General features: G+C 44.1%; 9 protein-coding genes across 16 annotated transcripts; 8 read left to right on the top strand and 1 right to left on the bottom strand.

The window, feature by feature from the left end:
* The first annotated feature begins 8395 nt into the window (after positions 1–8395).
* LOC108923956 (ferritin, heavy subunit) lies at positions 8396–13255 on the top strand. Its single transcript, XM_018735037.1, has 5 exons — positions 8396–8466; positions 9645–9748; positions 9958–10104; positions 10238–10363; positions 11544–13255. The coding sequence occupies exons 2-5, from the start codon at positions 9647–9649 to the stop codon at positions 11691–11693; spliced, it is 525 nt and encodes a 174-aa protein (XP_018590553.1). The 5' UTR covers positions 8396–8466; positions 9645–9646; the 3' UTR covers positions 11694–13255.
* A 3777-nt stretch (positions 13256–17032) lies between these two features.
* LOC108923957 (ferritin, middle subunit-like) lies at positions 17033–18432 on the top strand. The gene is made up of 4 exons (XM_018735038.2): positions 17033–17321; positions 17529–17675; positions 17771–17896; positions 18091–18432. Exons 1-4 carry the CDS (start codon positions 17217–17219, stop codon positions 18244–18246), a joined length of 534 nt encoding a protein of 177 aa, XP_018590554.2. The 5' UTR covers positions 17033–17216; the 3' UTR covers positions 18247–18432.
* Positions 18433–22100: 3668 nt separating this feature from the next.
* On the top strand, positions 22101–24127 carry LOC108923953 (ferritin, middle subunit). Its single transcript, XM_018735033.2, has 4 exons — positions 22101–22382; positions 23171–23317; positions 23427–23552; positions 23761–24127. Exons 1-4 carry the CDS (start codon positions 22281–22283, stop codon positions 23914–23916), a joined length of 531 nt encoding a protein of 176 aa, XP_018590549.2. The 5' UTR covers positions 22101–22280; the 3' UTR covers positions 23917–24127.
* Positions 24128–29536: 5409 nt separating this feature from the next.
* LOC114909208 (ferritin, middle subunit-like) lies at positions 29537–31662 on the top strand. Its single transcript, XM_029246913.1, has 4 exons — positions 29537–29789; positions 30761–30907; positions 31014–31139; positions 31299–31662. Exons 1-4 carry the CDS (start codon positions 29685–29687, stop codon positions 31449–31451), a joined length of 531 nt encoding a protein of 176 aa, XP_029102746.1. The 5' UTR covers positions 29537–29684; the 3' UTR covers positions 31452–31662.
* Positions 31663–35573: 3911 nt separating this feature from the next.
* On the top strand, positions 35574–37697 carry LOC114909202 (ferritin, middle subunit-like). Its single transcript, XM_029246899.1, has 4 exons — positions 35574–35825; positions 36797–36943; positions 37049–37174; positions 37334–37697. The coding sequence occupies exons 1-4, from the start codon at positions 35721–35723 to the stop codon at positions 37484–37486; spliced, it is 531 nt and encodes a 176-aa protein (XP_029102732.1). The 5' UTR covers positions 35574–35720; the 3' UTR covers positions 37487–37697.
* A 3915-nt stretch (positions 37698–41612) lies between these two features.
* LOC108925135 (ferritin, middle subunit-like) lies at positions 41613–43694 on the top strand. Its single transcript, XM_029247007.1, has 4 exons — positions 41613–41864; positions 42835–42981; positions 43087–43212; positions 43371–43694. The coding sequence occupies exons 1-4, from the start codon at positions 41760–41762 to the stop codon at positions 43521–43523; spliced, it is 531 nt and encodes a 176-aa protein (XP_029102840.1). The 5' UTR covers positions 41613–41759; the 3' UTR covers positions 43524–43694.
* Positions 43695–48418: 4724 nt separating this feature from the next.
* Positions 48419–58755, top strand: syt5b (synaptotagmin Vb). The gene is made up of 8 exons (XM_018736899.1): positions 48419–48611; positions 50137–50315; positions 50454–50552; positions 55422–55589; positions 55885–56052; positions 57122–57239; positions 58322–58455; positions 58546–58755. Exons 1-8 carry the CDS (start codon positions 48419–48421, stop codon positions 58753–58755), a joined length of 1269 nt encoding a protein of 422 aa, XP_018592415.1.
* Positions 58756–60134: 1379 nt separating this feature from the next.
* dnaaf3l (dynein axonemal assembly factor 3 like) lies at positions 60135–73129 on the top strand. Its single transcript, XM_029246957.1, has 13 exons — positions 60135–60202; positions 60557–60724; positions 61236–61342; positions 62402–62495; positions 63089–63243; positions 63451–63627; positions 65575–65697; positions 65934–66056; positions 66406–66659; positions 66781–66790; positions 66988–67199; positions 68522–68596; positions 72203–73129. Exons 2-13 carry the CDS (start codon positions 60643–60645, stop codon positions 72369–72371), a joined length of 1581 nt encoding a protein of 526 aa, XP_029102790.1. The 5' UTR covers positions 60135–60202; positions 60557–60642; the 3' UTR covers positions 72372–73129.
* Positions 73127–133797, bottom strand: LOC108925151 (troponin T, slow skeletal muscle). 8 transcript variants are annotated; one of them, XM_029246709.1, is made up of 23 exons: positions 133699–133797; positions 120475–120537; positions 115220–115285; positions 114359–114421; positions 113701–113853; positions 113373–113478; positions 112624–113196; positions 111442–111501; positions 110151–110251; positions 104771–104836; positions 97429–97458; positions 85112–85428; positions 80076–80103; positions 79973–79986; positions 78758–78779; positions 78522–78582; positions 76935–77051; positions 76157–76234; positions 75738–75851; positions 74171–74280; positions 73978–74068; positions 73772–73812; positions 73127–73461 (listed from the first exon to the last, which is right to left on the bottom strand). In XM_029246709.1, the coding sequence occupies exons 12-23, from the start codon at positions 85137–85139 to the stop codon at positions 73416–73418; spliced, it is 750 nt and encodes a 249-aa protein (XP_029102542.1). In that variant the 5' UTR covers positions 85140–85428; positions 97429–97458; positions 104771–104836; positions 110151–110251; positions 111442–111501; positions 112624–113196; positions 113373–113478; positions 113701–113853; positions 114359–114421; positions 115220–115285; positions 120475–120537; positions 133699–133797; the 3' UTR covers positions 73127–73415. The 8 variants fall into 8 exon arrangements, with proteins under 8 accessions (XP_029102542.1, XP_018592436.2, XP_018592430.2 ...); XM_018736920.2 differs by lacking the exons at positions 85112–85428; positions 97429–97458; positions 104771–104836; ... (7 more) ...; positions 120475–120537; positions 133699–133797 and adding an exon at positions 82946–83139; XM_018736914.2 differs by lacking the exons at positions 73127–73461; positions 73772–73812; positions 73978–74068; ... (7 more) ...; positions 80076–80103; positions 133699–133797 and adding an exon at positions 133508–133685 and having other exon boundaries at positions 85098–85428.
* Between the last annotated feature and the right edge of the window lie 8162 nt (positions 133798–141959).

Here is a 141959-nt window from a genome sequence, read left to right as displayed (position 1 = left end):
CTCATGTTTCTCCTCATGTGTGCACCACAGAAGAAGACCTGGTCAAACCACTTCCATTCCTTCCTCCACTTGGAAAAATCCAACCAGTTGTACTGAAAGATAAAGTGATTGAAAGAAACAAATGTCTCAGCTGTTAAAGGCCTGTTGATGTTGAAAGAATTGCTTAAATTATTAGATCTTAAGCCTCATGTTGTTGCATGAGTTGATCTACCAAAGTGCTGCCATGGGTCCCTACTTCTCATCTCTCTTCATTGGTTTCCTGTAGTTGCATGCATCTGTTTTAAGCCTGTGGTTGCGGTCTACAAAAGTGTCAACGGATATGATCCGCAACCAGGTACCTACAGCACGTGATTATTCACTACACTCGAGCCAGTCTCTCCCCCATCTCTGCCTACTTGATGGCCCACATGCAAGAGGTCCCAAATCAAAAGCCCAAAGGTTCTCAGTTCTGGCTCCAATGTGGTGGAATGACCTCCCTCTGACCCTCAGAGATGCTGAATCCCTCTCAACATTCAAGAAGAGTCTCAAAACACATCATTTTCAGATCCACTTCTTTCCTGGTCACATTTTTTGTGTTAGTTTTATTTGTTTTCTTTCACTTTTTACCTGTAAGAGTATCACTCCTCTTAGAGGTGAATGTTTGGACCTAGTGGGCTTGTGCAGAATGTTTAGTGGACTCATAATGTTTACTTGGACTCATATTTAGATACTTAGACTTATTGTTAACCTGCAGTGGTATGCTTACACTGTTAGATCTTTGAAGAGATGCCTCTATTCTTGTACTTCCTGTAAATGGGAGTCCTACCCAGGCCATAAAAGCAACCAACAAGCATCACAGACACCAATAGACTCACTACTCACACATCAGAAACAGAATAGGCACAATGTCTGCGTGGAAGCCAACTGGGATGTCAGCCAGTCTTTGCACTCTCTTACCCCATGTGATGATTTTAGTTGTGCTGCACCTCATTGAGCTAATTGGGCGATTTATGTTGTGGCAATGCTCTTGTAAAGACCGAGAACAAGAAAAAACTGTCGTTTTACTGCTTTTCTTTACTCCTGGTTTTGCCTTTCTGGCATTGGCAATAAGTCTGCAAAAACAGAACTTGTTCTTTACTGCCAGGCACACAATCAAGCGTACCTGCACAGCATCTTTCTGGAAGAGAGTCTTCATGTGCACTTACCCGACGGTTTACTGAGTGGCCATTCTCCTTGTCAACGGGACCTACTACACTTGTTTTGCCATCAGCTGCGGGGAAGAACCAGACCATCATTTTAGAGTAAGTGCACCTTACTTATAAAGACACTAATAATAAAAAATTGTTGTTTTTATTTATTTATTTAGCCATTTTTTCATTTATGTATTTATTTAAGTTTTCTTAGTCTTGGTCCTTAGTACTGATGTTGTTTGTTGGATTTCATTCAAGTGGGGAACACCAAGCTGGGAAGACCGAACCCTTCATTCTAGAGTAAGTACACCTTACTTCTAATAATACTAATAATAAAAAAAATTGTATTATTATTATTATTATTATTATTATTATTATTATTAAGTTTTCTCCATCTTGGTCCTTGGTATTGATGTGGTTTGTTGGATTTCATCCCAAGCAACTACTTAATAAATCTGAGTTGAGTGGTCTGGCTTTAGAGAGGGGTTCAAATCCAGCTTCTTGTGACTCAAGCCCTATTTATTTGCAGGGCTGCTGATAGCGTAGTTGTTACAACCACTGCCTTTCAGCCCAAAAGTTGCAGATTTGAATCCCACCTCCAGCTGCACCCTTGAGCAATGTACTTACCCTAAATTGCTCCAGTAGAATTACCTAGCAGTACAAATGGGTAAATACAACAGTGGAGGTTAACATTATAAGTCACCTTAGAGAAAAACATCAGGTAAATGTTTATTTACTGTGATTAATTTACTACGGGATAATGATTTAGTAATAACAAATAATAGCGGAATGATTTACTAAATAAACAAATCTATTTTCATGAAAAGGTGTCAGCTAAACACCACAGAGTATTCCTTGTAAGTTGTCTCAGAGGACAGCATCTGCTAAATGAATAAATGTGGATGTAGATACCAGATATAAACCTCAAAAATTTTATCAGTGACCAACAGGTGTGACTTTTCCACATGTTGAAATGTGCTGAGTGACCCTCCTCCCTTGCTCTATTGTTCAGATTGCTGGGCTCAGCCTCATCTTGGTCATGGCTCTGATGGTCCTTCTCTACCACTTGGTCGAGCGCTGCTGCGTGTCGCCGGCCTTACGGCTGGAAGAGCCGCGCGACGAGGCCCTGCAGAAGGCACAGGAGGAGAATGCCATGATGTTCATCCAGGCTAGAGCTAAAGAAAGGGTGACTCAGAATGAGGCCCATCAGTACAAAACGCTTCTCTTGGATCAGCCCCTGGATATCCAGAGTTTAGTGGCTCCCAGCGCTCCGCCCAAGAACCTGACGGCTAAAGAAACCTGTGTCACAGTTTTCCAGTAAAATCCTGGTGTGCTATATATGGTTACAGTAATGCATAAGCAAACTGCTTGATCAGCCTTTTCAAGTGTTCTTTTTAAATCGATTTATTGCTTACATTTCACCTTAGAGTTATTCACCAATGCATCCATAAGAAAAATCATATTTTCTTTAAAATCAAACCATGTGAAATCTGGAAAATGCAACACAAGATGCAGTGAAAACCTTGTCTTTATTTACTCTGTACATTTATAAAAGATTTATCCAAAAAACACTGAGATTTTTTCTTTGCAAAAGTTGCTTTTGAACATTCTTTTCTGCCGTAAGTCACATTAAAAATCAATTCATTATGAAATCTTTAAATTGAGAATTTTGTTTTGCAATAAAATTTCGTTTTAAAAGTGTACTGTTTCGTAATTTTACCATATACTGTATTCAGTTTTCACTCAACGTGAGCAGGACAAGTACTTCTACTGTGTGTGTATAGAATTTATGTCATTTTAAATTGCAGTTATCATTCAGCTTTTAATAAGCCAGTACAGTTAATAGAATAGCTTGGTAAATTATGGAGATCTTACAGTTTATATGTTTAGTTGCTAATAACTGCCTGGGTGTAAAAGATTTTATTGTTTTTCTTTTGTGGTTGTGGTTTTGTACATTTAGGAGAGAAAGTAATGCTGCACAGATATAAATATTTCCATTATTTTTATTTTTTGTCCCCCCCCCCCCCCAACACACCCACACATTTGTAGCACTATGCATGGTGCCCTGGTTACTGTGAAATATGAACAAGGCATACATGTCTTTGGGTAGGTTGTTTACACAAATTTGCCAGGTAGGTAAACCATCTGTGGATGAATTGAGTAAAAGTACTTATCTAACAGAACCTGTGAAGTGGTCTGGCAGAGCTCCTGTTCTTCTCCGCTGCCTCTCTCAACCGGTGTCCCGCAGGGCTCAGTACTGGGTCCTCTTCTCTTCTCGATCTACACTTCTTTCCTCGGCCGTGTCATTACATCCCATGGATTCAAATACCACTGCTATGCTGATGATACCCAGCTCTTCCTCTCCTTTCCACGTGGAGCGCCAGACATTTCCGCACACATCGCTGCCTGCCTGTCAGACATCTCTGCATGGATTGTCTGATCACCACCTCCAACTAAACCTCTCCAAAACAGAGATCCTACACCTCCCAGCTGGCCTCTCCTCCTGTCATGATCTATTGATCAAAGTTGAAAACTCACTCATTTCGCCTACTTCCTCGTCTGGGAGTGACGATTGACTCAAGTCTATCTTTCTCTCAGCACATCGAAGCCACAACCCGGACCTGCAGATACATCCTGCATAACATCCACAGGATCCGTCCCTACTTCACAACTGACGCTGAACAACTACTTGTCCAGGCCACAGTGACATCCTGTCTGGATACTGCAACTCTCTCCAGTGTGGCCTTCCTGTTACAGCCATCAAACCTCTGCAGCTGATACAGAACACTGCTGTACGAGTTGTGTTTGACTTGCCGAAGTGTTCGCATGTTGTCTCCTTTACTCGTTTCTCTGCACTGGCTTCCTATAGCTGCCCGGATCAAGTTTAAAACCCTGGTTATGACCTACAAATCCATCAATAAAACTGCTCCCAGCTATCTACAAGACTTGATCATTTACTACACGCCAACCACACCCTTTCGCTCTTCCACATCTGCCTGCTTGGTGGTCCCACGCACGAAAGGTAAAGCACAGAGGTTTTTGGTTCTGGCTCTGTTCTGGTGGAACAACCTCCCCCTGCCAGTGAGAACTGCTGAAACTCTGTCCACATTTAAAAAGGGTCTTGAAACTCATCTTTCCAGACTCACTTCGCCCATGAGCTCTTAAGCTCATGTAAGATATAATTGTTCATGTTCATGCTCAGATCAATCCTTTGTAGAGCCACTCCTGCAATGTAACATAAATGTTTACATGTATCTGAAAAAAAAATGTGAATAGGAATAAGAGACATTCTGGTAAAGTTTTATACATCTACCTGTGTGATGAATGTCGGTGCATATGGTGAATGAAACTAACTAACTGTACTTAAGAGTCACACATATGCAGCTATGTCTCTTTATCCTAATGTAATGCACAAATCATATTTTCTATGAGATGTAAATCGCTTTGAATAAAAGCATCTGCTAAATGAATTAATGTAAATGTAAGTACACACACATTTTCAGAACCGCTTGTCCAATACAAGGTTGCAGGAAACCGGAGCCTAACCCGGCAACTCAGGGCGTAAGGCTGGAGGGGGAGGGGACGCACCCAGGATGGGACGCCAGTCCATCACAAGGCACCCCAAGTGGGACTCGAACCCCAGACCCACCGGAGAGCAGGACCCAGTCCAACCCACTGCACCACCACGCCCCCTTAAATGTAAGTATTTTTTTGTAATTTAATTTAATCCAAGCAGTTTCTGCTTCAGTCCCTCAAGCAGTTAACCATTTTACCAATGAGTCTTTAAAAAGTGTCACGCCTTCCACCTTGGCAACGAGGAACACCTGCAGCTGATCAGGATCCAGATGCATAAAAGGACATCCCAGCGCGCAGAACATTGTGGAATCATGTTCAGCTGCAGGTGGTCATCAGTGTGCCTTATGGTGCCCTGTTCACCTTTCCTGACTTCCTTGGCCTTCTTCCTCTTGACTCTCCTCATTTCCTTTGACCCATTACCTGATCATCGACTCATGGTTTTCGACTTCTCGTAATGACATCTGCACCTTGATGACCCTTGCTAGTTTCCTGACCACAACCTTCTGATCCTCCCATCACCTTGTGTGCCTCTGTGCTGCACTTGGGTCTGATGACCCACTTTTTGGATGGAAACATGACAAAAGGCAGAATCTGACTGCAGTAAAGTCAAGGATTTAGCATCTAACACATGCCATAACACCTGCCTGATTGAGTTTTTACTGCCCTGTGAGATCCAGCTTCTTGTTTACCTCTTAATTTTATGTTCTCTGCACACCAGTTGTTCTGGGATTCTCTCTTCTCCAAAATCCCCATGTGTCCTCCTCCAAGACTTCCAGTTTCTGTATTTCTTCACATTCAAATCTTTATATCTCCATGGCACTTCACCTTTATGTACATTTGAACTTGTAAATGAACTCCACACTTGAGTTCACCTGCATCTCCAGGCTTTTATGATTTTGTTTCACATATTTTTATAGCTTAATTAGGTACGGTTACATGAGGTTTTTGTTTTCTGCATCTTGTAATGCAGTTGGACACATCATCAGTGACATTGCCTAAGGTCTTCATGTGTTTTCAACATAAAAATACCCCTTGCACAGCCAACCATGGTTCATCAGGCCTCACCCTCTGTCTTCATAGTATTACCTTGAGCTGGAAATTCAGTTCTTCTGATTCACAACCAGGACCACAGTGCTGCTCACTTGCTGTTCTACTGACTCACATACTTCCTCCTCTACCATCTTCAACATTTCCTTTCCATGGACCTTGTTATAGTGCAACAACTGAACCCTGCTCAGTCCAGCTGTTCCAGACCCAACTGCATGCTTCAGTAAAGCTGTACTAAAAACATGGCTAAGCCTGTTCCACTATATCCACTAAATAAGTTCCTACCAGTCCTCATTCAGGCCAGGAGAGGATAACTTCAGGTTGTTTTCCACACATATAAGCCAATAATGCTCAAGGAGATCATGGCCACTGATGATGTGATCCATTATATCACAAACAGCAATTTATAAGACAAAACAGTGATAGCTAAAGAGGAAGCATTCCCGTGTTATACCATGTCATATTGTACTATGTCTACGGGGCACATTATTGTCAAAAAAGCCTTAGATTTTGTCTAGTAGTAAAATTTTTCTTTTATTTGTTTTTACAAGTTGTCTGAGAAGCAAAATCCCAAAGAGGATAATGTTCCCTGTCAAAGATCAAATCATATGCTCCACAATAAATGTAAATTTTATTATTTTATTTAGTGTGAAAATGACATAAGTTATGTGCCTCAGATAAGTAAACTGAACAAAGTTACTTATCAGACACTTTTCAGCCCACACGCCATATTCACCGCAGTCATTTACACTGCTAGATACATTACTTGTCCTGGGTCACTCATCCATATATCAGTGGATCACACTCTCTCTCAGTCACACACTATGGGTGAACCTGAACAGCATGTCTTTGGACTGTGGGAGGAAACCCACGCAGACAAGGGGAGAACATGCAAACTCCACACAGACTGAGCTTGAAGGGATCGAAGCTGTGGTGTTTTACACCTAGAGCAAGTCATTGAGAGTTTTGTAAAAGAAAGGTTCCTGCCTGCCTGTAGGGTGTAAGTTGACAAAGGTTGTTAAGTGGTCATTGCTTAATTCTTAATTGAAGCGGGAATTTGTTATCGGCTGCACTGGGTCTAGCGCTGGTTTTTTGTGCGTTCAGGAGCAGAAAGGTTCCACAGAGAGATTATGACATGAGCTGCTGTTCTCAATAAACTCTTTCACTGTATTTGTGCACTCAAAGTGTTCCAGTGCTGTATTACAGTAAAATCTCCAGAGAACAGTGTACCTTCCTTTTGGACACCACAGGACCCACATCCTCTTGCACCGGCCAGGCGCTGTGAGACAGCAGCTCTATTTGCTGTGCCGCTGTGCCGCCCACTGTGCCAGTTGTTAAAATCTTGCCTAACCAGCACACACACACACACACATCTTCAAAACCACTTGTCCCATACGGGGTCACGGGGAACCGGAGCCAACCCGGTAACACAGGGCGTAAGGCCGGAGGGGGAGGGGACACACCCAGGACGGGACGCCAGTCCATCGCAAGGCACCCCAAGCAGGACTCGAACCCCAGACCCACCGGAGAGCAGGACTGTGGTCCAACCCACTGCGCTACCGCACCCCCCCTAACCAGCACATGTTTACATTTTTTCATTAAAAGAAAGTGCCTTGCAGTGGGTTGGGCCGCTGTCCTGCTCTCCGGTGGGTCTGGGGTTCGAGTCCTGCTTGGGGTGCCTTGTGGCGGTTCTGAAAATGTGTGTGTGTGTGTGTGTGTGTGAAAGTGCCTTCCGACCCTGAAACTGGTGGAAAATGCACTGAGGTAGCACCAACTTCGAACTTTCCTGTGCATTCAGATGTATCTGTGGCCCAGGAGAACATTTGTACATTATCAATGTGTATTATACCTACAATAAATATTATGGATTCTGTTGGATCACGCAACAATGTTATTATACTGAGACACACGCATTTAGTGGCATAACATTCAAGATTCAAGAGTTTATTATCATATGTACAGTAAACAGTCTGTTACACCATACAATGAAATTCTTGCTGTCATTTTGGACAAAGACGGAAATGAAATTGAATGAAATGAAGAATAAGAGTATAAAAGTATAAAATAAGTATTTGACGCAGTTCGCGGGGTTTTGTTTTAACATGAACTTTTGTGCCCTCTATTGACACAATGTTACCACTACAGGTTCGGATCCCGCCACAGACGGACAGCTAGTCTATATTTACATTAATTTATGTAGCGGAGGCGATGCACAGTAATTTGCAATTATAGGTTTTTCCTAAATCACTTTTTTAGAAGCACACACTGAAGAATATATCCGTATGTCACGAAGACCTCAGAAATTTTCAATGAATTTTTATCTCTAATTGTGACGTTTGCTTAATTTAACGTGCAGCCTTTTCTACATAGTGAAATATTAAAAGAATAGGTAAATGGTGTTATGAAAATTAGTACTTTGAAGACAGAAACTCAAATAAAGGTCTGCTTTTATACACTGGAACAAAAAAGAGAGGAAAATGCAGTGTGTTTAGCTTATTAACCTTTTATAACTCCATAAATGGTTTACTGACGTGGCCCTTGAACGGAAGTGATGTTGCCATTGGCGGCTATCAGCGGTCAATTAACTGCGTCATATCCTGGTTTTGGTTTCCGGTTTCAGGTTCCGGGATTTTCCTGATAAGTAACCAAAGAAAATCAAGCACTCTCTTTAAAGGTACGTAAAACGCATTTAAACGTATAGTTAATAGATATGTGATTTAGCTTTGTTTTATTTAATGACGTCAGTCATTTATAAGGCACAGGAAGGGGGAAAGGAGCGCTGGATTTTGCCGTGTAACGGTCGTCAGAGAGAGAGTGTCAGTCAGTGTGACTACACTTTTTTTTTACACTCTCACCTCCGAAATAGTTTTTATTTTTTTATATTTTATAAATAAAAATGTACTCATATCGAAACCTTGTCCTTCTCGCATGTTCCGCTGAAAACGCGGAAGTTCTGCTTTTGCTTTCTCCGCGTTCTTCTGCATGTTGTGTCACTCTCAAAAACAGTCAGTTCTCACCCGAAGCGATATTTATTACTTGTATTTCCTGCATCACAGTATTAACCCAGTACCCACCCAGTAACCGTCACTATATACATGTACAAGCACTTAGTCTTATGTACACACTGATGGAACAGAACACGTGATGGGTACACTTGTCTTGTGTTCATACTTCGAGAAAATTGAATTAGATTATTGGATACACTACAGACTGTGCATTGCAGATCCACCTTTGTTTCTCATGTAAATCTGGCTGCTACAAACAAACTATTACACTGCTTTTCACTTGAACAGTTGCTAAGAATGCATAATAGACAGGTATTTTGTAACTATTTTTGTAGCCAGCCATAAGCTCCAGCTTTGCAAAGCTGACTGAACAAGCAAAGTGGAACTGATGGGATAAAAAAGAAAATAAATGCATAGCTTAGTTTAGAGTGTATATTAACTAAGGAAGTGCAGGACTGTTTGCAGCAATAACTCTTAGACAAGACTACAGTTGACTAAATAGAATTATTTTGCTGAATACTATTGAGCACTTTTGGATCTGGAAGCTTTACTTGAATAGTATTTTCCATGGAATATTGTATTTTGCTGTGAGATGTACAGTATGTGGCTTTGGAGAAAAGCATCTGCTAAATGAATGAATGTAAATGTAATAGCATAAGAAAACAGCCATGGGTTTTGCTCAAGGACTATTTACCTCATGTTGTGTGTTAGTAATGATAGCAGTTTAGTCCGTATTTCCTTGAGTTAAATGTGTGCTAAATTTTTAATGTTCTGTGTAATGTTTTAAACATTATCCCACTGATTTTTTTTGTGTGTATTTAGTGAGTTTGTTTTCATTCTCTTTAAGGAATGCAGTCTGCAGTCAGACACAATCTTCACCCTGACAATGAGGCTGAGATCAACAAGCTGGTCAACATCAAACTCACTGCATCCTACACGTTCCTCTCCCTAGTAAGCCCAGTTTGTACATAGTTTTTTCCTCTGGTTTCTTTTTTTGTTTGTATGAATTTATACTCCTCTTAGTTGCTTGCATGGTATTACAGCTTACTGTCTCTGTGTTCCTTCCTAGATTGTTTCACATAATGTGTTGGCATGCATGCCCTTTAACATAATATATATACTATAGTATGTGCATATAATCCTTTTTCATATATTTTTAGGGCATGTACTTTGACAGGGATGATGTAGCCCTCCCCAGCTTCTCCCGTTTCTTCCTTGACCGCTCTATAAAGGAAAGAGAGCAAGCAGAGTATCTCTTGGGGTATCAGAACATGAGAGGAGGTCGAATTTTGCTTCAGACCATTGCAGTAAGTTTTCAGTTTTTTCCAGTTTTATAAAGCTAATTTAAATAAAGACTTGTTTTACCTGTATTTCACATTTATAGAAAGTTATGATCACCATTTTCACCTGATTTCTCAATTGATGTGTACTTTGTATTAGAAGCCCTCCAGGGACGACTGGGTAGGGGGATTGGATGCAGTCTCATTTTCTCTGCAGTATCAGAAGTCTCTCAATCAGGCCATAATGGAACTGCACTCCAGAGCAAACACTCACAATGATCCACATGTGAGTGAAAGCACATTTTCTTCGTGTAGCCCTTTTGTATCGTCTACAAGCTTGTTTTACACTTCTACCTAGTAGTTTTCTCAGGCTAAACCCCAGAGTTATTTTCGAAGATGCAATCAATTGCCAGTTAATTTATATATATATATAATATATTTAAATTGCATTTTCTTCATAGTTGTATTTTCTAAAATGTTTCTGTTGTACAGCCAAAGTGTGCTTCATTTCACTTTCCACCATTAGCTGGCAGCAAAGCATACTCAGATGGGGGGGGGGGGGGGGGGAAACAAACACTAAAAACACTCAAATGGCACTGGGGGGTGCAACATCTTGCAGCTGTGCCAGAGCAATTTTGTTTCACATGTTTTTACTAATTATACTTATATGAGAGACTTTACAGAAACCATCCCACAATTAAACATGTGTATGTGTTTATTACATTAATATTACGTATTAAATTGAAAGTGACCAAATGCTGACAAACATGTTTTTTATCAATCTGTCACTTCCGTCTGGCCATTCTTCAGTCATCTTCAATCACAAATGAAGCATGCAACACACATTTTAAGGTCAAACACTTTTTAATACATTCTCCCAAAGCTAGTCTCCATTACACCATAGCTTGTTTTCTTTTCTGTTCTGTTTCATTTTTTTTGTGCCATCTGACGTGCAGGAGAAATGGACACCGCTTACGATGTATAAACCAAAACAACTAATTGAATTTGAAGGTTGTGGACATCATATGTTTTTTATTTTCTGTTTAAAACTAGACTTATTGACTTAATTCAGTTTCATTTTAATGAAATATGATGAAGCACACTGGCATCCCATCCTGAGTTTCCTATCCCATGCCCAGTGTTTCCAGTATATAAGAACATGGAGAATATGAAACTAGAATTTCTTAAAGTACACTTTTATTTACTATAGCGTTATGTGGTGTTTTTAGCAGAACCTAACCCATGAGTAAACTGAGGGATTAAGCTTTTATTGATTGTGATGTAGTGGATGGATCTATGAACAATTTGAGTTATGAACATACTTCCCCTCCTAACTGTGTTTGTAAGTTGTGGTACAAGAGCACATAATTTTCATGCCAACTTAAGTCACATATTTCATTACTCATTCTGTCCGTATCATTACTGTAATGGGTTTTAAGACCATGCATTTATGTCTCACTTTCCAGCTGTGTGATTTTTTGGAGCAGCATTTCCTGTCAGACAGCCATGATGTCATCAAGCAGCTAGGTGATTACAAGCGAAGCCTGACATCCCTCAAGTCCAGTGAACCACATGGTGCCATGGGCGAGTACCTGTTTGACAAGCACACTCTGTGAGGATCAAGTTGTAGTTCTGTTTTTTTTTCCCAATCAAAACCAGCAGGTAGGGCAATGCTGCATAGATAGGATGAACAGAATCCAATCTTTTGTTACAATGCTTTAGAGTAGTTACCTGTGATGTAAATCACGGTACTCAGTAGGTGCTAAAAGTCATTCATATAAACATATTTTCTATTGTGTTCTCAAAATTTTTGGTTTTTTTAAAAAGGCAAATGGGTCTATAATGGGTCTATGGCTCCAGATCAGTCTATAATCTATGCATTTAATGTATGTGGTTTTTATATTATAGGGTATTATTGTAATGTTACAAAACGCTTTTGTCTACAAAGCTGATTGCCAACATTCTACAAAGGAACTGAAACTACATATAAAGAATTTCTCCTGTTATGACAGTACTTGTACAGGGCAGTTGTTCCGGAATGAAATCGTAAATGTTACAAAGTGCTAATCAAAAAGTGTAAAAAGGTTTTTACGCTGTAGCTAAAACTGAAAAGACAGTGTTCAAATGACAGTCCAAGGTGAAGTTTAACACATTCTTCTATTTATGATAATTTTTACAGTTGTTTTATCAATGCTGCACAATATGCCATGAGTTGCCAATTCCAGAACTGTTAACTAACAGTTTGTATATCTCCTACTGTCAGGTACAGGTGTGGTACACTGTGCTGTTGACACAGATCCCGTCAGTTTAATGGAAAAGGCAGTTTGGAGAAAGTCTGATATTTATTCCACATACAGTGAAAGCAATTGAGCATAAACATGTCTGATTATTCAATGTCTGTAATTAAACCACACAGTCCTTGCTTTACTAACAGTTCTAGTGTGGCATATGACATGGTACTGGAATGGGAAAACAGAACTTTTGTAAATTTAAAAAAAAAAAAAAAAAACCCTTTCAGCATTTTATATCTGTTAATTTTTAACTTCCCTTTGTTGATTTTGACCCTGTGGTTTAATTTTGGCCCAGATCACACTAAATATGTTCTTCTCAATAATGTGAAACAATCTTAAAGCCATCTGCTGCTGAAAATCATAATTGTTTGCGATAATATGGAAATGATTTCTTATGAATGCAGTTTGCAGGTGCCTGTGTAACTTGGCACTCTAAGCTTTTGGAACCTTGTGACTGTTATTTTTGGGAACTGGCCATCGAAAAAACAGGAGCACAATACATATAAATTTACAAATTGAGCTTTATGCGAACCCAGTATTCATGAACAGAAAGCTGAGTCTTTAGGTTTTACTTTGTAAGTTTGTCTTGTAGTAATACAATAGTCAAAGATGCATTTTGTTTTAGTGTTTACAGTTGTGCTGCTTGGAGTCTATTTTCTCAGCATCCTTGATTTCATCGTGTTTGGAATAATATGAGGACAGTTCCATTATACAGAAATTATGATTGAACAGTTTATAGTACAACACTGGTGTTGCTACTCTGCATTTCTTTTCATTCTTCGTATAAAAGTGACATACATAGAATTTGCGTGATGCTGTGACATGGCGCCTGGGTGGTGTGAGAGAACGTGGGTTTGTGTGGAGTTTGCATGCTCTCCCCATGTCTGTGTGGGTTTGCTTCAGGTACTCTGGTTTCCTCCCACAGTCCAAAGAAATGCAGTTCGGGTGAATTGGTGACTCTGATGTGTGAATGGGTGAGGGAGTGCGTGCGTGTGCGTGTGCGTGTGTGGGGCTATCCTTCAATGGAGTGGTGTCCAGGGTATACCTGCCTCCAGTGTTTCTGGGATAGGCTTCAGTTCACCACAGTCGTGCTCAGGACAAGCAGCAACTGAAATTGGATGGGTCAAGAGAACTTAACCAAGTAGTTGAGATGTTTACAATTACAAAACCAAATATTTTTTTTGCACAATTATCAGTTGTTAACATCAGTGCACTACACTTTGAATGGCGATCCTTTTGTAAACCAGACTAAACCGGTCATCCCTACCAATATCACATGCTCAGACTGTGTACAGTAATAACCGCTTTGCCTCACTGTCATGAAGATAAAGGAACAAACCGTGGGATGAGAATGTGCTGAGTCACAGTGAGAACGCACTCTGGAGTGTGTTATACAGACAGTCATATGATACAAGAACACATTTAAGCAATACAGAGGTACAATATTTTTGAGAAATCATCTTTAAATGTTCTCACTTTTTCTCTGCAGTGTTATAAATAAAACTCAATGTGGGGAAGAAATGTAAAACCATGTACGTAAATGTATTTTTCTGTCCTTGATGGCTTATATGTACGATTTGATCCATGTACTGAAATGTGAAATAGTTTCCTACCACTCCTTGTTAGTATATGGTGTCATGTATTTTAGTAATGTTTTTTGAATATGACTACTTGATGATTAAAAGAAATCTTGGGCAACTTATTTGTCTGAGGTGATTTTATGTGCCATTTCTCTATAAAATGGCTTTTATCTGGAAGTCTTTTTTTTTTTTCTTTTTTTTTTGTTAGTGGTGTTTCTCATGTTTTTGTGTTGCTTTAATTGTGCATAAACCTAAACATTAGTCACTTAAATGTACATGGGATACAAGAAAAATACATTTTTTAAGTTAAGTTTTTAAAAGAAGTATATGTGTGTGTGTGTATATATATATATATATATATATAGGCTTAGTACATTGCAGTACCTTTATTCATTTATTACTCTCCAAGGCAACTTAGAGATTAATTATATAGGTCACATACTTTATTATCTTTAACATTTGTTTTTGCACTTCTGTACACACAGTCGGTACTCAGTCAGGTCATTACTTCCTCAGCGTAATTTTTTTTGTAAAACCAGACTGAACCGGTTTTCTGCTGTCGGTGTCACATGCTTGAATTGTTTTGCATGTGATAATTCCTTGACATATTTCTTAGTGTCATAAAAAAACAAAAGGACACAGTCATGTATGACTCTACAACAGAAGGGATGAAGAAAGAAATTATGAGTAATTAATTTTTAAAAGCCAGGAACATTTTATGATAATGTTAGAAACTACGCACTGAGTACCACAAAATGGCTTGTTCATTGCTGAGCAGTTTGCACACCCTGGTATAAAGAACAAAAACACTATTATTTTTAAGGTAAGTATATAATTTTTGTAGCATCCACTTTATTACAGCAAATTGCAGTCATCCCTTGTATCGTCCAGGAAATCCATAAATATCCCCAAAAAACCCCAGTGGTCTCTTTCAGTATAACAGAGCTGTGTTTGATTTTAGATTTTTTTTCTTAATTCGTCTTTTAAAAAAGTATAAACATACTTTACGGGGACACAGCAAAATGTCATTAGTACTGAAACACGTGTCATCATTTCTTGAAAAGAACGCTTTTGTGTTTGGACCATTTTGGCGACAGCTTTGAATAAACGTGTCCTAAAATAACGACATAATCACACACAGGAGGGGAAAAGGCCTGTTCTCGGTGCCTATAAACTGCTGTGTTCCACTTGTTGAAGCTCAGCTCACCTGATCTCTGCATTTACAAGAAATCACTTAATCTCAGTGTCTTCATGGCCCATGATGTGCAGCTTACACAGGGCATATCTTTAAAAATTTATCAGCTAAAAACAGGTCAGGAGATCAAGGAGCTGTAGGCTTTACAACTGATATGGGTACTGGATTTTTCCAGTAGAACATTCAGCAATTTTAAGACAGTTCAAAAGCAACTGGTAAAGTTTTCACTCTGGACAAAATGCAACGGCACCAATTAATATGTTCAAATGTTCTTAAATTTATTCGGGTGTGATTCTAATACATCTGAAACTTATTAGGACTTGTGCTTCCTTTCCCTCGGTTTTATTTATTGAGCAGTAATATTTGGTTGTTGTGGTCTATGCCTGAATGTCACTTTATTGGAAAAAAAAAAAAACTGTATATGGGTTGAATTTTCCTCTCCTTGAAAATTTACCTGTTCATCTCCCTGATAATTTCACATGAATTCTGGACTCCTTCCTCTTTGTGTAGTGGACTTTGCACACAATGGTAGCGATCACATTTCCTAATATTGCGATTTTTATCTTTAAAAAAAATACAATTACACCAGAGAATGTTGGTATTGGCACTGTATGATTAAATGTACATAAAAGTATTTATGAACGCTTTTGGACGATAGTGAAATACTTTTAAACATTATGAATAAAGGATATATATTTAAATATTTATTAATATTAGTTTCATTATAATTTATATTTAAATATTATGAAGACGGGGTGCGTGGTGGCGCAGTAGCGCAGTGGGTTGGACCGGGTCCTGCTCTCCGGTGGGTTTGGGGTTCGAGTCCCGCTTGGGGTGCCTTGCGGCGGACTGGCGTCCCGTCTTGGGTGTGTCCCCTCCCCCTCTGGCCTTACGCCCTGTGTTGCCGGGTAGGCTCTGGTTCCCCGCGACCCCGAATGGGACAAGCGGTTCTGAAAATGTGTGTGTGTGTGTGTGTGTGTATTATGAAGACATGATCATCTATATATTTATATATATATACATTACTGCAGCAAGTATTTAAATTCCGACACTTTTTATAAAGCTCTCACAAGTTTCCGAACTTTCCATCAGAAGCTTTGAACATGGACTGACAGAAGGAAAGTTTGTTTTGTCTGACTCAAAGTAAAAAAAAAGTCTTTTTAATGCCCTGCTCTTGGACCAGCTGGAAGGGTAGGGGTTAGAACTGCAGCCTTTGGACCCAAGGGTCACAGATTTGAATCCCACTTCCAGGTGCAGTACCCTTGAGCGAGGTTCTTTCCCCTGAATTTCCCTCCAGTAAAAATCAGAAAGCTGTATAAATGGGTAAATAAAGATACGTAGCTCAACACTAAGTTGCTTTGGAGAAAAGCATGAGCTCCATGATGTCTTTCTTGTGTGAAATGAAAGTCTAATACTGGACTAGTCAGCACTTCTCACTCCATGTTCCCAAACACCAGCTTTTACTGTCTGGGTTATGAACTCATATGACCACCACAAAAACCCAACATTTATTTTAATATGCCAGTGTGTTTCAGGCGTGTAATGTTTAACAAATGTTAAGAGAATTATTTTTTTCAGGCGAATACACGAGCTCCATAGGAACTCAATGAGAAGTACTCCATGTCCTAGGAGAAAACTCTGAAAACGTGGTCTGGAAACAAATAATATGACGGTGTAATCATCTCGTGAAACTGCTCTTAGAAATACTCCTGTATAAGAAAAGTTTTTTTTTCTTCCGAACGCATAATATATTTAGTTTACACAACACAACAATTGCTGACCGCTTCTTTTGTGGAACGCTACCGTTTATTCCCGCCCCTTGTCATTCTCGACATGTTATTGGCTGACTACTCGCTCTCTTTCGATGACGTCAGCAATTTGGAACCCTTAAGTACCAACAAAGGGGATCCATTTCACATCGTCCGGGATTTCGAAGGGAGTTCTTGCTTCAACAGTGATTGAACGGAACTTCTTTTTTTCCGACGTTTAAACGCTTCTAGATCGCCTTTGCTTTAAACTTCTGTAACTTAAAACAGATTATATTTTCGTAAGAAAAACGAAAAAGCAGCCAAGATGTCTACTTCTCAGATCCGCCAGAACTACCACCGTGACTGCGAAGCCGCCGTCAACCGGATGGCCAACATGGAGCTGTACGCGCACTACACCTACATGTCCATGGTGAGTCCGTCTCCTTTGCCTTCGAGAAACATTATTGTTAGTAGTTGGTCACTTCCACCGTTGCAATTCCCGTGTGTGTATGTAACTGTGCTCCTATTATTCAGGAGAACTACTTCGTTTACCATGTTACGGTCCGTTACTCCCGCAGGAGTGTTACTAAACGTGTTTACTTCTGTTAACCTCTATTTCTCTATCTTTGCCCTGTAGGCTTACTATTTCGACCGGGACGATGTTGCTCTGCCCGGTTTCTCGCACTTCTTCAAGGAGTGCAGTGAGGAGGAGCACGAGCATGCGCGGAAGCTGCTCTCCTTCCAGAACAAGAGGGGTGGACGCATCTTCCTGCAGGACATCAAGGTCGGAAAGACTCAAACTCAGATTAAACCTAAATTAATCTGCTGTGACTGTTATTGTCTGAGCAATGATCTGAACTTTTGCTATCTTCTCAACAGAAGCCTGAGAGGGATGAGTGGGCCAGTGGCCTGGAGGCAATGCAGTGTGCCTTGGAGCTTGAGAAGAAAGTCAACCAGGCTCTGCTTGACCTGCATAAGCTGGCCTCTGACAACACTGACCCCCATGTGAGTGTTTCCACGTACGGTTATTGCAGTGTGTTGTCACATCAACCCATCCTTTCCCTTGTAGTTGTGGACTTCTTTTTGAGTCTGAGGGGAAGACTGAAAATGTCCAGTACTACTCATTCTTCCACTGACAATATTAAGTGGAATGTGTTGTGCATGATTAGCACTGACACTTGTCATTCTTTCCCTGATAGTTCTGTGACTTCTTGGAGACTCACTACTTGAATGAGCAAGTGGAGGCCATCAAGAAGCTTGGAGACCACATCACAAACCTGTCCAAGATGGATTCAGCCAACAACAAGATGGCTGAATACCTGTTTGACAAACATACTTTGGGGAAAAGCAGTTAAATGGAGCCATTGGCTGTCTACCTAACTGAACCCTTGTCTATATTTGTGTTATTGCCAGTGTGTTGAGAATTGTCCTTCAGTTTTGGATGACTTGTGGTGGTGACATAATACAAAATTGTCAATGGGTTCCTAACATAAAGCAAGTTGCAGCAGCTTTTGGATGGCTAATAAACATTTTGAGCTGAATGTCTACTGTGTTGTGGTTCTTTAAGTATTGAGGATGGGTAATGGCTTTTCTCCTGACTTGAGCAAAGCTGTAGGAGGCAGATTCTCAAGATTGTAGAGGTGATCTGCTGATGAAAAGAACAGCTTTATTTTCATGGAACACCAGAAGGGGAAGGTCCAAACTCCTCCACTGTCTTGTTGGCATGGAGCTGGTGCTGCTGTTGTGGTGGGGGGGGATCACCTGAATTGGCATCTTGCTATTTTAGATGCTTTTCTCTAAAGTACTGTAAATGTATAATGAATCTAAGTTAAGGATTAATCAAATTAAGCTTAATTACTGAAAGTTGATTACCTTTCAGTTACTCAACATGCAACTGGACATCTTTTAAAGAAATTAACATTCTAGGTTCTTGAGTCATTTCAATACTACCACTATTCAGTTTCAGAAAGCTTAAAAGTGCAGGTGCTGCTGTAGTGTACATTCTGTGGAAGTCTGTTATAGCTATAATGTATACTGTAAGTATCTTTACCTTCAAGCTGTGTTAATATGAAAGATGAAATTAAATTGTGAATTTTTAATGGGGAAAATGTAACAAATTTATATACTAAAATCAAAGAATCATCTGATAAGCAAAACACTTCTGAGTAAGTCTGTTACATGAAAAAGTACGTATTTTCCAGGAGTCCAATATCAGCTGTAGGCCGACTGATTTCATGAACGTGCAACATTTCTCATCTTATTGATCCATGACGTACAAGACAGCTTCTAAACACTGAAAGCAAGATGTTAAAATAGCCCCACATTTCTGTTCTCTATTGATATAAAACACAGGTTTGTTCACTCAGAAACAAATATAAATATTTTTTTTAAAAATGATGCATGAGGACACCTTTCAGAGGGTCTGGCCTCACATCCAGAGTTTACCTTGCTTTGTACCCTATAATTCTGGTTCAGGCTCTGGATCCTGCACTGGATAAGTGATTACTGATAATGGATGGATGGGCAAGTGGAAAAAAAAATGCTTTTAAAAATAAACAAATAAAAAAACTGGGAAAATATCTGTCTCTCTGAAAAATGGTTCATTTGACTTGTTGTAACGTCAAAGGAAGTCAGTGTAATGGTGGCCGACGCAAAACTATTTACCATGTAATTTAAATGGTTGCAAATTAAAACATAAATTCTCTCCAGCAATTTAAAATTCTTTCACCTTATAAACTACAGCACTAATTTCAGTCCCTATGAGTAGTACAAGTACATAAAACAAGATTTAGCCTGTAATTTTGGCTTGCATCCTGCACTGCGCTCTTAAATATATTAAGGTGTTAAATCAGTTCGGCTTTATATCTAGAGAGCAGATTTCTGTCTGCAGACTGTCAGAATGAACCTTAAATTCTTCCAGTAAAGTATTTTTGGGACAGCTGGTAAAGTAGTGGTTTGACCTACTGCCTTCAGACCCGTAAGGTCATGGGTTTGACTCCTACCTCCATCTGTAGCCCCCTTGAGCAAGGTACTTACCCTAAATTGCCCCAGTAAAATTGCCCAGCTGTATAAAGGGGGGTTGGGGGGGCACAGTAATACCGCAGGTTTGGCTGGGGCCTGCTTGCTGGTGGGTCTGGGGTTCGGGTCCTACTTGGAGTGCCCAGCAGTGGACTGGCGTCCCGTCCGGGGTGTATGTCCCCCCTCTCCGGCCTTACACCCTGTGTTGCCAGGTTAGGCTCCGGCTTGCCATGACCCTGCTCGGGATAAGTGGTTGTAGACAGTGTGTGTGTGTGTGTGTGTGTGTGTGTGTGTGTATATAAACAGTATATAAATGGGTAAAGATATGAAAGTAGTGACATTGTAAGTCACTTTGGAGAAAAGCGTCTGCTAAAGGAACAAATGTTAATGTAGGCAGCACAGTGACACAGCGCCTGGGTGGTGCGAGAGGACATGAGTTTGATTCCCTGCTCAATCTGTGTGGAGTTTGCATGTTCTCCCCATGTCTGTGTGGGTTTCCTCTGGGCGCTCTGGTTTCCTCCCACAGTCCAAAGACATACAGTTCAAGTTCACCGGTAGTGTGTGAGTGACAGAGAGAGTGTGTGGGTGTGTTCCAAAGTAGTGTATCTAGCAGTGTAAGTCACCACGATGAATAAGGTGTGTGGGCTGATAACACTACATAGAGTTCATTGGAAGTTGCTTTGGACAAAAGTGTCTGATGAATAAATAAAAGTAATTCAAGAGTTAAATGGGTTTTATGGTCCCTCAGAAGCTGTTTAGGGAAGGAGGAGCTGTTTGATAATGAAGCCTTGGTAACAATTGCTCAAACTACCTTACATGGCAACAAGTGACCTTGGCATCAGAATTTGCTGAGTCACAGTGAGAAAACAGCTTGCCATGTGCCCTGTCACAAGAAATATTGCCTTCGGTTCACCGCATAGTTTTCCTCAGTATGTTCTCTTCAACAACCTGCCACGTAGGAGTCAAGAGAAAACCCGGCACTTATGCAATGAAATATTAAAAATCATACAGCTGTACTCCAACACACACACACGCATTAAAAACGTGATCAGACAAATGTTGTTCACCCCAACCACACGATAAGAAGTCACACTGGATATGAAAATGTTTTTTAACGTGAGAAAATGTTTCATTTCCTATAACAAACAGGAACAGTTGGTAGGGTAGTGGCTACAACCACTGGCTTTGGATGCAAAGGTTGCAGGTTTGATTCCCACTGGTGGCTGTACTACCCTTCAGCAAAGTACTTATCCTAAACTGTTCCAGTGAAAATTACCCAGCTGTTTAAATGGATAAATAACTGTAACCTTAACACTGTAGTTGCTTTGGAGAAATGTGTCAGCTAATGAATAAATATAAATACATTTTTTTTCCTTTTTTTAATGAATCTCTCACTGGACATTTTCTTTTCGTGCTGCTCCAACCCTGACCTGGGGAAGGAAAACAAATTCAGAGCAGGACTGATCATGATGTATTTGTGTCGAACTTAAAATGTGTCTTTCTGACATCCGTACAAACCCTGCAGTTTAACTAAAGGTCTGTCCATTAAACACTTTACAGTCGACACTTTTCTCAGACACCACTTTTCACTGTGGCAGGACAGTAAGGAATCACAGCACTGCCATAACTACACGTTTCAAATGTTTAGCGAAGAAATTAATGTAACTTTGTTCATATTTGTATCATTGTGCACCTTTGGACACAAATGAAGGGAAAAGGGCCACATTTACATAAAACGCAAAGACACTGCTTTAAATTAGAGCACTTGAGAGACTGACTTCTATATCGTTTCAGCAGTTCTAAGTCTGGGTGGACTGTTGTTAGAAGCAATTAATTTAGGTGTTTAAACATAATTGTAAAATTTGGAGAATCATGTAGCTTCTATAAGTTTTTTTGAGAAACTGCACTCTAAAAAGAGGAAAACATGTGGCTGAAGAAATTCTTGGAGAACATAGCATAAAATTAATTTATTTAATTCTACGTTACGAACCTGCCAGGTTTACTCTGTAAATTATTTACAAATTTCAAAATAATTTTTGTTTACTCAACAAAGCAACTGCTGGGTAATCGTCTTGTTTCATTCTTAAAACTGATTGGTTGTTCTGGTTATTCATTTCCGCCCCTTTTCTCTTTTCCTTCACGTTATTGGCTGAGGAAACCGTCTCCTTGTCAATGACGTCACCAAACTGAGAGCCTTAAGGAGAGACGAAGTTGGGAAGCCATTTCAGATCGTCCGGGGTTTCGAGGGAAGTTCTTGCTTCAACAGTGTTTGAACGGAACTTCTTCTTTTAGCCGACGTTTGAAATAAAACTTCGCAGATTATATTTTTCTACGGATAATTTTCGTAATAAAAGACGAAAAAGCAGCCAAGATGTCTTCTCAGATCCGTCAGAACTACCACCAGGACTGCGAAGCTGCTATCAATCGGATGGTGAACATGGAGCTCTACGCTCACTACACCTACTTGTCCATGGTGAGGTCCTCTCTTTGGCTGCTGGTGGTGGTGATCCATTTTGATACGTGGGGCGGGGGAACACCCAGAAAATGGCTTTGCTACTGTGGTATCCACTTGACTTGTACAAAATCACTTATTAACATCGGTTTCTTATGTTGGGAGCAGAGTTGTTATCGCAATTTAATAAAAAAAAAAAAAAAAAAGTTTTAGTCACGTAACTGCCTTTGACTTGTTCGTAAACAGTCAGCATAATGACGCAGTTCCTGGTGTCTCCTGAGTGCTTTTCTGCCGTCCAGTGGCGACAAGTGGAACTGCAGGTCACTTTGCTGTGTCGGACAAGCAAATTGACTAAAAAGGCACATCAAAAACTCCTTAGTTAGGGGACAGAATCATAACTCTGATCAAGGTGCGTGTTCACTTTCACATTAAGCATTCACTGGGGCTCCCCCCCCCAAGTAGCTTAGTGTTAAGCTACCTATAGTTATTTCCCCATTTATACTATTGGATATTTTTTACTGGAGTATTCAGCATAACTTCTTTGCTCAGATGTATTACAACAAGGGAGGAGGTGTTGCCTCAGGCACTGACACTGTCAGGTTGCCTGTGTAGTAGTAGTAGGGTGAGCTAAGCCTTTACTTGCTGGTGTAGTTGCCGCCCCCCCCCCCCCCCCCCCCCCCCCCCCCCCCCCCCCCCCCCCCCTTCATAGTTATGTAAACATGGTGCCTTTTATCTCATCCAGCAGAAGCCTTACTGATAAGGATGTTTACTTTTTGTTAACCCTCCGTTTCTCTATCTTTACCCTGCAGGCTTACTATTTCGACCGGGACGATGTTGCTCTGCCCGGTTTCTCGCACTTCTTCAAGGAGTGCAGTGAGGAGGAGCACGAGCATGCGCGGAAGCTGCTCTCCTTCCAGAACAAGAGGGGTGGACGCATCTTCCTGCAGGACATCAAGGTCAGAAAGACTTCAGAAAACTAACGCCTTCAAATTAAACCAGAATTAATCTGCCTTGACTATTGCCTGTGTCAAGCGATGAACTGAATTTTTGCCATCTTCTCAACAGAAGCCTGAGAGGGATGAGTGGGGCAGTGGCCTGGAGGCAATGCAGTGTGCCTTGGCACTTGAGAAGAAGGTTAACCAGGCTCTGCTTGATCTGCACAAGGTGGCCTCAGACAAGACTGACCCCCATGTGAGTTTCTACTTAAGGTTTCTGGACACTTGTCACACTGAGGTTTTTTCCCCCTTGTAGTTCTGGACCATTAATTTGGGGTCGGTGGGGAAATATAAAAATGTTGTCATTTCCGGTACTACTCACTTTTCTCCTTTTTCAGTGTCATTACATTGAATGTATTGTGCATGATTAGCTCTGACATCTGCATCTCCCCCTCCCCCATTAGCTCTGTGACTTATTGGAAACTCACTACTTGAATGAGCAAGTGGAGGCCATCAAGAAGCTGGGAGACCACATCACCAACCTGTCCAAGATGGATTCAGCCAACAACAAGATGGCTGAATACCTGTTTGACAAACATACTTTGGGGAAAAGCAGTTAAATGGAGTCATAGGCTGTACACTTAACAAAACCCTTGTCTGTGTTTGTTATTGTCAGGGTGTTGAAGAAAATCTGTCCTTCAATCTTTCGATGACTTGTGGGTTAATCTGGTTTCACTTGAGGAGGTGGCGTTAATGCAAAATTGTCAATGGGTTCCTAATAATGCAAGCTACAGCAACATTTGGATGGCTAAATAAACATTTTGAGCTGAACATCTGCAGTATTGTTTCTTGAAGTGTAATGGATTTTTCAAGCAGTGGTTTGAGATGACAAAATTGATCATCTGTTTATACCCCCCACATCCCAATCTTGTGTGTTTCTAAAGCCTGCACTTGGTTACTATTTGTGCCTCTAGACGTTCTAAACATGACATTGTTAGATGCGTGACAGGGGCTAGGAAATACTTCCTTGTTTATTTTCATTCAAAGTACTTAAAATGGCTTTACTAGGGAATTGTGGACCCTTCACTCGAAGTAGTAAACTGAACCTAGTCATGAACAGCTGCTGATTCAGTACTATTATCCTTGAAATCTGGCAAAACCAGCACTACAGTTAGGTACTCTGTCCTTTAACACATCAGCTGCCTAAAATTTATAAATGTGGTGTCACTGACCCCAAGTTGTGGTCAAGCTTAAATTATTTTCCTGGATGGAGAAAACTAACACCCATAATTTACTTTTTTGCCTCTTGACAGTTAATGAATATGCTTCAGACTTGTGTGTCCCAGCAGTGGTTGTTTTGTGCTTTTTTTTTTTTTTTTTTTTTTTTTTTTTTTCTTGGGGCTCTGGATTGCAAGATGCTGACAAACACTTGTTTCCTCATGGCCAGTTTCATTGAAGTTCACCATGAGACATGCAGTTGGTATTTAAGGTGAAACACTTTTAATACCTTCTCCCCATACAATCTTCCATTACACTGCAACTCACTGGCTTCTCCACTTTCATTTTTCTGATGCATAAGAGAAATGGCACAATTATTTTGTTAGACTTGAACATTGTTTTGTATTCCTAAAACATAATAAACTGGTGTCCCATCCACAGCATACCAATGTTTACAGGATAGTGGAACACTGAGACCCTGCATTGTATAAGCTGCTGATGAAAACAAAAATGTTTTACAGCTAATTTTTAGTTATTGCGGTACAAGGTTAAGCCAAAACTGTCCACAATAATCCAGATCGCAAAGAACACAGAATACTGGGGATACTTTTTGATTTATCATATATAACAGAACCTATCCCATTAATAAATTGAGGAATTATGCTGTATACAATAACACACAGGGTCAGATGTTAAAAACTCTTGTGCTAAAATTTAAGATTTAATAGAACTGATCCCATTAAATTGAGGAATTATGCTATATTATTAAGATTCCATTGATTGTGACCTTGGCTGAAGTTATAAACAATCTGAGTTACATACAGAGTTCTGATCAGTTCTGTTAGTAAATAAAGGTACAAGTGAACAAACAAATAAACCTGGAAAATATTTGTACCTCTGAAATATCATAACTTGACCATTTATAACATGAGGAGTCAGTGCAACTGTGGCTATTGAAAAACTATTCATCTGTGTAATTGAAACAGGTGATTGAAAAAATAAAAATTCTCTCCAGTAATTTAAAAACCAGTTACTTTATAAACTACTCCATTAACCCTTTGAGCAGGATAAACACATGAAACAAGACTTAAGCAGGATTTTGACTTATTCAGTGGAAGCCCATTCTGCACTGGCACATTGTCCTCCGCTGTAAATGTACAAATTAGCAGTGGACAATCAGCCATCAAACATTATAAGGTATTAAAGCTTTGGTTTATTTTGCTTGAGGATACCAGACATACGGTCATGGCGACCACACAAGGGCATCAAACCCAAGTGCGTGAGCTTTCGTTTTGTGCTGGCGGTGCAGGGGCAGGCAAAGTCATGGTCCAGAACAGGCAGGGGTTGCCGAGGTACATATGCCGGTAAAGGGAAATAGCCAGTAGCCGGGGTCCGAGGGACAATGCGGACGGGCCGAAGCCAGAAGAGCACAAGGGGCGCAAGGGGGAGGCAAGGAAGCTCAAATGAGGTTCCACAAACCGGTGCGTTTAGGGCCGTCCTTGTGCAGCCCGTCCGTTGACCTGCTACAGGTGCGGTCGTCCGGCATGAATCCTGTTCTTTATTTCCAATTCGATATCATACATTCAGAAACGTCATTCTTTATGATGCTTAGAGAGGACAGCCCCTATTTCCCAGAGTGCACAAAATTAAATGCATCCTTTCTCTTACTCAGGAGAACCTGTCATGAGCAACCGGTGGTAACGGGAGGTGAAAACAATCCTTGTCCCTCCCGATCACGTGCTCAAATTGTCCCCTTTGATGAAACCTGAACTTGGCACTGGGATTTGCTGAGTCACAGGGATAAAGCAGTTGGCTGTGTGCTGCGTCACATACTGGGCATTCATTACAGGCCAGAATGCATGACAAGAAATATGAAAAAGTTCCCACTTATTATTTCGCAGCTCTGCCTTGCTGTATATGTCTCGGATTGCTAGTTAAAACACTAAGCTGTAGTAAAATTACATTTTTTGAAGACAGCATAGTGGTTAGAGCTGCTGCCTTTGGATCTATGGGTTCAGTTGGCACCTCCAGCTGTAGGACCCTTGAGCAAAGTACACACACACACACTTTCAGAACCGCTTGTCCCATACGGGGTCACGGGGAACCGGAGCCTACCCGGTAACACAGGGCGTAAGGCCAGAGGGGGAGGGGACACACCCAGGACGGGACGCCAGTCCGTCGCAAGGCACCCCAAGTGGGACTTGAACCTCAGACCCACCGGAGAGCAGGACTGTGGTTCAACCCACTGCACCACCGCACCCCCCTCTTGAGGGAAGTACTTAAAATTAAATTACCTAAATTACTCCAGTAGAAAACTTGCCCAGCTGTATGAAGGGGTAATAGTAATATCTTCCTACAGCTGAGTGCATCAAGTTCACAGCTCTGAATGTGGCCTAGAAGGTAGTGAAAGGACTGTCAGCCCCAATAGGTACAGGGCCTAATCTGTTCACACGTGGTCAACAAAAGTGAGTGAGTAAACAAAAAAGTAATAAATATAAGAAGAAAGTGAAAGAAATTTCAAGAAGAAGCACAGTGAAACCTTATGATTTCAAGTGCTGTGCTTATGTGCATGCCATGTACTGTACACCTGTCGTAAGCCGAAATGAGTTTCTGATTATGTGTTACCGTTTAAAGCAGGGTAAATAGAAAACAGAAAAATTAAAAAAGACATGGGTTCAATCCCCGCTCAGTCTGTGTGGAGTTTGCATGTTCTTCCCATGTCTGCGTGGGTTTCCTCTGGGTGCTCTGGTTTCCTCCCACACTCCAAAGACATACAGTTCAGTTTCACTCATAGCGCGTGAGTGATAGAGAGAGTGTGTGTATTCCACTGATGTATGGATGAGTGACCCATTGTAAGTAGTGCATGTAGCAGTGTAAGTCACCGCGGTGAATGGGGTGTGTGGGCTGATCACACTACATAGAGTTCATTAGAAGTCGCTTTGGAGAAAACCATCTGCTAAATAAATGTAAAATTCTTGTCATTTTAGTGATCATCCTTAATTTAATAGTCAGCTTTTTTAATTACCACAAGCCATACACACAAAAACCCAAAAAAATCCCATCGCGTCCATGAAAATGAATGCACGCGCTACACATATACAGTCAGATCAGCAGTTTTTTCAGACTCGGATGGAACTAGTCTTCAGCATGAGTGTCACAACGGAATCTGATTTCTTAGCAACAAGGTTGTTATGCCTCAGTGCCAAGGCCATGGGACAGAACGGTGTGCTGAGTCATGTTGAGGAGGCAGTTTCCAGCGCACTGCCTAGGGAGTAAGGGGTAATATATCCCTACAAGTGTAGGAACCAAGAAACAAACAGATGATGAAAAATAAATGACAAAAATTACATGTTTTATGGTGAGTGTTGCAGAAGTATTACATTTATACCAATTCTCATTTCCTGCCACACATGGTACAAAAAGAAGCTATTGTGTAAGTTAATCTCAATATACATACATACATACACACACACATTTTCTAAACCGCTTGTCCCATACGGGGTCACAGAGCCTACCCAGCAACACAGGGCATAAGGGACACACCCAGGATGGGACACCAGTCCATCACAAGGAACCCCAAGCAGGACTCGAACCCCAGACCCACTAGTAAGGAGGACCCGGTCTAACCCACCGCACCACTGCACCCCCTACTCTTAGTATGTAATCAAAGTAAAATCATTATGTTATGGGGAATGGATGCCACCATTTCTATTGCATAGTGTATGAATAAGTCCCTCTTTATTGTCAGGACAGAGCAGAATTACTAGGTATTACTAATGAAAAACCATACTCAGAAGGTGAAAATGTAAATGTACATGTAAATGAAATTTATTTAAAAATGTAATTGACATGGGGGGCGCGGTGGTGCAGTGGGTTGGACCACAGTCCTGCTCTCCGGTGGGTCTGGGGTTCGAGTCCCGCTTGGGGTGCCTTGTGGTGGACTGGCGTCCCGTCCTGGGTGTGTCCCCTCCCCCCTCCGGCCTTACGCCCTGTGTTACCGGGTAGGCTCCGGTTCCCCGTGACCCCGTATGGGACAAGCGGTTCTGAAAGTGTGTGTGTGTGTGTGTAATTGACATGAAAATGTCAATTACATGTAAATGAAAATGTGTGGAGTCGCAGTTCTGAAGAAATCTACTATGAAGCAACAACCTGCCACTTAGGAGTCAACAAGAAACCCAACACTTATGCAATGAAATATGGAAAGTAACACAACTACAGAAATAGGACTTAACGTTCAAACATTCAACATTACATTTTCATGAGATGATCCCATTGACTCCAACCAATAAATGTAAGACTTTCTTCGTATGACAGAAAAAATGCTTTGCATTATTAGAGAATATTTCACTTCCTTCTACAAAAATGCTATTATTCCTTTTTAATGACATTTCCAATGAACATGTCCTTTTCACTACAATTGTGTCTAATAAAAATATTAGTCACCATTTTTCTGAAACACCACTTTTCACTGTCAGGACAATAGATTCATGACTCTGCAGTTACTCTATAAATTATCTGCAGAGAAGTGAATGTAATTATATTTCTGTTGCTGCCTTGTATATTTCTCCGTATTTAACAATGCTTTTAAAAAGGGACTAAGGGAAAAGGTGCACATTCAGTATTTTCAGAACGACTACTTTTGATCCCTTTATTCTATAAATTATTTAATTACTATGAAAGCTTAGGTAAGACAAGAAAATCGCACCTTTATCATATTACACAACAGCACATAACCTCACAGCAAAATTGTCTTGACAGCAAAATATGGCTGTAAAATATAAAATAAAATGTCATGAATCTGCCAATTTTTCATTGGAAAGTATTTACAAATCTCAACAACTTTTTTGTTTGTTTACGCAACATAGTAATTACTTGGATAGTCGTTTTGGGTTTCCTTACAAACGATTGGTTACTCCCCTGGAAATTCACGCCCCTTTTTTCACTTTGACATCTTATTGGCTGTCATAGCTTGCTTCGCGCGGGTGACGTCACCGTAATGAACACCTTAAATAGAGATGAAGGGACCAGGTTACAGGTACTGCTTTAGGGTTTTGAGAGAAGTTCTTGCTTCAACAGTGATTGAACGGAACTTCTGCCTTTGTCCCCCATTTAAAAGCTATTTGTCCAAGTCTAGCTTAGGTAAGATTTAACTAAAACAAAAACAGCCGAAATGTCTACTTCTCAGATCCGTCAGAACTACCACCAGGATTGCGAAGCTGCCATCAACCGGATGGTGAACATGGAGCTCTACGCTCACTACACCTACTTGTCCATGGTGAGTCCCTTCTTTTTACTCGTGTCTGCACGTGCACTTTGCTTCCGAACGCATCTGGGGCTATAACTATGCAACCAACCCTGGTCGTAACTTGAATTGTTCGTAACTCCAACTACTACGTCAGAAGCGAAAGTTTAATGCAAATGTCCAAGGTTGCATTGTGTAATATCCTGGCTGTAATGAAATTAGGAAAAATTCCTGTAAGAATGACTGTTTAATTCTTACATGCTGGGGTAAGATGCAGGGAATGCTGTGAATAGGATACTAGTTCAATGTGGGCTCTTTATTGCTTAAAACAGCATTTAAATGAAATGTAAAAGACAAATGAAATGTCCAGAACCTCCTATTCAGTGTTGAGTTCAGCTTTATACATTCAAGACAGAGTAGTGTTCCTCCAGCCTGTCAGGTGCTATGGAGGGCAGTGTGGGGAGATGGCATTAATGTATGTGTGTATTTAAATTAAATACTACTTCATTTGAGGCTTAGGACATAACAAACTGTTTACTATGATGGGACCAATTCACCATGTTCAACATGTGTAATGTCCTTGTTAATCTGGTAACTGCAGAACTTGATAGATAGATGGATAGTATTTGAGTACTTGTGAAAGTCTGATGTAGCTGTAATAAATGAAGCACTAACTTCAGTTCAAGTTGAACACCAAAAGCAACAGCAGACAGGGGCTGTAAACGGTGGTAGAGGTGATTCTGCATTCATACTGGGTTTTCTGTTGTGTTTTACTGTCCTGTAATGGAGGGAAGTGGCAACACAGGTGGACTTGGAGGTTCAGAAAATGCAGTTGAAGAGATGTTTGTAACATGAGTCCTGTGTATCAGTTTGTCAAGGCAAGCTGAGGCTATAACCATTGTTTCAGGTGTTTTGTCTTTAATAGTCTTGTCTTGTCCAGTTTGTAACCATTTGTCTGGTGCAAGAAATGTTACTTGTCCATTTTCTCTATCTTTGCCCTGTAGGCTTACTATTTCGACCGGGACGATGTTGCTCTGCCCGGTTTCTCGCACTTCTTCAAGGAGTGCAGTGAGGAGGAGCACGAGCATGCGCAGAAGCTGCTCTCCTTCCAGAACAAGAGGGGTGGACACAGCTTCCTGCAGGACATCAGGGTCAGGAAGATGGATGTACTGGGGGGGGGAACAAGTCTGTGTTGATGTTAATCTGAAATGCTTACTGTCAAAGAAGCTGACTTTTTTTTAAAATCATCTTCAACAGAAGCCTGAGAGGGATGAGTGGGGCAGTGGCCTGGAGGCAATGCAGTGTGCCTTGGCACTTGAGAAGAAGGTTAACCAGGCTCTGCTTGATCTGCACAAGGTGGCTTTGGATAAGACTGACCCCCATGTGAGTTTTCACTTAGGGTTTCAGGACCAAATCCTGTCACCACATCAACCAGTCTGTTTTCCCTTATGCTAGACCACTGGTTTTAGGTCTGTGTAAAACTATTAAATTGAATGTGTTTTGCATGATTAGCACTGACATTTGTCATTCTTTCCATATTAGCTCTGTGACTTCTTGGAGACTCACTACTTGAATGAGCAAGTAGAAGCCATCAAGAAGCTTGGAGACCACATCACCAACCTGTCCAAGATGGGTGCAGACAACAAGATGGCTGAATACCTGTTTGACAAACATACTTTGGGGAAAAGCAGTTAAATGGAGTCATAGGCTGTACACTTAACAAAACCCTTGTCTGTGTTTGTTATTGTCAGTGTGTTGAAGAAAATTTGTCCTTCAATCTTTCGATGACTTGTGGGTTAATCTGGTTTCACTTGGGGAGGTGGCGTTAATGCAAAATTGTCAATGGGTTCCTAATAATGCAAGCTACAGCAACATTTGGATGGCTAAATAAACATTTTGAGCTGAACATCTGCAGTATTGTTTCTTGAAGTGTAATGGATTTTTCAAGCAGTGGTTTGAGATGACAAAATTGATCATCTGTTTATACCCCCCACATCCCAATCTTGTGTGTTTCTAAAGCCTGCACTTGGTTACTATTTGTGCCTCTAGACGTTCTAAACATGACATTGTTAGATGCGTGACCGGGGCTAGGAAATACTTCCTTGTTTATTTTCATTCAAAGTACTTAAAATGGCTTTACTAGGGAATTGTGGACCCTTCACTCGAAGTAGTAAACTGAACCTAGTCATGAGCAGCTGCTGATTCGGTACTATTAGCCTTGAAATCTGGCAAAACCAGCACTACAGTTAGGTACTCTGTCCTTTAACACATCAGCTGCCTAAAATTTATAAATGTGGTGTCACTGACCCCAAGTTGTGGTCAAGCTTAAATTATTTTCCTGGATGGAGAAAACTGTCACCTAAAATTAACACCCATAATTTACTTTCTTGCCTCTTGACAGTTAATGAATATATTTCAGACTTGTGTGTCCCAGCAGTGGTTGTTTTGTGCACTTTTTTTAGGGGGGGCTCTGGATTGCAAGATGCTGGCAAACACTTGTTTCCTCATGGCCAGTTTCATTGAAGTTCACCATGAGACATGCAGTTGGTATTTAAGGTGAAACACTTTTAATACCTTCTCCCCATACAATCTTCCATTACACTGCAACTCACTGGCTTCTCCACTTTCATTTTTCTGATGCATAAGAGAAATGGCACACAATTATTTTGTTAGACTTGAACATTGTTTTGTATTCATAAAACATAAACTGGTGTCCCATCCACAGCGTACCAATGTTTACAGGATAGTGGAACACTGAGACCCTGCATTGTATAAGCTGCTGATGAAAACAAAAATGTTTTACAGCTAATTTTTAGTTATCGCGGTACAAGGTTAAGCCAAAACTGTCCACAATAATCCAGATCGCAAAGAACACAGAATACTGGGGATACTTTTTGATTTATCATATATAACAGAACCTATCCCATTAATAAATTGAGGAATTATGCTGTATACAATAACACACAGGGTCAGATGTTAAAAACTCTTGTGCTAAAATTTAAGATTTAATAGAACTGATCCCATTAAATTGAGGAATTATGCTATATTATTAAGATTCCATTGATTGTGACCTTGGCTGAAGTTATAAACAATTTGAGTTACATACAGAGTTCTGATCAGTTCTGTTAGTAAATAAAGGTACAAGTGAACAAACAAATAAACCTGGAAAATATTTGTACCTCTGAAATATCATAACTTGACCATTTATAACATGAGGAGTCAGTGCAACTGTGGCTATTGAAAAACTATTCATCTGTGTAATTGAAACAGGTGATTGAAAAAATAAAAATTCTCTCCAGTAATTTAAAAACCAGTTACTTTATAAACTACTCCATTAACCCTTTGAGCAGGATAAACACATGAAACAAGACTTAAGCAGGATTTTGACTTATTCAGTGGAAGCCCATTCTGCACTGGCACATTGTCCTCCGCTGTAAATGTACAAATTAGCAGTGGACAATCAGCCATCAAACATTATAAGGTATTAAAGCTTTGGTTTATTTTGCTTGAGGATACCAGACATACGGTCATGGCGACCACACAAGGGCATCAAACCCAAGTGCGTGAGCTTTCGTTTTGTGCTGGCGGTGCAGGGGCAGGCAAAGTCATGGTCCAGAACAGGCAGGGGTTGCCGAGGTACATATGCCGGTAAAGGGAAATAGCCAGTAGCCGGGGTCCGAGGGACAATGCGGACGGGCCGAAGCCAGAAGAGCACAAGGGGCGCAAGGGGGAGGCAAGGAAGCTCAAATGAGGTTCCACAAACCGGTGCGTTTAGGGCCGTCCTTGTGCAGCCCGTCCATTGACCTGCTACAGGTGCGGTCGTCCGGCATGAATCCTGTTCTTTATTCCCAATTCGATATCATACATTCAGAAACGTCATTCTTTATGATGCTTAGAGAGGACAGCCCCTATTTCCCAGAGTGCACAAAATTAAATGCATCCTTTCTCTTACTCAGGAGAACCTGTCATGAGCAACCGGTGGTAACGGGAGGTGAAAACAATCCTTGTCCCTCCCGATCACGTGCTCAAATTGTCCCCTTTGATGAAACCTGAACTTGGCACTGGGATTTGCTGAGTCACAGGGATAAAGCAGTTGGCTGTGTGCTGCGTCACATACTGGGCATTCATTACAGGCCAGAATGCATGACAAGAAATATGAAAAAGTTCCCACTTATTATTTCGCAGCTCTGCCTTGCTGTATATGTCTCGGATTGCTAGTTAAAACACTAAGCTGTAGTAAAATTACATTTTTTGAAGACAGCATAGTGGTTAGAGCTGCTGCCTTTGGATCTATGGGTTCAGTTGGCACCTCCAGCTGTAGGACCCTTGAGCAAAGTACACACACACACACTTTCAGAACCGCTTGTCCCATACGGGGTCACGGGGAACCGGAGCCTACCCGGTAACACAGGGCGTAAGGCCAGAGGGGGAGGGGACACACCCAGGACGGGACGCCAATCCGTCGCAAGGCACCCCAAGTGGGACTTGAACCTCAGACCCACCGGAGAGCAGGACTGTGGTTCAACTCACTGCACCACCGCACCCCCCATGTCACACACACACACATACACACATTTTCAGAACCGCTTGTCCCATACGGGGTCGCAGGGAACCGGAGCCTACCCGGCAACACAGGGCGTAAGGCCGGAGGGGGAGGGGACACATCCAGGACGGGACGCCAATCCGTCGCAAGGCACCCCAAGCGGGACTCGAACCCCAGACCCACCGGAGAGCAGGACCGTGGTCCAACCCACTGCGCCACCGCGCCCCCCTATGTGCCCCCCCCATGTCAATTACATGTAAATGAAAATGTGTGGAGTCGCAGTTCTGAAGAAATCTACTATGAAGCAACAACCTGCCACTTAGGAGTCAACAAGAAACCCAACACTTAATGAAATATGGAAAGTAACACAACTACAGAAATAGGACTTAACGTTCAAACATTCAACATTACATTTTCATGAGATGATCCCATTGACTCCAACCAATAAATGTAAGACTTTCTTCGTATGACAGAAAAAATGCTTTGCATTATTAGAGAATATTTCACTTCCTTCTACAAAAATGCTATTATTCCTTTTTAATGACATTTCCAATGAACATGTCCTTTTCATGCAGCCACAACCCTCCCCTGGGAGGGGACTGATCATGATTTATTTGTGTTGAAGCTAAAATGTGTCTTTCTCACATCCTTGTTCAAACCCTCAAGTGTAACTACAATTGTGTCTAATAAAAATATTAGTCACCATTTTTCTGAGACACCACTTTTCACTGTCAGGACAATAGATTCATGACTCTGCAGTTACTCTATAAATTATCTGCAGAGAAGTGAATGTAATTATATTTCTGTTGCTGCCTTGTATATTTCTCCGTATTTAACAATGCTTTTAAAAAGGGGACTAAGGGAAAAGGTGCACATTCAGTATTTTCAGAACGACTACTTTTGATCCCTTTATTCTATAAATTATTTAATTACTATGAAAGCTTAGCTAAGCTAAGACAAGAAAATCGCACCTTTATCATATTACACAACAGCACATAACCTCACAGCAAAAATATGGCTGTAAAATATAAAAGAAAATGTCATGAATCTGCCAATTTTTCATTGGAAAGTATTTACAAATCTCAACAACTTTTTTGTTTGTTTACGCAACATAGTAATTACTTGGATAGTCGTTTTGGGTTTCCTTACAAACGATTGGTTACTCCCCTGGAAATTCACGCCCCTTTTTTTCACTTTGACATCTTATTGGCTGTCATAGCTTGCTTCGCGCGGGTGACGTCACCGTAATGAACACCTTAAATAGAGATGAAGGGACCAGGTTACAGGTACTGCTTTAGGGTTTTGAGAGAAGTTCTTGCTTCAACAGTGATTGAACGGAACTTCTGCCTTTGTCCCCCATTTAAAAGCTATTTGTCCAAGTCTAGCTTAGGTAAGATTTAACTAAAACAAAAACAGCCGAAATGTCTACTTCTCAGATCCGTCAGAACTACCACCAGGACTGCGAAGCTGCCATCAACCGGATGGTGAACATGGAGCTCTACGCTCACTACACCTACTTGTCCATGGTGAGTCCCTTCTTTTTACTCGTGTCTGCACGTGCTCTCTGCTTCCGAACGCATCTGGGGCTATAACTATGCAACCAACCCTGGTCGTAACTTGAATTGTTCGTAACTCCAACTACTACGTCAGAAGCGAAAGTTTAATGCAAATGTCCAAGGTTGCATTGTGTAATATCCTGGCTGTAATGAAATTAGGAAAAATTCCTGTAAGAATGACTGTTTAATTCTTACATGCTGGGGTAAGATGCAGGGAATGCTGTGAATAGGATACTAGTTCAATGTGGGCTCTTTATTGCTTAAAACAGCATTTAAATGAAATGTAAAAGACAAATGAAATGTCCAGAACCTCCTATTCAGTGTTGAGTTCAGCTTTATACATTCAAGACAGAGTAGTGTTCCTCCAGCCTGTCAGGTGCTATGGAGGGCAGTGTGGGGAGATGGCATTAATGTATGTGTGTATTTAAATTAAATACTACTTCATTTGAGGCTTAGGACATAACAAACTGTTTACTATGATGGGACCAATTCACCATGTTCAACATGTGTAATGTCCTTGTTAATCTGGTAACTGCAGAACTTGATAGATAGATGGATAGTATTTGAGTACTTGTGAAAGTCTGATGTAGCTGTAATAAATGAAGCACTAACTTCAGTTCAAGTTGAACACCAAAAGCAACAGCAGACAGGGGCTGTAAACGGTGGTAGAGGTGATTCTGCATTCATACTGGGTTTTCTGTTGTGTGTTACTGTCCTGTAATGGAGGGAAGTGGCAACACAGGTGGACTTGGAGGTTCAGAAAATGCAGTTGAAGAGATGTTTGTAACATGAGTCCTGTGTATCAGTTTGTCAAGGCAAGCTGAGGCTATAACCATTGTTTCAGGTGTTTTGTCTTTAATAGTCTTGTCTTGTCCAGTTTGTAACCATTTGTCTGGTGCAAGAAATGTTACTTGTCCATTTTCTCTATCTTTGCCCTGTAGGCTTACTATTTCGACCGGGACGATGTTGCTCTGCCCGGTTTCTCGCACTTCTTCAAGGAGTGCAGTGAGGAGGAGCACGAGCATGCGCAGAAGCTGCTCTCCTTCCAGAACAAGAGGGGTGGACACAGCTTCCTGCAGGACATCAGGGTCAGGAAGATGGATGTACTGGGGGGGGGAACAAGTCTGTGTTGATGTTAATCTGAAATGCTTACTGTCAAAGAAGCTGACTTTTTTTAAAATCATCTTCAACAGAAGCCTGAGAGGGATGAGTGGGGCAGTGGCCTGGAGGCAATGCAGTGTGCCTTGGCACTTGAGAAGAAGGTTAACCAGGCTCTGCTTGATCTGCACAAGGTGGCTTTGGATAAGACTGACCCCCATGTGAGTTTTCACTTAGGGTTTCAGGACCAAATCCTGTCACCACATCAACCAGTCTGTTTTCCCTTATGCTAGACCACTGGTTTTAGGTCTGTGTAAAACTATTAAATTGAATGTGTTTTGCATGATTAGCACTGACATTTGTCATTCTTTCCATATTAGCTCTGTGACTTCTTGGAGACTCACTACTTGAATGAGCAAGTAGAAGCCATCAAGAAGCTTGGAGACCACATCACCAACCTGTCCAAGATGGGTGCAGACAACAAGATGGCTGAATACCTGTTTGACAAACATACTTTGGGGAAAAGCAGTTAAATGGAGTCATAGGCTGTACACTTAACAAAACCCTTGTCTGTGTTTGTTATTGTCAGTGTGTTGAAGAAAATTTGTCCTTCAATCTTTCGATGACTTGTGGGTTAATCTGGTTTCACTTGGGGAGGTGGCGTTAATGCAAAATTGTCAATGGGTTCCTAATAATGCAAGCTACAGCAACATTTGGATGGCTAAATAAACATTTTGAGCTGAACATCTGCAGTATTGTTTCTTGAAGTGTAATGGATTTTTCAAGCAGTGGTTTGAGATGACAAAATTGATCATCTGTTTATACCCCCCACATCCCAATCTTGTGTGTTTCTAAAGCCTGCACTTGGTTACTATTTGTGCCTCTAGACGTTCTAAACATGACATTGTTAGATGCGTGACAGGGGCTAGGAAATACTTCCTTGTTTATTTTCATTCAAAGTACTTAAAATGGCTTTACTAGGGAATTGTGGACCCTTCACTCGAAGTAGTAAACTGAACCTAGTCATGAACAGCTGCTGATTCAGTACTATTATCCTTGAAATCTGGCAAAACCAGCACTACAGTTAGGTACTCTGTCCTTTAACACATCAGCTGCCTAAAATTTATAAATGTGGTGTCACTGACCCCAAGTTGTGGTCAAGCTTAAATTTTTTTCCTGGATGGAGAAAACTGTCACCTAAAATTAACACCCATAATTTACTTTCTTGCCTCTTGACAGTTAATGAATATATTTCAGACTTGTGTGTCCCAGCAGTGGTTGTTTTGTGCACTTTTTTTAGGGGGGGCTCTGGATTGCAAGATGCTGGCAAACACTTGTTTCCTCATGGCCAGTTTCATTGAAGTTCACCATGAGACATGCAGTTGGTATTTAAGGTGAAACACTTTTAATACCTTCTCCCCATACAATCTTCCATTACACTGCAACTCACTGGCTTCTCCACTTTCATTTTTCTGATGCATAAGAGAAATGGCACACAATTATTTTGTTAGACTTGAACATTGTTTTGTATTCCTAAAACATAATAAACTGGTGTTCCATCCACAGCATACCAATGTTTACAGGATAGTGGAACACTGAGACCCTGCATTGTATAAGCTGCTGATGAAAACAAAAATGTTTTACAGCTAATTTTTAGTTATCGCGGTACAAGGTTAAGCCAAAACTGTCCACAATAATCCAGATCGCAAAGAACACAGAATACTGGGGATACTTTTTGATTTATCATATATAACAGAACCTATCCCATTAATAAATTGAGGAATTATGCTGTATACAATAACACACAGGGTCAGATGTTAAAAACTCTTGTGCTAAAATTTAAGATTTAATAGAACTGATCCCATTAAATTGAGGAATTATGCTATATTATTAAGATTCCATTGATTGTGACCTTGGCTGAAGTTATAAACAATTTGAGTTACATACAGAGTTCTGATCAGTTCTGTTAGTAAATAAAGGTACAAGTGAACAAACAAATAAACCTGGAAAATATTTGTACCTCTGAAATATCATAACTTGACCATTTATAACATGAGGAGTCAGTGCAACTGTGGCTATTGAAAAACTATTCATCTGTGTAATTGAAACAGGTGATTGAAAAAATAAAAATTCTCTCCAGTAATTTAAAAACCAGTTACTTTATAAACTACTCCATTAACCCTTTGAGCAGGATAAACACATGAAACAAGATTTAAGCAGGATTTTGACTTATTCAGTGGAAGCCCATTCTGCACTGGCACATTGTCCTCCGCTGTAAATGTACAAATTAGCAGTGGACAATCAGCCATCAAACATTATAAGGTATTAAAGCTTTGGTTTATTTTGCTTGAGGATACCAGACATACGGTCATGGCGACCACACAAGGGCATCAAACCCAAGTGCGTGAGCTTTCGTTTTGTGCTGGCGGTGCAGGGGCAGGCAAAGTCATGGTCCAGAACAGGCAGGGGTTGCCGAGGTACATATGCCGGTAAAGGGAAATAGCCAGTAGCCGGGGTCCGAGGGACAATGCGGACGGGCCGAAGCCAGAAGAGCACAAGGGGCGCAAGGGGGAGGCAAGGAAGCTCAAATGAGGTTCCACAAACCGGTACTTTTAGGGCCGTCCTTGTGCAGCCCGTCCGTTGACCTGCTACAGGTGCGGTCGTCCGGCATGAATCCTGTTCTTTATTTCCAATTCGATATCATACATTCAGAAACGTCATTCTTTATGATGCTTAGAGAGGACAGCCCCTATTTCCCAGAGTGCACAAAATTAAATGCATCCTTTCTCTTACTCAGGAGAACCTGTCATGAGCAACCGGTGGTAACGGGAGGTGAAAACAATCCTTGTCCCTCCCGATCACGTGCTCAAATTGTCCCCTTTGATGAAACCTGAACTTGGCACTGGGATTTGCTGAGTCACAGGGATAAAGCAGTTGGCTGTGTGCTGCGTCACATACTGGGCATTCATTACAGGCCAGAATGCATGACAAGAAATATGAAAAAGTTCCCACTTATTATTTCGCAGCTCTGCCTTGCTGTATATGTCTCGGATTGCTAGTTAAAACACTAAGCTGTAGTAAAATTACATTTTTTGAAGACAGCATAGTGGTTAGAGCTGCTGCCTTTGGATCTATGGGTTCAGTTGGCACCTCCAGCTGTAGGACCCTTGAGCAAAGTACACACACACACACTTTCAGAACCGCTTGTCCCATACGGGGTCACGGGGAACCGGAGCCTACCCGGTAACACAGGGCGTAAGGCCAGAGGGGGAGGGGACACACCCAGGACGGGACGCCAGTCCGTCGCAAGGCACCCCAAGTGGGACTCGAACCCCAGACCCACCGGAGAGCAGGACTGTGGTTCAACCCACTGCACCACCGCACCCCCCATGTCACACACACACACATACACACATTTTCAGAACCGCTTGTCCCATACGGGGTCGCGGGGAACCGGAGCCTACCCGGCAACACAGGGCGTAAGGCCGGAGGGGGAGGGGACACATCCAGGACGGGACGCCAATCCGTCGCAAGGCACCCCAAGCGGGACTCGAACCCCAGACCCACCGGAGAGCAGGACCGTGGTCCAACCCACTGCGCCACCGCGCCCCCCCATGTGCCCCCCCCCATGTCAATTACATGTAAATGAAAATGTGTGGAGTCGCAGTTCTGAAGAAATCTACTATGAAGCAACAACCTGCCACTTAGGAGTCAACAAGAAACCCAACACTTAATGAAATATGGAAAGTAACACAACTACAGAAATAGGACTTAACGTTCAAACATTCAACATTACATTTTCATGAGATGATCCCATTGACTCCAACCAATAAATGTAAGACTTTCTTCGTATGACAGAAAAAATGCTTTGCATTATTAGAGAATATTTCACTTCCTTCTACAAAAATGCTATTATTCCTTTTTAATGACATTTCCAATGAACATGTCCTTTTCATGCAGCCACAACCCTCCCCTGGGAGGGGACTGATCATGATTTATTTGTGTTGAAGCTAAAATGTGTCTTTCTCACATCCTTGTTCAAACCCTCAAGTGTAACTACAATTGTGTCTAATAAAAATATTAGTCACCATTTTTCTGAGACACCACTTTTCACTGTCAGGACAATAGATTCATGACTCTGCAGTTACTCTATAAATTATCTGCAGAGAAGTGAATGTAATTATATTTCTGTTGCTGCCTTGTATATTTCTCCGTATTTAACAATGCTTTTAAAAAGGGGACTAAGGGAAAAGGTGCACATTCAGTATTTTCAGAACGACTACTTTTGATCCCTTTATTCTATAAATTATTTAATTACTATGAAAGCTTAGCTAAGCTAAGACAAGAAAATCGCACCTTTATCATATTACACAACAGCACATAACCTCACAGCAAAAATATGGCTGTAAAATATAAAAGAAAATGTCATGAATCTGCCAATTTTTCATTGGAAAGTATTTACAAATCTCAACAACTTTTTTGTTTGTTTACGCAACATAGTAATTACTTGGATAGTCGTTTTGGGTTTCCTTACAAACGATTGGTTACTCCCCTGGAAATTCACGCCCCTTTTTTTCACTTTGACATCTTATTGGCTGTCATAGCTTGCTTCGCGCGGGTGACGTCACCGTAATGAACACCTTAAATAGAGATGAAGGGACCAGGTTACAGGTACTGCTTTAGGGTTTTGAGAGAAGTTCTTGCTTCAACAGTGATTGAACGGAACTTCTGCCTTTGTCCCCCATTTAAAAGCTATTTGTCCAAGTCTAGCTTAGGTAAGATTTAACTAAAACAAAAACAGCCGAAATGTCTACTTCTCAGATCCGTCAGAACTACCACCAGGACTGCGAAGCTGCCATCAACCGGATGGTGAACATGGAGCTCTACGCTCACTACACCTACTTGTCCATGGTGAGTCCCTTCTTTTTACTCGTGTCTGCACGTGCTCTCTGCTTCCGAACGCATCTGGGGCTATAACTATGCAACCAACCCTGGTCGTAACTTGAATTGTTCGTAACTCCAACTACTACGTCAGAAGCGAAAGTTTAATGCAAATGTCCAAGGTTGCATTGTGTAATATCCTGGCTGTAATGAAATTAGGAAAAATTCCTGTAAGAATGACTGTTTAATTCTTACATGCTGGGGTAAGATGCAGGGAATGCTGTTAATAGGATACTAGTTGTTCAATGTGGGCTCTTTATTGCTTAAAACAGCATTTAAATGAAATGTAAAAGACAAATGAAATGTCCAGAACCTCCTATTCAGTGTTGAGTTCAGCTTTATACATTCAAGACAGAGTAGTGTTCCTCCAGCCTGTCAGGTGCTATGGAGGGCAGTGTGGGGAGATGGTATTAATATATGTGTGTATTTAAATACTACTTCATTTGAGGCTTAGGACATAACAAACTGTTTACTATGATGGGACCAATTCACCATGTTCAACATGTGTAATGTCCTTGTTAATCTGGTAACTGCAGAACTTGATAGATAGATGGATAGTATTTGAGTACTTGTGAAAGTCTGATGTAGCTGTAATAAATGAAGCACTAACTTCAGTTCAAGTTGAACACCAAAAGCAACAGCAGACAGGGGCTGTAAACGGTGGTAGAGGTGATTCTGCATTCATACTGGGTTTTCTGTTGTGTTTTACTGTCCTGTAATGGAGGGAAGTGGCAACACAGGTGGACTTGGAGGTTCAGAAAATGCAGTTGAAGAGATGTTTGTAACATGAGTCCTGTGTATCAGTTTGTCAAGGCAAGCTGAGGCTATAACCATTGTTTCAGGTGTTTTGTCTTTAATAGTCTTGTCTTGTCCAGTTTGTAACCATTTGTCTGGTGCAAGAAATGTTACTTGTCCATTTTTCTCTATCTTTGCCCTGTAGGCTTACTATTTCGACCGGGACGATGTTGCTCTGCCCGGTTTCTCGCACTTCTTCAAGGAGTGCAGTGAGGAGGAGCACGAGCATGCGCAGAAGCTGCTCTCCTTCCAGAACAAGAGGGGTGGACACAGCTTCCTGCAGGACATCAGGGTCAGGAAGATGGATGTACTGGGGGGGGGAACAAGTCTGTGTTGATGTTAATCTGAAATGCTTACTGTCAAAGAAGCTGACTTTTTTTAAAATCATCTTCAACAGAAGCCTGAGAGGGATGAGTGGGGCAGTGGCCTGGAGGCAATGCAGTGTGCCTTGGCACTTGAGAAGAAGGTTAACCAGGCTCTGCTTGATCTGCACAAGGTGGCTTTGGATAAGACTGACCCCCATGTGAGTTTTCACTTAGGGTTTCAGGACCAAATCCTGTCACCACATCAACCAGTCTGTTTTCCCTTATGCTAGACCACTGGTTTTAGGTCTGTGTAAAACTATTAAAATTGAATGTTTTGCATGATTAGCACTGACATTTGTCATTCTTTCCATATTAGCTCTGTGACTTCTTGGAGACTCACTACTTGAATGAGCAAGTAGAAGCCATCAAGAAGCTTGGAGACCACATCACCAACCTGTCCAAGATGGGTGCAGACAACAAGATGGCTGAATACCTGTTTGATAAACATACTTTGGGAAAAAGCAGTTAAATGAAGTTGTAGGCTGCACACCCAACTGAACCCTTGTCTTTCTGTATTTTTGTCAGTGTGGTTGGTTAACTGGGTGTATTATGTTTTGATGTCACTTCTGACAATCATAAGTCTGTCAATGGGTTCTCTAAGTTGTAGCACCTTGAATGCATAATAAACCTTTTGCTGAACTACTGTAGTTTGTGCTCTCTGCTTTATTGCTTTAACCTGGTACTGGAGCCTATGGGGAACTTCCCCTCAAATGAGTTTACTTTTGAAGGGATTTACAATGGCAACACTTCTTCCAGGGTTTTATATTTTTAGTTCTGGCTTTTTAACCATTTCATGAGGATGGATTAGTCAAAGGTTTAAAGTAAACATTTAATCCTTACTGTTTCTGCATCTTTACCATCCTTCAATTGACAAGTGAATGTTGGCTGTACCTCCCAGAGGTTCTCAAGGTGCTGTACCACATCGAAATCTTTTAGGTGCCCAGTGTACTTGATACAAACACTACATATTGACTGCTGAACATCTTTTGGAGTTTGATATTCAATCTCTTGCACAAATCCACTTTCAACCAAATGCAAGGTCATCTATTTGGATCATAGACTCTTTAGTCAGTTCCAAACATCCATTATTTTCAATTTCATTTGCACACAAACTTACAATGTACTTGTATCTTTATCCTTATCAACATTACATAATGTCACTTGCAGCCACAATGTATTGTTACTGCTACAGATGTTAAAAGGGAATGTTGGGATTGAGTTGCATATAAATTTCTGGTGCATAGGCTGTTCTTTGAGGGATGATCATACACAGAGCAGGCTGTTAAAGGGGGAATGACAGCACATGTGGGAGATCAATCGGGGAGAGATATCAGCAGATGAGCTGTGGAGAGCGAAGGGAAGGAGATTAAGTGGCGCAAGCGCTTAGAGACGGGGGGGCAGTCTGCTCACCACACACAAATTCCAGAAACACACATGCTGGAATACCGAAAGAAAGAATACAGCAGGTCGGCGCATAGGACACGTCCGAGTAACGGTGTACAAATCAAGGGTAAAGAGCGTGAGACACAGTAAAACTGGCCTGCTCTGACAGGTAAGTTGTGTGTGGTGCTATTGAATTTATATGTAAGTGCTTTACTTGGTTGGGAATGGTAATGTGAGTGTCAAGGGGGAAAAAATAAATGCTGGACCAAATTAACAGTTATATTGGAATATTTTTCTCATTGGTTCAAAAGTGGTGGAGAGTCATATGGAATGCAACGCGTTGTTCGACTCTCAAATTATGTAACGTACCGTAGTTGTGTTAAAATCGGCGTGCAGAAATTCAAAGTGTTTTTGTCACCAGAAATATTATTCATATTATTGCCACTCTCACCTGCAGCCGTTGCAACAGAGTACACGGCAACAGATGTGTTTTCTTTCTAACATTAATTCCTGCTGGTAAAGTATAAAAATGATACACATCATTGCACACAGACCCTTTATTTACACCGTAATCATCAAGTGATCCGTTATTCGCCACTTTGTGAGAACCTACAATGCTGAATCTTTTAATACCGAGCGATATTTTAAAATATGCATAAATAGGAAGATAATAGGGGTAGCTGGTAGTGTAGGGGTTAGAGCTGCTGCCTTTGGACCTGAAGGTTACAGGTTCAAGCCCTCCTTTTGGTTATAGTACCCTTGAGCAAGGTACTTACCCTAAAATTGCTCCAGTAATAGTACCCAGTTGCATAAATGGGTAAATAATTATAGGTAGACCAACAATGTAAGTTGTTTTGGAGGAAAGTATCAGCCAAGTGAATGAATGTAAATATGCTAAAAAAATGTTCCTATATTAGAAATGGTCAGAAGAGGTGGTGTTAGGCCTTAGAAACATCAGTCTGTACCCTCAGGGGTAAAAGTCTAGTAAATAAGGTGGCTTTGTTGTAATGGTGTGTTGATCTCTGTGTACCACATGTACAAATTTGCCTGCATTACTAGTCAAAATAAAATAAGTTTTTTGTAACATTTTTATAACTACTATGATATCTTGCGAAAAGTTGAGGGAAGAGGCAAGTTAAAATTTGCATTGGGGTGTTTTTCATACTTATTCATTTAGCTGGCCCCCAACAAACTGTACTTATTCACTCATTTATGCAGGTAGGTAATTTCTGCTGGAGTAATTCAGGGTAAGTACATGGATCAAGGTGCTACAGCAGGAGGTGGGATTTGAACCTCTGACCTCCAAGCCCACAAGCAGCAGTATTAACCACTACACTACTTACTGTTCAGCCTGCTTGTGCTACAGTAATGAAATCCTGGAATGACGATTTTTATCTGACACCAGTGACTGAGTAAATGTATGATTTTAGAGATCACATATGCTCAAATCATGGAAACACAAAACAGTGTTTTTGTACAGTTTTTATAGTGTCGAGTGTGTCCCGCTGCAGGTAATCTCACAACATCTGTAGCACCAAGGCCATATAGCACAAATAATATCCAATGTGATGTTCTTTAGGGGTAGGGATTGGGGGCAGGGAGATGGGCTTGCACGGGATTGGAGGCTTTGGAGGCAAACTGTCCCTTATTTACTTAAGCTTTGGGATTTTTGGATTAATTTTTGCAGCTGATCTTGTTACGTGTTGGTAGAGAGAGGGAAAGATAATGTCCGCTATGGAGGAAACGGAGAGTTGCGGACTGTCGGGGGGATTAGGGTCAGTTGTGTTGTACAGCTGGCTCGGAGTCTCAGTTTTCCACACCCTAAATGTGCAGAAAACGGTGGAAAATGACTGAACAAATAATAGCCCCATTTGTTTTTAACTGAATTCACTTGTTTAATGAACAAAGGGACCCCAACACAAACTGGCACTGTGTGAAAAAGTAATGGATTCCTTACACTTAAGGACTGGTTGCACCACCTTTAGCTGCAATGACTGCAGCTGAACACTTCTTATATTTCTATATCAGTCCTTTCTTGTGACTGTGGACAATTTACTTTGATTGTGGCATAAAATGCTTGTTGAATATCTGTGTTAAGTAAAATGACTGTAATTGGGATTATTTAGCTAGGGGCTGTAACTTTTGGGTTGGATGTTGGATCACAAACACACACACACACACACACACACACACACACACACACACACACACACACACACACACCCACCCCATCTGAAACCGCTTGTCCCATACAGGGTCGTGGGGAACCAGAGCCTAACCCAGTAACACAGGGCTTAAGGGGGGAGGGGATATACCCAGGACAGGACACCAGTCCATTGCAAGGCACCCCAAGCAGGATTCAAACCCCAGATCCACTGGAGAGCAGGACCAAGTCCAACCTGGTCCAACCCACTGCACCACTGCACCCCCGCACCCTTGTGGCCCCATGCCCCCACCCCCCGGATAATTTTGTTTCTTAAATACATGAAATAAGTAAAAACAGAAGTTATTTGTTGACTTCCGCCTACATTATTTAATGTTGGATTTTTGCTGAAGACTTCAAAACGTTCAGTGTCACAGATTTTCAATAATGAAGAAAACCAGGAGGGGGGGGGGGGTACTTTTTCATGGCACTGTAATTGAGATCAAGATCTGGTTCATTACTCAAAATGTTTGTGGACTGAATGTGGCACAGAACAGGCCACGGACTCGCCATCATTTCTATGCACATGTGTAAAAATGGTGAAATGAAACTACTTAAGTATTTAGAGAACTGCGGGTATCCAGTGGTATATCTCCTTCTGCCTGTGAAACTCCCTTTTGTTTTCAGTACAGTTAGTCTGTTTCCTTCACCATTTGCACCGACGTTCATCACACAAGAAGCTGTATAAACGTTTACCTGAATAGCAACAATCCCGTAATCACCTTCCTGGTAGTTTTTTTTTTTTTGAGATACGTATAAACAGTTACGTTACATTGCAGGAGCAGGTGTGTAAAGGATTGATCCCAGCATGATACGAACATTTATACCTCACGTGAACTTAAGAGGTCATGGGCGAGTCTGGAAGAGATGAGTTTTCAGGCCCTTCTTAAATGTGGACAGAGAATCAGCAGTTCTGAGTGGGAGGGGGATGTCGTTCCACCATAACGGAGCCAGAACCGAGAACCTCAATGCTTTACTTTTCGTGTGCGGGACCACTAAGTGAGCAGAAGCAGAAGAGCAAAGTTGTCTAGTTGGGGTGCAGAGATTGATCAAGTCCTGTAGGTGTCTGGGAGCAGTTCTATTGATGCATTTGTAGGCCATTACCAGGGTCTTAAATTTGATCTGGGCAGCTGTAGGAAGTGCAGAGAAATCAGAGCAGCACCACAGACTCTTGCTCTCCCATTAAGCAGACTCTGGATGACTCCCCTCGGACCCCTTGGTGTTGCTTCTTTTACACCTTCTTCACTTCTTTGAAAAACCTAAGGTAGTACTTGCTATTCACGATCACCACCGCTTGGCAGATCGGGGGGGGGCACGTGGCACAATTTGGACTGATGTACCTGGTGGATGAGCGAAAAGATTGCTACTGGAAAGTTCAAAAGTCAGGTACCAACTCTAGTGCAGCAGTTTGAATCACTGTCTTTGGACCCAGGTTTCATTCCCTCCTCCAGTAGCACTGAGCAAGATACTTGCTCTGTGTTGCTCTAGTAAAAATGACCCAGTTGTATGAATGGGTGAATAACTGTCAGTAAGTTAATGCTGAAGGCCATAAAAAGTTGACACCACGTGTTAAGAGAAGGCCTGAGGACACGATGTGTGTACACAAGACCTTGCACCATACACGGCATTGTACAGTAATGTATCCCACGCAGATCATGTGCGGCAATGTTCAGTGTATTTCTTCTTTCACGGTTAATGACTTTCTGGTGTCACTCAAGCCCAAGAATGAGAGAACTTGTGGTTGACCGAGTGCTTGGTCATCCTTCAGCTGACCTGCAATGCAGTGGGCCAGTTTAGCCATGCGGGCCAGACGGGCGGCCGAGCCGGCGGAGGCGGAGGTGGAGGCGGAACCAACGCGGGAGCAAGAGGCTGCAGCAGTGACTCCTGCTCCCCCCGTCCACCACCACCACCATCACCATGAATTTAGTGAGATGAAGACCAAGTTCATGAATGAACTGGAGAGGCTGCCAAGTGAGCACTGGACCTCACCGTGGTGTGACAGCTGATGTTATTGTACAGTAGATGGAGCAATCACACACACACACACACATCTTCAGAGCCGCTTGTCCCATATGGGGTCACGGGGAACCGGAGCCTACCTGGCAACACAGGGCGTAAGGCCGGAGGGGGAGGGGACACACCCAGGACGGGACGCCAGTCCGTCGCAAGGTACCCCAAGCGGGACTCGAACCCCAGACCCACCGGACAGCAGGACTGTGGTCCAACCCACTGCGCCACCGCACCCCCTGGAGCAATCACATAATAATAATAATAATAATAATAATAATAATAATAATAATAATAATAATAATAATAATAATAATAATAATAATAAAGGTGGCACAGCAAGTAGCACTGCTGTCCTACAGTGCCTGGGTGGTGCGAGAGGACATGGCTTCAATCCCCACTCAGTCTGTATGGAATTTGCATGTTCTCCCAGTATCTGTGTGGGTTTCCTCTGGGTGCTCTGGTTTCCTCCCACATTCCAAAGACATGCTGTTCAGGTTCCCCCATAGTGTGTGAGTGACAGAGAGAGAGAGTGCGTGCCTGTGTTCCACTGATGTATGGATGAGTTACCCAGTGTAAGTAGTGTATCTAGCAGTTTAAGTCACCATGGTGAATAAGGTGTGTGGGCTGATAACACTTTGGACAAAAGTGTCTGCTGAATAAATAAATGTAAACGTAATAACAATAATGCACTATTCTCTTTTAAGCAGCCTGAGGCAACATATTGTAAAAGCAAAATAAATCATATAAAACTGGACGAATACACAGTGTCTGAACCGCTTGTCCCATACGGGGTTGCAGAGAGCCAGAGCCTAACCCGGCAACACAGGGCATAAGGCTGGAGAGGGAGGGGACAGACCCAGAACAGGACACCACTCTGTCGCAAGGCACCCCCAAGCAGGACTTGAACCCCAGACCTACCAGAGAGCAGGACCCGGTCCAACCCAATGCACCACTGTGCCACCACATCCCCTATTAATACTGAATAATGTACAGAAATAAAGCCAAAACACAGACAAGGCCCCTTCTGAGTTTCCCTGAGGAACATCATCATTATTATTATTATTATTATTGTTATTATTATTATTATTGTTGTTCTTGTTGTTGTTCTTGTTGTTTCTTGCGGAAACCTTTCTGCAACACATATGACTTACTGTATGCTATATTCAAACATTGTTCACCTCCATAAGAATCTAGACTTGAAATACACATTTAATCTTAATTTCTTATTAAGAAAAAATTAACTATTAATTTATAATTATTAACTAGTTACAGAGATAAATTCCACATTTAACTGAGACTGTTCATTTTTCATGTCAGTCTTTCCTTCCACTCATTCAGATCACATGTACTTTATGATTTATTTTCAGTTCTCTATGACCCGTGTCAGTATGAGAGATGCTCGACTGCTGTACCGCAGTCTTTTACGCAGTTTACTGTATGTATTGGTCACTTTTGCGTGTCTTGATGGAAAATCTGTCTTTTCCAGTCCCTCTGTGGGCAGTAGGAGCTATTATAGTGGTAGTGCTGGCCTTGGTGGCGTGCTTCATCTTCTGCATCTTCAAGAAGTGCTTTGGCAAAAAGAAGAAGGCGAAGAAAGTGCGAGAGAGGAAAACCGGCCGCAGGAGGAAGCACGACGGAGAAGGCGAAGGCGAAAGCGCAGAAAAGGTGAGCGAGACGTCAGCGAACGGGGAAACATCCCTGGACGCGTTACCCTCGGTGCCGTGAACGGCTGAACTCGGGACACGTGTGTAATGTGTGTCTGCAGCAGCAACGGTTCTGCGACATTTCTGTCCTCTACTGCAGGAAGGAGAGGAAAAAAAAGAGGGCGAAGGTGAGGAGAAGGAGCAAGAGAAACTGGGGAAGCTGGAGTTCTCTCTTGACTACAATTTTACCGAAGCCCAGGTATACTCTTACCTTGTTTCTGCTCGGGCCTTGTTATTAGGGTGGACAAGTGGACCTTTTATCACACCAAACAAAACCGAACTAAAGTTTCAATTGTAATAACACAAGAAGTCTTCAGCTTACGACAGGCTTCTGTTCAGTCTCCGTCAGAAATTGCAAATCCTCCTGTAGTGTATTAATTATAAATTAATATATAAATTAAAATATATATAAAATTAACATGCATGAATGCTACATTGTATAATAGGGCCTTGTTACATTTTTTCACTAATGTCACATTAATCACACACTAATTTTGCACATTACTGTTATAATAATACTAATGTAGAGTAATAACATGAAAACAGTACAGTATTATACTTTCACGCTGCCCTACTGTCTTCACTTTCATTTTGAAATCAGTTTTCTTTTGCTGATTCTTTTCTGCACCACCGGAATACTCACTTTTTTTGCTTGCTACCAATTTTAAATAATGAGTAACTTGAATCCTGAAAAAAGTTCTCTAAATAAGTCATGTTTGTAAGCAGAACTCATCGCTGTTTTGACAAATACTGACTGAGAGCCAAACAATAACCGATAAGGGTTCCTCAGTGCAACACAGCCAGCTGATGTTATTATACAGTAGATGGAGTGATTATTATTATTATTATTATTATTATTATTATTATTATTATTATTATAGACATTAATAATACTACTAATAATAATAATAGTAATACCAACCAACATCAACAAGTGCTTGTCCTGAGCCGGAGCCTAATCCAGCAACACAGGGCGCAAGGCTAAAGGAGGATGGGATGCCAGTCTGCCGCAAGGCACCTCAAGCAGGGCTCGAACCCCAGACCCTCCACACAGCGGGCACCGGCCAAACTCGCCACACCATCCATAATAATAATAGTAACTATCCATCCATCCATCCATCTTCCTCCGCTTTTATCCGGGGCCGGGTCGCGGGGGCAGCAGTCCGAGCAGAGTACTCCAGACCTCCCTCTCCCCGCACACCTCCTCCAGTTCCTCTGGGGGAACCCCAAGGCGTTCCCAGGCCAGCCGGGAGACATAGTCTCTCCAACGTGTCCTGGGTCTGCCCCGAGGCCTCCTCCCAGTGGGGCAAGCCCGGAGCACCTCCCCAGGGAGGCGTCCAGGAGGCATCCGGAACAGATGCCCGAGCCACCTCAACTGGCTCCTCTCGATGCGGAGGAGCAGCGGCTCTACTCCGAGCTCCTCCCGGGTGACTGAGCTCCTCACCCTATCCCTAAGGGTGCGCCCAGCCACTCTGCGGAGGAAACTCATTTCTGCCGCTTGTATCCGCGATCTCATTCTTTCGGTCATGATCCAGAGTTCATGACCATAGGTGAGGGTAGGAACGTAGATCGACCGGTAAATTGAGAGCTTCGCCTTACGACTCAGCTCCCTCTTCACCACAACAGACCGGTACAATGACCGCATTACTGCAGACGCCGCACCGATCCGTCTGTCGACCTGCCGCTCCATTTTTTCCCTCACTCGTGAACAAGACCCCAAGATACTTAAACTCCTCCACTTGAGGGAGCAACTCCCCCCTAACCCGGAGGGAGCAATCCACCTTTTTCCGACTGAGAACCATGGCCTCGGATTTGGAGGTGCTGATTCTCATCCCCGCCGCTTCGCACTCGGCTGCAAACCCCCCCAGTGCACGCTGCAAGTCTTGACTTGATGAAGCCAACAGGACCACATCGTCCGCAAAAAGCAGAGACGAGATCTCGCGGCCACCAAAACAGACACCCTCCGTTCCCTGACTGCGCCTAGAAATTCTGTCCATAAAAATAATGAACAGAATCGGTGACAAAGGGCAGCCCTGGCGGAGTCCAACATGCACCGGGAACAGGTCTGACTTACTGCCGGCAATGCGAACCAAGCTCCTGCTCCGGTCATACAGGGAACGAACAGCCCGTAGCAACGAGCCCCGAACCCCATAATCCCGAAGCACCCCCCACAGGATGCCACGAGGGACACGGTCGAATGCCTTCTCCAGGTCCACAAAACACATATGGACTGGTTGGGCAAACTCCCACGAACCCTCCAACACCCTAGTGAGGGTATAGAGCTGGTCCAGTGTTCCACGGCCAGGGCGAAAACCGCATTGCTCCTCCTGAATCCGAGGTTCGACTATCGGTCGGATTCTCCTTTCCAGTACCCTGGCATAGACTTTCCCAGGGAGGCTAAGGAGTGTGATCCCCCTGTAGTTGGAACACAATCTCCGGTCCCCCTTCTTAAAAAGAGGGACCACCACCCCGGTCTGCCAGTCCAGAGGCACCGTTCCCGAACTCCACGCGATGCTGCAGAGGCGTGTCAGCCAAGACAGCCCCACAACATCCAGAGACTTGAGAAACTCGGGGCGGATCTCATCCACCCCCGGAGCCTTGCCACCGAGGAGTTTTTTGACTACCTCAGCAACTTCAGCCAGGGTAATGGACGAGTCCCCCTCCGAGTCCCCAGCCTCAGCTTCCTCTACGGAAGGCGTGTCGGAGGGATTGAGGAGATCCTCAAAGTACTCCTTCCACCGCCCGAGAACATCCTCAGCTGAGGTCAGCAGCGCACCACTTCCACTGTAAACAGTGTTCGTGGAACACCGCTTCCCCCCTCTGAGTCGCCGGACGGTTTGCCAGAATCTCTTTGAGGCCGACCGAAAGTCTTCCTCCATGGCCTCACCGAACTCCTCCCAAGCCCGAGTTTTTGCCGCGGCGACTGCCAGAGCCGCGCTCCGTTTGGCCCGTCGGTACCCGTCAGCTGCTTCAGGAGTCCCATGAGCCAGCCAGGCCCGATAGAACTCCTTCTTCAGCTTGACGGCATCCCTTACTTCCGGTGTCCACCACCGTGTTCGGGGATTGCCGCCGCGACAGGCACCGGAGACCTTATGGCCGCAGCTCCGAACAGCCGCACCGACAATGGAGGAGCGGAACATAGTCCATTCAGACTCAATGTCCCCCACCTCCCTCGGGACCTGGTTGAAGCTCTGTCGGAGGTGGGAGTTGAAGACCTCTCTGACAGGGGCCTCCGCCAAACGTTCCCAACAAACCCTCACTATGCGTTTGGGCCTGCCAGGTCTGTCCAGCTTTTTCCCCCGCCATCGAATCCAACTCACCACCAGGTGGTGATCAGTTGACAGCTCAGCCCCTCTCTTCACCCGAGTGTCCAAGACATATGGCCGAAGGTCAGAAGAAACGACTACAAAGTCGATCATCGACCTCCGACCTAGGGTGTCCTGGTGCCAAGTGCACTGGTGGACACCCTTATGCATGAACATGGTGTTCGTTATGGATAAACCGCGACTAGCACAGAAATCCAATAACAACTCACCGCTCGGGTTCAGATCAGGGAGGCCGTTCCTCCCAATCACGCCCCTCCAGGTATCACTGTCGCTGCCCACGTGGGCGTTAAAGTCCCCCAGTAGAACGACAGAGTCCCCAGTGGGAGCGCTTTCCAGCACGCCCCCCAGGGACTCTAAAAAGGCCGGGTACTCTACACTGCCGCTAGGCGCATAAGCACAAACGACAGTGAGAGACCGTTCCCTGACCCGAAGGCGTAGGGAGATGACCCTCTCATTCACCGGGGTAGACTCCAACACATGGCGGCTGAACTGGGGGGCTATTAATAAGCCCACACCAGCCCGCCGCCTCTCACCTTGGGCAACGCCAGAATAGTGGAGAGTCCACCCCCGATCGAGTAGAGTGGTTCCAGAACCCAAGCTGTGAGTGGAAGTGAGCCCGACTATATCTAGACGGTATCTCTCAACTTCCCGCACCAGCTCAGGCTCCTTCCCCGCCAGTGAGGTGACATTCCAAGTCCCAAAAACCAGAGTTGGCGCCCGAGGTTCGGGTCGGCCGGGCACTCGGCCCCGACCACCGCCCAAATCACAACGCACCGGCCCCTTATGGTTTCTCCGGCAGGTGGTGAGCCCACCGAAGAGCGGCTCCACGTTGTGGCTTCGGGCTGAGCCCGGCCAGGCCCCGTGGGCATAGACCTGGCCACCAGGCGCTCGCATGCGAGCCCCCCCCCCAGGCCTGGCTCCAGGGTGGGGCCCCGGTGACCCCATACCGGGCGGGGTAAACGGACGCCTTGATTTTTTTGTCATAAGGGGTTTTTGAACCGCGCTTTGTCTCGTCTGTCATCTACTGTCATAATAGTAACTATACTATCATAATAATAACAACAATAATATTTTTCTAGTGCCAGCAAAATTAAGTTCCTCGGAGAGAATTGTTGTCTTTCAGCATCGCATGTGATAAATTGGATCAGCTGAGTATTACATGGGCCACTTATATATTAAGAAGCTGGACAATGTGACAGTTTTGCTTTTACATGGTACAACTTGGCTGAAATTGTGTGTGTGTATTTGTCAACTGTTGGCTGTGCCAATACGTGTCATGTCCACGCCCACAACACAAGCAACAACACCTGACTCTGCACTAGCTCCTGAGTAATCGCTCACCCTATAAAGACCCTCTTCAGCTCCCGTACCGTTGCGGAATCTCGTTTGGGACAACTGCCCTTCCTCGCGTTACTTCGCACACACACTTACTCTATTCTCTGTTCACAATCTCTAGTTTTTTGACTCCTTGCTTCGTTTTCCGACCACGTCCATGGATCCTCGTTCCTGTCCTGTTCGCCGATCGACCGATCCTTCGCCTGTCCCTGGTTTTGAGAACTTGCCTCTTCCCTCAACTTCAGATGAATAACGCTGCACTTGTGTTCAGCTGTCCTGGCTCCCTGTGTTCCGCGTGATAATATGCAGCTTTCTGCAGTTTCAGTCCATCTCAGTGTGGCCATGTCTCTCCACATTTGTTGCCCTCCTAGCATTCAGTATTGATAACCTTTCCTTCTTTCCACCAGCTGATAGTAGGGATCCTCCAGGCCCAGGATCTTGCTGCCATGGACATGGGGGGAACTTCAGACCCCTACGTTAAAGTTTACCTGCTGCCCGACAAGAAGAAAAAATTTGAGACCAAGGTCCAGCGTAAAAATCTGTGTCCTGTCTTCAATGAGACGTTCATCTTCAAGGTCTGTAGCACGCTTGTATTCCTGCCCATCTCCGTGGCTCTCGTGTTCCCCGTATCACACCCCTCTTGCTGACTTGCCATTCGTTGTTGTCACTTCATGTGTCATTTGAGGCTCCTGATCATGTGCAGGGTAAGTCAACGTGAGTAATGCTTATTTCTCAACATCTTGGCAAAGTTTTCCACTTCTGTGCCTCCATTTTTTGCCCATCACTGTGCCTTTATTGCTACATTTAATAGTTGCCCCAGTCTGAGTTCTATGACTTGCAGTTTCATGTGTGTGTCCTTCTCATCCATAGATTCCTTATGCAGAACTCGGCGGGAAGATTCTGGTGATGCAGGTCTTTGACTTTGACCGCTTCTCAAAGCACGACATTATTGGAGAAATAAAGATCCCTATGAACAGTGTGGATCTCGGGCAGCCCATTCAGGAATGGAGAGACCTGGAGAGTGGTGAAAAAGAGGAGGTACACTGCAGTATACACTAGATGGAAAACAACAGGCTGTTTATGTCCTTTATCCTGCCTACAAATTATCCCTGTTGAAAAGGTTTCTCCACAACAGGTCCCATTAACCCAGTTAACGTAAATATGCAGAGTGCCGAAAACCCCTGTGTTTATTTATTGGTTTCAAAAAAGTAAACGCAAGAGAACCAAAGGGATAAGACGAGCTCCGAAAGACCATGGAGTAGATAAAGTGTACATTAATAGCATAAAAATATTCATAGAGGAAGGAAAACCCAAGTGAAGTTTTTCTCCCAGCCCTTAAATGTTAGTTTAAATAGGGTAGTATGACAAGGAGAAGTGATCTTGACAAATTTATTTACACTTGTTATGAAAAATATCCTGAGCCAACTTGATCTAGAGGGTGACGTCAAAATGTATGGTGAAACCATAAACATGTTGCCTGTTGCTGCCAATCTAATAATGATTTTTTCGAACCCATCAGCCTTTGCCTTCAATTTAAAAGAATTAGAAAACAAAATAAATACATTTTTTTAAAATAGCCCACAACTTGGAAAAGATTGGAATGAAAATATACCCTGTGTAATGAGAAATGTAAAGACTAGTCATAACTAAAGCAACTGGTAGAAAAAAAGAGCCACTTGGAAGGACTGCATTAAACGCACAGTAACAAACCAGAAACTAGACATTAAAACAAGACCCCAACATCCTGCCTATCCAAAGCTATGGTTGCAAAACTTTGAATACTATCATATGAACTATAATAAAGAAAAGGCTGTCGTAGTGAGTAGCACTGCTGTCTCACAGTGCCTGTGAGAGGACATGGGTTCGATTCCCACTCAGTCTGTGTGGAGTTTGCATGTTCTCCCCATGTCTGTGTGGGTTTCCTCCCACAGTCCAAAGACATGTTGTTCAGGTTCACCCATAGTGTGTGAGTGACAGAGAGAGTGTGTGTGTTCCACTGATGTATGGATGAGTGACCCAGTATAAGTAGTATATCTAGCAGTGTAAGTCACCATGGTGAATAAGGTTTGTGAGCTGATAACACTACATAGAGTTTTGTCTGTTTCAGCAAGAGAAGTTGGGAGACATCTGCATCTCCTTGCGCTATGTCCCCACGGCTGGGAAGCTCACTGTCAACATTATGGAGGCTAAAAATCTCAAGAAGATGGACGTTGGCGGGCTGTCAGGTACTTGTCCTCATTTCTGTTGTTCTATCAGTTTAAACTGGCATTCAGTCTAACTGTATTTTTGCATGTCCAGAAAAAGAGACCCCTGTGAACCCTTCAGTGTACATTCTCAATATACACACCTTACACAACAGGCATACCACAAAGTCAGGTACCGTCTCTGGAGTTGAGCATTACTGGCTTGAGGATGAGGATGACTCAACTTCTTGGAACTTCCTAAAATGTTCGATTTCCAATTTAACAACAATAAATAGAGTTAGAACACATGCTTTTTATTAAAATGATGAAAACCCAGTATTTTGGTGTAAATCATATTCTTCTGTGTACACATGGATACCTAGAGCTGAGGATCTCGACCTTGTTTGTAACACACCCCTGTGTATGGTGGCTTTTCACTGTAGCAGAGTTCTCTATAGAGCCTTTGATAGAACAAAATGGAAACATTATTTTAAACTGCACCAGAAATTTGAGTGCAGGAATGCTTAATTTTTCATTCGATTAATGTTTCTTGAAATGTATGGAAAACTGGATACATTAATATTTAATCTCATTAATTAATTAGTTGCCATTACCTGGTTCTTATGTATCCAAAGAAGATGTATCCTTGCATTTGGGCCATCCACGAATTATTAAAGGGCTAAGTGTATGGGGGAAAAAAGAGCAATTTACCATCTCAGATAGCCATGATAATGTAACATTCATTTACCGTTACGGTTTTAGTGCAGTAAAACTGGAAAGAGGAGTGGTGCTCATTTTCTCTGGCTTTTTCAGCATCTCAGCAGCACACACACATTTTCAGAACCGCTTATCCCATACGGGGTCACGGGGAACCGGAGCCTACCTGGTAACACAGGGCGTAAGGCCGGAGGGGGAGGGGGACATACCCAGGACGGGACGCCAGTCCGTCACAAGGCACCCCAAGCGGGACTTGAACCCCAGACCCACTGGAAAGCAGGACCGCGGTCCAACCCACTGCACCACCACAGTCCCCTATCTCAGCAGCAATAATACAGATTTCCATCCCTCGCCGTCTGTGTTCTTCCCCTCCTGTGACTCACCGTCATTTTGCTTCTTCCCTGCAGACCCCTACGTGAAAATTGTGTTGCAGCACAATGGGAAGCGACTGAAGAAGAAGAAGACAACAGTGAAGAAGAACACACTCAATCCGTACTTCAACGAAAGCTTCAGCTTCGACGTTCCTTTTGAGCAGATACAGGTGCTGTGTTCACCACTCTTACTCTGAGCTCTTTGACGTAGCGTAGGAGACAATGGGGCGTTTTCACCATTTCCTTTATTTTCCGTGCAGAAAGTGCAGATTGTCATAACGGTGTTTGACTACGACAAACTGGGGAGCAACGATCCCATTGGCAAGACCTTCATCGGCTACGGTGCCACAGGCGTGGGCCTCCGCCACTGGTCAGACATGCTGGCCAACCCAAGACGCCCCGTGGCTCAGTGGCACACCCTGCAGACCGAGGAGGAGGTGGACGCTGCCCTCAAAGGACCCCATCGCTAACGTCGGTCACGGACACCTTGTAGTCTCTTCATTTGTGCTCATCACCATTAAGAAGCTCAATTTTTCTTCTTTTTCCTTCTTTCCTTCTTCTTCCTAACCCTTTTATTTATTTCTGTCATTCTCTCCTCTAATTTTTTCAGTTTATGTTCTTCTTCTTCTGTTTTTCATGTCACTGTGTGTCCATCACATTTGTTTTATATGTCGGTCCGTATTTCAGGGTCAAGCCCGGAAACAACTGATCTGATTTGTTAAATATTCCTTTGTCACATTAACTATGTAAATTTCTGATGTTTTCGTGCAGATGATACGTTTGATTTGTTATATATATTGTATACGTGTGTTTGAGTTAATAATATTAAAATCACAAAAACCAAGGTTGTAGTGAGTGAATTTTGGTTCTTATTCTGTTTGTGAAAGTCACTTTAGATGGTGTTATAAAGATATAGACAGGTGACTGAAATGTGAGCGCTCTGGCTTCCGTCAGAGGTTTGGTTACCTTCTTCCCGACACCGTTAGGTATTTACACAGTTTTTCTTGTTTTTTTAAAGACATTTATTTCATAGACTTCATCCACGTGACTTCAGCTTTGTATTAAACTAGTCATGCTAGTTACTCGCAAACTATTTCGCTGCATTAATCATTTCCAGAAACTGCACAGGGTCGTAGTGGTGCGGAGCCCATCCTGGGAACTACAGGGTACAAAGCAGAGTACATCCTGGGTGGAATAGCTGCAGGTATTGGCAAGGCAATAATGTAGACATTAAGGACCATTTAGAGGCTCCAGTCCAGCTGAAACACACGTGTCTGGACTGTGGGAAGAAACAGGGGCAGATCACGCAAACTCCACACTGAATGAGCAGGATTTGAACACACGGTCCAAGAAGAAAGGTGAGGAATGAGAGCAGCACAATACGTTGCTGTGCCAAACAAAAAGCATAATATTATTCGCAATTTAACTTTTCATAAGGCAGCTGGTGGCGCAGTGGTAAGGGCTGAATCCAGGTGCCGGTTCAAATCTCACATCTGACTGTAACACCCTTGAGCAAAGTACTGAACCCTAAAAACTGCTCCAGTAAAGTTACCCAGGTGTATAAATGGGTACATTTTTGTAGGTAGCTTAACACTGTGACTGTCTGTGAGTGTAACGTTTCGTAAGTCGCTTTAACATCAGCTAAATGAGTAAATGTAATATTTTATTACTTTTTTAATTTATTCGTAACAGTAATGTTCTTTAAACTGTTTTTGCGGACGTAGTTATGACATATCCTTAAAAGAATTCAGACTCATACATATATAATAACAGGATTTTTAGAAGTGTCCTCAAAGAACACCAGCGGAAGTCTCCAGAACGTCAACCGCAGCGCTTACGTCACGCGTCGCTCTGGCTGACAACTTCCGGTCACTTGTTGCTTGGCAACGCACAACAAAACGTTCGGATCCTCGAAAGGTGAGCCGGTTTTCGCGCGGTAATAACTGCAATTATAAAAAAATGTGAATTTAGTAGTTTCTCTTATAATGTGTTACTTATAGTGTAAAAACGACAATGCTGTAAAAATATGTGAATCCAGAAGTTTCTCTTATGTAAAACGATTGTAAAATGTAAATGACAATATATATATGTATCGTTTAACCCGAACTCGGATGTCTTTTCCTCTGTCCAGTATTTGATCCAGTACCTGTTGTTCAAACATGCCGCCACTTTTATATAGATGTTAAGAAACAGCAGTGATAAATGTTGTGTTCCAGTGTCGTGCACTCTACTTGGTAACTGTACCTTTGAATGATTTCACTACATTTACAGGAGTGCATAAGAAGTGTGTGTCCCTCTCACCCCTTGTGTGGATATTTCCCACCTGTGCGCTGAGGGTTGCTTTGGCCGGGTTCGGAATGTGCGCCGGCAGGACGATGGAGGGTGCTGGCTGTGTGACCTGGTGGGGCTTCAGCCCAGCCTTGGACCTCCTCAGCTCAGGTGGGTCGCCCACCTCTCAGCCTGTCCGGGTGACTGTCCCGTCGCAGGTGTCACTTGTCACCCTCAGCGCTGCTCCCTTTGGGCTTGTGTCACCATCACGTGGTTTTCCTCATATTTTGTGTCACTGCATTTTGCTCAAAGTTCCCACAAACATGACTTTCAGTGTTAGACTTACAGCGATTTCTCCGTTTATATTGTTGGGTCATTTTTGCTGGAGCAATTCGGTGCCGGTACCTGCATCAAGGGTGTTCAGATTGCTACCCGTGGACCCGTTCAGGTCATGACAGGTGCCACCATCTGCTCCAAGGACCCAAGTTTAATCCCTTGAACCTCTTTGAACAAGGCACTTACCCTAAACTGGTGTAGTAAAAATTACCCTGCTGAATAAATGGGTATACAGTATACTGCAGTAGTAGGTTGGTTCAGAGAAGAGAACCAGCTAAATGGGGAGTGATTAGAATTTGGATTAATTTGAAAACTTGAATGGACAATGTTCTGCGCTCTCTCTTAGGTCCGGCGAGGCAGGAGGGGGACGTGAACGTACTGCTGATTGGCAGCGGAGACCCAAGACACATCCTGAAAACGGTCGCTCATCTAGGGGACACCGATACCCTACATGTGAGTGCAAGTCTTGCAGAGACTCGTGACTGACAACCCCAATCCCCCACCCCAACATGATGCAAAACACACTTCTCATGAATGTTAACAGGGGTGACATTAATAAACTTCAAATAAATTCATACATTTCTGGTTACTAATGTAGATAAAATGGTTATACACTAACATGCACAACATTTTTCATATACTACTGTAAACACGGGTATAGCGGGGAGTGTCTTCCCTCAAACTACAGTCAAACTATCCTAGCATGACCCCCCCATATGTACTCACATTTTCTTGATGCTAATCAGAGGATCATTCATGCTCATGTCTCAGCTGTAACAGTTACTATGATTATTGTCATTTGTTATGATGATTTTAAAATGATTTTATTGATTATATCATTTATGTTTGGGTTATACAATAAACCCTCATTTACATTTAGTGTTACTATCCATACATTCATTTGTCCTGGTGAGGGTTGTGTTTTTTAGGACAGTTTTACTGAGTTTTGGGTTTGGGGGAAACATATAAATGACTTTTCTTGTTCAAAATAATGCCTTCTTCGTTTAATAGAAAGCTGAGTGAAAGATATTTTCAGGACTGAACTATGCTAAGTTGGAGAAGAAGAGTACTTACTTAGTGTCGAGTACCCATTCATATAGTACCTGTACCTGTTTGTACAGCGTTGTGTACATTCTCCATTTCTATGAAATCTCAAAAAAAACATATTTCCTCAATTAACTGGAAATGTATAAGTGTCCTTGGAAAGTTCAGGGGTTTATAATGGTGGCATTGAACTGTATATTGTTATACTTGACTGCATTTCATAGGAGTGGAACTCAACCGAAAAAGAATGAGTTAAAACACAACAATGATGTTACTGGCATGAATTGAAAATACAGAATTTTCTCCTGGGGATCTATCTATCTATCTATCTATCTATCTATCTATCTATCTATCTATCTATCTATCTATCCAAAAATTATGTGATTGGGAAACCGAACAGTTCACAAGTTGTGGTGAGTAGGTCACAGTTTACTTTGTTTTAATCTCTTCTCTTTTACCTCCACAAAGATTTGGGTGATAGAAAACAGTTTGGAGGTGGTCGCACGCCAGCTGTTGCTCCTCTACTTGACTCTCGTGCCTCAGGAGAGCATGGGGCCACAAGGTGGGTTTCCAGTGGGACGGTGGTGTACAAAGTATTAAGACAAGTCATTTACATGTACGTGTATTCATTTAGCAGGCGCTTTTCTCCAAAGCGATGTACATCTCAGCAAAAATACAATGTGTTCATTACATTAAGAGAAAGAGACACATAGATGCAGACGTGTGATTCTTTAATACAGTTGGTTTGTTTCTTTCCACCATATGAACCAATGTTCATCACACAAGTAGCTGTGTAAAACTTTATCCGAATATCTGTGATTCCTCCCTAGTACGTTCCTTGTAATTTTTTTTGGGAGATACATATAAATATTTACATTACATTACAGGAGTAGCTGTGTAAAGGTTTATCTGTCATGATCTTAAAGTTATGGTGCATGAGCATTTACATCTTACATGAACTTAAGAGATGATGGGCAAAGTGAGTCTGGAAGAGGTGAGTTTTCAGACCCTTTTTAAAAGTGGACAGAGATTCAGCAGTTCTGAGTGAGAGGGGGAGGTCGTTCCACCACAACGGAGCCAGAACCGAGAAGTCATAGCTTACATATGATGTCTAATTTCCACCCTTGAACAGCAGTTTTTTTTTTTCCCTGTCAGAGAAGACAGAGACGTTTCTGGAACTGTTTGGAAACAGCAAGATCCGTAGCCAGACTGAGCAGACACTGAGATGTGTGGCTTCACAGCTTTCGCTCTCGGTCACAGATACCCTCACTGGTCCCACCAACCCCTGTCTGGACACCACGCACCTCAGGGTGGGTCAACGTCTTTCTGTGGGCCGCCACCTCTCGCCAAGCCCCTTCTTAACCCGTTAAAGAAACGAATGACAAATGCAACCTTCCACACAACACAGGGACACAGTAATTTATCTTTTGAAGATGTAATTTATACATTAATATATTTATTATGTTGGGGTTTTACCATAAATAGGAGTCTGGGTCAGCGCTCCTGTTTTCTTTCAGTTTAAGGACCGCGATGAGCTGGACAGGATTTTCAAGCAGTGGGTGCATCCACCTCCCCCACCCCTGTCCATGTCAAAGGTGTGGGACAATCGAGTCAGACAGCACCTGGGCACAAGGTACGACTCCAGGCTGGGCTGCTTTGACTGGGATCTCAACATGCAGCTGCATCAGAAGGGAGTAAGTGTCCGAACGCTGCAGTCAGGCAGGATCGAACCGCGTCGGATGAGTATGTACAGACATATTAACAAGAAAATTAAAATTATAATGTCCTGGTGGAACTTCCAGATCGTTTCTGATAAGCCCTCCTGTTATGCCAGCAAGTTGTCTTCAGTTTTAGCCAAAGAGTGTCAAAAATATATCCATATATTGTAAATCACAAATTGAGAGTTTACAAGAGTAAAATTAGTTACATTTGTTAGACACGTTTCTCCAAAGCAACTTCCAATGAACTCTATGTAGTGTTATGAGCCCATACCCCTTATTCACCGTGGTGACTTACACTGCTAGATACACTACTTACACTGGCTCACTCACCTATACATCAGTGGAACACACACTCTCTGTCACTCATACACACTATGGGTGAACCTGAACAGCATGTCTTTGGACTGTGGGAGGAAACCAGAGCACCTAGAGGAAACCTATGCAGACATGGGGAGAACATGCAAACTCCACACAGAGTGAGCAGGAATCGAACCCATGTCCTCTCGCACCACCCAGGTGCTGTGAGACAGCAGTGCTACTCACTGTGCCACCCTAGTGCCCGATTAATTATTAACTAATTAAATGAAATAAAAAAAGAATGTAGTAATTTAAATTATGTTTGTATGGCAGTTGATTCTGAACTTGGAAATCTGAGTACTGCAGTCGAAATATTTTATCTGCAGATCAATTGAAGACCTGCCCTTGTTTCTTGGAGATTATTAACATCTTAACAACTGATACGTTGGCGACTGGTAATCAGATCGAAGATCTAAGCCAAAGTCACACGACTAACTGGCTGTTGGTTGCATGTTCACTCATCAGGGAATATGAAGAAGTTACTGCCAGTATTAGAAGCGGTTCGATGTTTTTGTGCCAAATCATGATAAAAGTACAGGTCAGTTTGGAAAGCACTACTGTGCTACATTTTTTTATGAACCGCTTGTCCTATTCGTGGTTGCGGGGATCCAGAGCCTAACCTGGCACCACAGGGTGTAAGGCTGGAGGGGGACACACCCAGGACAGGATGCCAGTCTGTCACAAGGCACCCCTAGCAGGACTCGAACCCCAGACCCACCGGGGAGCAGGTCCCACGCCACCGCGCCCCCCCCCCACTGTGCTATTATTGTGGTAATAATCATCATGCCTGGTTACAACATAATTGTGTCATAAACTGCCTGTGCTACTGCATGGTATTTTCTGTAACCTGCACATGTGCACTGTGCATTTAATTAACTCAGCATCGCTCTGTTTATCAGTCCTGAGACTTGGCAGCATGTTTTATTGTTATTTTTAAAATTTCATTTTTAATTTTGAGATTTGCACATGAAACATTGTCCCAACACTATATAAATAAGGATCAATAGTGCGCTCACAGAAATGAGTCAAAAATTCTGATATCAATATATCGCAATAGGAATATATAATATAAATACGAAACAACAAAAAAAATGGTTTTTAAGAGGAAAACGAATTTACGCAAATAAATTTGTGTTTTGTACGGCTGCGAGGCGGCGCTGCAAGTGACACGCCAAAGAAAATATAAAAGCATTGAAATTTAAATAAAATAAGACAATAATTGGGAATGAGCAATGCAAAAGATTAATCATTAAAATGTGTTGGCATTTGTGTGATTTATGAAATGAATTAAAAAATTTATTTCATTAATCATACAAATTCATAAAAATTAATGAATTTTTAATGAGATCTGCCCTCAAGGGCCTTTTTATACTCTGTGGGTTGAGCACCTACATCCATCGTTCTCCTAATATTGAATAACAGCTACACAAGTGTGTTGTTCATCTTTTTGCCCTTATCGGTATGGTACTGAACCTTAATTGTGCTGCACAAAATTGTTTTTCATTTCTTCGGATGTGTCGGTTCAGCTGGAGGCCACACTGACTCCATTGGTCTCTTTCTCAGTGCGGGGTCATCGCCAAGCATCAGTACGTCGCGTGGCGGGAGCGAGGTGTGGCTTTCGAGATGCGGGAGGCTCTTTACGAAGCCACCAATCACAGCCTGCTGTCCCTACGTGTTTTTAATCACGTGAGTATTAAATAATAAGTCAAATAAGTTAACAGCCCTACAAATACAGTCCTGCAAATGGTCTAGGCCTTTATAAATATCGCATGAAAAGTATTTATCACATCGAGCAATTTAGTGACTTTGTAATATTACTGATCATATTTTGCCCGTTAATTTTTGTTACTTTAAAGGAGGACATTATTGAAGTGTAGTGATGTTACACTGTATGCTTGTGTATATGCTTCTCTTTGCACCAGAGGGGAGGCAGAGTAGTGGTTCAAGGATACTGGGGAGACATTGTGTCCAGCCCTTATTTGGCTTTCGGCATTGAAACAGAGAATGAGGCTCTGCTCAAGACACAGAATGGGCAGCACATGAAGGTGATTTATTGTCTGTTTGCATAATGGAAAACTGGGAGGTTCTGTGATGTGCGTCACTGTGAAATCCCTAACACTGTATAGTGTACAAGGTGGCACGGTGGCAGACTGAGCAGAGATCGAACCCACATCCTCTCACACCTCGCTGCGTTGACATCCCCTATAAATATTCCCTGTCCACATTAGTTTGAAAACACAGAGCATTTGTTGTGGTTGGAAGTCTAGGGATGTTCAATGCTGTGACTGAAATACCAAGACAGAAAAGCATTCGTACCCACAGAAACCACAAGTACTGCGTAGGGCCAAACAGAAACGTGCTTTTCTTTGTGCTTCATTACCTCGTCTCTCCCAGACAGCCCAGGATATCTCGTACCACAATGTCCAGGAGCTACTCAAGGCTGTATCCAGCAGGGGGTGTGTTCCAGCATGTGCTCAGCAGGGTGGCACAGCGGAGGACGTCCCACCGGATGGAGGAGGAGTGGAGCGCACAGGCAGTCCGACAGTCCGGCCACGACCGTCCAGGGAGAATCGAGAAGTGCCTAACAGTGCGGGAGCTCACAGTACTGAAACTGGGGGTTTGCTCTACATTCCTCCAATATCCTTCTAGCAAAAACAAAAATAAATAAACAAAAGTTGAAAGAACACAATAGAAACGTACAAAAACGCTTTTGTTGCTGTTACTACGGAAACAATTTGTACTGATCGTTTAATTTGGTTATTTGAACAGCAGGTGGTCTGTAAAGGGGGTCTAGAGGCTACAGAAACACCTTATGGACCGATAGGTTTTACATTTTATTAAAAATCTTATGAAACATTATTGTACAGTTTTGTTAAACATTTATTTATTCCATGTAAATTTATATTTTCAATTTAAAAAATCTGCCCCTGTTGTTTCCGTCCTAAAGAAAGTCCAGCTTTGCCACAGATTTGGTAGATTCGTGGTGCCCAAGCATTTGAACATGGAAAGAACAGTACCAGTTTATTTACCATTACCGCACTGTGCATTGTTTTTATACTCTGCTGTTTTGTAGCGCTTCTGTCACTGAATGGAGTAAGTGTGACTTTCCTACCTGTGGAATCACTGTCCAGGCTTCCAGAAAAACCAAAGTATTCCTATCTATTTAACACCATATACTGCTCAGCCAGGTACCTGGTATTTATTTATTTATTTATTTAACATTAATTGAGCCTTTATCTGTTCATCAGAACTGGTGAGTGGGGCAGTAGGTGGCGTAGTTGTTACAGCCTCCAGCTTTGTACAGACGGTCACTGACATAAGATGAGGTAACATTCCAATAAACCCATCGTAAGCCAAAAATGCATTTAATACACCTACTGACCTCCCGAACATAATCGCTTCTTATCCTTTAAGATGGTCGAGATCGTCGATTGCGAAAGTCCAAGTTTACGTGCGATGGTCATTACGGGCTTGTCGCCTTCATCAATTATCATTTCAACCAGTATACAGTGAAATGAAACAACGTTCCTCCAGGGCCATGGTGCTACATAAAACAACACAAAGCTACGTACCCAGGACTACATCAAGTGCTTGTGTGCAAGACGTGTGCAAAACAACACAAGCTAGCACAGTAATTACTAAACAAGAAACAGAAAACACAGTAAAATAACAGAAAAGGTTATAATATAATAATAAATACTATTAGATATAAACATACTAGTTAGAGTTTCTCCTGAGGAGTAATTGCCTTCCTCTTCTTCTTCTCACCAGTAGCAGGAGACACAGATGGGCGTTTCGTAGATATGATAGATGCACAAAACACAATGTAGATACGGGGGGGTCTAAAAAAATGCTGGAAACACAGAACACTGTAGAGTATCGGTTGTATACACTAGCGACCGAGTGGCAGACTAGGGGATGCGGATCACTGCCGCTGCCCAGCATCACGAGAGAGTATTGTACCGCATATTGCTTGCCTGGGAAAAAAATCTAAATTCGGAATTCAAAGTACAGTTTCTGCTGAATGCGTATTGCTATTGTACCATCTTAAAGTCAAAAAATCGTAAGTCGGACCGTCGTATCTCGGGGGCCGTCTGTACCTGAATGATCCATGTCTGAATCCCACCTCCTGCTGTAGTATGCTTGAGCAAAATACTTACCCTGAATTACTGCAGTGCTCAACTTTATTAATGGGTGAATCACTGTAAGCTGCTTTGGAGGAAAGTGAAGCGTCAGCTAAGTGAATAAATGCAAAAAAGTCTGAAGACTTGCTGTTCAAGTTCACCCATAGTGTGACTGACTGTGTTCCACCGATGTATGGATGAGTGAGCCAGTGTAAATAGTGTATCTAGCAGTCTAAGTCACCATGGTGAATAATGTGTGTGGGCTGATAGCACTACATAGAGTTTGTTGGAAGTCGCTTTGGAGAAAAGTGTCTGATAAATAAATAAATGTAAATGTAAAGTACAGTAATCAGTCTAATAATCGGTGTATATTTTTCCTCTCCTAGCATGGTGCACCAGTTGGGCCCGTCGCTGAAACAAATTGCTGCACCTAATGCCGTTCTTGTTGTGGAACTGGCTGAGTGAGTATTTCTCGACATGTACAAGCCCGTGGAACCGCTCATACGGTGGCAGCACTTTAGTTTAGTTCAGGCAGTGTGTGCGAGAAGTGAAGGTACCTACGCTTTCTCAGAACACGAAAAGGTTGGAAAAAATGCCCAAGTCATACCCAACTGTTGAATATCATGCATTTAAGGGAAGGATAGCTCAACAGATAAAAGAATGTTAATTATAATATTTGTGGTGGACTGGGGTCCCATCCAAGGTGTACCTTGTGCTTCTGGGGTACACTCTGGACCACCGTGACCTTGAGTTGGACAAGCCTTTACCAGTACTTAGTTAGTCAGTCAGTTAGTGGATGAGTGAGTGAGAGAGCGAGTATAATATTTAAGTGTAACATTGCCAGCAATCATTGCCTCGGGAAGGTGGGAGGGCAGAGATGAGTTGTTTTATTAGTTTATTTAGCTCTATTACACACAGTCTAAGTGTGTAAGACGAAAACAGTTGGGCCTTGTGTTTGGGGAATTAAAATGCATGACACCTTCATCAGTACACAAGTGATGCGGTCAGTTCCATCCAGCGATCCCCTGTCAGGCGCTGAATGTGAAAAGCAAAGACCAAGGAGGATTTATTGCGGGGAAGTTAAAGATAAAATTGTGCAAGTGCACAGTAAAGCGAAAGAGTAGAATAAAATCAGTATCTTAAGCGTGATAGTATTCCAGAGGGCACTAGTGGCATGTTCTTTAAAAAAAAAAAAAAAAACAGTACAATGTGCATCAAATCAACCAAAAACAGCTTTGAAAAGGCTGTTCTTATATCCATTCGAACAAGAGCACTTTGAGTGAAAGTGGTGTTCCTAGGAGATCAAGTAAAGGCATAAATAGTTGGCAGGAAAGAAGCTTCCACTCCAGGAGATTCACATAAAAGCCCATTGAATGTTTGCTCAGCAGTTCCAAAGTGATCCCCTAAGATGTGACTAATGGTTCAACGCTCCACATTATACCTGTGTGAAAACAGAAGGCAGCACAAACAGTCTGCGTAGAGTCTTGAGTTTGTCGAGGCGGCTGTGCAGTTAGAGGAACACCCCGGCACCGTCTGTCCTCGCTGATCCCATCTGTCCTCGTTAATCCCATCTATCCTGGTTGTTCGAAGATCCGTTATGCCGGAATATTTGCACCGATTCATTCTAAGCGACCTCTGCGCTTGGATTCATCCACCATCCACACGACTCTGTTTTTATAGGCCATTATGTTGTAGCGGTTGAAGCTACTTGGGGAATATGCTGAGCGTTTTCAAATGTCATTGAAAAAACTGAAAGACTCCGAGGAAGAGATAAATGTAGAGAAGGCATGGAGCAACCTCCTTTCTTTAAAGAAAAAAAAAACACTTGTGCACAGCCAGTCAGACATGAGTCATGGTTATTTCAGACAGACTGGACAGTGTGATTTGTGCCTAATGGAATAGGAATAGAAAGAGTTAAGGGGGTTTGGGAAAGTGTAAAGTTACTTAAGGAATATGCTGAGCGTTAGCCATGGAATCCTTTTTAGTTAATATAGTCAATGACCATGAAAGGAAAGCATTAGACTGAAAGATGAAGTCACATAATCACGTTCTAATAACATTCACACAATAAATTATCAATTCATGTGCTGCTGTAGGATCACTTAGGAAAAAAGTGTCTGCTAAATGAATAAATTTAAGTGTGAGTACAGGGAAATACACTGCCTGGCCAAAAAAAAGGTCACACTAACATTTTGTTGGACTGTCTTTTGCTTTGATTACGGCACGCATTCACTGTGGCATCGTTTCAATAAGCTTATGCAATGTCACAACATTTATTTCCATCCAGAGTTGCATTAATTTCTCGCCAAGATCTTGTATTGATGATGGAAGAATCGGGACCGCTGCGTAAAGTCTTCTCCAGCACATCCCAAAGATTCTCAATGGGGTTAAGGTCTGGACTCTGTGGTGGCCAACCCATGTGTGAAAATGATGTCTTGTGCTCCCTGAATCACTCTTTCACAATTTTAGCCCGATGAATCTTGGCATTGTCATCTTGGAATATGCCCATGCCATCAGAGAAGAAAAAAATCCATTGATGGAAAAACCTGGTCATTCAGTATATTCAGGTAGTCAGCTGACCTCATTTTTTGGGCACATAACATTGCTGAACCTAGACCTGACCAACTGAAGCAACCCCAGATTATAACACTGCCCCCACAGGCTTGTACGGTAGGCACTAGGCATGATGGGTTCATCTGCCTCTCTTCTTACCCTGATGCATCCATCACTCTGGAACAGGGTAAATCTGGACTCATAAGACCACATGACCTTTTTCCATTTCTCCAGAGTCCAATCTTTATGCTCCCTAGCAAACTGAAGCCTTTTTTTCTGATTAGCCTCACTGATAAGTGGTTTTCTTAATGCTACACAGCTGTTTAGTCCAAATCCCTTGAGTTCTCTTCGCTTTGTGCGTGTGGAAATGCTCTTACTTTCACTATTAAACATAGCGGTGAGTTCTGCAGTTTTTTTACGATTTGATTTCACCAAACGTTTAAGTGATCTCCAATCACGATCAAGATTTTTTCCAATCATATTTCTTCCTCAAAGATGATGGTTCACCACTATCCTTCCAGGTTTTAATAATGCGTTGGACAGTTCTTAACCTAATTTTAGTAGTTTCAGCAATCTCCTTAGTTCTTTTCTTTGCTCGATGCAGGCCAATAATTTGACCCTTCTGAAACAGAGTAACATCTTCCACGACCACAGGATATGTCTTCCGACATGGTTGTTTAAGAAGTGAGAAGCTACTCACTGCATCACTTACGGTTAAATAACTTGTTGCCAGTTGAAACATTTACATTACATTTACATTTATTCATTTAGCAGAGGCTTTTGTCCAAAGCAACATACATCTTAGCAAAAGTACAATTTATGCATTATGTTAAGAGAAGGAGACATAGCTCCAAAAAGTCTCAAGCAAACCTCTGCAGTAATTGTCCAATGGAAGGCTCTTACCTATTTGTTTAGTTAAATCTAGGTGGTGACCTTTTTTTTGGCCAGGCAGTGTATTAACTCCTCACTATGCACTCATGTGCACCACTTCCCCTTGCACTTGACACACTTTTTCTTTTATCTGGAGCCAGTTGCAATAACTGCCATCGGCATCCTCAGAACTTTCAGAACCTCAGTTGCGGTCGAGTCTTTCTTGGAGAGCTGCCACATTTGGAGCCGCCACAACTTCCCATGCAAAGTGAATACAGTTCATATGATATCATCAGTCCCAAGTATTTCCTTCTTTTGTGTTTGGCTATTTTTGAGAAGGTGTTTAATTCCAAGCACATGAAGCATGATCCAAAGACAAGGGTACTTGTGCACATTATTGCTGAGCATAATCTTTCAACTGCGGCAGCCCTTTAGGTCTTGCTGTTTCTTTAGCTGCTTCAGTAGTCATGGTACACAAACGATTATCATTCCCATACCGTAGTTAATCTTTCACTGTCTGGCTGGGTAGCAGTCACTTTGTTCAGGGCCATCGGTTCTGGTGCGATGATTAAACAACATTTACTGTTCCCTGTTGTGCCTCGAGAAACATGAACTTTTGATACTTCATGTTCCAATGTTTTCAGGTACCTGTTGGATCTATCTAAAGAACAAGTGATGGGTTTCTCCAAGAAAGTGGATGACATTGCTCAAGAGGCAGGATTCACGCCTTATGAGGGGAAGAAGAGGAATGCCTTCTCCACATTTATGCTGCAAGAGAAAGAGGAGAATTGTAGTTCTACGCTATTCTCATAGCGCTGCATCACATGCTCAGCACTGAAACACCAGTATCCACCATATGAATGTAGTACTACTTCAAATATTTGTAGTGTTTTTCTATAAATGTTATGAATTACATGTCATAGTGTAAACAAAATGAAGAACATTCTTTAGTCCAGGGCAGTGGCTGGGTGGAGGGAATTTGCAGATGAAGGGACAGCAGGACTGACCTTGGCATTAAGGCAGTCAGGAGTGATTGGAAGAACAGCCGGGGCACCGGGGACAGGGTTCCAGGAAGTAGGGTCATCGGGGCACTCAAGGGCACCCTGATGAGCAAGGTTGGGACTTTGAGGGACCAGGTCTCAGATACCAGTGAGGTCAAGCAGAACAAGGTAGTTTTTGCTGAAGGAACAGCAGAGTGAAGGAACACAAGGAGTGACTTAAAAACTGCCAAGAAAGAGCCACCTTGATTCTGCCACTGCCATTTAGCAGAATAGAGTTTGGCAGATCTGCTTTTTTGTGCTACTTCCACCGGGTTCTTTGTGTGTTGAACTTGGTTACAAGTGGTTTCAGAATGGCAGCCCTGCCATTAACTTTCAGCTTTGTACACCTCACAGTCAGAGTTTTTATTGAGCCTGTGTCGCAGAGGGGCTAATTCTGCGGTAATTTTTGAGGCTGTATTTTTGGGGCTTTTGGCAACTATTCTGCAACGTATTCCTCTATCCCTGTCTGAGAACTTCAACTTTACCAGTGCAGTTTGTCTATGTTTGCCATATGCTGCTGCTATTTTTGGAAACTGCTCTCTTTGATATATTTCTTGTTTTGTCCAATTTAATTGATTGATTGATTGATTGATTTTAGAAAACTCTTGAAAAAATTGTGTTGGTAATAAATTCAAGAGACACATTTATTGAAATACATCATTCCACAGAACTGCAGTTTAATTTTTTCATATTGACTCTTTCAAATCAAATACAAAACAGGCATATACAGGGAGAACAATGTGTGAACAGATGACTTTTATTTATTTTTAATCATTTACTATACTCTTTCTTCCTTTAAATTTCCTCTTCATGGGATTTACTTCCATCTGCCTCCAACCTTCCCTTTGCCGTGACCCTTTTTACTGCAAAAAAAAACATGAAAAGCTTGAAGAAATAAGAACAGGAAAGGATCTTCTGTTTTACAAATTAGGTCAGTGTGAAGGGCATTACCTGTATAGGAACAAATTAGGTCAGCGTGAAGGGCATTATCTGTATATTATCACAATTCAATGTACGGACGATATCTTAGAAGCATAGTAACAAAATGAATATTGAAAACACTAAGATTAACATTGACATGCATGTTCGAAATGTACCAGATATTAATTAAAAAGACATTATGCAGAAAATTTGTGACGTGCGTTGTGCATGCACAAACAAACGTTTTCTTACAATTTCTGGGCGTGACAAATTCGATTCAAGAGCACATTGATCTGAAAAAGTGCACAAAAAATGTTACTTAAAATAACAGGTTTTTCACTTCTCAACCCGAAATGTGTTAGCTTGTAGATTTGTAACACTTATTTCTTATTGCTGTATTTGTATTTTACATAATACACTATATCTTTATATACTATTATACATTTTCCCATGCACACCTCATATTTCTGTCTCTTCATCTTCTCCATTAGGTCAAATTTTTCAGACTCCAACTGATACATCCTTTCCCACATCTCCTTGGCTCGCTCCCTGTTAAAGAAAAGGAGCACTGCTTGATTCTTCCCAACTGATTAAAGCACTACAGGTCAGAAAACTCGAGGAGACTGGTGGAAGCACAAAGGATGTAAAGACCTGAGTCCATCTTCTCTCAGATGTTCGATGGTCAGAGGCTTGCGTCGTTCGGCCAGAGTCTTCTTCTTGACCTCCCTCGCCGTTTGGCGCTTCCCTCGCTTCTGCTCTGCCTGATGAATTATAGCTTTCGGTAAACATCAGGAAAAGCTTTAGGCGAGCAACTACGTTTGCATTTATATTTACATTTACATGTATTCATTTAGCAGACGTTTTTCTCCAAAACGACCTACTATATAGTATATATATGTATATACAGTGCCCTCCACTAATATTGGCACCCTTGGTAAATATGAGCAAAGGAGGCTGTGAAAAATTGTCTTTATTGTTTAATGTTGTGATCTTTTGTTCAAAAAATTCACAAAAATAATCTGCTCATGGATATCAAATAATTGCAAACACAACACAGGTTTATCCAACAAAAAAGTATTTGTTAAATATATGTATGGCACAATTATTGGCACCCCTATGAATTCATATAAGAAAAATATATTTGAAGTATTATTCCCATTGATATTTTACATTTTTTAGTACACCTAGGTGACTAGGAACAGGAAATTGTTCAACCCTGACTTCCTGTTTCACAGGGGTATAAATATGAGGTAACATAAGCCAAATTCCCTTAGTCATTCATCACAAGGAATATAGCTGTGATGTGCGGCAAAAGGTTGTTGAGCTTCAGAAAATGGGAAGGCGTGGCTGTAAGAAAATAGCAAAAGCATTGACAATGCCCATTTCCACCATCAGGGCAATAATTAAGAAGTTCCAGTCAACTGGAAATGTTATGAATCAACTTGGAAGAGGACGTGTGTCTATATCGTCTCAACGCACTGTGAGGAGGATGGTTCGAGTGGCCAAAAAAATCTCCAAGAATCACAGTATACAGTATATTACTAGGAAGGTGATCAGGAATCGTGGATACTTGGATAAAGTTTTATGCAGCTACTCATGTGATGAATATTAGTTCATATGGTGGAAAGAAACAAACTAACTGCACTTAAGAATCACACATCTCAAGTCTTTTTCTGCTAATGTAATGAACACAGTGTATTTTCTATGAGATGTACGTCGCTTTCGAGAAAAGTGTCTGCTAAAAGAATACATATACATGTAAATATAGAATCAGTGTTTCTCATAATAGGTGTGTAATGACCAATTCCATATGCTGTTTAGAAGAAATCATGTGTAGTAGAAACACAAGAAGCGCAGGTATAAAAATAAGTAAACCCCAAGTTACACTGGTTAAACCAAGTAGGTAAGTAGAACCAGGTGTTTGAATCATACTCATTAATTTTATATGTTTACTTTAAGATTTAAGATTTAGATTTTAAAAGTTTATTTTAATATTTCATAAAAGAGAATGACCATCTCTCATGCTCACACACCGTCACGCAGCACTCTGTGTGCCAATGTGACTCAGGTGCACTGTTTCACTGTGTTTCACAGGACGGAAGACCCACGCTGATATTCGAAGATCTTAACACATACAGGTTTACGTTTAGTCTAGAAGGTGGTACACACCAAACTACCTCAGCACACCTGTTAAATCGAATTATTGAAATTGACAAACCTTGGCGAGGAACCCTCCAAAGTGAGCCCCCATGTTCGAGAGCACTTTCTTCTTCTTGGCCTCATCATCAGCTCTCTTTTTTGCCTCCTCGTCTTCTTTCCTTTGACGCTCCTCCTGGAGGATGTAATTTAAACATCGTTGCACTTTTATTTGTTCGCTTAAGTAGGACTGAAAGCGAAACTGAAACTACTTCCTGCTTACAATACAATGGAAATTTATCTACAGGCCATATTAGTAATATTAAGAAAATCAGTGTATGCATATATAAAGCAATGTTTGAATTTAATTAATACAATTTTTATAAAGATGAAAACCAAGCACAAAAAATGATTTACACAAAAGTGACAGATTTAATGAGCTTCCTTCCTTTGTTGTTCCACCGTTTCATTTAAAGCACAAAAAAGTGCACTTCCTCTTACGGCTATTCTTGTCTGTCGGTCTCTTTCTTTTTCAGCTCGAACGCGTTGTTGCTCGGCTCTCTCTGCTCTGCGATTTTCCTATATATTTCAGAAAACATCCGAGACACAGAGTGTTGCTCAGTTGCTTGCAATAACACATTGTTGCTGCTTCACATGGGGCTGCTTGACAGTCTCCTTTTTCCAGAAATAACACTGGAAATTCGCTGTAAATAAATGACAAAATGAAGTTCAACAGCAAAATTATAGAAAGCATTGATTTGAATGCAGTGCTAATACCGCAGCCTGTGCTGCTGAAAATCATTAGATTGTTATAAAGATGGATAATTATAATGGTGGGGATAGTGCATCATTCATGTGAAATTTTAAAATGAACTGTAATCACACTGAACTGGCAGTTTTTTTTATAATGTTTTCACAGAAGGGGGCTGCGTTGGCGGGGTGCGGCGGGTTTGGCTGGTCCCCGCTGTGTAATGGGTCTGAGGTTTGAGTCCTGCGTGGGGTGCCTTGCGATGGACTGGCATCCCATCCTGGGTGTGTCCCCTCCCCCCTCCAGCCTTGTGACCTGTGTTGCTGAGTTCACCTCCCGTCCACCTTGGGACAAGCGGTTGTAAACGTGTGTGTTTTTCACAGAAGATGAATCCACTACATTATGTTTGTATTGGTCTGCTGTAAGTAGTTAGGGTTTTTTTCTTTTTTTTTTAACTGACGTGACTGATCTTTTGTTCATCTAAAGACCAGATGGAAAGGTAAGTGGTTCCAGACAACTGCTGTGGCTCACAATTCTTTCCTTCAGTCCAATAAGCTCCTCTTCATCTTTTTTTCGCTGCTCAAAGTGAACATCAATTAGAGTCTGCAGCTCCACAAGGTCCTTCTCCATTCTCTTTCTATGGATGTCCTGTAGAGAGGTAGAGCCATAGTAAGAAATTGCTGCTCTTGGACAATACAGCCTCCTCTTTTCTTGCATACGGCAGCAAACTCAGCTCTGTATTACCATACATTGGTTTACATCTACATTTATTAATTTAGCAGACACTTTTCTCCAAAGTGACTTCCAATGAACACTATGTAGTGTTACCAGCCCACATACCTTATTTCCAGCGGTGACTTACACTGCTAGATACACTACTTACACTGGGTCACTCATCCGTGTCTGCGTGGGTTTCCTCCGGGTACTCTCTCTGTCTTTGGAGTGTGGGCGGAAACCAGAGCACCCGGAGGAAACCCACGCAGACAAGGGGAGAACATGCAAACTCCACACAGACTGAGCAGGGATCGAACCCATGGTTCCTCGTATTACTAACTTTTGAGAAACGAATCTTCAAAGATACGATTTCCAGTTTTCATTTCTAGTTTATTCATTTATCCCACATTATTTTTATTTAATTATGATTACATTATTGCTTTCTTGACCATTCTCTTTGCAATAATTTATTTAATTTGCAGAACAAAACTGCATGCAGCAAAGTGCAATCGGAGAGCGGCGGCACAGAACCGCGCTTCATTCAACTCGCCTTCATTCAAGATGCTCGAGGAGTGAACTAACTGAGTTAATTACAGAGTTGCACTCCCAGTTGTGTTTGAATGTTGAGGGCTCAGTGTGCTACACCGTAGCATTGCTCAAAGAAACTAATTTTTTTACAGTTTAATTTATATATATATAAAATATATATATATATATATATATATATATATATATATATATATGCGCACAAGGAAGGAGGGTGCGGTGGTGCAGTGGGTTGGACCGGGTCCTGCTCTCCAGTGGGTCTAGGGTTTGAGTCATGCTTGGGGTGCCTTGCGGTGGACTGGCATCCTGTCCTGGGTGTGTCCCCTCCCCCTCCAGCCTTATGCCCTGTGTTGCCGGGTAGGCTCCGGTTCCCCGTGACCCCGTATGGGACAAGCAGTTCATAAAGTGTGTGTGTGTGTGTATATGCACAGGATCTTTACTGGAACAATTAAAGTTAAAAATCTGGGGTGCAAGTTTTTTTTTTATTTAAATTGCACCAAAGCAGTTTTGTTCTTTGTATATTTTCAGTGTATATTTTCTACAATATTAATTACTAATTTGCTGACACCTCCCTCCGATGCATCAGGCACATACACCACTCCAAGCTACTTGGATGGGCTCATTCTCACCACACAGCATGAAAAGTGTAAAGTGTTCCCTACATTTTCCGTTTTCCATAATATGCCAACTATTCATTGTGAAAGTTATTTTAAGATATGCTATCAACATCTTTTATAAATAAAACAAGGTACAGTTGCACACATGGTGGAAATCAGTATGGTACATTACATCTTCATGTTCACATTCCTGATCACTTTAACTCAATGAGAAAATATGAAAATTCCAGTACACACTCACATCAAAATCCACCTTCTCCCCTTCAGGGATTTTGGGTGCACCAAGCTGAGAAACCATTGGCCTACAAAAAAAAAAGATTGAATTCACCTTTCATAATGGGGATAATAGATTAAAGAGTACTGTATCAAAATTTAATTTGACTCAATAAATATGCATTACTTTACTATTGTGCGGTATGTAAACGGAAACTGTATTTGAACTGAACAATGGATATGAAAAGGCTCAATTCCACATACTTGTATCGTGGGCGCTCCTCTTCTGGGAAATAGGAAGCACAAAAGAAAACATTGCAGCAACAGATTCTTAAACACTTGCCACCAATGTGATAATTATTAATAATGCGCACCGCTTCAATCATTCACAAAAGAAACACGTTATGTCTTTGGATAAATGTGTATTTTATCATTTCCAAGGTTCTGTGTTCCATGCATGCAACTTCAACTAAACTTAAAATCAGTACAAGAATCTCATAATGTATCCGGGAGAAGAACATCACCCAGTTTCACTGATTTTTCGGTTTTTACAAAAACAGCTGTGGGGGTGCGGTGGTGTAGGGGGTTTGGCTGGGCCCCCCTCGGTAGTGGGCCTGGGGTTCAAGCCCTGGCTGGGGCACCTTATGACAGGTTGGTGTCCCATCCTGGGTGTGTCCCCTCCCATCCTGGGTGTGTCCCCTCCAGCTTTGCATACTGGATTGCCAGGTTAGACTCTGGTTTGCCGCAACCCCGCTTGGGACAAGCACTTTCAGACTGTTTTTGTATCAACTGTGGTCATTCTTCATTCAAACTCTGTCGCACCAACATCCCTATAGACCCAAACACCTGATTCCCATCTGTCAGTCTATTTTTTCTCTCAGTGACCTCACTGTTGCCCCATCTCACTCTCCCTTCCCATTTGTAGCCATATACCGTATGATCAGATTTCATACCTACAAGCTAGACTATCATCTTAGGAGAATTCCTGAGAGTTACAGCAAATTTCTGTAACGTGCTCATCAGGTAAAACTTGAAGTTTGGCAAACTGGTGAACCTCTTATTTGTCATGCAAACTCTTGCTTTCAGGGTAAGGATTAAACTTAGTTCTACATTGAAGGTTAACTAAACAGGCTGGGGGGGTGACACAGTGGCGCAGCTGGTTTGATCGGGTCCTGCTTCCTAGTGGGTCTGGGGTTTGAGTCCCGCTTGGAGTGCCCTGTGACAGACTGATGTCCCCTCCCCTTCCAGCCCCACACCCTGCACCGCTGAGCTAGGCTCTGGCTCACCACAACCCAGCTTGGGAGCAGTGGCCTAAGCCACTGTGTGTGTGTATGTGTGTGTATGTGTGTGTATATAAGAATAGGCTGATTACAAATGATATATCACAGAGATATTACACTGGAACAGCAAAACATGGCTCAAGATGTGCCTAATCTTAGATGTAAAAATAGGAGCAAAATGTGCAAAATCATAACTCACCTTCTGGTTTCTCCCTGGAACAAATTGAGATAAATAGGTTGAAGCAGCAAATAAGACATGATCCTGAAAATAACGTAAGTGTAGCAAAAAAATGGTAACTCACTCATATTCCTCTTCTGCGTCAGACATGACTGCAATGCAAAAATAATATCACGGGTTGTGACAATTATATGACATCTAATGTGTTAATGAAATTCAGCCTTGCTGAATACATTTAAGAGAATTTGCTGCATTAAAACGAACACTAGTAAAGGTCTGGTTCCACACTTTTCAGTTCAGCATTACATTTAGCTGATGCTTTTCTCCAAAGCAACTTACAATGTTAAGGTCACAATTATTTACCCATTTAGACAGCTGGGTAATTTTACTAGAGCAACTCAGGGGAAGTACATTGCTCAAGGGTATAACAGCCAGAGGCGGGGACTGAACCAAGCAACCTTTGGGGCCAAAAGCAGCAGCCCTAACCACTACACTACCATCTATTCACTAGCAAAGGCCCACAGTTCAACCAGATATTTGGCAAAATTAAGTGCTGGAAAAATTTACTTAGGAAAGAGGGGGCGTGAACGGGCATACGATATTCTACCTGTTATTTTTCAAGACAATCACAAGCTGTCACTGTGTTATCTATTTTGTTATACCATCCTTTCCATCCCAACCAGTTTGCAATGCTCTTCCACATCTACCCGCTCCGCGGTCCCATGCACAAAAGGCTTTGTTGTGGTGGAACGACCTCCCCCCTCACTCAGAACTGTCGAATCTCTGTCCACATTTAGAAAGTGTCTTAAAACTCACCTTTTCCACACTCACTTCACCCATCATCTCTGAAGTTCATGTAAGGTGTAAATGTTCGTGCACCATAACTTTAAGATCATGTCCCGATAAACCTTTACACAGCTACTCCTGTACTGTAAAGTAAATGTTTATATGTATGTCTAAAAAAAATAACTAGTAAGACGACTTGGAATGCAGCTACTCGTGTGATGAACGTTGGTTCATATGGTGGAAAGAAACAAACTAACTGCGCTTTAGAATCACGTGTCTATATCTAAGTGTCTCTTCCTGCTAATGTAATGAACACATTGTATTTTCTATGAGATGTACGTCCCTTTGGAGAAAAGTGTCTGACAAATGAATAAAGGTAAATGCAAATACAAATGTCATTGAAAAAACTGAAAGACTCCGAGGAAGAGATAAATGTAGAGAAGGCATGGAGTAACCTCCTTTCTTTAAAGAAAAAAAAACACTTGTGCACAGCCAGTCAGACATGAGTCATGGTTATTTCAGACAGACTGAACAGTGTGATTTGTGCCTAATGGAATAGGAATAGAAAGAGAGTTAAGGGGATTTAGAAAAGTGTAAAGTTACTTAGGGAATATGCTGAGCGTTAGCCATGGAATCCTTTTTAGTTAATATTAGTCAATGACCATGAAGGGAAAACATTAGACTGAAAGATTGTCACATGATCACGTTCTAATAACATTTACGCAATAAATTATCAATTCATGTGCTACCGTAGGATCAACTGAGTTCCAAACTACCGAATGCTTAAACACAGCATTAAAATAAAAATACTTATTTTATGGGCTTCCTAAACATTATTTCATGCCATTTCCATAAATGGGTGATGATCCCCGGTGTTATTTACTCAACTGTCTTTTTTTGTTTATACAATAAGTAAATGTATATTTGTCGCTGGCCTTTTCCCTGCCTTCAGGCCACGGACATTCATTAAAGTTGAAATCTATCTATATTTATTACCATATGTATGATGATGTAATACCGTACATCAGCAGTCAAACTTGGATAAACACCACTAAAATCAAGAAGGAAGGCAGAGCGGTTGGACACTTAGTATAGCAAGGCATTCAAAAAAAGATGGTAATATTTGCAAGGAAGACAGCATGACCTTTTCATTACTAGAAATGAGAAATATAAGTAGATAGGTATGAATTAAAAGAACAAAGGATGCTAGATAGGGCTCCCAGGAAGCAGGAGCACACATATAACAAAGAGTAAGAGGCATGTTTAAATGAAGATGGATAGCCTGTGCAAGCTGAGTCGAGGTCTCAATTGTCACGCAAAACTTTACGAGAAATGAAAACTTACCTGGAAAGAGTTGGACAGTTTCTGCTCAGACAGCAGAAAACACAAGAAGGACAAGACAATGAATATTACCGTGTCGACAATGGGGGGCTTTTATAGGACAATGTCAGAGGGGGCTTGACAAGCCAGAGGGTTAACAAAAGATGAAAACTGAGATGGCCATGGATGGATTAGGAAAGAACTTTGTGAGAAGAATAACATAGCTTGGCAACCCTTGAAGTAAGATTACCGTATTAAAGAAGGGAGCAATTTTGTCATCAGCACTGAAATAAAACTGACGGCACCAGGTGGTGAGGATATCAAGTGAGGGAAATCCCTTGTTTTCATATATGTCTAGTTTAACTTACATTATCGTTTCTTATAGACCTTTAAAAAAGGTCTGCCTGAACCTGTCTGTTGCTGCCTTATTTTAAGTTGACGAGTTTCTTGTTTGCGATGTACAGAAAATTCATTTTTAATGAACTCTGTCCTTTTTCGACAGTGTACAACAGAGATGTCACTAGAACTTCATGGATTTGTGGAGGGGAAAAACTTGTGAAGAGTGGGAACACTGTCACTACATAAAACTTCTTAGTGGTCCTGGGAAGAGCTGTACTTAAGGCTTCAGACAAAGGACAGAGAACTCTTGTGTATCCTAAAAAGGGTTACATGACTTATCCAGTTTAGGCACGACAAGTATGAAGACTGATATGGTGCCACTGCCCACAGTAACAAAACACCCAATCACTGTCCAAAGGGCCTCCTCTTATCATCCTTTCCATTATTGTTTAGTTCAGTTCAGTTATTAACTTCTTAACTTATTAATTCAAGTTCAGGGTCACAGAGGTCCACACTCTAAAGAAAATCACATAGTGTGACTCAACTCACACCCTGGATGGAACACCATCCCATCGTACAGTAGCCTCGCACATCGTGTTCTGCTCATTCAGGCACAGAATGAGCTGTTGATGTTCTCCATCACACTGGTGAAAACTGCCTGCAAAATGAATAAATATGAATGTAAAATGTAAAACAAATTACAGATGACTAATAAATACTCATAACGACTGACATTTATTTATTTCACTGACACTTTTTCCCAAAGTGATTTACAATGTTAATCTACCCATGTATACGGCTGGGTAATTTTACTGGAGGCATTTAGGGTAAGTACCTTGTTCAATGGTACTACAGCTGGAGGCGGGATTCAGACCTGTGACCTGGCAGCAACTCTAACTACTACACTACCAGCTGATTTCTTTGAATGAGCACAGAAGGGGCTTGAAGTGCTCATTAAGTGTTGGACCAATGGCTAAAATTCCTGCCGGTCTATGGAAAAGACTGACAGAAATCCCAAAAAAATGCCCAAATGTTGCTATTTCTGCCAACAAAAGACTGTCATCGCTCTCCATTATGGACTCTAGAGGAAGAAAGAGAGCCTTTAAGCGATGAATGTGATTGACCTTGCAGTGAGTGCCATTTGTACACATCAGCAGAACACTGCCAGAAGTGACCATGCAGAGAGTGTTCAGAATTTATGGCCATGTGGGGGAAGGAGGAGAGCAACACAAATTGTTATATAAAAATTTCATTTACTCAATAGATGTTGGGGTCGTAGGGTCATCCTTATCCTCTCATTTACCTAACAGATGTTGGGCTTAATAGGGTCGTCCTTAAAGAGTGGTATTAGAGGCAGTAACAAGAGTCCTAAATCGAACGTAAGCATTGAAAACAACAAATAAAAGATTTGTTCTTTCATGCTCAAAGGCTATTTCCATGAGGAAGACACCCTACCCTGTACCAAAGACACTAATAAAGAGCACACAAGACATAATCAGCTCAAAGATGTATTTCTAGAGGCATTCTGATAAATGTTGCTTCTTTTCCCAAAGGGAAAAACTCAGGAACATCATGACAAGAATTTGATTAGCAAGGACTTTCACAGGTCAGCCAACCCAGGACTTTGTAGTGACGATGGGGCTTTTCAGTAATGATGAAGTTCCAGATGAAACCCTATTTACATGTACCTTCCATTAAGTATGTGCAAGAAAACGATTCATTTTCTGAACTTCAAGCTTTCATGGAACCAGGATTTTCAATGGAAGGAGCTCTTCACCAGCTACACAACCCGAGTCATCTTGCTGGCATCGGCAAGAGACTCATCTCACAGATGACACTTTGACCTAGTGGTGTGGAATAAATTCATCATTTCACAACTACATGAATTTTGAAGATTATCTATCTATGTACCTCAAGAAGGTGAACTCTGAGTAGGGGAAGAATAGAGGGCAAAGGTACATGGGATTGTTGGCTCATTTAGCTTTACGGCCTGATATGAAAAACATGTCTCTGCAGACCTGCTATCAAAATGTCTTTGGATGCAAAAGGCTTTATGTTCAAAGTAGTAAGTGTTGAGGTGATGAGCATAACCCAGCAGCTAGTGAAATTTACCGGAGATGTCATGGCTCACAGTAATACTGACTTGATTCATTTTAAGGAGAGTGAAGTTATAACAGCAAAATGTGAAAAAATGAACAGTGCCCAAAGAGGATGACAGAAACGTAATGGAATAAAAGGACTTTACTGTTACAGTCTGTAAATCACAAATGTACTTGAGTAAAAAGGATCCATTTCAAAATTCCCTCCAAAAATTTACTAAAGCAGAAGTAATGGAGTAAATGCATCCCATTGTTAGCAACCCCTGACCAAACCGTGGTATTTTAGGACAGAGAATAATAAGATGTGTGTCAGTTGGGGGGTATCAAAAGCAAAGAGCTATTATACCGAAATTTCTGAGAAAGAGAGCTTGTAAAAGAGTTTGTTTGCTTGAGACTTTCATGTCTACTGCTATGTCTCCTTCTCTTGATGTAATGCATAAATTGTACTTTTGCTGAGATATATGTTGCTTTGGACAAAAGCATCTGCTAAATGAATAAATGTAAATTAAATCTTCGAGATTTACAATAATTTCTAAGAGATGCACATTGCTTTTGAAAAAAGCGTCTGAATAAACGTAAATGTAATGCCTGTATTGCGTGCGGCTAGTTTACTGACCTGTGGTTGCAGATGGATGTGGTGGCATGGCGGCACACCAGGAATTTGTTCTTCCACATTGTTCTTGCAAGCAATTGTTCTGCCTTTAGTCACACAAACCCCATGTTTGTGTGTGTTTCCTCCGGTTAGTCTGGTGTCCTCAGCCAGTCCAAAGATATGTGTTTGAGGTGAACTGGTGACTCTAAATTGCCTTCAGTGCATGTAAATGTGAAAAAATCTGTGTCTTTAATTATCCTGGACTGTCATCCTATTTAGGTTGTGATCTTTTACTCACTCAGGGGGAGCACTTAGCCTTTGACGATCTCTTCGTGTGGCCGCTGCAAAAACAAAGAATCACAGCGGAGCGAGATAGTGACACTCGGCCAGCTTTATTTCACACCGCCGGGGGACTCTGTCCACACACTTACAGGAACCACAGAGAGATCCAACTTACAGCAGTTTCCCTCATACTTATATACTTTGCAAGTCATGTCCACACTTGATTAAAAATATCAGTAGTTGCATTATGACATTTGTTTGCCAGACCGTCTGACCGACAGCACTCAAACATTGTGTCCATGAGAAGGGAAAAACTGATTTTTTCTCACTCGCATATGACTCAGTGTCCAACCCTGTTACCTTATCTCTTATACCGCTTATCCTAAAGCAGTCCTTCAAACAAGAAGAGGATATCAGCACTCTTGAGTTTTCCCTCACACTCATCATGGAGACTATATCTCAGTACCAAGCAACACAGCAGTGTTTAAGCATAAAACAACGCAACTTACCATCGTTCAACACTTAGAAGCCAATACATACAAAGGGATGAACATCAAGAGATGTAGACTGACACTCAAAGCAAATGAAAACACCAGAAACAACGCAAGGATCCCTTGTTATCCTGAGACCTTTACAAATTCTTTTATCTTGATATACGAAATTTCCAGTCAAACCTAAACTGTGGCCGCTGGGCTTTCCAGCAACACACCAAGTCTGTCCAATCAGACTGAAACCCATGGCAACGCCGAAACTTAGTGTCAAAATGTGTGTGTGGATAGAGGGGTGTGTATGATGAGTGTATGTGCCTCAGCCATAGGTTCAAGAAAAATAAAGTGTGGTTTGAAAATATGCAAAGCCCTTGTGTCCTGTATTTTACCAGAAAACGGTTTTTCGGTGAGAAGCAGTGTTTCTCGTGTATAAGAGGTGTGTAAAGATCAATCCCGCAAAAAAAAAATATGTTGTTAAGAGGAAATAATGTACGTAGCAAATATGCAGAAGTAGAGTAGGAGCAAAAATAAGTGAATCCCAAGTTATATTCATTCAACAAGTACGCAAATAGAACAGGGTGTGTAATTCGGAATTATTTACTCATTTCATAAGTTGTAGCCCACCCACTCAATTCTGATGTTTTTTTAACATTACTAGCATGGGAGGTGAATCGGTGGTGTCTACAACAACCAACTTTGAGGATGTGTCTACTATTGCTTCCCCAACTGCGGTGTATGACTCTCGCTAGGGTGAGGAGAGGCCCAGTTAGCGTCATGCAGCTATACTGTTAATGAGAGTGTAAACCTCCCATGCATCAGACTTAGCAGACTCAGCCCTTTTCCTTTCCCTTACAAAAACCCATTTACACACACACAGAATGTCACAACACTCAGGTAAATATAAACCCAAAGAACATTTATATAAAACTAACTAATCCACACTTATACACAGTAGTCTCAACGATAGAAAACAAACACTTGAACCCGGGGCTTTTTTTTTATGTCTTTTTTTTTAATGGCTTTTTTTATTTTTAGTCTCTGGTACCGTCTCATGGGCGCGCTTGCTGGAGCTCCTCGTCCACCACCGACGCGACAGCAACCTGTCCTCACATCCTTTCTCTCTCCGGCAAGGGTGGAGCGATGATGGCGAGTCTGGGCGACTCTCTCCGCGGTCCGGTCGCGCTTCCCTCCGCACACCAGCTAGCTGTTCGGCTCGTGTAGCTTCTCAGAACAGCGGAGTGAAAACGAACCCAAACCGGCTTGTTCTCCTCGTCCGGTCTCCTCAGAAAAAAACTCCCTTTTTTCCCCTTCATTCCCTTCAACCTATCCACTTGTACAAAGTACTGGTGTATCTCTGGATAGGAGGAGAAGAAGAACTACTAAGATCTTCACCAACCTTAACTAAAATAGCTCTATGTGTGCTAATGGCTACTGTAGTGGGGCTCCCCAACTTATCATAGGTGAGTCGGGTCAGGGCCCTTCTCAGTCGCTGAGGCCGCATAGACTCCACCAAGCTCTCTGGGACATCATCCTGTCTCTCACTCTCTTCTCCTGCTGTCTGTACCGCACTCGACTTTACCCGCCTGGACACCCATCCTACAAGTTGCTGTGGGTCCATCCACGTCCATCCCTATCGGATCCTCAACTGCAGTCGTTTCCAAATGCCACATCTACTGGCAACCTGGCTTCTCGACCAAACATTAGGAAATACAGCAAATAACCGGTTGACTCATTCAACGTGCAGTTGTACGCATGTACGAGATAGCTGATGTGTTTATCCCATTTCCTTTTGTCTGGCGCATCAAGGGTCCCGAGCATATCAAGCAGAGTTCAGTTAAACAGCTCCAGCTGGGGATCGCCCTGAGGATGGTAAGGTGTAGTTCTCGATCTCTTTATGCCGAGCATGCTCAACAACTCATGGAAGAGTCGACTCTCGAAATCCCTGCCTTGATCGGAGTGCACCCTCTTGGGTAGCCCATAGTTGACAAAGTATTTCTCCCACAGGACCTTAGCGACCGTTTCCGCCTTCTGATCCCTGGTTGCAAAAGCTTGAGCATAAAGGGTGTAGTGATCTGTAACCACAAGCACATTGCAGAGGTTGCTGGAATCAGGCTCAATCGTCAGGAAATCCATGCAGACGAGATCCATTGGTCCATCACTATGAAGATGCGACAACTCAGCAGCTCTCTTGGGCAGGGTCTTCCTCTGAATACACCGGAGACAGCTTTTACACTACCTTTCAACTTGTGTCTTCATGCGAGGCCAATAAAACCTCTCTCGTAGCAGCCCATAGGTCTTTTCGAACCCAAGATGACCCGACTGGTCATGTAAAGAATGGAGCACTGTCTCTCTGAACTCTTGGGGAAGCAACAGTTGCTTCACACACTTCGCCAATGCAAGGGTCTTTTTGCTGTGAATATGATAGGTCTGTCAAAGTCAGTTGGGGCAGCTGCTGAATATTCAGAAAAGACAAGTTGCAATAGGCTTTGGGTACCGCCCCTTTCGATGGGCCCATGAGGTCAACAGCTCTGCAGTGACGATAGTGATGAGGTGGTCTGACTGAAGACATCTGGCAGACAGCTTTGACTGAGTCAGCTAGCATGGCCCCCTTCCCCTGAGATGCCTCATGATGGACATGTGAGCTCTATGACAAGACGTCTCCCTCAACATTCTGCTTCCCAGGGCGGTACTTCAGACTGAAATCATATGTGGCCAGTTCCGCCAGCCATCGATGCCCTGCTGCGTCCAACTTGGTTATGGTCAGGACATAAGTCATGGGTTATTGTCCATGTGCACCTCAAACTTGGCTCCGTAGAGGTAATCATGCAGCTTGTCTGTAACCGCCCACTTCAGTGCCAAAAACTCCAGTTTATGGGTGGGGTAATTTTTCGCTGCTGGGAAGAGGCTTCTACTGATAAAAGCCACAGGGCGCAGGCCCTCTCCCTGATCCTGATAGAGGACACCCCCCGAAACCTTCTCTACTAGCATCAACACGCAGCACATAAGGCAGTCCTGGATTGGCGATGGCTAGAACCGGAGCCTCTGTGAAACTCCGTTTTAGCATTTCAAAAGCTTTTTCACTGTCCTCATCCCTCCTAGGACACAACGGCTCTGAAGGGTGGTGTCACTTCTTAGTACCCAGACCTGGTGTTGGTTTCCTTCCATCTTGGGAAGCAGTCTTAGCCCTTGCCCCTCTTCCTGGCCCTCTAGCTATGATGCAGCCCTGCAGCAGCTGATTTAGGAGATAACAGACCTTGGAGAAATCTTTCACAAACTGTCTGTAGTACCCACAAAACCCGAGGAAAGAGTGAAGAGCAGTGATGCTCTCTGGGCATGGCCACGACTTCACTGCTTCAACCTTCGAGGGATCTCTAGCGATGCCATCTCTAGACACAACGTGCCCAAGGTAAGTCACCGAGGGGCAGCAGAATTGGCACTTGTCTAAAGACAATTTCAGTCCCTCCTCCTTTAATCTATCCAGCACCTTTAGAAGGCGCTGCTCATGCTCCTCCAATGTTTGCCCAAATACAACGATGTCATCAAGATACACTAGGCATTCCAGAAGATTCATATCTCCTACAGTCCGCTCCATGACCCATTGGAAAGTTGCTGGGGACCCACATATCCCTTGTGGCATCTGCTCAAACTGGTAAAATCCCGCAGGGCAGATGAATGCAGTTTTTTCCTTGTCTGCTGCGCTCAGGGGGATCTGATAATAACCACTTCCGAGGTCCAGTACACTGAACCACTGGCTACCACTCAGGCAGGCCAAAGCATCCTCCACCCGAGGAATTGTGTACTGATCAGGAACCGTTCTCCTGTTCAGGGTTCTGTAGTCCACACACATACGTACGGTTCCGTTTTTCTTCCGAACCACCACTATCGGAGAAGCGTAAGGGCTCCGAGATTCTGAGATGATTCCAGCCTCCTTCAGATCATGGAGATGTTTCCTCACATCCCCTAGATCCCCTGGTGGTAAACGTCTGGAACGTTCCCTGAAAGGTGTTTCATCTGTCACTCGAATGTGGTGCTGCATACTCTTAGCACACACTACATCAAACTCGCTACAAGAAAAGACCTCCTTCCTCCCCATCATTTTCTGACACAGTCTATCCTTCCACTCAACAGGCAGAGGAGAGTCCCCAAAGTTGAAGGAGGAGGGGGATAGTTGAGACGTATGTGGCATCGTCTTCTCCCTTCCCAGCCTCTTATTCATCACATCCACTGGGAATAGGTGCACAATAGGCATTCCGCATTTTAATGTCATCGGCTGATGAGACACATTCCTCAAACTGACTGTGAGGTGACAGCACCGGACAGTTGCCAGCTTCTCTACAACAGGCATTACCAGCAGCCCTTCCAGGAAAGGGCTCTCCTCTGGGTGATCTATAACCACAGCCTGACTATTCAGGTGCCCAGGAAACTTTGAAGTGCCAACCACTGTAGCAACACCCCCTGGGGCCAGAGTGAAAGGTTCGCCTCTCGTGAACCAGACGGTCCCTCGCCTTTCCTCAGCCAGGCCATCAGAAGCTTCCTGGAACTTCTCATATGCTTCTTTTATTACTGGATGGACAGTAAGGGTAGCTAAGAAATTTCCCCCCTTTTGATTTATGCAAGACTGAAAAAGCCTCCTAACTATGGAGGTGTTTGTACCAACCACTACAGAAACCTCCCCTTTTACAGCCGGGTCTGGACACACAAGCACAAGCGTTTCTATGGTCTCCACTACTCCAACTACGTCTCCAGTGAACTCCAGTTTCACGCACAGATAGCCATCATATGGATATTGCTCCACACTAAGGCCCCAAATCTCTAGGCACTCGATAGGGGCCAAAGGCAAGTGCTTCAAATACTGGTCATAAAAGGAGCGATACAGTAGAGTAACCTGGGACCCGCTATCGAGCAAAGCTTTAGCGTAAATGCCCTCAATTTGTACGGAGACAATAGCACTGGGTCCAACTAAACCCTCTGGCAATATAGCCCTCCCTTTGCCGTAGCGTATCACACCTGGTGGAACGTGTCTTCTCCAGGGCGGCAGGCCGTTCCTTCACTGGGCCCCTGGGAAGTTTCCCATCGGCTGCCTTAGTTTCGGTAGAATGTTCGTCACCTTTCGGAGGTTCTCTGGATTAGGACACTCTCGTTGGAAATGCCCATCTTCAGCACATCGATAGCAAAAGACACCAGCACAATACTGGGGTTTGGGAGCACCCTCCCTTCCACAGGCATACAAGTTCCCAGTACTCTTCAGATTGAGATTCTGTGTCGTTTGTTGTGGTACGCCATCAGAGGCAGCTACAGAGGCAGAAAACAGCCGGGCAACCTCCATCTTTAGCCCTCTGAACTCTTCCCTGAGCCGTTCTATCTCCTGACCATTCCCCACCATCACAGGTACCGCAACATTTTCAGGCTGCACTAGTATGGGGAAGGGTGTAGAGCGCACCCCACACACCTAACCATTGCTGGAAGAGCAGCGTTCTCCACACTTTGCCTTGCCAGGATCATCTCCTCTTCTTCTCGAACATCACAGAGCAACTCTGTGAAACTTGGAGGAGGTTTAAGCTTATACGTCGTTCTGATGTGAATGGCAACGAGGTCATGGGACAGATCTCATCGTGCAACCTGCTCGATGCGAATTCGGTCCATGTCAGCCACCTCAACTCCACCTTTATGATGAACTGCATGCAACAGTTTGTCTAGAAGGAACAAGTATGCTGATAGTTTCTCACCTTCCTGCTGGAATGTACCACAGAACCTTACCATGAGATCAGCCACACTGTCTGTGGTTCCCAAAGCTGCTTCCAGGGCTTTGAGGTAATCATCAGCAGTGACAGAGGGGTTACTAACTCTCAAGCACCAGAAAATGTCTGCTGCTGCTGCGTAGGGGCTACAGTTTATTTTAAGATTTTGATTTTATAAGTTGATTTTAATATTTTATACGAGAATAATAACCATACCTACAGGGTTTTTGCAGCACTGTATAAAATGGACATGATTAAGGCATGAGCCACCTCATCAGTATTGGCCTGAAATTCAAATGAAGAAATTATCAGTTAGTTAGTATTTGTAAGAAAATCCCCTTGTCTATTCCCCTGATCCATTAATGTGAAAGCAGATATGGATCCAAATGTTGGGAATACCGCTTGTGTTTGTTTTGTCGCAGAAAAATCAAGAGAAGATTCAATTCTCTCCAACAGACTGTAATGCTTGAGAAAGGTGAATGAAGAAGAAGAAGAGGGGGACCAGCAGTCAGGTGGGTGGTCTCAATCACAGTGACAATGGAAGCATCACACATTCTGCAAAGAAATGCATGTATATGCCAAGACTATTGCTTTTTCCAATGAGAAATGATGTATTTCAGAAAATATTAAAAAGGTTTTATAAAAAAAAACATTTATTAGAACACAGTTGCCACGGTCAAATGAAATAGCTTTCACATCTAATATTCAAATAAAAATGGAACTTTTTATATTATTAAGTGTTAACAGCTTTATACAGTAAAAATGCAAATAAAAGACAGTAAAAGACACTGAAATTACCATGAATAATGAATATTACCACTGGAATAGAGGAATACAGTACTGTACTGCAGTAAGTGTACAAAGGTTGTCACTCAAACAGTTTAAATGAGAAGTTCCCAACCCTGGACCTTGTGGAACCCTAAGTGCTTATGGCTTTTTTATATATATAAGCTGAGCATTTATTTATGCATTACAGTGTTATAATACTAGTAAACAAGTATAAGATGAAGATTCACTCATGTCTTATTGATCCATTTTCTTACCAAAACGTGGCTCAGTGAGTCCGATACGATTCCACTAGAAGCCGCTCGGGACGGATATGATTATTTCCATAAATCTCGTTCGGTACATCGTGGAGATGGAGTCGGCATTCTATTCAATAATCGATTACAAATAAATAACACAGAGAAATCGTGATAATATCACCTCGTTTGAAGCTCTACAATTAGATTTCAACTCAAACCCCAATATAATAATATTCCTTATCTACCGTCCACGTGGACCATACTCCTCTTTTCTCGAGGAATTTAGCAACTTCATAACCGATTTAGTCATTAATCGTGACAAAATTATCCTGCTGGGTGATTTCAATATTCATGTAGACGTGTCGTCGGATACTCTCGCCAATAGTTTTCTGTCTCTCTTAAACTCCGTCGGTTTTACCTAAGTTGTTACCGGTCCTACTAATTCCCGTAACCATATGCTCAATCTCGTCATAACCTACGACGTAGATGTTCATCATGTTGATATTATTCCTTTAGACGAGGCTATTTCTGATCATCATCTATTAACCTTTGATCTATACCTACCTGTGCTGTCGGACAATAGTAAGACCAAAATCGTGCAGCATATTGATGACACTACTACTGCTAAAATTATTAATCATATTAGAAGCTCGGATTTTGGAACGAGTGTAGATATTGATCAGATGGCTCTGGATTATAATTCGGTGGTAAAATTCGCCTTAGACTCTGCGGCTCCACCAAAAACTAAACTTATTCGAACTGTAAGAAACTCGCCTGGTTCAACGAATCAACTCGTGCAATAAAGTTAGAATGTCATAAATTAGAGCGTAAATGGCGTTCAACTAAACTAAACGTTTATTATGCAGCCTGGTCCAATTAAAAAAAATTTAAAAAAGCACTTTTTCATGTCAGATGATCCGAATACTATGCAAAGTTAACTGATGAAAATCACAAGAACCCTCACTTCCTGTTTAATACTGTAACGACCCGCGTTACTGGTTTTGTGTAAATAGTTGCATTATGGGAAAATTGTAAATAACGTGTGTAACCACTGGGGACACTTAGGGGGAAAATGATGGGGTGACTGTTTCCCAGGGTGTTGGGAAATGAGCAGGCAGTAAGCGCAAGATCTAGAGGAAACAGCTTTTCGGGACTAGAGCATTACTTCCCTGGCGCTGTTGTTCTAATAAATCGGTTGTCATAAACACTGCCTCTGCATTCTTCCTTGCACTATCTGAACCCATAGCGCTGCGCGCTCCAATACCCTCACTTACTTAACTGGTAAGCATTAAGATAAACAATGTATTTCTGCTACCATTACTAATGATAAATTTGTCGTTTTTCAATAATAAATTAGAGAATACCCACAAATCCATACTGCCCTCTAGTTCGGTTTTAGCAAACATAAGCGCTTCTGACGATGATAATTTTAGTTGTCCGCACCATCTCAGTAACTTCGACGTAAAAACTTTAGAGGAAAATCCCCAAATTGTAAAATATCTTAATAATCATAATATAGTTGAAAAATTTCAGTCTGGTTTCCACACTGGTCACAGCACTGAAACGGCACTTACACGTGTTGTTAATGATATTCTCATTTCTTCTGATGCTGGTCAGATCTCTGTTCTTATGTTACTAGACTTGAGTGCTACGTTTGAAACTGTAGACCATAGTATCCTGAGTAGACTTGGAAACCTTGTTGGACTAAGAGGTACTGTTCTGAAGTGGTTTGAATCGTATTTAGCTAACCGTGAACAATTTGTATTGAAATCTGACGACTGCGCCCCCTCCACCTCTACTACGGTTCAGTATGGTGTGCCACAGGGCTCTGTGTTGGGTCCATTACTGTTCTCACTTTATATGTTGCCATTGGGTGACATTATTCGCAAACACAATGTGAATTTCCATTCGTATGCCGATGACACAGCTTTATGTATCGTTTAAGCCTCATGATCCATCACATGTGGTGTCATTAGCTAATTGTTTTACCAGTATAAAATTATGGATGAGCAATAATTTTTTATCTCTAAATGCCAGTAAAACAGAGGTACTTGTGGTGGGTGGTGATGCTAAAACTCTCGACATAATCACACCGATCTTTACAACGAATGGTATTGCCTTCAAGCATACGGACTGTGTCAAGGATTTGGGTGTCCTGCTGGATGGAAAGCTGTTATTTGTATCGCATGTAAATGCTTTGACTAAGTCGCACTTCCTTCAGTTAAGAACCATAGCTAAAATGCAGCAATTCCTTTGTAGACGGGATTCTGAGAAACTGGTTCATGCTTTTGTTTCCAGCAGGCTGGATTACTGTAATGCTTTATTGTTGGGTTGTCCATACCAGACTGTATCCATGCTACAGTTGGTACAAAATGCTGCTGCGAGAATTGTCACTAGAACTAGGAAGTTTGACCATATAATACCGGTATTTAAATTGTTGCATTGGTTCCCGGTCGCTTATTGAGTTAATTATAAAATCCTACTTTTGACCTATAAGGCAGCACATGGCATTGCTCTGGCTTAGCTTTGTGAGATCATTAATTTTTATATCCCAGGATGATATCTCTGTTCATTAGATGCAGATTACCTTAAAGTACCTGTGATCAATAAGACCTCAGCAGGAGGTCGCACCTTTAGTTATAGAGCACCTAAACTGTGGAATACTCTACCAGTTACTGTCAGAAATGCCCCGTCTGTTTCTGTTTTCAAATCCCGACTAAAGACTTACATGTTCACTCAGGCATTCCACCTCGTAATGTAATTCCACCTGCCTATGTTGTTTTTTTATCACCTTTATAAAAATGCTTAAGTAACTTAATACTTAAATAACAAATTACAAACTCTGTTCTATCTTCTCGTTGAGCACTACCTCGCTACATAAGAGGAATCCCGTGCTGACAGAGGATGATGCCTATCTGCCATGATGATCGAGATGTTCCATGCCAAGCTGGGGATCCAAGATGCCATTTACCAACATTATCATTATTACTTGTTACACACTGGCTTACAAATTGTTACTTTCTAGAATGCCCAGGAGGGGTGGGCAACCACTGGCCCATGGACCCCCAGAGGTTTTTTTTCTCCCTCAACCTTCAGTTGGGAGTTTTTGTTCCTTTCCCCAGTGGCCAGTAGGTATACTTATAGCTCTATAATAACTTTTTCACTATGGTAGCCATTAGCTGACTGTCTTCTTTGTATCTGTTTTTCTTGCTTTATGCCTGTGTTAAAGCGCTCTGTGTCACTGCGTGAGAAGAACGCTCTATAAAAATAAAAATAAATAAATAAAAATAAATCCTATCAAGCTGAATTCCTTTTATTCAAAGAATACTGGATAGTAGTAATAAGATCAATAGAGACATTTCTTGTTTAAACTAAAATTTAGTTTCACGAAACAGAACAAGTAGTGAGTCCATTTCCTGACAAATTAAGAGCTCAGCTCGCACCAAAGCTTGTATACACAGGGATTCACTTTGGCCAGGGTTGAAATCTTGTTGCTTAACAGTTCAGTGTCTCCACATGCAATAAATTTAGACTTCCGATTTATGACTTTTATTATTATTAACCACTGCTGCATTGTAAGTAACCTTGGGCAGAGGGTATAACTGATGCATTTGCCAAGGCTATTTACAATGTTATGTTTTGCACAACAAGTTACAGATATATACCCAAGCATACAGCAGGGTATTTTAACTGGAACAATTCATGGTAAGTAGAGTGCCACAGCAGGATAGAAATATTAACTGGGAAACTTGGGCTTGCAAGTCTACCATTTTTGCCGTTACACTACCTGCTACTCCCATGTTACTTCAAAACAGATAACAATGACAACTTGTAACAATATTAGCAATTTCAGCAGCATTTATTAAACATGCAGGAATACATGGTTCTTTTCCCCACTACTGTACATATCACAGCATCAGCTTCATCAGTGTTTCCAGAGGCTTGTTTCAGTCAGTCTTCCCTTTACTTTCACTATCAGCTTCTACAAACACAGGGAAAGGTAGTATATCATAAATATAATTTTCCAAATACTGCATATATAACCAAAATAAGCCTTTGGTAACACTTGGCATTTGAGTGTCAAGTGGGTTTTTGTTGTCATTGCTCTATACAGCTCGTATACAGTGGAACGAAGTGGCATTTCTGCGGGACCCTGGTGCAACACAGAACAGTACGCAAGACTACATGAAGTGCAAATACACAACAGTGCGAGACGAGTGCAACACGATAAATGTACAGAACAGGACAGTAAAATACACAGGACAAGAAATTCACAGGACATGGAGTGTAAACGGTAAACCGTTCTGTAGCAATAAGTAGCAGCAAAAACGAATGAAAAATAAGTATTAAATAGCAGCAAAAACAAATAAGAAGTGTCTGATGCAGCATTCAGCATTCTAGATTTTTAAACTGTCCCAAGAAAAATAAACCTTTCTTTCCCTCCGCATACTATGAGGTACTAAAGACAAACATGGGCAAAATCACTATGTTTCACGATGTAGTCGAAGAAAACATTGGAGGGGTGTTCACACCACACTCTTCCTTAAGGTCATAATTCATTTAACAGGTCACTTACACACACACACAGTTCAGTGTCACTAATAACACTTTAACCTGCTTCCACAGCGGTTACACAAAGATACCGCGGTAACTCCCCAGCTAAAGCTCCTCCGATCCTGCGCCGTGTCGCACGTCAATTCAAATGCAACGCATTATGATAACAGCTACAGCAGTAATACAAGCTGCAGGAGTGCAGTAAAAATGGTTGCAAAGTTATCACCCTAAGGGCAAAAATAAAGGTTACTTACATTTGTTCACTCCTCAGTCTCTGGAGAATTCTGAAAAAGGGAGATATTATGTCTATGTCATGTATTTATGTATCATATAATAGGTAGAATCTTTCTGAACAAGTTTACAAACTATATCGGTGTAGGATGATTTATTAGACACAGTCGTCTTGACAATCTTCCTTCAGACTGTAATTTAGTCTAGAAGTTCAAAAGCTTCCATAGATGGAAGAGATGGTCAAAACACTTGTGCTGACTTTTTGTCTGGCTTTGTCCATGTGTTACACTTACTTTTAAATTTAGTCATATAACAGATGCTTCTCGTCACATCAGTACAAAACTCCTAGTAAACAAGATTACCGAAAGTGTCCATTTTTACTCAAGGCTTTGGACACAAACGTCCCTTTAGTATTTTCCTGTATTTTGTTGTCCATGTACAAGGTGTGATCAAAAAGCTCTGTTTAGGAAACATCTCTTTGGCAGGAAACCAGAACAACCAGAGGAAACATTCAGGCACAGGGCGAACATGCAAACTCCACACAGACTGAACTGGATTTGAACCTACACCCGAACAGCCCAGACAGTATAAGGCAGCAGCAGCACCTGCCAACACAGCTCACCTCTTCTATACCGTATAGGTATATAAGTATACAGTATATATACATAAAGACAGAAACTGTGCCCTGGAATTAATTTCATAGTGGTTTCCCCTTACATAAATGCTTCACTTTCTATTGGTGTATTAGTAATTAATATAATTACTATATTAAACGATATAAAACACAATATCAGTCGGTATACATTACTGAAGGGGAAGTACAAACCCCATTTCCGGAGAAGTTGGGATATTTTCTAAAATGCAATAAAAACAAAAATCTGCAGTTTGTAAATTCCCTTAAACCTTTAACTGACAAAAGTACAAAGAAATGACCTAATGTTTTGGTTGACTAACTTGATTGTATTTCATAAATAACCAAATTTAGAATCTGATGGCTGCAACACACTCAAAAGTTGGGACAGAGGCAAAATCCATCCATCCATCCATCTTCCTCCGCTTTATCCGGGGCCGGGTCGCGGGGGCAGCAGTCCGAGCAGAGTACTCCAGACTTCCCTCTCCCCGCACACCTCCTCCAGTTCCTCTGGGGGAACCCCAAGGCGTTCCCAGGCCAGCCGGGAGACATAGTCTCTCCAACGTGTCCTGGGTCTGCCCCGAGGTCTCCTCCCAGTGGGACAAGCCCAGAACACCTCCCCAGGGAGGCGTCCAGGAGGCATCCGGAACAGATGCCCGAGCCACCTCAACTGGCTCCTCTCGATGCGGAGGAGCAGCGGCTCTACTCCGAGCTCCTCCCGGGTGACTGAGCTCCTCACCCTATCCCTAAGGGTGCGCCCAGCCACTCTGCGGAGGAAACTCATTTCTGCCGCTTGTATCCGCGATCTCATTCTTTCGGTCATGATCCAGAGTTCATGACCATAGGTGAGGGTAGGAACGTAGATCGACCGGTAAATTGAGAGCTTCGCCTTACGACTCAGCTCCCTCTTCACCACAACAGACCGGTACAATGACCGCATTACTGCGGACGCCGCACCGATCCGCCTGTCAACCTGCCGCTCCATTTTTCCCTCACTCGTGAACAAGACCCCGAGATACTTAAACTCCTCCACTTGAGGGAGCAACTCCCCCCTAACCCGGAGGGAGCAATCCACCTTTTTCCGACTGAGAACCATGGCCTCGGATTTGGAGGTGCTGATTCTCATCCCCGCCGCTTCGCACTCGGCTGCAAACCTCCCCAGTGCACGCTGCAAGTCTTGACTTGATGAAGCCAACAGGACCACATCGTCCGCAAAAAGCAGAGACGAGATCTCGCGGCCACCAAAGCAGACACCCTCCGTTCCCTGACTGCGCCTAGAAATTCTGTCCATAAAGATAATGAACAGAATCGGTGACAAAGGGCAGCCCTGGCGGAGTCCAACATGCACCGGGAAAAGGTCTGACTTACTGCCGGCAATGCGAACCAAGCTCCTGCTCCGGTCATACAGGGAACGAACAGCCCGTAGCAACGAGCCCCGAACCCCATAATCCCGAAGTACCCCCCACAGGATGCCACGAGGGACACGGTCGAATGCCTTCTCCAGGTCCACAAAACACATATGGACTGGTTGGGCAAACTCCCACGAACCCTCCAGCACCCTAGTGAGGGTATAGAGCTGGTCCAGTGTTCCACGGCCAGGGCGAAAACCGCATTGCTCCTCCTGGATCCGAGGTTCGACTATCGGTCGGATTCTCCTTTCCAGTACCCTGGCATAGACTTTCCCAGGGAGGCTAAGGAGTGTGATCCCCCTGTAGTTGGAACACAATCTCCGGTCCCCCTTCTTAAAAAGAGGGACCACCACCCCGGTCTGCCAGTCCAGAGGCACCGTTCCCGAACTCCACGCGATGCTGCAGAGGCGTGTCAGCCAAGACAGCCCCACAACATCCAGAGACTTGAGAAACTCTGGGCGGATCTCATCCACCCCCGGAGCCTTGCCACCGAGGAGTTTTTTGACTACCTCAGCAACTTCAGCCAGGGTAATGCACGAGTCCCCCCCCGAGTCCCCAGCCTCAGCTTCCTCTACGGAAGGCGTGTCGGAGGGATTGAGGAGATCCTCAAAGTACTCCTTCCACCGCCCGAGAACATCCTCAGCTGAGGTCAGCAGCGCACCACTTCCACTGTAAACAGTGTTCGTGGAACACCGCTTCCCCCCTCTGAGTCGCCGGACGGTTTGCCAGAATCTCTTTGAGGCCGACCGAAAGTCTTCCTCCATGGCCTCACCGAACTCCTCCCAAGCCCGAGTTTTTGCCGCGGCGACTGCCAGAGCCGCGCTCCGTTTGGCCCGTCGGTACCTGTCAGCTGCTTCAGGAGTCCCATGAGCCAACCAGGCCCGATAGAACTCCTTCTTCAGCTTGACGGCATCCCTTACTTCCGGTGTCCACCACCGTGTTCGGGGATTGCCGCCGCGACAGGCGCCGGAGACCTTATGGCCGCAGCTCCGAACCGCCGCACCGACAATGGAGGAGCGGAACATAGTCCATTCGGACTCAATGTCCCCCACCTCCCTCGGGACCTGGTTGAAGCTCTGTCGGAGGTGGGAGTTGAAGACCTCTCTGACAGGGGCCTCCGCCAAACGTTCCCAACAGACCCTCACTATGCGTTTGGGCCTGCCAGGTCTATCCAGCTTTTTCCCCCGCCATCGAATCCAACTCACCACCAGGTGGTGATCAGTTGACAGCTCAGCCCCTCTCTTCACCCGAGTGTCCAAGACATATGGCCGAAGGTCAGAAGAAACGACTACAAAGTCGATCATCGACCTCCGACCTAGGGTGTCCTGGTGCCAAGTGCACTGGTGGACACCCTTATGCATGAACATGGTGTTCGTTATGGATAAACCGCGACTAGCACAGAAATCCAATAACAACTCACCACTCGGGTTCAGATCAGGGAGGCCGTTCCTCCCAATCACGCCCCTCCAGGTATCACTGTCGCTGCCCACGTGGGCGTTAAAGTCCCCCAGTAGAACGACAGAGTCCCCAGTGGGAGCGCTTTCCAGCACGCCCCCCAAGGACTCTAAAAAGGCCGGGTACTCTACACTGCCGCTAGGCGCATAAGCACAAACGACAGTGAGAGACCGTTCCCTGACCCGAAGGCGTAGGGAGATGACCCTCTCATTCACCGGGGTAGACTCCAACACATGGCGGCTGAACTGGGGGGCTATTAATAAGCCCACACCAGCCCGCCGCCTCTCACCTTGGGCAACGCCAGAATAGTGGAGAGTCCACCCCCGATCGAGTAGAGTGGTTCCAGAGCCCAAGCTGTGAGTGGAAGTGAGCCCGACTATATCTAGACGGTATCTCTCAACTTCCCGCACCAGCTCAGGCTCCTTCCCCGCCAGTGAGGTGACATTCCAAGTCCCAAAAACCAGAGTTGGCGCCCGAGGTTTGGGTCGGCCGGGCACTCGGCCCCGACCACCGCCCAACTCACAATGCACCGGCCCCTTACGGTTTCTCCGGCAGGTGGTGAGCCCACCGAAGAGCGGCTCCACGTTATGGCTTCGGGCTGAGCCCGGCCAGGCCCCGTGGGCATAGACCTGGCCACCAGGCGCTCGCATGCGAGCCCCCCCCCCAGGCCTGGCTCCAGGGTGGGGCCCCGGTGACCCCATACCGGGCGGGGTAAACGGACGCCTTGCTTTTTCCTTCATAAGGGGTTTTTGAACCGCGCTTTGTCTCGTCTGTCATCCAGGACCTGTCTGCCATGGGAGACCCTACCAGGGGCATGTAGCCCCAGACAACATAGCTCCTGGACTCATTCAGGCACTCAAACCCCTCCACCACGATAAGGTGGCGGTTCATGGAGGAGCAGAGGCAAAATAAGAGTGAAAAGTTTATAGAACATTCAAGTAACACCGTTTTGGAAGATTCCACAATAAGCAAGTTAACTGGTAAAAGGTGAGGGTACCATGAATGGGTATAAAAGGAACGCCCAACAAAGGCACAGTCTTTGCATGCAAGGATACAACCCATCCTCGTGGCTCACCACCACTTTGTGCCAAATTTTGTGAGAGAATTACTCACAGCCAAAAGAATATTTCTCAACATAAGATTGCAAAGAATTTAGGTCTTTCACCATCTACAATACATAGTATTGTGAAAAGATTCGGGGAATTCTGAGAAATCTCAGTGCGTAAATAGCAAGGCCGGAAACCCGTAGAGAATGTGCGTGACCTTCGAGTCCTCAGCTGACACTGCATGAGATATTGCGCAGCATGGTGGCACAGTGAGGAGCACTGCTGTCTCACAGTGCCTGGGTGGTGCAAGAGGACGTGGTTTCGATCCCTGTGCAGTCTTTGTGAAGTTTGCATGTTCTCCCCGTGTCTGTGTGGGTTTCCTCTGGGTGCTCTGGTTTCCTCTCACAGTCCAAAGACATGCTGTTCAGGTTCACCCCACAGTGTGTGAGTGACAGAGAGAGAGTGTGTATATTCCACTGATGTATGGATGAGTGATCCAGTGTAAGTAGTGTATCTAGCAATGTAAGTCACCTTGATGAATAAGGTGTTTGGGCTGGTAACACTAAATAGTATCCATTGTAAGTTGCTTCGGAGAAAAATGTCTGCTAAATGAATAAATGTAACTGTGATAACTATAGCTCATATAAGTGTGTTGCAGGCATCATGTTCTGAATTTGTTAATATTTACAAAATACAGTCAAGTTGGTCAGCCAAAGCATGAAGTTTCTAAAATATCCCATCTTTTCCCGAAATGGGGTTTGTAAAAAAATCCAAACAATGTAAAGATAACGCTGCCGCTGCTGTACATGAGCAAAGAGCTGGTGGTACAACAGCAAAACTGTGTAAAATACTATTACCTGTAAGGGCACCTGTGCACTTTCTAGGTACATTTCAGCTTCTCTGTGCTGCTGATAGACAAAGGAATATATTAATATTCAAATCTAAGTACATCCATATACTGTATCAATAGTTCATTTACTTGAATGAAGATTTATGTACAAAAGTTTTTTTATTCCCCAATACGAGCTGCTTTTGCCTATAACAAATGTAAACCTAAAGCATCCTTATTGCTGTCATGAATATATTTTGACTGAGATGACTTTGCAAATATTTAGAACCGCGCTGCTTAGTATTCATCTGACGAATCTCCGCTCCCTACCCAACAAAATGGACGAACTTCTTCTCCTGTCCCCAAAAAATAAGGTCTTCTTAAACTCTGCTGCTCTGTGTTTCACGGAAACCTGGCTGAATGAAGCCATTTCGGACAGCGCGCTACATCTGCCGGGCCTCCAGCTGTTCGGAGCGGATCGCGACGCGGAATCAGCGGGGAAATCGAGTGGCGGTGGGACATGCCTCTACATCAACAAAAGGTGGTGTACAGATGTAATAGCGTTGAAGAAGATGTGCTGTCCCGATCTAGAAGCGCTCTTCATCAACTGTAAGCCTTTCTACTCGCCGCGGGAGTTTTCCTCGTTCATCCTCGTAAGTGTTTACATTCCACCGCAAGCGTGCGTGAACGCAGCGCTGCAACAGTTGGACGACCAGATCACAGACACAGAGCGACAACACCCGGATTCTGCTATAATCATTCTCGGGGACTTTAATAAGGCAAATCTCTCCCGTGAACTGCCAAAATACAGTCAGCACGTTACATGTCCCACCAGAGACAGTAATATACTGGACCACTGCTACACCACAATAAAGGATGCATATCACTCTGTCCCACGGGCAGCTCTGGGGCTCTCTGATCACTGTCTGGTTCATCTTACCGACCTACAGGCAGAAATTGAAATCAGCTAAACCTGTAACCCCACTCTTCCTCCCTCCTACACTTTTTGGTCTGTGAAGAGGAGGTGCGTCGGGTCTTCCGCAAACAGAAGACAAGGAAAGCACCAGGCCCAGACGGCGTCTCACCGGCCTGCCTAAAAACCTGTGCTGACCAGCTGGCCCCTATCTTCACAAAGATCTTCAACAGATCACTGGAGCGGTGCGAAGTTCCTTCCTGCTTCAAACGCTCCACCATCATGCCCATTCTGAAGAAACCCAAAATCACAGGACTTATTGACTACAGACCTGTCGCCTGGACGAAGCTGCTGACAGTCTAACTGCACAGATTTCCAAGAGAGAAGCGGCAGCTAGGGGACAAAGTGGTGCAGTGGGGTGGACCTGGTCTTGCTCTCTGGTCGGTCTGGGGTTCGAGTCCCGCTTGGGGTGCCTTGTGACGGACTGGCGTCCCGTCCTGGGTGTGTCCCCCCCCCCCCCTCCAGCCTTGCGCCCTGTGTTGCCGGGTTAGGCTCTGGCTTCCTGCGACCCCATATAGGACAAGTGGTTCAGACAGTGTGCGTGCGTGCGTGCGTGTGTGTGTGTGTGAATTGGCAGCTACACACAGCATTGCACTCATAAAAGATCTCTCTTCCACCCAAGCTTTAAAAACATATTTGTTCACTGGGGGACATGGTAGGACAGTGGGTTTGGCTGGGTTCTGCTCTCTGGCAGGTGTGGGATTCTAGTCCTGCTTGGGGTGGCTTGCAATGGACTGGTGTCCTGTCCTGGTTGTGTCCCCATCTGGCTCACCGCGACCCCACCTGGGACAAGCGGCTTCAGCCTGTCTGTGTGTATTTTGTCACTGTAGTTTGCATAAAAAATATACCAGTAAAAGCATCAGCACAAGGAGAGGCACCTCCAACTGTCTTTGTCTACATTTATTATCTATATTACTGCAGGGAAACTGGGTTTATAACAATATGTGGTCAGCAGGATGACACGTCAAAACCCTTCCTCAGTCTGCTGAACCACCTAATTTTCCCCGTATGTCCCAGCTTACCTGGATATTACGGTCACCTTCTCGTAGAACTGAAATACACACGACTTCACTGCCAGCAGCGGAGTCCTAAACCCAAAGAGGAATGTATTAAAGCGTGCTGAGATCACTCAAAAAACAAAAACAGACATCCAACACCAACAGTGTGAGGAACAGCTGCTTTCCCGGAACTGCGGCCTCCATCACACCCTCCCTGGGTGCTAAGGACTGAGGACTTCAAAGTTTTAATCAAATTCTTATCCATCCATCTACCCATCCATCCATTCATTCATATTAAGTGCTCTTTCCGTTGTTGTTGTTCTGAAGGCTGCCACACAAAATTTTACAGTATTGTTTATACTTACGGGGGGGTGCAGTGGCGCAGTGGGTTGGACCACAGTCCTGCTCTCCGGTGGGTCTGGGGTTCGAGTCCCGCTTGGGGTGCCTTGCGACGGACTGGCGTCCCATCCTGGGTTTGTCCCCTCCCCCTCCGGCCTTACGCCCTGTGTCACCGGGTAGGCTCCGGTTCCCCGCGACCCCGTATAGGACAAGCGGTTCTGAAAATGTGTGTGTGTGTGTGTGTGTTTATACTTACGATAAAGTATCTTATCTTATACAGACACAGAGCAAAAACAGACACACCCAGTACGCAGGACACAAATAGGATGTAGGGTCCACAGAGAACACAGCATAGCATGCGCAGGACACACATTTCACAGAAAGTGCATGTACAGTGCTATTTGAAAGTGTGTGCATCCCCGTGTCCCTTAGTTTTACCACAAAATGGCTATTTAATGAGAATCAGTGTTTCTCATGTGATATAGTCAGTGTGTAATGACTGATTCAATATGTTGTTTAGAAGAAACCATGTGTGTAGTAGAAACACGCAAGTAGTGTAAAGGTGTAAAAATAAGTGAAGCACAAGTTGTATCGGTTACACCGAGCAGGTAAGTAGAGTCAGGTGTGTAAATCGTTTTTTCCTTTTATAACTTTAAGATTTAACATTTAAGTTTGCTAAGTTCTCCTCCGTGAACCGCCACCTTATCGTGGTGGAGGGGTTTGAGTGCCTGAATGAGTCCAGGAGCTATGTTGTCTGGGGCTACATGCCCCTGGTAGGGTCTCCCATGGCAGACAGGTCCTGGATGACAGACGAGACAAAGCGCGGTTCAAAAACCCCTTATGAAGGAAAAAGCAAGGCGTCCGTTTACCCCGCCCGGTATGGGGTCACCGGGGCCCCACCCTGGAGCCAGGCCTGGGGGGGGGGCTCGCATGCGAGCGCCTGGTGGCCAGGTCTATGCCCACGGGGCCTGGCCGGGCTCAGCCCGAAGCCATAACGTGGAGCCGCTCTTCGGTGGGCTCACCACCTGCCGGAGAAACCGTAAGGGGCCGGTGCATTGTGAGTTGGGCGGTGGTCGGGGCCGAGTGCCCGGCCGACCCAAACCTCGGGCGCCAACTCTGGTTTTTGGGACTTGGAATGTCACCTCACTGGCGGGGAAGGAGCCTGAGCTGGTGCGGGAAGTTGAGAGATACCGTCTAGATATAGTCGGGCTCACTTCCACTCACAGCTTGGGCTCTGGAACCACTCTACTCGATCGAGGGTGGACTCTCCACTATTCTGGCGTTGCCCAAGGTGAGAGGCGGCGGGCTGGTGTGGGCTTATTAATAGCCCCCCAGTTCAGCCGCCATGTGTTGGAGTCTACCCCGGTGAATGAGAGGGTCATCTCCCTACGCCTTCGGGTCAGGGAACGGTCTCTCACTGTCGTTTGTGCTTATGCGCCTAGCGGCAGTGTAGAGTACCCGGCCTTTTTAGAGTCCTTGGGGGGCGTGCTGGAAAGCGCTCCCACTGGGGACTCTGTCGTTCTACTGGGGGACTTTAACGCCCACGTGGGCAGCGACAGTGATACCTGGAGGGGCGTGATTGGGAGGAACGGCCTCCCTGATCTGAACCCGAGTGGTGAGTTGTTATTGGATTTCTGTGCTAGTCGCGGTTTATCCATAACGAACACCATGTTCATGCATAAGGGTGTCCACCAGTGCACTTGGCACCAGGACACCCTAGGTTGGAGGTCGATGATCGACTTTGTAGTCGTTTCTTCTGACCTTCGGCCATATGTCTTGGACACTCGGGTGAAGAGAGGGGCTGAGCTGTCAACTGATCACCACCTGGTGGTGAGTTGGATTCGATGGCGGGGGAAAAAGCTGGATAGACCTGGCAGGCCCAAACGCATAGTGAGGGTCTGTTGGGAACGTTTGGCGGAGGCCCCTGTCAGAGAGGTCTTCAACTCCCACCTCCGACAGAGCTTCAACCAGGTCCCGAGGGAGGTGGGGGACATTGAGTCCGAATGGACTATGTTCCGCTCCTCCATTGTCGGTGCGGCGGTTCGGAGCTGCGGCCATAAGGTCTCCGGCGCCTGTCGCGGCGGCAATCCCCGAACACGGTGGTGGACACCGGAAGTAAGGGATGCCGTCAAGCTGAAGAAGGAGTTCTATCGGGCCTGGTTGGCTCATGGGACTCCTGAAGCAGCTGACAGGTACCGACGGGCCAAATGGAGCGCGGCTCTGGCAGTCGCCGCGGCAAAAACTCGGGCTTGGGAGGAGTTCGGTGAGGCCATGGAGGAAGACTTTCGGTCGGCCTCAAAGAGATTCTGGCAAACCGTCCGGCGACTCAGAGGGGGGAAGCGGTGTTCCACGAACACTGTTTACAGTGGAAGTGGTGCGCTGCTGACCTCAGCTGAGGATGTTCTCGGGCGGTGGAAGGAGTACTTTGAGGATCTCCTCAATCCCTCCGACACGCCTTCCGTAGAGGAAGCTGAGGCTGGGGACTCGGGGGGGGGCTCGTGCATTACCCTGGCTGAAGTTGCTGAGGTAGTCAAAAAACTCCTCGGTGGCAAGGCTCCGGGGGTGGATGAGATCCGCCCAGAGTTTCTCAAGTCTCTGGATGTTGTGGGGCTGTCTTGGCTGACACGCCTCTGCAGCATCGCGTGGAGTTCGGGAACGGTGCCTCTGGACTGGCAGACCGGGGTGGTGGTCCCTCTTTTTAAGAAGGGGGACCGGAGATTGTGTTCCAACTACAGGGGGATCACACTCCTTAGCCTCCCTGGGAAAGTCTATGCCAGGGTACTGGAAAGGAGAATCCGACCGATAGTCGAACCTCGGATCCAGGAGGAGCAATGCGGTTTTCGCCCTGGCCGTGGAACACTGGACCAGCTCTATACCCTCACTAGGGTGCTGGAGGGTTCGTGGGAGTTTGCCCAACCAGTCCATATGTGTTTTGTGGACCTGGAGAAGGCATTCGACCGTGTCCCTCGTGGCATCCTGTGGGGGGTACTTCGGGATTATGGGGTTCGGGGCTCGTTGCTACGGGCTGTTCGTTCCCTGTATGACCGGAGCAGGAGCTTGGTTCGCATTGCCGGCAGTAAGTCAGACCTTTTCCCGGTGCATGTTGGACTCCGCCAGGGCTGCCCTTTGTCACCGATTCTGTTCATTATCTTTATGGACAGAATTTCTAGGCGCAGTCAGGGAACGGAGGGTGTCTGCTTTGGTGGCCGCGAGATCTCGTCTCTGCTTTTTGCGGACGATGTGGTCCTGTTGGCTTCATCAAGTCAAGACTTGCAGCGTGCACTGGGGAGGTTTGCAGCCGAGTGCGAAGCGGCGGGGATGAGAATCAGCACCTCCAAATCCGAGGCCATGGTTCTCAGTCGGAAAAAGGTGGATTGCTCCCTCCGGGTTAGGGGGGAGTTGCTCCCTCAAGTGGAGGAGTTTAAGTATCTCGGGGTCTTGTTCACGAGTGAGGGAAAAATGGAGCGGCAGGTTGACAGGCGGATCGGTGCGGCGTCCGCAGTAATGCGGTCATTGTACCGGTCTGTTGTGGTGAAGAGGGAGCTGAGTCGTAAGGCGAAGCTCTCAATTTACCGGTCGATCTACGTTCCTACCCTCACCTATGGTCATGAACTCTGGATCATGACCGAAAGAATGAGATCGCGGATACAAGCGGCAGAAATGAGTTTCCTCCGCAGAGTGGCTGGGCGCACCCTTAGGGATAGGGTGAGGAGCTCAGTCACCCGGGAGGAGCTCGGAGTAGAGCCGCTGCTCCTCCGCATCGAGAGGAGCCAGTTGAGGTGGCTCGGGCATCTGTTCCGGATGCCTCCTGGACGCCTCCCTGGGGAGGTGTTCTGGGCTTGTCCCACTGGGAGGAGACCTCGGGGCAGACCCAGGACACGTTGGAGAGACTATGTCTCCCGGCTGGCCTGGGAACGCCTTGCGGTTCCCCTAGAGGAGCTGGAGGAGGTGTGCGGGGAGAGGGAAGTCTGGAGTACTCTGCTCGGACTGCTGCCCCCGCGACCCGGCCCCGGATAAAGCGGAGGAAGATGGATGGATGGATGGATGGATGGGTTTGCTAAGTTTATTTTAACATTTTATACAAGAATGTCAGCAAAATAAAAAGATCTAGTTTCGCAGTCCCCATATTTTAGCCCTTAGAGATAAGATAAGATGTTAAGCAACAAAAGTTCCTTTGTGTTGGGCAATGCGCTCTAGTAGCCACACTACATGTCTGATCAAGACAGCTCAAGGCAGCTTGTGGGTACATGTCAGACGACCCACTCATAGTGTATTCACATGTTTTCGGTTTCTCTGGCAAAAACAAAGACAGAATTTAATGGTTTTTCCATGATGTGAAAATGCCATGCTGGTTAAAAAATAGTAAAAAAAAATAAACAAATGAACAAAAATATTTCTGCACTAGGGGGGTGTGGGGTCGCAGCAGGTTTGGCTGGGTCCTGCTCTCCGGTGGGTCTGGGGTTCGATTCCTGCTTGGGGTGGCTTGTGACGGACTGGCGTCCCGCCCTGGGTGTCTCCCCTCCCCATCCAGCCTTTCGCCCTGCGTTGCTGGGTTAGGCTCCGGCTCCCCGCAACCCCACTCAGAACAAGTGGCTTCAGCCAGTGTGTGTGTTTCCACATGTCTGGCCAAGATTCAATGTCAGCCATATAATTCAGTCCCACTTGCAGAAATCAGACACGCCAATGGACCCAATGTACATCACACATTCAGGATCTTTTCCCAGTCTCTCAAAGTGTTTTGACAGGCACTCCACGGTTATATCACTGACAAACACAGGCAACCTGATATCCTGTAACACACACACACATTTTCAGAACCGCCTGTCCCATACAGGGTCGCGGGGAACCGGAGCCTACCCGGCAACACAGGGCGTAAGCCCGGAGGGGGAGGGGACACACCCAGGACGGGATGCCAGTCCGTCGCAAGGCACCCCAAGCGGGACTTGAACCCCAGACCCACCGGAGAGCAGGACTGCGGTCCAACCCACTGCGCCACAGCACCCCCTATCCTGTAACAGTGACATACATTTCATACTTATTCCATATGAGCGAGTGGGGCTCTTACCATCAGTCTTTTCAGTCGTCTGTTTTCAAGGTAGAGGTAGCATACAAGCAGTACGAGGATTATGAATGCAGTCAGTGATGAAATCACACCTGCTTGTGAAGCTGTGGGGAACCAAAAACACTGCCAGTCAGTGTCACACAATAAACTGACAACGAAAAAGTTCAGATGAAGAACAATAAATCAGAGCTGTGCATTAGAGTAGTTTACATGTTGAATTATTTCATACATATTGTGGAGTTTTCTGTTTTTACATCCCCAGTACCAAATATTTCTTTAATATAATATTTACATTTATCTGACGCTTTTCTCCAAAGCGACTTAGGATGTTAAGGGACTTACAACTACTTACCCATTTATACAGCTGGGTAATTTTACTGGAGCAATTTAGGGTAAATACCTTGCTCAAGGGTACTACGGCTGGAGGTGAGGCTGGAACGTGCAACCTTTGGGTCCGAGGGCAGCAGCTCAAACCACTACACTACTAAGTGTCCATAATATGGAATATAATTTCAGGATTTGAAAGTATAGGTGTGTCCCGACTTACGATGGGGTTACGTTCTGCAAAACCTATCTCTCACACACAAACACACACACACACACACACACACAAACACACTGCCCAAAACCGCTTGTTCCGAGCGGGGTCACGGCAAACTGAGCCTAACCCGGCAACACAGGGCGCAAGGTTGGAGAGGGAGGGGACACATCCAGGATGGGATGCCAGTCCATTGCAAGGCACCCCAAGCAGGATTCGAACCCCAGACCCAGCCAAGTGCACTGTGCCACTGCACCCCGCGAAACCTATCGTAAGTCGAAAATATCGTAAGTTGAAAATGCATTTAATACACCTAACCTACCAAACACCATAGCCTAGCATATACTGTATGCGATGGCCATTACGGGTTTGCTGCCTTCATGCTGGGAAATTATTCTGAGTTTCTCCTCAAGAGTAATTTCCCTCCTCTTCTTCTTTCCAACCAGTAGCAGGAGACACAGATGGGTGTTTCTGTGACATTATGGATACACAAAACATTTCACAGAGACAGGGGGGTCTCTATAGTGACAACGTGACAGACTGGGAGATGTGGATCGCTGCCGCTGCCCAGCATCACAAGAGAGTATTGTTCCGTATATCACTTGCCTGGAAAAAAATCTAAATTCAAAGTACAGTTTCTACTGAGTGTCTATCGCCAGCCCATCGTAAAGTCAAAAAAATCGTACGTCACACCATCGTAAGTCGAGGAGCATCTGTATTGGACTGATTGTGAATTTGAGCAAATGCTAAGTGTACCTTTCAAAATGTTAGACATTTCAGTTCCTGGGAGCTGCGGACTGCACAGGGTTCCGTTACCTTCAGACAAAAGAGGGAAAAAACACACACAGAAGAGCGGATCTTAGTGGATCTTACCGGATTTTAAAGCATCGTGTACACTGTGACTGGCAGCTGAGTACCATTTGTACCATTTTTAAGTCAAACTGCACATAAAGTTGCAGGATTACATGGGAAAAGTGTGGAAGCATGCAGTACGTTGTGCCATTAGAACGACAACCAGGGCCAAGAACAAGGAATCGGACAGATCACACCTGTATAAAGGCCTGGATCACCTGCATTCGGTCTCACAGTTGTGTCCCCAAATCTTTCTTTATTCTCTCTCCTCTCAACACTTAATTTATGCAAAAAACAAGGTACCAAATATTCCCTTATTAACACTCCCCCCGGCTATTTTTGGGGGGGAAAAAAAAAATCACTCACCTGTTATGACTAAGTCCTCACTGTTTTATTGTATCCATATCCGTATAAGGGAAGGCAAATATGAACTTTAAAACTTTTTAAAAGTCTGTCAAACTTTTAAACACCATTCTTCAAAACTAACTGAATACGCATACATGAATATACAGTTCAATGTCCGGGGCTGTAGTAACATAATCGGAACACATGTCCTCGGAACCACTGTCAATATTGCTGTGTTCGGACAAAACGACCTCGTTAGCTGCCACCGCGTTTTCTAACACCTGTTGCCACACGTCAGCATCATCCTGAGAAAACCCTTCAAACTCAGAATCCTCCTGTTCTTCACCCGACTGCAGGAATAAATGGTCTTCAGAGCCATCGAGCGCCAACGGAATACCGCACTTCTTAAAACAAGCCCAGGATTCCTTTATCCATTATAGTACTTGCGATTTTGCAGGCACCTTGCGGTTACCCTTGGCCGTGTCAACCTTGCCGAAAATTCTAGCAAGCACATGCAAGTTTCGACAACTTGCGGCTTAGATGAAAGGTTTCAGGCGTCACAGGAATGAAAAGACTTTTACCATATGCTCTAATAAAGTGATTTGGGAATATATACTAGCATACAGACCCAAAACTGAAGACTGATTTTTACCGATTTTGACCTGTATTTAATGCCTCCCCTTCTAAAACTGTAATGCCCCCGGGGCGTTAATTAGGGAATATTCAATATAAGGCAATTACCTGACTGTGATTTGGATGTCGTTGGGGATTTTGTCGTTGTTACTGTTGAATCTGTTGTTTGCAATTCTGTTGTAAGACTTGTGGAGGAAGGTTCTGGTTTGCTGGAGGCTGGACTGCTTGGATACAATATCGTGCTCACTCGCGGCATATTGCTTGTAGTGCTCGTAGTCCCCGTAGCGCTCGTAGTCTTCGTAGTCCCCGTAGCGTTCGCAGTCCGCGTAGTGCTCGTAGTGTTCGTAGGGCTCGTAGTGTTCGTAGGGCTCGTAGTGTTCGTAGGGCTCGTAGTGTTCGTAGGGCTCGTAGTGTTCGTAGGGCTCGTAGTGTTCGTAGTGTTCATACTCCTCGTAGTGCTCGTAGGGCTCGTAGTGTTTGTAATCCCCGTAGTGTTCGTAGTCCGCGTAGTGCTTCTAGTGCTCATAGTGCTCGTAGTCCCCATAGTGTTCGTATTCCCCGTAGCGCTCGTAGTGCTCATAATGTTCGTACTGCTCGTAGTGTTTGTAGTGCCCATAGTGCCCGTGGAGAATTCCAGAGCTTTCCTTGGTGTGGGTGTAACTGTACAGTTTTGCCGCTCGTCTGATAAACAAACAATAAACATATATTGATGTTACAAATAGTACGATGCCAGTCACAGGCCACGCGCAAGTGCTTCGACTGTTGTGACAGTTACATATAGACTGTGCTAAAAGCTGCTCACATCGGTTCAGTACAATAGTTCCCACACAAGTACTTGTATTTTAGGAACCCTGTACCTTGGCATTCTTTATATTTCCTTCTGAATTCTGTGAAATTGACCATCTGTGTTTCTTTAAGGAGAGTACAATTGAGCTCTTTGCATTCATGACAGGAAATCATCCCCTAAAAAGACAGAATGAAAAAGGTTTATTATCAAGTCCTCCATAAATAACCATTATAATTCAGGATTACTTACTCCCCCCCCCCAATTTATTCATATTTGCAGTTCTTGATTTCTTCAGTGCTAATTTGTGATCTCGCACAAAGTCTCATAATTGAGCATATTTGACATTCGGCACAAATAGGGAGGAAACTGACAGTTAACGGATCTGCACGTATACCCACATTAAGCAGTCCCTTTATGTTTTCCTGGAGATTATGAGTGTAGTTACAACATGTCGCACAATTAGGGAGCATGCAATTTTTTTTGCATGTTCTAGTTTGCTCCCTCTGGAGGAAACAGCAAAGTATTTCAGTCACTTCAGAACAGTTGCATTTCTGTTAAAAAAAAAAAAAAAACTGTCATTAGGGCCGTATGTTTATCAGGGCATGGTTACCATGTTATTATTACATTATTCAGCCAAGAATTGTATCAGAAGCAAATTACAATGTTACAGTAACAAAATCAAGTGCATTTCTCAAGCTTACTAAGTCTGGGATGCTCGTCTGTGATTTCCCTGATACTGAATGTGAATGTTCTGGGATTTAACATTTTCGCCAAGTGCTCGTCTTCAGATTATTGCATCATACACACATTATGGGCAATTCAGAATCATCAATTCATCTGAAGTACATCTCTGGATTGTGGGAGGACAGCAGTGCCAAGTCATGCGAACAGAAGGAAACATGCAGACCCCACATGGACTCAGGCATTGCGAGGTACCAGTGCCACTGTGCTGCTCTTCACACACAATATGCTACAAAATTTCTTAGCATATTATATTTATTTATTTATTCTAATACACTTGTATTTTTGATTCCATAAGTGTGATAAACATCTCACCTTGTCAACACAGTTTCTGCTTTCTGGCTTCTTAAACATATAATCTGCTGGCAATAAATCCTCCTGAGGAGACAGTACAGTTACTGTAAACACTCTGCAATGTTGGAAGATAAACAACAGGAACTGCAGAATCACTCTCTCCTTGGTGTTACACAGACATCTTACAGCATCTAAAAGAGCTCTAGGGACCAAGTTAAGGAATTAAAGGCTGGCGAGACGCAATGGGGGTTTGAGCCAATTGCTTCAATAAAACTAACTGACTGGCATCATCTTGAGAAACCGATGCCAAGAGGAACAATATCGAGCTGGATAACGATAAATCAGTCTTTCCATCGTTGTCAGAGGCCGTGATCAACCCTTTTTTTAAAACATATTCGTAACCCTAACCCTAACTCATAGAAGGTCCCAACATAAATATGACGAAAATACAGTAAACACACACATATAAAAAAATACCCCTTTTTCTTGTTATGTTCTAAGTTTAAACACAATGTGACAAATGTAAAAGTAATTGAATTTAATTACATTTATAACAGCATTACATACTGTTATAAATGCAATTAAATGCTAATAGATTTGTAAAATTTTGTTAATTACATTTATAATAGGCCAAATAATAGTCGATATGAGGAAGTGGAGAATGGGGAGGTAAACTTGTCCACTTTAGTTTAGAATTTTAGCTTGTCTGCATAATAATTTAAGTTGGTTTTAACTTATAAACATCTGAAAACTTGAATGATGTTTCTTTGACAAAGTGCTTCTATGATAAATCATCATTTAGCTATCGTGAAAGTGAATGATCAACAGGTTCGAAACTAACGTGATATCACTGAAGAACAAGAAGCGGGAGATTAAAATTACCAGTATTTCAAAATAGTGTTCATAATTTCCTTGTGCTGAATAACAAAGGACCATCCCTATGCACACCTGAAAGAAAGAGAGAGACAGAGGTTGTAAGTGAAAAGAAGACGTAATGACAATAAAGCACAAATTAAACGTGGAAAGTGAAAACAAGAAGGAAGAGAGCCATCGAGATGAGCTCAGCATTGTGAAATCCCCCCCAATTACTGTGTTTGCTGCTACTGTTGCATCACCTTCGATTGTGAAATCGCTGACTTCGAAGCATTCAGTCAATAAAAAATTCCACTTTTTTTCTTTTCCCCAGAGATGCCAACTTTTATTTTTTTCTTGTTTTAGGTAGGGATTTCGGAAAATAATGTCTAATGTATCTTTGTGATGAAAATGTGCTTAAAACAACAACAGTAAACCTGCCGGTTCATGCAGGGCCCACTTCTTGCTTAATTTGTTACATAAAGCTCACAGTACCAGAACCATTTTAAAACCTAAACACATGGTGAGGTTTACAATAAAATCATGCAAAACACTGAGAAAAATGTTGAGCAACATCACATACAAAAGAGCTCTTCCAGACTTCTTAAAGAGAAAAGGACAGTGAGAAATTACATGGAACTGAGCTGTTGATGAAAGAAACTGCTACAAATTATAATTTATCACGCTTATAGTTGATCTTATCTAAGAAAAATAATATAACGACAATAATAACAATATCCGTCACCACCATCAAAACATTTCTGGTCTTCTGTAGGCCTTCCCTGTGTGCAGATCAGGCCTGTAAGAACTCTCTTGCATGATGGAAAAATTTAAAATTCAGATACTACAAAACGTATCCAAGCCATCCTCATGGGTCCTTTATCTTAAAGTTTAAAAATATCTCTGACAAGCTGCTTTGAAATCTGCTATGTCAAGTTTATCACAAAAAGCAGAGAAAAACACATGTACAGGTGGTCCCCGATTTACAATGGGGTTACGCTTCCCGAAACCTATCGGAAGTCGAAAATATCGTAAGTCGAAAATGCATTTAATACAACTAAAACACACCTCTGCATGACAGACCGGGAGATGCAAATCGCTGCACCTGCCCAGCATCGCGAGAGTATCGCTTGCCCGGGAAAAAAAACAATTAAAAAAATCTAAATTAAAAATTCAAAATAGGGTTTCTACTGAATGTCTATTTCCAGCTCACCGTCGTAAAGTCAAAAAAATCGTAAGTCGAATCATTGTAAATCGGGGATCCCCTGTAGGGCCAACAATCAAAGTAGCATGCACTCCGAATAGCTATAGCAGATTTAGAAACTATAAAGAGGACACTTACTATGAGATGTAAGAGTCCCATCGTTCATTGAACACGTGCTTCCTTTGCTGGGAAGATGCATTGTAAGGTTTCCGATGTTGGAATGTCTTTATAATAATGGGCAGGAAGTGTGAGTGTGGGAGGAGTTTGTTTCATATTAACAAGAATTCCCCTGCACTGTATGCTGTCATCGGATGGCAGAACAATGATTTGTGAAATGACTTTTATTTCTATCTTTTCTTCCATTGCATCATAATCCAGTCTACCAATCAGATTTATTCTTTTCCTTTTGGAATTTTTCTTTGCCTGTTTATTCCTACTTTTGCTCCCAGGCCAGGATAAGGAAGTTCGAATCCATTATAGACAATTATAACATTTATTCATTTAGCTGATGCTTTTCTCAAAAGCAACTTACAATGTTACGGTACTTATAATTACACAGTTGGGTAATTTTTGATGGAGTAATATAGGGGAAGTACCTTACTCAGGGGTACTACAGCTGGAGGTAGGAACCAGACCTGTCAGTCCAAATGCAGCAGTTCTAACCACTACACTACCAGCTGACCTCCTTTGGCCCCCAAATCATTCTACTCCTATACACCAAGAGGAGCTTCAGGGAGTCCTTATCAGCAGCCATCACCCATACAACACAAGTCAATGGTCTGTTAACTCCTCAACATGGTGAAGCAGGGAGGCACCAAGCCATTAATCTAGCTCAACTGTTCCATTATGTAGTAAAACTACTGTGCAAATATCTATTTTTCTTATTTTATCTGCAGGGAAACACACACACACACACACACACAGTCTGAAACTGCTTGTCCCATTCAGGGTCACAGTCAGCCAGAGCCTAACCCAGCAACACAAGGCAGAATGATGGACAGGGAGGGGACACACCCAGGATGGGATGACAGTCTATCACAAGGCACCCCAAGCAGGACTTGAACCCCAGACCCCAGAGCAGGACCCTGTCAAACCCACCGTGCCACCACGGCACCACCCCATGAACACAGTACCTCTCCAATCCTACCCCACATTACTCGGTGATGTTTCAAAAAACGCCATTCTTGATTCAATGATCACTACCAGCATAGTATGTTATGCCTGCTGGTACTGTGAAAAATGGGTACATCAGACAGGTTTTTCATAAGCATTTCAGATCATTCATCCCAGTTTTCTAGGAAGTCAGACGAACTATTTCCAGATAGCAAACTTTGATATGTTTAGATTCTGCTAAAAATAAACTCTGCCTACTTTGTGAAAATACAACTGAATACATAACACTGAAACAAAGAATTCGCAGAATCTCAGGACTCAGGGTATGAGGTTAGATGGCCCACCAAATGAGACACACACTGAGACAGAGAGCGGGATTATCACTGTGCTTCCTACTATCTGGTTTTATACTAACCTTTTTAAAAGCTTATCTTGACTTGAATCACCCTGTATGAGATCGATCTATTCTTTGCGGATTTTTGAGCGACTAGGGGATATTACCAGAACCTGTCCCAGTGCAGGTCCTGGTAATATTCCCCCCCTGATTTTTTTTTTTTTTTTTTTTTACAATATCAGCTAAGGTGTCTAAGAGAAACAACCACCAAATGTTCATGTCATCATCACAGTAACAAGTCTGTCATTGCGAAACAAACTCGGCAACATCCGCTTATATTTCCCACAAGTTTGCACTGCAGTCCATCAGAGATGTTTAAATTCATGCATATAGTTGAAACTTTTCTCCAGAGCAGATTACAACATTAAGATACAACTACTGACCTATTTTTAGAGCTGAGTCGTCTTTACTGGAGCAATTGAGAGTAAGTATCTTGTTCCCAGTATGGTACCAGCTGCCCATTTCTGGGTTGATTTCATCACCATCGACCCAGAAATTGGCAACCCATCACCATGCTTTTCTCCAAAGCAATTTATAGTGTTACAGTTATTTATGCATTTTTAAAGGTGGGTAATTTAAGTGGAGCAATTCAGACTAACTGCTCCCTTGCTCAAGGGCACTACAGCTGGAGATAGGATTCAAACATGCAACTTTTGAGGCAAAACATAGCAGTTCTAACCACTTTACTACCAGCTGTCCGAAACACTTACCCTGTTCAACCACTTTCTATGGTTTACTCCTTTACACCACAGTGTAACATTAATAGAGCAATTGATCAAGGGTACTACAGGAGTAGGGGGGATTCAAACCTGTGACCTTCATATCAAAAGGTTGGAGCTCTAGCCACTGTGTTACCAATGTATGCACTAACGTATGCACAGCTCTTGTTTTAATATTTACATGTTTATTAACAAAATACATATTTATCAGTTCAGTTTCTATGGGAGAGGGGTGCGGGGGCAAGGTGGTGCAGTGGGTTTGACTGGATCCTGCTTTCTGGTGGGTCTGGGGTTCGAGTGCTGCTTGGAGTGCCTTGTGACAGAGTGGTGTCCTGTCCTGGGTGAATCCCCTCCTCCTCCAGCCCTATGTCCTGTGTTGCCAGGTTGTGCTCTGGCTCCCCATGACCCCTTGGGACAAGCAGTTTCAGACAGTGTGTGTGTTTCTGTCTGCTTGACCTTGAAAACAAGACTGAGAATAAAATATGTGAATGTGGAATATCTCCTCTCCAGTACAACTGGACTTGTATGAGTTTCCTTGAAGATGTTTCACCACTCATTCAAGTGGCTTCTTCAGTTCTAAATGACTGGTGGGGAGTTCAGGTTTCTAACTTAGAACATCTGTGGGTGGAGCCCACTTAAGACTCACATGACTGGGGTCTGTTAACAAATAAAAGAGGACGGCAGAGACCGTTCGGGGAGACAGTGTAACACTATTTGAGTGTACATTGTTCCTCCCACAATCACCGGTAAGAAATAAAGCTTTGCTCTGCATTGCAAGAGGTCTTCTCCTATCTTGAAATCTGTAGCACAAAGGAGCCAGAGTTGATGAGGGCGATGGGAAAGTTGATTGTCATAGGTACAAATACCGTGTACAAGTATCATGAAATTCTTCTTGAATGCTTCTCCACAGACTATGGATAAGACTGAGACAATACAATACTGCACAAAACGATGGCAGTGAGCGATGCAATAGCAATAATGAGAAATAACGGTAACAGTAATAACAATAATGCCAACAGACAGCCAGAAAACTCAGAACATGAGAATGAGAATGTGAATGCTTAAAGTGATAGTTTAATTTACCAATGTTCTTAGAAGGAACAGTTCCAACTCTATTTACTAAAGGTGGCACATTGGTGAGTGTTGTATACTCTTACAACACTGGGGTAAAAACTGTTCCTGTACCTAGCAGTGCGGGTTCGAATAGACCTGAGCCGCTTTGCAGATGGCAGAGAAGAGAAAAGTGCCCGTGCGGGGTGACTACAATTTTTCATTATGCGCATCGTCTTTCTGAGGCAGCGGGCCAACAACCCTAAGTGAGGACCAACTAGATGGTTGTTCTCACTTATATCCATTGAGTAAACTTTGGAACCAACTTCAGAGATGGTCCTCAGAGACCAGAGTCCTACTCTGAACTTCCCCGTGGTGAGAGGCCTCAGTCAGTTAAGGGAACACCCAGTGGACAAGACGGGTGTGTGAATGCAGTTGCAATTGACAGAAGGGAAATCCCTGACTGCTGCTTCCACATATGCATCAAGCAGCTGCTCTGAGTATTCATCCTTCTTGGAGACAATTGGCAGTGAGGTGGTTCCTCATACTGACGCATGTGAACCCAAGTCATGAATTGTTACCAGTGCCCTGTGCCAGCTATGTGCTGTTCATACGTAACACAATATTCACACAAATGTTTGACTTAAACATTAATTATTGCAATGTGTTTCCTCCTTGAGCCATTTCTGTAAAATTGTTCTTGTTTTCTCCTTAAAACTGAATGGAAAAGTGAGTTTGAAACAATTGCATCAGTACAGACGAAGAAGAAAAGAAAGAGAGAAATTAGAGAGGAATAAAAATTTACCATGAACCACATCCAGCAGTGTCTGTCCATCCAAAGCCTCATCTCAACATGGCAGTCTGAAAACTGGCAGTGCAGGAGAGAGGGGTGGTTAAAGCTTGAACAACAGAAGTCTTAAACCTCATCTTAAAAAAAAATAAATAAAATTATTCACCACACAAAAACAGGTGTTGGGATCCAGACCCCAGTTCAAATGTGGCAATATATAGTATAGGACAGTTTTATTTTACTTGTGAATAGAAAATGAATGCATTCAACTGTTCTCCAGAGCAACATAAAATGTTAAGTGACTTTTCCCAATTATCTACCCATTTAATCAGCTGGGCAATTTCACTGGAGTAATTTAGGGTAAGTACCTTGCTCAAAGGTACTACAGCTAAAGGTGAGAGTTGAACCTGGACCCTCAGGAGTGAAAGACAGCAGCTCTAACCACTACTATACCAGCTGTCCTTTAGTAACTATATGATCTTGAACGAGGGGGGCGCAGTGGCACAGTGGGTTGGACCGGGTCCTGCTCTTCAGTAGGTCTGCGGTTCGAGTCCCGCTTGGGGTGCCTTGTGACGGACTGGCGTCCTGTCCTGGGTGTGTCCCCTCCGGCCTTACGCCCTGTGTTACCGGGTAGGCTCCGGTTCCCCGTGACCCTGTATGGGACAAGCGGTTCTGAAAATGTGTGTGTGTGTGATCTTGAACAAAGCATTTCCATTAGTCCTTAAGAAGTACAATCCAAATTCAAGATGATGAAAAAGTGCTAAATAAATCTGAAAGTAATTCAACAGAAATGTTATACACCATGTCCTCAACTTACGAACACGAGTGAGACTGGAAGTATCTTTGTAATCTGTTTTGTTTGCAGATCCAACCAGTATGTCACAATCAACAACAACTTAAAACCTTGATTTACTCACAAGTTATGTTCCTTTTAAAAAAAGAAAAACCTTAGATAAAGAAATAATGCCTTTCAAAAATGTTGTAAGATTTTATTCATTTTCATATTATTTTAATAATAAAGGTAACTACAGTATTTATAACAGAGAGCGATAAAAAGAGATAATAATAAATGTTATTGCTGTCATGATTGAGTAAGGGGGTGGTTTGTAAGTACGGGTTGTACGTAAATTGAACGTTCATAACTCGGGCACTGCCTGAACAAAGAGTTGGGGCATAGAAACGATTGCTGTAAACAAATGCAACACAGACAACAATCAGAAACAGAAATGAACTCCCAAGTTTGGGATTCCCCTCCCTGGGTACTGTGAGTGCCAACTTTTTTGAGATTCCTCAGATTACTCCCTTTACCTTGTCCCTGATGGTGGCAATGAGATCTGAAATAGTTGGCTGTCTTGTTGTACATGCCCTCCGGAGAACACGATGCTAACATTTTTTTTTTTTATTTGTTTTATGAACAGCCCTAGTGCCACACCCATGCCATCACCATAATCAGATACACCCGGACCTGGCAAGATATAAGGCAAAAACAAACAGAGAAGGACGCGGAACCTTGTTCGCCGACCCAGCCCGCGCACTTGCTTGAGTCAGCCTGCTTCTCGCTTTCATCCTTGTCCCCAGTCCACCCGCCCGACTCCTTCTCCCGTGACCCCTACCTTCCTGTGTTTTGATCCGTGTTTTCGTGTTTGACCTATCGCCTGTGTTCACCGACAACGATTCTGGATTTCCCAATAAACGACATTTGCACTACGAAGACCCACGCCTGTCCCCGACCACGGTTCCTGTCCTATCCCTCAAACTCCTGTGTGCTCCGCAATTGAGTCCACCTTCTACTTCCGGACGAAAACATGGCACCTAGGTCAACAGAACATAGAGGCAGAACAATACAAAAAGAAATTGAAAATGTATCCAGGAAAATAATGTCATGACCCACAAACCATTCCCCCAGTGACTATAGGAGGAGCCACTCGGCTCAAACAACCCAAACCCACACGTGTTCATAACAAGACAATCAATAATGAAGTATTAAAGGAGCAACAGAGACCAGACTGCAGATTCTTGTCTTGATCAGGTCTCTGTTGCCTTGCTTGCGATATTGTATAAATCATGCTTACTCACCAGTTTCTCAAGTCCCATTCCTTGAGAATTTCTGTTCCTGTTGCAAGTTCCCATTCTGTCTGCATCAATCTACCGCACTCCTGTCTAGATCCCATGTTCCAGTCCTGTTTTCCTTCATGTCTCTGTGTTCTAGTTCAAGTCACATACTCATGTCCCATTTACAGTCTTTCTTTGAATACCCTGTGCATCTGTTTGTTGCGTGTTCATCCTGTCACCCTGCACTCCCCTTCATAATTTACACTCTGCACTTGAGATCACCTTACTTACATTCATGTCATGTCTGGGCATTACAGTGGAATCTGCCTTCTAAAGTCACCTCACCAGAGTTACAATAACTCAAAGAGATGGTTATAGGAAACAGAGAATACCTCAGGGCATACCAAAACAAGCTCGTCCAACTGACCGACTAATCGACACAACTCTTCCAAATATTCAAAGTCATCATCCTGCTGTCACGCCCACAACACAACCGACAGCACTCGATGATGCTCCTGCACCTGATTGATCACTCACCCTTTAAAAGACCCTCCTCAGTTTCCATACCTTTGCGGAATCTCGTCAGAGACAACGCCCTTCTTCGTAACGCTTCGCTAGCACTCGGTTCTCCGGTTTTCGACTCCTCGCTTCGTTTCCCGACCATGACCATTTGGATTGGCAAATGCGCCCTCTGTATTCCAAACTTTTGCGCATGAAGTACTTGGAGAGATGATACATGGGTTTGTATAGGTTAGAGAGCACCACACACACATTTTCAGAACTGCTTGTCCCATACGGGGTCACGGGGAACTGGAGCCTAACCCGGTAACACAGGGCGTAAGGCCGGAGGGGGAGGGGACACACCCAGGATGGGACGCCAGTCCGCCACAAGGCACCCCAAGCGGGACTCGAACCCCAGACCCACCGGAGAGCAGGACTGTGGTCCAACCCACTGCGCCACCGCGCCCCTAGAGAGCACCACTCACCCATTTTTTAGTGTTGGCAGATCATTGAAATCTGGAGTAGCTAAAAAAGGCAAAGAGGCTCAAGTCCAGACAGACACAATGGGCTATGTTCTTCAACAGGTTTAATTTTACTGAGACTTATCACTAAGGGTCAAAAAATAGCAAACCTGATGCCCTCTATAGGTTATTTGAGGTTTCACCCAGACACTATCCTACCATCAACCCAATTCATAGATCCAGTTCGTTGGGCACTGTTGAACAACATTACAGTAGCCCAAGTCCAGGAACCCAGATCCATCGTATGGTCCAAGCTACTACACTGGGCCAATGATTTCCCCAGCACAGGGCACCCAGGATTAAGTATACTTACATTTCTTCATTTAACTGACACTCTTCTCCAAAGCAACTTTATATATAGAGTTAACTAAATAATTGTAAATATGATTTCCTCCTAAACCCACCTCTCAGAACCCACCTCTTTGTGATCCATTTCTCTCCTTGTCCCCTTTCCTCTGTCAGGAGACAATGAGAGAAATGGGTCACAAAGGGGTGGGTCCTGAGACTTCTTGAATCGTGGAAAGTAATGTTGAGAGACACTAAGCTGAGAACCGAATCTGAAAAAACAACAAGGTTCCAAATTTAGACTGGCAGAAATTTACAATCGATGGAATCGGGAGGAAACTGTAGGACCCAGAGAAAACACACTGCGTCATTTTTCTGCCAAAATACGTATACACACACACACAAACACATACACAGAATCTGAAACTGCTTGTCCTGAGCAGGGTCGCAGCGAGCCGGAGCCTAACCCGGCAACATAGAGCGCAAGGCTAGAGGGGGAGGGGACGCACCCAGGACGGGACACCAATTCGTTACAAGGCACCCCAAGCGGGACCCGGCCAAACCCGCTGCACCACCGCACCCCCCTCTGCCAAAATAGATTTTATATATTTTGAGCATTTATGAACATTGGTAATGTCACATAGATTGGCAAACTGTATTTCTTTATACTAGCATTCATCTGGGCCAACATCATTTCTGTATGCGTTAACTGAAACAGGGGGTGTGGTGGTGCAATGGGTTGGACCGGGTCCTGCTCTCCAGTAGGTCCGGGGTTCGAGTCCCGCTTGGAGTGCCTTGCGATGGGTTGGTGTCCTGTCCTGGGTGTGTCCCCTCCCCCCTCCAGCCTTTCGCTCTGTGGTGCTGGGTTAGGCTCTGGCTCCCTGCGACCCTGTATGGGACAAGCGGTTCAGACTGTGTGTGTGGGAGTAACTAAAACAATAGAACCTTTGAAAACTTCCCTTTGCTTAAAAACATCCCATCGTTTTATTACATAACTGACATATCATCCATTAAATCTTGGTTCATAAAGTAGTTTCACTCATTTATCTATAAAAAGTCCATATAACTGATGACTTTGCACTCCTAACAATGTTAGCTATGAATTATGTAAGAATACGTGCAGCAGAAACAGGAGTAAAACCTAGTCTGTTCGAATAATTTATGGTCCATTAAATATTAGGTTCTGAAAATGTGTGTGTGTGTGTGTGTAATGTTATATGTTTAGGTCACTTCTTTTAATAGACACTTTTCTCCAAAGTGACTTCCAATGAACTCTATGTAGTGTTATCAGCCCACACATCTTATTCACCAAGGTGACTTATACTGCTAGATACACTACTTACACTGGGTCACTCATCCATACAGCAGTGCAACACACACACTCTCTCTGTCACTCACACACTATGGGTAAACCTGAACAGCATGTCTTTGGAGTGTGGGAGGAAGCCAGAACGCCGGGAGGAAACATGCAAACTCCAGACAGACTGAGCGGGGATCAAACTCACATCCTCTTGCACTACCCAGGTGCTGTGAGACAGCAGTGCGACTCACTGTCACAGAAAGCCCATGTGTGTCTCCTGCTACTCATGGGTAGAAGAAGAGGAGGGAAATTACTCTTGAGGAGAAACTCAGAATAATTGCCCAGGATGAAGACGGCAAGCCAGTAATGGCCATCACACATATGTTTGGCTATCATGTTCGGTAGGTTAGGTTTATTAAATGTATTTTCGATTTACAATGGGTTTCACGGAACATAACCCCATCGTAAATTGGGGGCCACTTGTATACATATATATATATATATAATATATATATATATATTAACCCTCCGTGAACCGCCACCTTACTGTGGTGGAGGGGTTTGAGTGCCTGAATGACTCCAGGAGCTATGTTGCCTGGGGCTATATGCCCCTGGTAGGGTCTCCCATGGCAAACAGGTCCTGGATGACAGACGAGACAATGCGGTTCAAAAACCCCTTATGAAGAAAATAAAAGCAAGGCTTCCGTTTACTCCGCCCGGTATGGGGTCACCGGGGCCCCACCCTGGAGCCACGCCTGGGGGGGGGGGGCTCGCATGCGAGCGCCTGGTGGCCAGGTCTATGCCCACGGGGCCTGGCCGGGCTCAGCCCGAAGCCATGACGTGGAGCCGCTCTTCGGTGGGCTCACCACCTGCCGGAGAGACCGTAAGGGGCTGGTGCATTGTGATTTGGGTGGTGGTCGGGGCCGAGTGCCCGGCCGACCCAAACCTCGGGCGCCAACTCTGGTTTTTGGGACTTGGAATGTCACCTCACTGGCGGGGAAGGAGCCTGAGCTAGTGCAGGAGGTTGAGAGATACCGTCTAGATATAGTCGGGCTCACTTCCACTCACAGCTTGGGTTCGGGAACCACTCTTCTCGACCAAGGGTGGACTCTCCACTATTCTGGCGTTGTCCAGGGTGAGAGGCGGCGGGCGGGTGTGGGCTTATTAATAGCCCCCCAGTTTAGCCGCCATGTGTTGGAGTCTACCCCGGTGAATGAGAGGGTCGTCCCCCTGCGCCTTCGGGTCAGGGAACGGTCTCTCACTGTCGTTTGTGCTTATGCGCCTAGCGGCAGTGTAGAGTACCCGGCCTTCTTGGAGTCCCTGGAGGGCGTGCTGGAAAGCGCTCCCACTGGGGACTCTGTCATTCTACTGGGGGACTTTAACGCCCACGTGGGCAGTGACAGTGACACCTGGAGGGGCGTGATTGGGAGGAACGGCCTCCCTGATCTGAACCCGAGCGGTGAGTTGTTATTGGATTTCTGTGCTAGTCATGGTTTATCCATAACAAACACCATGTTCATGCATAAGGGTGTCCATCAGTGCATTTGGCACTAGGACACCCTAGGTCGGAGGTCGATGATCGACTTTGTAGTCGTTTCTTCTGACCTTCGGCCATATGTCTTGGACACTTGGTGGTGAGTTGGATTCGATGGCGGGGGAAAAAGCTGGACAGACTTGGCAGGCAAAAACGCATAGTGAGGGTCTGTTGGGAACGTGTGGAGGAGGCCCCTGTCAGAGACGTCTTCAACTCACACCTCTGACAGAGCTTCAACCAGGTCCCGAGGGAGGTGGGGGACATTGAGTCTGAATGGACTATGTTCCACGCCTCCATTGTCGGGGCGGCGGTTCGGAGCTGCGGCCGTAAGGTCTCCGGCGCCTGTCGCGGCGGCAATCCCCGAACACGGTGGTGGACACCGGAAGTAAGGGATGCCGTCAAGCTGAAGAAGGAGTTCTATTGGGCCTGGCTGGCTCATGGGACTCCTGAAGCAGCTGAGAGGTACCGACAGGCCAAACGGAGCGCGGCTCTGGCAGTCGTCATGGCAAAAACTCGGGCTTGGGAGGAGTTCGGTGAGGCCATGGAGGAAGACTTTCGGTCGGCCTCAAAGAGACTCTGGCAAACCGTCCGGCGACTCAGAGGGGGGACGCAGTGTTCCACAAACACTGTTTACAGTGGAAGTGGTGCGCTGCTGACCTCAACTGAGGATGTCCTCGGGCGGTGGAAGGAGTACTTTGAGGATCTCCTCAATCCCTCCGACATGCCTTCCGTAGAGGAAGCTGAGGCTGGGGACTCGGAGGGGGACTCGTCCATAAACCTGGCTGAAGTTGCTGAAGTAGTCAAAAAACTCCTCGGTGGCAAGGCTCCGGGGGTGGATGAGATCCGCCCCGAGTTTCTCAAGTCTCTGGATGTTGTGGGGCTGTCTTGGCTGACACGCCTCTGCAGCATTGCGTGGAGCTCGGGAACGGTGCCTCTGGACTGGCAGACCGGGGTGGTGGTCCCTCTTTTTAAGAAGGGGGACCGGAGATTGTGTTCCAACTACAGGGGGATCACACTCCTTAGCCTCCCTGGGAAAGTCTATGCCAGGGTACTGGAAAGGAGAATCCGACCGATAGTCGAACCTCGGATTCAGGAGGAGCAGTGCGGTTTTCGCCCTGGCCGTGGAACACTGGACCAGCTCTATACCCTCACCAGGGTGTTGGAGGGTTCGTGGGAGTTTGCCCAACAGTCCATATGTGTTTTGTGGACCTGGAGAAGGCATTCGACCGTTTCCCTCGTGGCATCCTGTGGGAGGTACTTCGGGATTATGGGGTTCGGGGCTCGCTGCTATGAGCTGTTCGTTCCCTGTATGACCGGAGCAGGAGCTTGGTTCGCATTGCCGGCAGTAAGTCAGACCTGTTCCCGGTGCATGTTGGACTCCGCCAGGGCTGCCCTTTGTCACCGATTCTGTTCATTATCTTCATGGACAGAATTTCTAGGCGCAGCCAGGAAACGGAGGGTGTCTGTTTTGGTGGCCGCAGGACCTCGTCTCTGCTTTCTGCGGACGATGTGGTCCTGTTGGCTTCATCGAATCAAGACTTCCAGCGTGCACTGGGGAGGTTTGCAGCCGAGTGTGAAGCGGCAGGGATGAGAATCAGCACCTCCAAATCTGAGGCCATGGTTCTCAGTCGGAAAAAGGTGGATTGTCCCCTCCGGATTAGGGGGCAGTTGCTCCCTCAAGCGGAGGAGTTTAAGTATCTCGGGGTCTCGTTCACGAGTGAGGGAAAAATGGAGCGGCAGGTTGACGGACGGATCGGTGCGGCGTCCGCAGTAATGCGGTCATTGTACCGGTCTGTTGTGGTGAAGAAGGAGCTGAGTCGTAAGGCGAAGCTCTCAATTTACCGGTCGAGCTACGTTCCTACCCTCACCTATGGTCATGAGCACTGGATCATGACCGAAAGAATGAGATCGCGGATACAAGCGGCAGAAATGAGTTTCCTCCGCAGAGTGGCTGGGCACACCCTTAGGGATAGGGTGAGGAGCTCAGTCACCCGGGAGGAGCTTGGAGTAGAGCCGCTGCTCCTCCGCATCGAGAGGAGCCAGTTGAGGTGGCTCGGGCATCTGTTCCGGATGCCTCCTGGACGCCTCCCTGGGGAGGTGTTCTGGGCATGTCCCACTGGGAGGAGGCCTCGGGGCAGACCCAGGACACGTTGGAGAGATTACGTCTCCCAGCTGGCCTGGGAACGCCTTGCGGTTCCCCCAGAGGAGCTGGAGGAGGTGTGAGGGGAGAGGGCAGTCTGGGGGGGCTCTGCTTGGACTACTGCCCCCGCAACCTGGTCCCAGATAAGCGGAGAAAGATGGATGGATGGATTTAATTTTAATGTTTTTAAAGCATAAGTCTTACAGTGATGAAAAGAAAAATGCTGCTTTATCGTACTTTATTTTTATCTATTTATTTTTTATTCATTTCTTTGTACATTATATTTTGCGTTGGAGGTGCGTCGCTGCTGTTCGTGGTGTTTCTGGTAAGTGTAGTTGTTTTGCTACCGCTTTTCCCGCCACACATTCGCACCGTGTAGCTGTGCAAGTTGATACAATCAGTTGTGTGTTTGTGTAGCGTTGCACTGTAATTATTTTGTTTGTTAAGTGGTATTTAGTGGTTTGTTAAGACAACTGTTCTCCGGATCATTTCTATGTCCTGTAGCGGAAGTGGCCGTGACTCCATGAGTTCGATTAATCGCGTATGGTTGGTTTGTTGTTTTGGTTGCCATTGTTGGTGTAGTTTTGGTTTCGATTAGTAAGTCAGCTGATAGGCAGTCATCCAGTTTAAATAGTAGCTGGTGACCCGTAGCGGTAGCGGTTGCGGCAGCCTCTTGATGCAAAGACTCGGGGTGCAAAGACAAGGGAGTCTACCTGCGGGAGTCCATCGAGGAAGGCCACCGTTACAGTTGTCCTCAAGGGAACATGCGTCCAACATATCAGCCATCAAAGTCTTCTACGGTAAGTGAGCCGTGCAATTTCGCCACCACTGGAGACCTGGGCGCTCTCGCTGCTACAGCAATCTGGTTTATCCTCACATGTCAAAACTTCCATCTTGATTTACTTTCTCTATGGGACTCTGAAACTGCCAGTCTGCTGTGAGAAAAGCTGACTTCATACCAGCCTACGTCTCCCATCTCTCACTGGACTTCCTGGCCCTAACTGAAACCTGGATCACCCCAGACAACTCAGCCACACCTGCAGCACTCTCTACTAACTACTCCTTCTCTCACACCTCTTGTTCCTCTGGCAGAGATGGAGGCACAGGCCTGCTCATCTCTCCCTGGTGGGAATACTCTATTCTTCCTCTTCACTTGCATGATCTGTCCTCCTTTGAATGGCATGTTGTCTCTATCACTGCCCCAATCACTCTTGTTGTGGTTGTTCTTTATCGCTCTCCTGGCCCTCTTGGCTACTTCTTGGATGACCTTGACATCTTGTTGAGCTCTCTGCCATGGGACAACTCTCCGCTGATTCTCCTGGGTGACTTCAACCTGCATGTCGATGACATTCACGCAAGCGGCCTTCTGTTGCTCCTACAGTCCTTTGATCCCTCCCTGTCCCAATCCCCTGCTACTCACAAAGCAGGCAACTGGCTTGACCTTGTATTTTCCCGCAACTGTGGCTGTCCTGCCCCATCTGTCACTCCATTACATCTCTCTGACAACTTTTTAATTTCCTTTCAACCCTGCCTCACCACAAACTCCTCGCCTCTTTCTGCACCCCTTGTCACCTTTCACCGCAACTTAAAATCTCTCTCGCCTTCCAGCTTTGCCTCTGCTACCCTGGCCGCTCTCCCTTCTGCTCTACAATTCTCAGATCTACCTACAGATGATGCCACCAACACTTTCCTCTCTGCCCTATCTTCTTCCCTTGACTCTCTCTGCCCTCTGTCTTCTAGACCAGCACGCCCCATTGCTACCCCATGGCTGTCTGATACGTTATGTGCTAACAGGACCAAACTGCGGATGGCAGAGCGAAGATGGCATAAATCCAAAACTCCATCGGACCTGGATGCTTACCAGTCACTCTTAGCTGCTTTTCAGTTTGCTGTCTCTTCAGCTAAAACCTCCTTCTTCCACAACAAAATACAGTCTGCATCCAAAAAACCACACAGGCTCTTTGCCACCTTCTCATCCCTTTTGTATCCCCTACTACCTCCTCCTCCCTCTTCTCTCACTGCTGAAGGCTTTGCTTTGTTTTTTCAGAGACAAAGTCAAAGCAATCACTGATAAATTCTCACCATCAACCTGCCCGGTTCACACTGAACTTCTCTGCAAAGCTATCCTCTCCAACTTCAAGCCGCTCTCCGAATCTGAAGTCACTGACCTCCTGATACTGTGCAGAGCCACCACCTGCTTGCTTGATCCAATCCCTTCATCACTCCTTCAGAACATTTCCCCGCAACTCTCCTCCTTTATCCTTTCTATCATCAACTCCTCACTCTCCTCTGGCTGTTTCCCAGCTGCCTTCAAAACTGCTCTAATTTCACCTCTGTTAAAAAAAATCCTCCCTGGATCCCAATCTGATTGAAAATTATAGACCGGTCTCTCTCCTCTCCTTCCTGTTCAAAACCCTTGAGCGGGCAGCCTGTGATCAACTCTCCGATTTCCTCACCCGGAACCATCTCCTTCATGGTTATCAGTCTGGTTTCAAAGTTGGTCACTCCACTGAGACCACCCTTCTGGCGGTGTCTGATGCTCTCCAAGCCGCTAGAGCTACCTCTCCTCGGTCCTCATCCTCCTCAATCTGTCTGCAGCATTCAACACTGTAAATCACCGGATTCTACTCTCCTCTCTTAACCAGCTTGGGATCAAAGGTGCGGTACTCAGATGGCTTGAGTCCTACCTCTCTGACAGATCCTATCAAGTGGTCTGGCGGAGCTCTCGTTCTTTTCCTCTGCCTCTCTCAACCGGTGTTCCGCATGGCTCGGTATTGCGTCCTCTTCTTTTCTCCATCTACACCTCCTCCTTCGGTCCAGTCATAGCCTCCCATAGATTCAAGTACGACTGCTATGCTGATGATACCCAGCTCTTCCTCTCCTTTCCACCTGGTGCGTCAGACATCTCCGCACGCATTGCTGCCTGCCTGTCGGACATCTCTTCATGGATGTATGATCACCACCTCCAACTCAACCTCTCCAAAACAGAGATTCTTTACCTCCCAACTAGCCTGTCCTCCTGTCACGACCTCTCAATCAAACTGGACGACTCACTCATTCCACCTAGCTCCTTTGCTAACAGTCTGGGAGTTACGATTGATGCGAGTCTGTCATTCTCTCAACATATTGAAGCCACAACCCGGTCCTGCAGATACATCCTGCATAATATTCATAGAATCCATCCCTACCTCACTACTGACTCCGCCCAACTACTTGTCGAGGCCATAGTGACTTCCCGTCTGGACTACTGCAGCTCTCTTCTGTGTGGCCTTCCTGCTAATGCCATCAAACCTCTGCAGCTTCTACAGAATGCTGCTGCCCAAGTTGTGTTTAATTTGCCAAAGTGCTCCCATGTATCTCTTCTACTCATTTCTCTGCACTGGCTTACTATAGCTGCCCGAATCAAATTCAAAACCCTGGTTACTGTGTACAAATGCATCAACAGAACTAGAACTGCTCCCGGCTATTTGCAGGACATGATCAACCAGTACACCCCAGCCAGGCCCCTTCGCTCATCTACTTCTGCTCGCTTGGTGGTCCCGCGCACAAAAGACAAAGCTCGGAGGTTCTCGGTTCTGGGTCCGTTGTGGTGGAATGACCTTCGCCTGTCACTCAGAACTGCAGAAAGTCTGCCTGTTTTCAAAAGGGTCTGAAAACCCACCTTTTCCAGATCCACTTTGCCCAAGATCTCTTCAGTTCATCTATGGTGTAACTGTTCACGCATCGTAACTCCAGAAGCATCCCCAGATACAACCTTTATTCAGGCATTACTCTGGTATTGTACTGCTCATTTGTGTATCTTATAATATTTAAGAAAAAATTTAAAAAAAAAAAAATTGGTGTGGGTATTGGGATTTGTCTGTGTCTTATGCACCTACTTGAACCCTGAACCTCGGTGTAACAAGTGGCAGGGAACAAACTAGGTTTGCTTGAGACTTTCATGTCTGCAGCTATGTCTCCTTCTCTCAATATAATAATGCATAAATTGTACTTTTGCTGAGATGTACCTCGCTTTGGACGAAAGCGTCTGCTAAATAAATAAATGTAAATGTAAATTGCTGTCCTCCGGGTCTGATCAGCTTTTTTTCTATTCTCCCCAGGGCAAATCTAAGCAGTTTTATTTAAAAACTGTGATATTTAATGATTTCGGTTAGTTAATTTGTAATTCTTTAAATAAAAAACAAAGAAAAGGCAAAAAAAAAAGTTTAAGAGGAGCAGAACTATTTGTCACAGACACGCCGTCAAGCGACACAACGCACCTGAAATCAATCAGACCACCGAGAGACCAAAGAAGCAGCGCTGCCGCACTGAGTAATTATTGAAATTGGCTAAATATTCGGAAAAGTTGTAATGATAACGTATTATTGTGGAAACCGAGGGGTTTCCCCCCCTCCCTCTCTCTCTCTCTCTCTCTCTCTCTCTCGCGCGCGCGCGCGCGGGCTTATATACTTGGCCGTGTTGTAAACATTTTTGTGCTATGTATTGCGCAACACGTGAGTAAGTAGGAGCTCGGCACAAAACACACATGGTATGCAGACGCGCGAATCAGACAGCCGCACTGGTCGCAGATGCGATGTGACTATATAGGGTAAAACCCCGATTAATCGCCCAGCGCAGAAAAAAAATGACTCGTGGAAAAATCCCAGTAATTCCAACAATCAACCCCAACATCAGAATCCCGACAGGTGCGCAACCCATAAACGGTCCGTTTTTACCGTGTCCGTCTCAGACGTCTGTCCCTCTCTGCAATTACGCTCCGCACTCGAAGTGTCGCACGAGGGCATCCGCGGCACATCGCCGCGAGCCTGCGCTTGCCACGCAGCGCGAGAAAGCCGACGCTCGAGACCCCCCCCGAGATTTGCGCGACTCCGCGCGCACGTGGGAACGCGGCGAGAGAAGACGTTACCTCTAACCGCGCGCGTCCTTGTCCGCTGCTCGTGCGCCTCTGCTTTTAGTTTCGCTTTTTCTTTGTTCCGGTTCGTCCCTCCAATAAATCCGTGCATCTCACACACCCTGAGCTCCCACGCGGTGCCAAGATTGCTCAAATGAGTAATGTAAATCATGTCTGTAACAGGATGTGGCGCGCAGCGCAGTGGGTTTGGATGCGTTCGAGAAGGACGCAGAGCCTAGCAGCGTTTATTTCGAACGGTTTATTGGTATCAGGAGGGGAATAATGCTGTCGGTCTGAGAACCTGTACCTCCAGACAGGTTTTCCAGCCTGCTTATCGCCCCCAGGCTCTCTCTCCACACACTGCCAGATACAGTCACGCCAGCATTTCCCCCAGAAGTGCCCCCAGTGGTTAATGGTTGGACTGTGGGTAAACTGTAAAAAATGTGTTCAACCACAGGGGCCACTTCTGGGGAAAATGATGGGGTGACAAATGACAGTGATTGCCAGTGGGAAATAAAAAAGAAAGTGAGGGGGTGGCGATGCTTAGTGGGCTGGAAAAGTTGGATTGCAGAGCTGGTGTTTAACGGGGCTCCTCGGATCGGGAGCAGTATTTCCCCGTGTGCTCTGCTCTAATAAAACAAGCGAGCGAGAACCACAGTCCCACAGGGTCGGCAGCGCGCGCTCCTCCTTCGTGTCCTTGTGGTGCGAGGAGAGTGTGAATCATTAATAAAGTACAGCTTATGAATACTTGTGAAAGTGGACGGACAAGGCAGTAGCTACTCAAAATAGAAGTACTTTTAAAACAGGTACTCAAGCCCAAATACAAGTATTCGTCCAAAAATTCACTCGAGTAGAAGAGAAGAGGGGATGCGGTGGCGCAGTGGGTTTGATCGGGTACTGCTCTCCGCTGGGTCTGGGGTTTGAGTCCTGCTTGGGGTGTCCCATCCTGGGTGTGTCCCCTCCCTCTCCAGCCTTATGCTCTGTGCTGCCAGGTTAGGCTCTGGCTCCCCATGACCCTGCCTGGGACAAGTAGTTTCAGATGGTGTGTGTGTGTGTGTGTGTGTAAAAATGAAGAAGTACTCAACTGCTGAAGTTACATTGGTTCCACCCAGAGGTACATTGCCTCAAACCACTTGTCCCAAGTGGGGTTGTGGCAAACCGGAGCCTAACCCAGCAACACAGGGAGCAAGGCTGGAGGAGGAGGGGACATACCCAGGATGGGATGCCAGTCTGTCACAAGGCACCACAAGTGGGACTCAAACCGCACACCCACCAGAGAGCAGGCACAGGCCAAACCTACTGTGCCGCCATACACTGGTTCCAGTTAAGCTTTTTAAAGTGTTTTCATGAGCAGCACATGCTCACAGTAGCTACTGTCTACGGGTAAAGACAGAATGCTGTGAAACAGCAAATGTGTCCACGTACGCACAGCGAGGGCCCAAGGTCAAAAAGGTCACAGCTGATCACAGGTACAGTCACGTTCCACTTTTTAATGCATTTACTTTTTATTATTACATTTCATAACTTCTACAAGTGTGTCCACATGTTCCCCACACATGGGTCCTTTGGAATTGTCATCCAAATCACGTGTTAGTTTTTCAAGTCCAGCTAAAGAAACTAAAAGAAACACTTATGTAACATAAGCAGCATGGCGCTCCCCCGTGTGCGACGTCGCGGAGCTCTGAGAGTCAAACAAGCTAGGGCAATGATAACAGATCACGCTAGGATACAGTGGCCACAGATCACATTAATGGAAACAACAAGACATAAATTTAGTTATGACCGGGCGACTGCTATAGAGCTAAGAGAGCAAAGTCGGAGTTCACTCTTTGATTCGAGTGTGCTGGCCTCCTTCCCCGAGCTACTCGCGACACCAGGCCGATCCCCAGTAGGGGGCTTTCCTAATAACAACAGGCCGAAGAGGAGACGCGGAAGGCGGGGAGGAGTCGAGCGGAGACTCCGGCGCTTGGTTAGCAGAGGCAGGCTAACCCTCCCGGTCATACTGTTGGCTAATGTCCAGTCTCTGGAAAATAAAATGGACGAAGTGCACGCACGGATATCCACGCAGCGGTACGTACAGGACTGCTCCATGCTGTGTTTTTGTGGAACGTGGTTGGGACAGGACACGCCTGACGAACCCGTAACACCGGAGGGCTACGTGATCTTCAGAGCCGATCGCGACGCGGTGGATAGCGGCAAGACTCGTGGTGGAGGAACGGCCGTCCTTGTCAAGCGGACCTGGTGCACTGACTGTAAGGTTATTTCACAATTCTGTTCGGAGGATGTGGAATATTTGACCTTAAAGTGTAGACCGTTTTATTTACCCAAAGAACTGCAATGTGTTATTGTTAGTGTTGTGTACATCCCCCCTCTGCCAAGGAGGAGGCTGCACTGAACGAACTGCACAACATGATCATCAAGCATGAAAATACATATCCTGACAGTGCTTTCATTATCTTGGGAGATTTCAATCATTGCAATCTCAGAAAAAAATATGCAAAAACTTTTTCAATTTGTGTCCTTTCCTACTAGGGGCAAAAATACACTGGACCGTTGCTATAGTAACATCAGGAACGCATACACAGCTGTGCCTAAACCTCACTTTGGGAAATCTGATCACTTGACAATCTTGCTAAAGCCCATATATACTAAACGGCTGAAGGCTAACCCGGTCACAGTCAGGACTATTAACATCTGGACTGACAGTGCACTGGCTAATCTGCAAAGCTGTCTAGAGGTCTCAGACATGAGCATCTTCAAAGATGCTACAAACAACATTCACGATTACACAGAGACTGTCAGTGACTACATCAGCTGGTTTACCTCCATCTGTGTCCCCTCCGGAACTGTTCGGGTTTCTCCAAACCAAAAGCCCTGGTTCAATGCTGATGTACGCAGGAAGATCAGGAAAAGACGTGAGGCTTTCCAGTCTGGGGATAGTGAGAGGTATAAGGGGGCCCGATACGACCTACGCAAGTCAATCGGAGCGGCTAAAAGGGCACACTCCCAAAAACTTGAAAGCCTCTATCTGCAAAACAGCACACGTAGTATGTGGCAAGGAATCCAGGCAGTCACAAACTACAGGAATAACACAGACAGCACGGAGGCTAGAGACACCACTTTACCGGACAGCCTCAACAGTTTCTATGCCAGATTCGACAGACTCAACGTGGATACTGCCACGCCCACACCTCCGAGCCGACACGGAACACCTGGGACGCAACGCAGACTGCAGCATAAAAGGCTGCGTCGGACCAGCAGCTGATGCGGAACCTTGTTCAGCCTCCTCGTTTGCGACCTTCTAGCCATTTCCTGTTCCCGAACGCCTTCCCCGATCCCGTCCCTTGTTACCACGATCCTGTGCCTCTTTATGATCATCGACCTCTTGCCTGTGTACCGACCTTGCCTTTTGGATTCTCCCTGTTACGACGTTCGCACCTCGAAGACCATTTGCCTGTTCTCTGACCTCCTCTCTTGGATTTCCCCGAAGACACCACGTATACCGCTCTGCACTTGGGTCTGCCGCTTCCTTCCAGACCCAGCCATGACAGATACCCCCATCAAGCTCCCCTGTGACCCTGAGGACTCTGCTTTCCAGGTGACACACATACAGGTCCTGAAGGCTCTGAAGCAAGTGAATCCCCATAAGGCAGCAGGTCCAGATGGCGTATCACCCAGAGTCCTAAAGACCTGTGCTGAACAACTAACAGGTGTGTACATGGACATTTTCAACCTTTCCTTATCACAAGCAGTAGTCCCACGCATATTCAAGTTCTCCATCATCGTACCAGTCCCAAAAAAATCAGATGCTTCCTCCCTGAATGACTTTAGACCAGTGGCTCTCACACCAGTAGCCATGAAGTGCCTAGAAAAACTGGTACTTACTCACATCAACTCTGTGGTCCCTGACACCGTTGACCCTCTACAGTTCGCTTATCGGCCAAACGGGTCGGTGGACGATGCGGTGGCCATGGCCCTCCACCATACTCTACAACACCTGGACTGTAGCAGAACATACGTCAGGATGCTTTTCCTGGACTATAGTTCTGCTTTTAACACCATCCGGCCAGGAAAGCTGATCACCAAGCTGACTGACCTTGGGGTCCAGACTACCACCTGTAGCTGGATTCTGGACTTCCTTACAGACAGACCGCAGGTGGTGAGGATGGGAAGGAGGGTCTCTGGCGAGCTCACGGTCAGCACAGGATCACCGCAGGGCTGCTGCCTCAGTCCGAAACTCTTCACTCTATACACCTATGACTGTGACTCCACCCAGAATGACACGGTGGTCATCAAGTACGCCGACGACATGACCATCCTGGGTCTCATTAAGGGTGAGGACGAGTCAGGGTACAGGGCCTCGGTCAACAGCATTCTGGTCTATGGTGAAGAGAATGACCTCGTCCTTAATGTAGACAAGACGAGGGAGTTAATCATAGACTTCAGGAAGAAATCCCCTCCCCTGCAGTCTCTCATCATCGGGGGACTGAGGTGGAGAGGGCTGACAGTCACAAGTTCCTGGGGCTTCAGGTGACATCAAATCTGAGCTGGACTGAAAACACTGCCGCCATAGTGAAAAAGGCTCAGAAACGGCTTCACTTTATCAGATTGCTCAAAAAGGCTGGAGTGAGCCTCCGCCCCCTCACACAAGCCTACAGAGGACTCGTGGAGAGCATCCTCACTACTGCTATCACTGTCTGGTATGGCAACACCACCCAGGCAGAGAGGAAGGCCCTTCAGAGAGTGGTGAACACAGCAGAGAGGATCATTGGGACTGATCTTCCATCGATTGACACCATTTACACACAACGCTGCAAGAAAAAAGCCCAGAAAATCATCGGCGACATATATCACCCAGCTCACCTTTTCTTCAAGCACAAAAAGTCAGTTTACAATCCGAGGCACAGCAGAGCGAACAGCATAATCACACACAAAACACGGTTTTACAACAGCTTCTTCCCCCGCCACAGTGAGACTCATGGCACTAACTGTATAAGGACTGATTTAAGATTTCGGCTACCTCATACAAAGTGCAATGGTTAACCTCTATGGGTGCAAGAATAAAATGTGCAATAATAACATGTGCAATAACCATCAGAGCATTAAGATTGTTATTATTAACATTAACCATTAGCCTGTTGGTGTTACTATTAACAGTATTATTGTAGTCTTTACTGTGTATTTCACTGTGTATGGGATATTTTACTGTGTACTTTGTGTGTGTTTTTGTGTGTATTCCTGCCTCCCCCCCCCGTCTTAAGGTATTTGCCCCCTTCCTTTTTTTAGGAGGGTGTCTGTTTTGGGTGGCCGCGAGATCTCGTCTCTGCTTTTTGCGGACGATGTGGTCCTGTTGGCTTCATCAAGTCAAGACTTGCAGCGTGCACTGGGGAGGTTTGCAGCCGAGTGCGAAGCGGCGGGGATGAGAATCAGCACCTCCAAATCCGAGGCCATGGTTCTCAGTCGGAAAAAGGTGGATTGCCCCCTCCGGGTTAGGGGGGAGTTGCTCCCTCAAGCGGAGGAGTTTAAGTATCTCGGGGTCTTGTTCACGAGTGAGGGAAAAATGCAGCGGCAGGTTGACGGATGGATCGGTGCGGCGTCCGCAGTAATGCGGTCATTGTACCGGTCTGTTGTGGTGAAGAGGGAGCTGAGTCGTAAGGCGAAGCTCTCAATTTACCGCTCGATCTACGTTCCTACCCTCACCTATGGTCATGAACTCTGAATCATGACCGAAAGAATGAGATCGCGGATACAAGCGGCAGAAAGGAGTTTCCTCCGCAGAGTGGCTGGGCACACCCTTAGGGATAAGGTGAGGAGCTCAGTCACCCGGGAGGAGCTCGGAGTAGAGCCGCTGCTCCTCCGCATCGAGAGGAGCCAGTTGAGGTGGCTCGGGCATCTGTTCCGGATGCCTCCTGGACGCCTCCCTGGGGAGGTGCTCCGGGCTTGTCCCACTGGGAGGAGGCCTCGGGGCAGACCCAGGACACGTTGGAGAGACTATGTCTCCCGGCTGGCCTGGGAACGCCTTGGGGTTCCCCCAGAGGAACTGGAGGAGGTGTGCGGGGAGAGGGAAGTCTGGAGGACTCTGCTTGGACTACTGCCCCCGCGACCCGGTCCCAGATAAGCAGAGGAAGATGGATGGATGGATGGAGGGAGGCTGTTTAGGAGGCTGTCCAGGAGGCTGTCCTATATTTATATTTATTTATCTATTTAGGAGACACTTTTCTCCAAAGTGACTTCCAATGAACTCTATATTCAAGATTCAGATTCAAGATTCAAGAGTTTATTGTCATGTGTACAGTAAACAGTTTGTTACACCATACAATGAAATTCTTACTCTGTGAATCCTCTCAGCAGCTTATGACATAAATTGTAAGGACATAAGGAAAGAAAAAAAACACAAGGTGTAACTCACAAACTGCAAAAATTCCAAATTTACAAAAATTACTATTAGTGCAAAAATCCAAGAAACGAAATTATATACGTATATAAAGCGTGCAGTGCGCAACGTAAACATGGAAGTCATACATGTGCAAAGTCCTGCAGAGGTAGATTGGGTCTGTTCGCAGTTGAAAGGGGGGGTGTATTTGTGTGCGCAAGGTATGCGGAGGTAGTCTATGGTCTCTGATGTTATTGGCGTTGTGGATGTGTATGTGTCTGTAGGAGGGATGGGAGGTACTTGACACCTCTCAGCCTCAGCAGGGAATCTGTGTCTGCCGTGATGGGTGTCGTTCACAAGCTTGAAGTTCTGGCTTTAACACTCCTGTAGCGTCTGCCTGATGGTAAGGGTGTGAAAAGGCTGTGCTGGGGATGACTATTGTCCTTGATGATGTTAATGGCTCTCCTGATGGTTCTGACCTGGTATAGGCTCTCCAGTGATGGTAAGGACATTCCAGAGATGGTTTGAACAGCTTTCACCACTCACTGTAGCACCTTATGATCCTGTACTGTGCAGCTTCCAAACTACACTGTGATAGAGCTGCACACCTATAGACACTTCTGAGGATTCAGCTTGGCATGCCAAATTTCCTCAGCCTTCTCAAGAAGTGCAGACACTGACATGATTTCTACACCAGATGTGTCGTGTTGTGATACCAGGTGTATATAGTGTTATCAGCCCACACACCTTATTCACCATGGTGACTCACACTGCTAGATACACTACTTACAAAGGGTCACTCATCCATACATCAGTGGAACACACACACCTTCTGCATCACTCACACACTATGGGTGAACCTGAACAGCATGTCTTTGGACTGCGGGAGGAAACCAGAGCACCCAGATGAAACCCACACAGACACAAGGAGAACATGCAAACTCCACACAGATTGAGTGGGGATTGAACCCATGTCCCTCAGCACTGTATGACAGCAGCGCTACTCGCTGTGCCACCCTGCCACCCCACAGTCTTTTTGCTAAGCATTTACTGATTATGGGGAAAATTAATTTGAATGTTTTTTGCTTAATTTGGCTGTTATAAGCTCTGAAAGAAACAAATACAGAAATTGCTCAAAGTGCCTAACGGCCAGTGTTGGAGTGACCAGTGTTATTGCTCAGTGTGTTCTGTCCAGTCAAACAGTACTAACCATGTCTCTGCAATTCCTGCACTGACACAAAAATTATGTCATTTTAGCCATTTTCTTACATTTACATTTATTAATTTAGCAGACACTTTCATCCAAAGCAACGTACATCTGCAAAAGTAAAATTTATGCACTACATTAAGAGAAAGGGACATTGCTGCAGACATGTGACACAGGTAAACCTAGTTTGTTACCTACCACTTGCTGCACCTGTCATGCCCCCCATTTCAGTAACAACCGACACCTGCAGCTGATCAGGGTCCAGGCACATAAAAGGCGAGCCGGGACCATAGCCACTTGTGGAACCTTGCTCAGCCTTGCTTCTCTTTTGTGGTGGGCATGCTTGCATTAACCCTGCTCTTTGTTCATGATTTCCTGGTTTGCATCCAACTTCTTGCCTGTTTATTGGACTATGACCCTTGGATTCTGTTCACAGGTCGGTGACCGTTTTCCTGACCATGTCTACTGGATTGCCCCTTGGCTTCACTTCCTGTTCTCCGTGCTTGAGTCCAACACATTTGTGCTGGGGGGAACTCTGACAGCAGCGAGGTACATCATTCAAGTAGGTGCATAAAACACAGGCTAGACAAATCCTGTTACCCTCCTACCAACTCCTTCTTTGCATATTATAAGATATGCAAACAAGCAAATGTAGTGCTTGATTAAAGGCTTTATACTCATGGACCCTTAAGATTT

This window comes from Scleropages formosus, chromosome 20, assembly GCF_900964775.1.
Source record: "Scleropages formosus chromosome 20, fSclFor1.1, whole genome shotgun sequence".
NCBI classification, from domain to species: domain Eukaryota; kingdom Metazoa; phylum Chordata; class Actinopteri; order Osteoglossiformes; family Osteoglossidae; genus Scleropages; species Scleropages formosus.
This window is presented reverse-complemented; position numbering and strand designations above follow the sequence as displayed.

Excerpts from the sequence above, each read along its gene's own strand:
- LOC114909202 (XM_029246899.1), top strand. The coding sequence starts at position 35,721 with ATGTCTACTTCTCAGATCCGTCAGAACTACCACCAGGACTGCGAAGCT. Across the intron at positions 36,944-37,048 it reads GCTTCCTGCAGGACATCAGG|AAGCCTGAGAGGGATGAGTG; the intron begins GTCAGGAAGATG and ends CATCTTCAACAG. Across the intron at positions 37,175-37,333 it reads TGGATAAGACTGACCCCCAT|CTCTGTGACTTCTTGGAGAC; the intron begins GTGAGTTTTCAC and ends TTTCCATATTAG.
- LOC108923953 (XM_018735033.2), top strand. The coding sequence starts at position 22,281 with ATGTCTTCTCAGATCCGTCAGAACTACCACCAGGACTGCGAAGCTGCT. Across the intron at positions 23,318-23,426 it reads TCTTCCTGCAGGACATCAAG|AAGCCTGAGAGGGATGAGTG; the intron begins GTCAGAAAGACT and ends TCTTCTCAACAG. Across the intron at positions 23,553-23,760 it reads CAGACAAGACTGACCCCCAT|CTCTGTGACTTATTGGAAAC; the intron begins GTGAGTTTCTAC and ends CTCCCCCATTAG.
- LOC108925151 (XM_018736914.2), bottom strand. The coding sequence starts at position 133,576 with ATGCCCTCGTGCGACACTTCGAGTGCGGAGCGTAATTGCAGAGAGGGA. Across the intron at positions 115,286-120,474 it reads ACTGCTGGATGTGGTTCATG|GTGTGCATAGGGATGGTCCT; the intron begins GTAAATTTTTAT and ends TCTTTCTTTCAG. Across the intron at positions 104,837-110,150 it reads GACGACTGAAAAGACTGATG|GACTCCGCTGCTGGCAGTGA; the intron begins GTAAGAGCCCCA and ends CTTTGGGTTTAG.
- dnaaf3l (XM_029246957.1), top strand. The coding sequence starts at position 60,643 with ATGTGCGCCGGCAGGACGATGGAGGGTGCTGGCTGTGTGACCTGGTGG. Across the intron at positions 65,698-65,933 it reads CCCTACGTGTTTTTAATCAC|AGGGGAGGCAGAGTAGTGGT; the intron begins GTGAGTATTAAA and ends TCTTTGCACCAG. Across the intron at positions 66,057-66,405 it reads AGAATGGGCAGCACATGAAG|ACAGCCCAGGATATCTCGTA; the intron begins GTGATTTATTGT and ends CGTCTCTCCCAG.
- LOC108925135 (XM_029247007.1), top strand. The coding sequence starts at position 41,760 with ATGTCTACTTCTCAGATCCGTCAGAACTACCACCAGGACTGCGAAGCT. Across the intron at positions 42,982-43,086 it reads GCTTCCTGCAGGACATCAGG|AAGCCTGAGAGGGATGAGTG; the intron begins GTCAGGAAGATG and ends CATCTTCAACAG. Across the intron at positions 43,213-43,370 it reads TGGATAAGACTGACCCCCAT|CTCTGTGACTTCTTGGAGAC; the intron begins GTGAGTTTTCAC and ends TTTCCATATTAG.
- LOC108923957 (XM_018735038.2), top strand. The coding sequence starts at position 17,217 with ATGTCTACTTCTCAGATCCGCCAGAACTACCACCGTGACTGCGAAGCC. Across the intron at positions 17,322-17,528 it reads ACTACACCTACATGTCCATG|GCTTACTATTTCGACCGGGA; the intron begins GTGAGTCCGTCT and ends TTTGCCCTGTAG. Across the intron at positions 17,676-17,770 it reads TCTTCCTGCAGGACATCAAG|AAGCCTGAGAGGGATGAGTG; the intron begins GTCGGAAAGACT and ends TCTTCTCAACAG.
- LOC114909208 (XM_029246913.1), top strand. The coding sequence starts at position 29,685 with ATGTCTACTTCTCAGATCCGTCAGAACTACCACCAGGATTGCGAAGCT. Across the intron at positions 29,790-30,760 it reads ACTACACCTACTTGTCCATG|GCTTACTATTTCGACCGGGA; the intron begins GTGAGTCCCTTC and ends TTTGCCCTGTAG. Across the intron at positions 31,140-31,298 it reads TGGATAAGACTGACCCCCAT|CTCTGTGACTTCTTGGAGAC; the intron begins GTGAGTTTTCAC and ends TTTCCATATTAG.
- LOC108923956 (XM_018735037.1), top strand. The coding sequence starts at position 9,647 with ATGCAGTCTGCAGTCAGACACAATCTTCACCCTGACAATGAGGCTGAG. Across the intron at positions 9,749-9,957 it reads CCTACACGTTCCTCTCCCTA|GGCATGTACTTTGACAGGGA; the intron begins GTAAGCCCAGTT and ends ATATATTTTTAG. Across the intron at positions 10,105-10,237 it reads TTTTGCTTCAGACCATTGCA|AAGCCCTCCAGGGACGACTG; the intron begins GTAAGTTTTCAG and ends ACTTTGTATTAG.
- syt5b (XM_018736899.1), top strand. The coding sequence starts at position 48,419 with ATGCAGTGGGCCAGTTTAGCCATGCGGGCCAGACGGGCGGCCGAGCCG. Across the intron at positions 57,240-58,321 it reads GGACGTTGGCGGGCTGTCAG|ACCCCTACGTGAAAATTGTG; the intron begins GTACTTGTCCTC and ends TCTTCCCTGCAG. Across the intron at positions 58,456-58,545 it reads TTCCTTTTGAGCAGATACAG|AAAGTGCAGATTGTCATAAC; the intron begins GTGCTGTGTTCA and ends TTTTCCGTGCAG.